The sequence below is a fragment of the Hippoglossus hippoglossus genome, chromosome 14 (assembly GCF_009819705.1).
Source record: "Hippoglossus hippoglossus isolate fHipHip1 chromosome 14, fHipHip1.pri, whole genome shotgun sequence".
In the NCBI taxonomy this organism is placed as follows: domain Eukaryota; kingdom Metazoa; phylum Chordata; class Actinopteri; order Pleuronectiformes; family Pleuronectidae; genus Hippoglossus; species Hippoglossus hippoglossus.
In genome coordinates, this window is record NC_047164.1 from 11,024,607 (window position 1) to 11,168,785 (window position 144,179).

The 144,179-nt window shown below is 40.4% G+C and overlaps 6 protein-coding genes across 19 annotated transcripts; 3 read left to right on the forward strand and 3 right to left on the reverse strand.

Moving 5' to 3' along the window:
- Positions 1-14,272: 14,272 nt before the first annotated feature.
- Positions 14,273-32,091, reverse strand: LOC117774237 (core histone macro-H2A.1). 7 transcript variants are annotated; one of them, XR_004616041.1, is made up of 10 exons: positions 31,806-32,091; positions 29,345-29,545; positions 28,990-29,096; positions 28,625-28,816; positions 27,932-28,039; positions 25,519-25,618; positions 24,090-24,180; positions 21,405-21,494; positions 16,642-16,816; positions 14,273-15,891 (listed from the first exon to the last, which is right to left on the reverse strand). XR_004616041.1 is itself a non-coding variant. In XM_034606481.1 (9 exons), the coding sequence occupies exons 2-9, from the start codon at positions 29,514-29,516 to the stop codon at positions 15,726-15,728; spliced, it is 1,107 nt and encodes a 368-aa protein (XP_034462372.1). In that variant the 5' UTR covers positions 29,517-29,545; positions 31,806-32,089; the 3' UTR covers positions 14,273-15,725. The 7 variants fall into 7 exon arrangements, 5 of the variants coding, with proteins under 5 accessions (XP_034462372.1, XP_034462374.1, XP_034462371.1 ...); XR_004616040.1 differs by lacking the exon at positions 25,519-25,618 and having other exon boundaries at positions 24,094-24,180; positions 31,806-32,089; XM_034606481.1 differs by lacking the exon at positions 24,090-24,180 and having other exon boundaries at positions 27,932-28,036; positions 31,806-32,089.
- Positions 32,092-33,765: 1,674 nt separating this feature from the next.
- faxdc2 (fatty acid hydroxylase domain containing 2) lies at positions 33,766-46,624 on the forward strand. The gene is made up of 11 exons (XM_034606486.1): positions 33,766-33,885; positions 35,876-36,118; positions 37,939-37,979; positions 40,388-40,485; positions 40,798-40,901; positions 41,318-41,439; positions 43,291-43,496; positions 44,273-44,378; positions 44,670-44,836; positions 45,483-45,653; positions 45,698-46,624. Exons 2-10 carry the CDS (start codon positions 36,097-36,099, stop codon positions 45,637-45,639), a joined length of 1,023 nt encoding a protein of 340 aa, XP_034462377.1. The 5' UTR covers positions 33,766-33,885; positions 35,876-36,096; the 3' UTR covers positions 45,640-45,653; positions 45,698-46,624.
- Positions 46,625-47,189: 565 nt separating this feature from the next.
- larp1 (La ribonucleoprotein 1, translational regulator) lies at positions 47,190-94,654 on the reverse strand. Of its 6 annotated transcripts, none has more exons than XM_034605761.1 (21): positions 93,983-94,654; positions 74,268-74,332; positions 72,052-72,117; positions 67,331-67,402; positions 63,133-63,277; positions 61,282-61,416; positions 60,693-60,833; positions 58,418-58,580; positions 57,514-57,658; positions 57,214-57,388; positions 56,816-56,994; positions 55,829-55,936; positions 55,181-55,507; positions 53,308-53,431; positions 52,896-53,101; positions 52,643-52,749; positions 51,941-52,098; positions 51,605-51,749; positions 51,314-51,423; positions 50,891-51,018; positions 47,190-50,704 (listed from the first exon to the last, which is right to left on the reverse strand). In XM_034605761.1, the coding sequence occupies exons 1-21, from the start codon at positions 94,365-94,367 to the stop codon at positions 50,480-50,482; spliced, it is 3,309 nt and encodes a 1,102-aa protein (XP_034461652.1). In that variant the 5' UTR covers positions 94,368-94,654; the 3' UTR covers positions 47,190-50,479. The 6 variants fall into 6 exon arrangements, with proteins under 6 accessions (XP_034461652.1, XP_034461651.1, XP_034461650.1 ...); XM_034605760.1 differs by having other exon boundaries at positions 60,687-60,833; positions 93,983-94,653; XM_034605759.1 differs by having other exon boundaries at positions 60,681-60,833; positions 93,983-94,367.
- A 12,207-nt stretch (positions 94,655-106,861) lies between these two features.
- LOC117773918 (15-hydroxyprostaglandin dehydrogenase [NAD(+)]-like) lies at positions 106,862-111,619 on the forward strand. Its single transcript, XM_034605768.1, has 7 exons — positions 106,862-107,028; positions 108,024-108,147; positions 108,930-109,036; positions 109,306-109,402; positions 109,691-109,767; positions 110,350-110,507; positions 111,285-111,619. The coding sequence occupies exons 1-7, from the start codon at positions 106,936-106,938 to the stop codon at positions 111,421-111,423; spliced, it is 795 nt and encodes a 264-aa protein (XP_034461659.1). The 5' UTR covers positions 106,862-106,935; the 3' UTR covers positions 111,424-111,619.
- A 1,313-nt stretch (positions 111,620-112,932) lies between these two features.
- LOC117773919 (15-hydroxyprostaglandin dehydrogenase [NAD(+)]-like) lies at positions 112,933-118,340 on the reverse strand. 2 transcript variants are annotated; one of them, XM_034605770.1, is made up of 8 exons: positions 118,203-118,340; positions 116,260-116,357; positions 116,011-116,134; positions 114,839-114,945; positions 114,562-114,658; positions 113,670-113,746; positions 113,383-113,537; positions 112,933-113,231 (listed from the first exon to the last, which is right to left on the reverse strand). In XM_034605770.1, the coding sequence occupies exons 2-8, from the start codon at positions 116,350-116,352 to the stop codon at positions 113,111-113,113; spliced, it is 774 nt and encodes a 257-aa protein (XP_034461661.1). In that variant the 5' UTR covers positions 116,353-116,357; positions 118,203-118,340; the 3' UTR covers positions 112,933-113,110. The 2 variants fall into 2 exon arrangements, with proteins under 2 accessions (XP_034461661.1, XP_034461660.1); XM_034605769.1 differs by lacking the exon at positions 118,203-118,340 and having other exon boundaries at positions 116,260-116,508.
- On the forward strand, positions 118,237-127,632 carry znf346 (zinc finger protein 346). 2 transcript variants are annotated; one of them, XM_034605765.1, is made up of 7 exons: positions 118,237-118,352; positions 120,516-120,619; positions 121,208-121,300; positions 123,122-123,266; positions 123,585-123,839; positions 124,033-124,132; positions 124,477-127,632. In XM_034605765.1, exons 1-7 carry the CDS (start codon positions 118,295-118,297, stop codon positions 124,778-124,780), a joined length of 1,059 nt encoding a protein of 352 aa, XP_034461656.1. In that variant the 5' UTR covers positions 118,237-118,294; the 3' UTR covers positions 124,781-127,632. The 2 variants fall into 2 exon arrangements, with proteins under 2 accessions (XP_034461656.1, XP_034461657.1); XM_034605766.1 differs by having other exon boundaries at positions 123,588-123,839.
- Positions 127,633-144,179: the final 16,547 nt, after the last annotated feature.

The following is a 144,179-nucleotide window of genomic DNA, read 5'->3' on the forward strand; positions in this document are numbered from 1 at the left end:
GTTTTTTTGTGAGTGGTGGTTATAGTCATTAACTTCTGCCACAATCACTGTTGCTACTGCTGTGTTAATATTACAGCTACCACAACTACAACAGTTATTGCTTCACCACTAAATCATCAGGCCGACATGATAACTCCTGTTTGTTATTTGTGTGTTTGTCCTGACAAATGAGTGTTTGTGTTGTCAGGCTGCTAACAGGGGCGACGGCCGGCGGTTCTCTGGTTTCAGATTGATTCAGCTGCATGTTTCTGAGGATTAGAGCCAGTAGCCAGTCAGTCTAGACTGGTATCCAGTTACACTGGACGCACACAATGACTGGGACGCAGACAGAGGGGACACCATGGACAATGTGCTTAATGGATGGAGGGGGTGATGTTCTCTGTGTGCGTGTTTGTAAATGTATGTGAAGGGTATGTGTGTATTATACAGTATATTGTCAGTGTATGTGTGGATTACACAAAATTACACAAAAACATAAAAAGTGAGTCAGTTATAAATCGGATATGATAAATTAATCAAATAGCTGATCAATTATTTACTTTAGATAGTGATTTATGTTATCAATCAAACAAATATATATATAGAAAAAATATATATTTGCTCCAGCTCTGAAGGATTCACATGAGAAATAAAAATGTTTGACTTTTTAATTGTTTCTTAAACAAAACTAAACAAAAACAAAGAAGGAATCACTTTGGTCTGTGGAAACCTGTCAGGACATTTTTATGACACACTTAGGTTAACATAAAAAAACTTTGCACTTTTACCACTCTTATGAAGGATTTATGCTTAATTGCTCTTAATAGTTTAATTGCTTCTCTACATATTTAATATATCTTTAAATATACATAAGTTTTATAAATTTCACTCAATTATCAAATTAACACATTCCCTCATAGTCCGTCAAGTGTCCCTCAAGTAATAATGTCAATGACATTAGTGAGGACTCCGAAGAATTACATCACCCTGTTATCTCCCTGATATTCATTATCTCCTTCTCTGTGTTTGGCCTTGTTTATAGGATTTAATTTGAATGTCTTCTTAATGTCTAATTGTTTGTCTTATGTCTTATTATTTGAATTGCTTTGTCTCTGAATGATGCCGTATAAATAAACTTACCTTGCCTAAAATACCTTCTTTGGCAAAGACTAGTAAAAGACAACAAGAGACATTAATAGAAAGACAGAAGTACTTTGTGTGTGCTACTCTGTCAGTATTTGTAAAGCCGGCAGCGTAAAGCCTGTAAGCCCCTAATTGTGCCTCATTGTTCTGCTGGACTTTGAACTCAGAGAGGGAATAGATGACACCCAGGGCTGCTGTTTGAGCTCGGTGGTGTGTGTGTGTGTGTGTGTGTGTGTGTGTGTGTGTGTGTGTGTGTGTGTGTGTGTGTGTGTGTGTGTGTGTGTGTGTGTGTGTGTGTGTGTGTGTGTGTGTGTGCGTGTGTGTAGGACAGGTTAAGGCCTAAGGTCCTGCCGTCTTCCTGAAAGCATAAAGGGAAAAGGCTTAAAGCGTCAAGAGCCTGACACCCAAAACACACAGACAAAGAGGTACATGTGTGGCCTGAGCGAGCACAGAAAGAAGATGGCGTGACACAGACACACAGACTCAACCTTGTGTGAAAATACACACACACACACACACATACACATACACACGGGCACATGTTTACGTATGCATCCAGAAATACAATTCCCACCCCCAGACCTCTCTCTGCCCTGGTCCCACCAGAGGACCACCAGGTCGGCTCCATCTGTCGATCTTCCTGAGAAGATTTTCTCAAACATAATCTGTCTTCAGGGGCCTTTTCTTACCTCACTCTGTCTGACTGGCCTGAAATCAGAGTGTGACACGTGTGCATCAACAAACACTGATGTAGCGGTAGAACTTTATGGTTCTGTTGACAGATTTTCATGAAGTTAGCAAGATGTAGGTGTTTACCAGGCATGGAGAAGCTAATTAAAGATACTGTGGAGATGCTTGATGGTGTTTTTCAGTGTCTTTCAGCTCATTGTTTTGGTTTTCCACATCACCTTGGTTCACTCTCTCTGTACCCACGAAATGCATCTCTGACAAACCAGACAAAGTTAACAAGTAGCCGGAGAACATGGTGGAGAAATTAGCTGGGAAATACCGACATATTTGTTGGAGGAGACCAAAGCACAGCAAAAATTAAATTAAATATTGGATTTAGTCTGTATTCATCAGGCGGACATAAAAATAAACATAAACATGACTTTAAATCTGCATGTGTGAATGTATGTGAATGAAAAGAGCTGTTATGTCTATGTTGTGTTAACTGTCTATTTCCACTGTAGACAAGAAAAAACATGTTTTTTTTCGCAGTGTCAAGGAGAAGAACTACACTACCCACAATCCTCAGTAATAGTGATGTCTCTGATTGGTGGAGCGAAAGTCATGTCGGCTACAATCAGATCCTTTAGCATTACATAATGGGACTGTACTTAGACCTACTGAATGTTTACCAATCTGATTTTTACTGTTCTATTTTGGTCATTTAAAGTTGAAAAGTTCTTCCAATATCACAAAAAAAATGTAATTTCAAGCACTTTTAATTTGGCTCAAAACAACCAAGTCATGCTAGAATAAAAAATATTGGTGTTTCTACAGGTACGTGCACATTAACCATCATATCAGTGCTTGTCTCTGTTCCTACCAGTCGACTCATATGTAGGTACCAGACTTCACAGCTTTGGACCCACATGAGGCCCATTACAGATCTGGTTGTGTGAGACAGACATATGTCCATGTGAATGTGTCTCTGCTTTGCAGTCCATAATGTTGTGCTCGTTCCATTTAGAGGCTTTAATTAATGAATGATGGTGTGAGGCTAAAAACCCAGAGTGCACAGGCTGAGACCACCACACATCACCCGCTGTTTGATCACAACCAGTGGTTGTTTGCTTTTCACCACAGGTGTTGTTTACCCATGAAGATGGTTGATATATGATGTAATAAAAATTATTAAATGGTTTAATTTGACCTTGTTGGAATATTTTCACATAGAAGCAGGGACACAGAGACACACTGACTGGATTTTATAGCCCAAGCTGCACCGGAAATCTGCTGTTATCAACTGTTGGGCGGATTTCAAACATCACTTACTTACTAAACCAACCACAAGAACACAAATGAGTCTTTCACAATGAAGAAAGGATCAATATTCAGCTATGGAGATAAAGTTGATAAAAAGAAAGTTGAGATAAAGTTGTTATCCTCTCTTATCTCTATAATACAAAACCTATAAACTTACTATATAGAATAAACTGGGAGGATTTTCAGTGTCAATTAGTTTTCATTAAAACCCGAACTGTGCTGAAATGTTTTATTTGGAAAAATCACTTTTGATGTTTTTCAATTTACTTAGCTATAATGGTTATAAGCAATTCTAATCAAATCAAAAGTTGCATTATGATAATTAGATGGCATTGTTTACAACAGAGCAACTCATTATATTAATATTTTAATGCACAAATATTGTATTGTCCTAAAGGGATTGGTTCCCATAGGAGCTGCTTGAGACCAAAAAGTTGCAAAATAAACTAAATGAAAAAAACTGTGAATCACCTTCGCTTTATATGGGACAATGGTGAGAGCAAGACAGATTCAACTCTATCAGCTATGAGAACCTGAACTGTGCCACTAAGAGCACTGTGTGTTACTACACTAGCAAACATGGCTCATTACAGTGAGTCCTTTTGTTCATGTGTTGCAACGGGTGAAGAGCATCAATCTAATTTAGTCATTATATTGCGTAACAATAGATCAAGTGACTGTGTGTTTAAAAGGTGTAGCTCGTAGCGATGGAGACACAATGAGTTATCATACAACTGTCTTTCAGCTCATTGAGTTTTACAGCCTGTCATCAACTGTGTGGAGCAACAGTTTGCTCTGAAATTGAAACTACTGTGGAGCACTTAGCAGCTGAGAGGTGAAGGGGTATTGAACTTGTTTTTTTAACTACAAAATATTCATTTTCTCAGCACAAAGTTATGTCACCAGGTGGCCATATTGGACGACCTAAACATTTCAGTGACTTAGTAACTGTTCATTGTCTTCTATTCTTACGGTTAGGAAGACAATGATACATTTAATTAATTTGCAGCATGTAATCTAACTAATCATAAAAAGCCCGTTTCACTAATAGATCTCTATGACGCTAACATGGTTCCCAGGGAGACCAGTGATTCCTCTGCAAAGCTCTCGTACCACTGTTCACATTCATCTTCATCTCTCCATCTGTCGCCATCTGACTCCCGGCCTCTGGTGTTCTCAGGAAATCAGTCGGCTGAGGAACGGTGGCGTCAACGGGGCTCTGACCGGGCCTGGGTGGATTTAGGGTCACACCCAGCGTTTGAAATGAACACCAGCCTAACACCAACCAAATGCCGATAGATGTAATCTGAAAACAGTCGCCAGCTCTTTGACGGCGTTGGAAAAGGTAAAATCTCTTCATATTGTCTCTCTTCTGTCCTAGAAATGATTTCAAGGTGCGGGAGGAGAACTGAATAAATATCCCAAAATCCTTTTCTTATGAGAATGAAATCTGATATGAAAACAATCACTGTTTATGCAATATATTCTATTCATGCTGTCATGAACACAGATCAACTTATATTTTAGGTCATTTGTAAATTGGCTTATTCATTGACAGATATTCATGACAACTAAGAGTTTATTGTGGCTTATTTTTTTATTAGAATAATAATCTTTGTGTTTGGTGTAGTGACAGTTTGGGTTTACGTAAACTCTTCAATGTGTCAATGCTCCTTTGTGTATTTCATCGAACAACAAACCGACCTGTGAGAGATTTCGAAACACTTAGTCATTGTTGTCAGTGTTGGATGCAGTGCACACCCTGCTGAAAACCTGCAATAAGTAACACACACGGACACGGAGAAAACTCACTCACCTCCCTGTGTTGAAAGCGCGCAGGCTACCGCATGTAGATGCACGAATACAGACAGGCACACACACACACACACTGCGACACACGAAAAGCAAGATTCAAACAAACGCAGAGAAGAACCTGAGTCATGGCGCCCTAAGGTACACCCACATCCAACCTCTGCCCTTCCTCTCGTCTTGGGTGGGGGACACCCTGGCGTCACCTGTCTCTTTCTTAAGGTGTCAAAGCTCTGAGGTGAGTCTTCTCACTCCTCTGACGAAGGCTGGGATTCCAATTAGCCAGAGGCTGACTTCCCTCTGCCGCACACAGGCATCACAGTGATGAAGAAACATGCTGACAGTAGAGAAGCCCCATAATGGAAACTGCATTTTTTTCTGGTTTGTTTGTTGGAAGGTTGCTCAGCTGCTGATGTGCCTTTTTTTCTCTGGCTCATTCTCTTTCCTCCAAACTACCACTTTCTTTTTGGACGTTATCTCTCCCGCACTTTCTCCCTCGGTCTCTTTCCTCTCTCGTCCTGGCCCTCCCTCCATGCCTAACCTACATGCTTTGATACCCTTCGTTTAGCATGTCAGCAGCGATGACACACGCACCCATTCATCCACCCCTGTCTACATGGTTACAAGTGTATTCCAAATCAAGCAGGAACAAGCACAGCCTTTTCCCATTGAACATTTTCTGCCCAATAAAGCCTCCAGATATTCAAGCGGCTGAATATTTGGCCTTTTCAAAAGGAAAGCTTCTTGGAGATCCCTCATACAAAGCCGGGAGAGAGTATAATTTGTGTGGTGTGTTTTCAGAGAGGTCCCATCCTGTCAGGGGTGAAGGGTCTTTTATCTCTAGGGGTGTCTTGAGTGGCTCTCATGTCTGCTTCAGAGCATGCAGGGGCTCAAAGCTGAGCGACAGTGAAACATCAACGTGAGTGGCAGCGGGGTCGACAGCAACGGCTCGGACAAATCCTCCTCTATCTGGCCCAGAATCCTCTGGGGCTACTCAGTGAGCTGCCGCGAATCACCTTGAGCTTAATGATTTGTAGATATATACGCAGAGAAGAGGGCCGGACCCTCCAGGGCCGGAGTTTATCTCTGGACCTGACCCTTTGATCTGGCCCACAGATTAAACCTGCACACAGAGAGATACGGCCTGTGTGCGTGTGTGTGTGTGTGTGTGTGTGTGTGTGTGTGTGTGTGTGTGTGTGTGTGTGTGTGTGTGTGTGTGTGTGTGTGTGTGTGTGTGTGTCGTGAATATATATGTCTGGAGATGTTTGAGCATTGAGTAACCTCAGTATAACCCTAAGACCCAGCAAGACCCAGGCAAGACCAATAAATGCAATTTACAACTGTCCAGTGATGCGTTAACTGACCCTGTTGTCCTGGTCTCATGAGGAGAAGTTCACTGTCACAGTTCATCTCTTGTTGTCGAGTAGTTGAGTAATTCGTATTGTTTCATTGAGACACATGCACATTTCATGGGGATGGTGATGTCAGGTCCAGTTTAGTTCTATAATTCGGCCTTCATTAAGTGATTTACATTAAATGTGATACTGATACTTAGAGGGATTGTTCAAAGGAAAATGAAATTCACTCCTTATCTACTCACCACTATGCCGATGGAAGTGTGGGTGAAGTGTTTGAGTCCACAAAACACTGAGTCTCAATACAATTGAAGTCAATGGTGAGTCCTTCTTCAGACATAATAAACAACAGACAAGCCCCGACATTCATATTTGACTTGAAACAAGGTCATTTACACTGTGTTTTACACTTAAAGGCTCAGGCTGGTTCTGCTTTATTCTACTAAAATGAAATTCTGTGTCAAACTGTGGAGGAAGACATCGCAGTGACCACCCACTCTGCAGATGACAGATGAGGCGAGGAAAGAAAGTAAGAAAGAAAGAAGGAAAGAAAGTAAGTAAGAAAGAAAGAAAGAAAGAAAGAAAGAAAGAAAGAAAGAAAGAAAGAAAGCGATATTAGATTGATATTAGATGACTCATTGAAATTCACAGTTGAGTCTGACTTGGACCTCATTGCAAAACCACACCATGCAACAGTTTTTAACACGCCCTTCTTCTTCTTCTTCAGCCTGAATCACAAAGAGGAGCTGTGTAACAGAACGGCCGCCCAATTCCAGTTATGGATTCACTCTGCTTGCCAAAGAAACATCCTGGTGAGGATCCTTGTGAAGATTCTCCTTCACAAAGGAAGTCGTCCGTGAAGGCAAACAGACATTTTTTATTATCACACTGTTATTGCGAGATGCTTGTCTTTCACATCTATTCGATTACACACAACAACAAAAAAATCTACGGATTTCCACGAAACTTGGTGGAAGGATGCGGTATGGGTAACAGAAAAACATTTTGGTTCAGAGGGTGTATCCAGGATTTTTACTTTCTTTATTATTGCTTTAGAATGCATTTTTCACCATTTTCACAATTTTTTCCAGCGAATAATTCATGGATCTGTTTGGGGGGGGGGGAAATCTGGCATCTTTCGGTAACTGATACGCTTGAGTATGTCAAATTTGATGCGGTTTGTTTTGGTGGGAGTTCGCGTCCTACTCAATGCCATGCTATTTTGTTGTCATTGGTTTAATATGTATGTTTATTTGGTTCTTGTGAACTAACTGCATTTCCTTCACTGTATTAAGTTGCATAATGAAGCGTAGGTGTGCTCTATTTGATGTCAATATTAGTCCTGGGAAGTGAATCTAAAATCTTCAGAAACGATCTTTTTCGGCCTGTTTCAGTGGCATCACACACCTTTACTCTTGTTTCATCACCCTGACCTCGAGACTGCGACACTGCTCTTCTGGTCCCAGTCCCAGACGACACAGCCTCACAGATCAGTAGTCTAAACACACATTACACATATTGTTGTTCCCCCCTCGGCCATAGGTCTGCCGGCTGTGCTAAAGCCCCTGACACTGCGACGAGCCTGCAGGGATCAGGACTGAAGGGTTTGAATCTCAGACTCTTGAGCCACAGGGCGACACATCTCCGTCACCGTGCTCCCTCTCTGATTCCTCACAGTGACTGACAGCTGCACTGAGACTTCATTATTGCCGTATTTTAAACCATATTCCCCGTTTTCCTCAGTGGGGCAGGGGTGGCGGTGGATGGATGGATGAACGGGTGGATGGGGGTTGTGGAAGAGGAGAGCAGGAAGGGAGAGAAAAGCTCCCCAGATGAAAATCCTAAATCAGTATGCCCTGCTCATGCAGCTGAGGCCTCGGCGGGGATTGCTTTTAATTTATTCTCCTAAGCCTGGGAATCAGGCCATCAAAAGGAACCAAACTATCAGGTTTCCTACACTAAATGGCCCAACAGTGTGATGTGGCCGGCCTGGGATCCGACTTAACCCTTTCGAGGTGGCAGGAGAACGTCAGAGGCTGTAACCTTCCTTGTCCGAACTAATTTGTGTCCTCACACTCTGAGGCTGCATGTACAGAGACGTTCAAGCTCGGTGAGGACTTGTGGACTGTAGGTGACAGAGTGGGGATGGTGGCACCCCCCCCCCCCCCCCCGTGTTGGGCAGATGTTGGATATCCCCTCTTTAGCCTTGTTTAATGGTTGTGAATCATGGGATTAAGGGACACAGGCTCACGTTAGGCCATAGGAGCACAGCCTAGCTTCCTTTTTTAGTAACCTGTTGAAATGCCATCCCGGTCCCTCTAGGAATTCTCATTGGATTATTCAGCATTAGCGTTAAATCTACCGCCAACATTCAGTGCTGACGCAGGATGGAGTTTGCATGTTGTGCAGTGAGGGTGGCGTTGAATGAGTATTAAAAGACTCCCTCGGAATTATGTTGGACATCTCACGTCGTCCATCAATGTCAATGATCAGTACAAACACTTGAAGTTCTATTTTGTTTTGTTTTTTAGCCATGAGCTCAAAGTTTCCCTCACTTACTGTAGTTGTTGTGCACAGATACTGGCGAAAGTGTGACTTTTTAAACCGACGCCGATTAGATGTACAAAATATGGTGTGACTGAGCATACCCTGGCTTTTACAGCAAGATCAAACATCTTTCTGCAGAGGTTTAGTTCATTACACATGTTCTTTTTAAACAAATGCCTTGTAATTGGCCACTTCTGGGCAGTGGAAACAAGTTGTGTTGACATATCACCACCTTTGAAGGATGATGATCAGAGCTTCCTGGCAAACAGTTGCTTATTTATCCTGCGGTCATGAAGCAACATTATCATTCATCTGCAGAAAGCAGCTCTGACAATATTAGAGCGATGAAGCACGAACTGAAACTCTAAAAAGATTCATGCGATAAATTCTCATTACGAGCGACGTCTTTTATATTTTTAAGGTATTTTTGCCGTTATATTGACAGGACAGCACATGTGAAATGGGTAGAAGGGAAGACGTGCAACAAAGGGTCGGAAGTGAACCTGTGGCCGCCGTACATTTGAACATTAAATGACAGTGTGTAGGGAGCAGGTGCCAGCGGGCCGCCCTACACATAAGATAAGTGTAGATGAGATAACAAATATTTATTGGAGCCTCCTTAATGACATGTTATTTGCCAAACCATCACAATTGTTTTCCATGAACTTAATCCTTAACCACGTCAGGTGTTACTGTAGAAGTAGGTGATTTAAATCTCAGTATCAAACCTTAAATATTTGTCTTTAACCTAAAATATCAGTACATGAATGAACAATAATCAAAATGACACTTAATTGATTCTTTTTTTTTTTACATACAAAGAGATAACTTACTGTACATAAAAAGATAGTCGATTAAAACCATGATAAATAAAAACAAGATAACAACACGAGTGTACAACTCAATATCAAATCACTGAGAGTGGTTTTAAAAGGCAACATTTAGCTTCTTCAGAGCTGTGTAGACGTGGTTTGATCAGATTCGATTGACAGCAGCTTTTTTTTTTTCAAGGCTATAAGCAAATAGCAACAGCTGCCATCAGATTCTGAGCTGTATATTGCTACCATCTGACTCGCTGGTTTGAAGTGGGCAGGATGTGAGAAGAGGAAAAAAACTCTTGTGAAATAACCAAAAGTGTTCAAACTTTGGCCGAGAATATATATATATTTTTTTTTCACATAGAACCCCATCACTTCAGAATCCAGTGGAGAACATATGTTTAAAGGAGGCTGGCATTGAAAGTTAAAAAAATATAATTGAACGTGATGGTGGTTTTGCAGAATCAGCCAAAATCAACGTTGTGTCCAGTGATACGGTTGGAAAATGCAGAAGAAAAAGCGCCAAGAATTGATTGCGTTCACATTTCAACATCTGGAAAACACAGATGCTGACAAATTTACATTTACCGTTGGGAAAATTCAGTCGATGAGTGTTTCTTGAGAGAGATTTCATTGAGGTGTGTGTTCACCTCTAGCCAAGTTGTTGAACCTTTTTAATATCATAAAATGCTTTAATATCGGGTCCCAAGGTGAAGAGAGATGTATTTTTTATTACAACTGAAGCTTCTCCTGAAAATCTCGTGAAACGTTCTGTTTTGTTTTCAGATGAGATGAGATTCACCCATGATGCCGCGCTGGCATGCAGCTGAGAACATCAGGAAAGTGAAATATGAGAAACAGGAAGTGACGAGTGAATTTTTCAGCCAGAATGTTTCACACTCATTCTTGTTGCGTCAGGTCGACACGGAGCACACAGTTTTCCAAAATAACTGATTTGGGTCACATGAGGTCAGATCCTGATTTTTCTCTCGCACATGTGTAAATCCATCATCTGAGTCCTTGCAAATGATCAAATTTCTGCCTGCGATTTTGTGCTGGACCACATGAAACACGGCTCTGACCAACAAACAATCAAAAGCAACAGTTTGACCGTCACTGAGAAGCACAAAAACACCAACCACGCTCACAAATACACTTCACAGAGGCTTTATTTCCTTCTCAACTTAAAAAACAGTTTCACCGCAGAGGGATTAGGAGCTTTTTATGAATTTATTCTAACATGAGCAGGATAGTCTGGTGCACAGGTTTTCTCAAAGCGAGGTCCTGGGGGGGTTTTAGGGGTCAACTTGGAGGTTAAAGGAGACATAAGCTGAGTCTTCATTCCAAACAACATACAGATTCAGAGCATGTATGCGTGTCTGTACTGGAAAAATGAAAAGCAAAATGTAAATATCACTATTTTTGTAAAAACCTTTTGCTTTTTTGGGGGGGGGGGGGTAAATTCAATTTCCGAAGTTTTTTCAAAGTTGCACAATTTGCAAGACTTCCTGTTCATACCAAAAAGTGCTATATGTAGATTTATTGTGTACAAACTGCAAAGACTATAAAAATCAAACAGTGCATTAAATTGACTTACATTTGAACTAAAATAATCTGAAATATTTACTCATGGTGACTTCAAATGTTTAAAAGAAAGTTGTGTTTGCAATTGGGTGCAGATCCAAATGAAAATCTGGATCTAGTGAATTTAAATGTGATTCCGTAAGGGGACTGTTGGACCTTGGCAGAGATTCGCCCTCTAAGTACTATTCTTATTCATTTGATGTTTTAATGGAGAATTGAGATACCGACATCCTGTACACTCTAATAAGATAAGCTCAGTGCTCTGTTGTGTTGCGTGGGACAGATTTATTATCCTATTTATGCTGCATTGTATTTTTTACCCACAGTGTGAGTGTTTAAACTGCTTTGATTGGCCTCTCTTAAAAAACAGATTTATTTTTCTTAGAAATTTTTGTCACATTACAAAGAATTGACTAAAATAAAAAGACATCTGAAGTGTTATGCTAAATCCAGATGAGAAATGCTTTTGTACTAGATTTTAAAATTTCTTGATTGAAAAAGCCACTCTGTCAGTTTTTATTGACAGTTTCGTAAAATAACGAGAGTGATAAACTTCGCCTTTTCTTCGACCCACTTAATCCACTACTACAGGTCGTTCCTACACTTACACTGGAAGAGCAAATGTCCGAGAGCAGTAGCAGTTTGACGCAGGCTGTTGTTGTTATCGGGCTCGGGTCAGGTCTCATAGGCATAAAGAACCTAGTATTACTTTCTTATTACGAACACACTGGAACGCCGGACAGATCTCTGATGACCAGCGCCTTACCCCGCGTCTCCTCTCCTCCTTGATCTTCCCCCACTGTTTGCTTTACTTTATTTTCTGTTTTTCCTCCCCCCCTCCCCCCTGTAACTTTTTCGTGCAAAGAATAAAATTTCATCTGCGCGGGCTCTGGGAAAGGCGGCCCTCGGATTGGCCCTTGCCCGTACAGATGCTTTGAATTTATGGGGCTTTTCTGCCCTGCGAGGAGAAGCGGAGAGGGATGGTGGGATGGATGATGGGATGGAGGGAAAGCAAATGGGAGAGGTGGAGGGCGGGTGTGGGGGGTGAAACCTGCCTGTATTTCCTGGGGATTAGGCGTCAGATGGGCGCCCTCAGAGGAGGTCTCAGGTCCCGGCCTCCCTGGATGGCTGGGAAACTGACCCCCCTCTGACTCCCCAGTACCCTGCCAGCATGTAGCCCCGGGCTGAGGCTGAGGCCGAGGCCGCGGCGCTGTCTGATGACCAGGCGGGATCACTGCTGCCCAGACCTGCCGCACATACCCTCCATTTTAAACTCCACATTTGTTCTGCAGAGGATAAATTACATCTGTTGTTCTTTTTAGTTTTGGTCATTATTTCTATCAGTAATAATAACACTGTAATTACTGCAATAAGGGGGAAAGGACGATAAGACAGGTTTTTTTTGTAAAGTTGTTGGGTTATTCAAACTTATGTGTGAGAGAAAATGAAAAGCAACCCACTGGATTTACTGTTTGGATGATTACCAACATCTCAGGGGCAGTCACTTTTGGTTTTACCTCCAAATTTTTTTTTTTATTAATCTAAACCTACTACATTTGTCTATTTGATCATCTGACTTCTTCATAGTGACGTTCCAACAACAACTTTGATGGGTTCAATATTACCAAGAGGAATACGTGATGGCCAAAACTATGAAAAAGAGACTGAACTAAAAATAAATTGCACAACATAATCTACTACAACCCCAACCTTAGATGATGATTTGCAAATATAGACACAGCGACTTAAACGAGACAATAACCGCGTCTAAGCTACAAGGAAAAATATTGCTTCAGTAATATACTCAGAAGCAAAATAAGCCTGTAGGATTTTTTTTGTCAATATTTGAAAGTCTTGCCTCATGTCATGAATAATACTCTCTGTTCTGTATGGTCTAAAAAAACACAGATTGGGCCTTTAAAGGCTGATAGTCATCAGTCTGTATTTGTCGTCAAAGAACTGCAACAATATGATGCTTTCATGAAGGTTCGTTCCTCCACATTTTTGATGCAGTTTACGTATCAATAGCAGTTTTCTGAGAATTCACACGTCATTGGTGAATGTCTGCAAAAACAACTAATGTTTTGCTGATCTGTCACCGTAAGACTGAGAAGAAAATTACTCACCAAAGGAAACTTCCCCCATAAAGGCAACTTGAATAACTTGACTTCTTTAATAAGGCAGATATACGAACTTCATTTCAGAGCTTAATAAACAACATCTCTTGATTCATAGTTTTGATTTAAAGGCCTGAAACCTGTTTCAATTAACTCACCTCTTTTATCAGTGTAGATTTAACCCAAACAGGGCACTGTTTATTCTTGATAGACAAAGTTAGTGACGCACTCGTGAACACAGTGAAGGATTTAGCAGCTTAAGAGCCAGACATTTCTCTCAGGAGCTGGTGGAGACTAAAACGGAGCTAAAAGCCGAGTGAGCATTGGACGCAATCTTGTTCTGAGATGTTGTTTTTGTTTTTCTGGTTTAATTAAGAGACGTCTGGAGTTTGATTGCTTTTGATGCAACTATGTGCTGTTGAAAATAACACAGTCCTCCCAAACTAATAGTTTAAATGTCACATTAAGATCCATTAAGCCTTTCTCAACTTAAATCAGTCCTAAAGCCAAACGAATATAACAGAATAGATTTCTCTTCAGAAAGTCTTTGTTTTCTCGTTGTGAGACCCTTTGGGCCTCGTAGCTGCAGCAAAGAAAAAACACACGTCTAGAGCTGGAGGCTGAGTCACGATCCTGAGGCTTTGACTGTGGCTTTCAGTCAAATCAAATAAATGTAGCATGACATCCCTCCACCATTTCTTCTGAAAAGGCCTCAAATTGTGCTAAAACGGTGGAGATGGATTTCTCCTTGCATTGCACACACACACACACATTTGCATACACACGTATTCTCTGAGAGACGAAGACATTTCTTAAAGTTAATCTTTACTCTCACACACGCATTTCGAGGCTCACAGTTCCTGGCAGCATCCTGAGGGTCTGCATGGAACAATACATGATCTCATAAACTCACAAGGAACAAAAACAATGTTTTTAAAGGTATTTTATTACCGGAGTGTGTACAGACCTTTTGTAGAATCAATTCTTTAGAAAGCATTTTACATTTTGTTTTGTTTTTTTCATAAGAAAGTTAGAACGTTGAAAAGTCCAAATGCAGCAGATCAGTCTGATTCCTTGTACACGTCCGTCATTCTCAATTCAAATCCAACTCAAATCGACCAGAGTCTGAGTGAAGAGGCCTGCTGCTGCACAGAAAATGGCTGAGGTGAAAAAAAATCCAATTCTTGATTACAGGGTGCCACCTAGTGGCGGGTTGAGTTAAAGAGAATGAAACCGAAGCCAACAGATGAGTGAGCCTCTGGACTTGCATTAAAATGAGAACATTAGTTTTATGGCTTAACAAAGACAAAACACACAACAAAAACAATCTCTTACATTTTTTTTTCTTCAAATCACCTGTGCCTTTTAGAATCTGTGTGCAAATTAAAATAGAAAATAAAAATCTATGTTACAGTCCAATAATTTGCTATAACAGTTCACAAATACTCCATCTATATAAACACATAAGAACACACAATATAAACCAAGTGCCCTGCAAAAACCTCCATTCTCTTATTTGATATCATAGATTTTTACTGTAAATGAAAACAAACTAGTTTTCAGTTTACAGTATATTGATTGCACTGGTACCAGGAGTATATAATATATGAGTATTTACATTGCAATTAGTTTATTTTATTTTTATTTCAATTATGATTTTTTTTTTGGAAAGTCAAGGTCTCTGCAGCACACTGAGAAAACATGTTTTGCCTGTGGAAACAAAAAGGCAAAAAGAGGAATATGTGACACACAACACAAAAACAAAAACTCTTTCTATAATTCTGTTTATACGAGTCTCCTGAAGACCAAAGTAGAACAAACTGAACTTTTCTTTAGGCTTGACTTTTTCCAGTATACAGCACCAATAACAGAGATGTTCCAAAACGCAGAATTGACACCAGAAAATACACGTAATTAAGTGTTGTGTGTTTTTGAACTCGAGAGAACGAGAATAGCTGTCGTTATTATCTTTACTGCCATCACATGCATTAACCCGTATTCATCTGACTTCTCTGGAAGCCGTGTAATTGAGGTGTAGCTACCTCATAGCATATTTTTTTTTTATAATGAAAATGAAATCTTACAGTGAGCTTTCTCACTTGTTGAATCTGATTCGTGTGCCACTGTTAGTAATAAAAGGCTGGAGAATGAACAGTGCACTTTTACATTTAAATGCCAGTGGTGACAAGTAAATAAGAAATTTAGAACAAAATAGGAAAAATACGCACATAATGCAAAATCAAGTTCCCGGCCTTTAGAAAGATTCTTCTTTTTCTTCTTCTCTTCATATTAAACATATTACTAGTAAACACCTTCCTATTTCCTCGCAGGAAAAAACAGAGTGGGGGGGGGAATCGAGGAGGAGGACGCTCCAGATTCTTTTAGCTCGTCTCCAGTTTGGCCATTTCCTGCACGTAGATCCCGATGCTCTCACTGTCAAACAGCACAAAGTAGACGGTCTTGATGGTGGAAGACATGGTGGACACGAAGTAGCTGGATATGGCCTTAAGGATAAGCTGGGCTGCCGTCTGCTTAGGGAAACCATTCCTGACAGAGAAGTACAAACACACTTAGGGAGCTGCAGTTTTAACTTGTCACTGTTATTGACTGGAATGTGACTTTGACATAATAGTTTGAATTGGTACGACCGCTGGCCTCCTTTAATAGGGCCTGTTAAACCTGCTTATAAAGCACCTGTTTAACCTGCGTACTTCACAGGAAGAGATAAACGCCATTTCCCAAGCAAAAGGTGGAATCTATAAAAACAGATTTAGCGGGATAATGTGTGCACTTGTACGACAACCCATGTGCACAATCAATTTGGTGAGAGGGGAATTGTAGAATGTATATATGTACATTTACTATAATAAAAAATATTCTATAACTGAAATGTTTTATAATTATTATTAAATGTTAAGGATTATCATCTTACCATGTTCACAATCTCTGTTTATGATATTTGCTATGTAACATTTGCTTATAAATGCAAAATACAGCTGAGGCTGATGTGTGATCATAAACCAAAGTATTGGACAAAAATGAATTTTGACCTGATGATGGCGCTAAATGAAAAGTCATGATCACCGAAATGATTTCAATTCATCCTGAGAAAACCACTTCCAGGTTTAGACTAAGAAAGATCGGCATCAACTAGTGATTTGCAGAATGTGTAACAGGCTGGTTGTTTATGAAGAAACAGCTTATTGTCAGTTATTACATTTTTTTTATACTTGACAACTACATGGTTCATTACATGTCAGGTGAGCTTTTATCTGTGCTCATCTTTTGTTTTCCTACCTTCCACTACCGATGGAGGGGAAGGCCACAGACTTGAGTTTCTTCTCGTCGGCCAGAGCCAGGCAGTTCTTCACCGTCTTCTCCAGCAACTCCTCACACTTGTCGGAGCCCCAGCCTGGACTGTTGCAGTGAATGACATACTTCGCAGGAAGGCCAAAGCCGCCGGACAACACAGCTGAGGGACGGAGAGAAGAGAGGTTGGAGAACAGTTAGAGAGCTGAGAAGGGAAGACAGACACCATGCAGAGAAAGAGGAGTCAAAAATGTGAGTGCAAATATTTCGACATAACAGCAACGCATGTAAAATTGCATGTTTGAAAATAAGAACATGTTTAGTGTTTGTTATGAAACTAATTTGGTTTGTGATCTATTACTTTTCCTTTTTGATTTATCAATTATTATTTAGTCTATAAAACATCAAGAAACAGTGAACAACGTCACATCGCAATTTCCCAGAATCCAAGGTGACATCTCCAGACTTGTTTGAGAAAATGTCCAGAAGCAAAAGAAATTCACATTGCAATGATATAATGTATGAAAAGCAGCACATCCTCATTATTAATAATAAGCGAGTCACATTTTTGGCAAAAACCTGAAATTTTAGGTAAATGGAATGATTGAATCTATGATACGATATAAAATGATTAATCTATGAATCCCATCAGTCTTAAAATACATTAGTCATCAAATGTCCACGGTCAGTAAGTTATATTTTATATATTGTACAACATCACTATATAAAAGAGAAGAAACTGGATGAGATTCATCTATTAGACCAAAAAAAGGCAGAAAACAGGAGAAATGTGGCATCATTTGTGGAATTCACCTGCAAACTACACAGTTTGTGAAATCAGTATCTTAAATATACATTTTTACGACTTGTTTCTGATGCAACAGCATCACATTTAACAAAATTGTTGTCCGACCTGGCCTGCTGCTGGATTTCCACGTGTCCGACCATCATTTACTGTAAAAATCAGCAACAGTAACGAGTTGTGTCACAACTGAAAGCCTAAAAGTTGAGTTTGAAGCCCTGGGATGCTGCTCTGTGGAAAATGTATGCAGAAAATCTCCTCAAGCTTAAAATGGTTTGACCGAGGTATTACAGCGAGGTGGGCTGCAGAAATCTCTTCTCCAGACAGGATGAGAGGAGAGAAGAAAAGGAGGAACAGTGAAGACAAGGAGAGGACAAAAGAAAGAGAAGACGAGAACAGTCTGTTTTCTGGAGTTGAAACATTTTAGTGTAGTCCTTCATCAAACTGGCGACTGTAGACAGAGTAATTCAGCCAAAGCCCCCTGGCGCTGTGAAGTGAGAAAAGTCTCCAGACAGAGTTTATTAGTCCACAGTGAACGCAGCACTGGACTGGAGTCAAATCAGAGGACGAGCTGGTTTCCAGATGGAACACAGAGAGCATGGAGAGACTTCACACAGCAGGGCGAGAGCCAGGGGGGAGGAAAGGTCTGTGATGAGGAGGATGATGATGATGATGATAATGATTACGGTTTAGAGGAGCGTTTGCAAAGTTCAACGTTGTTTTATGGTTTGGGTCGGTGGAACGGTTGGGTACGGCCCCTCTGGAGATCACCTGTCAATCAAACCTTTCTGTTGATGAAGTTTAAACGGCTCTTTTCTGTCAATTAAGCCTCTTGGATGTAGAAGCTTATGAATATGACCAACTTTTTCAAAAGAAAGAAGACACCATTTCCCCATACAAAAACTAAACCTTGCAGCAGCAACAAAACATTATTACTGTACGTCTCTCAACAGTGTTGTGGTTGTACCTGACAGGGAGATGGAAAACTATAATATTGTTAGTAAGATTAATTCAAGAAAAATAAAGAATACTAAAATAGATCCCAGTAGAGCACATACTTCCTCCAAGGCCCAACAGTCCCCTTATTAAACTACATTTAAATTCACTACATTTTTATTTGGCTTTGCAGCAAATTGCAAACACCCCGTCACAAAATGTGATAAAGAAGAAGTTCCTGGATCCACACCAAAATTAACTGTGTTCAGCAAATACAGCTGAGAAATAACTTTTCTGAATAAAAAAAAAAATCTGTACTGTAAAGTTCTGTTTATTTTCCAACTCAATTTGCAGAGTAAATCTGCACAGAGATTTCATGTCAAACTTACTTTTGGCTAATTTCCCACCACTGATCAGGGATCACTGAGTCTCAAATGAAGGAAACAATTGGCGTATAGCTTCAACTGTGTTGCATCATTCATTGTTATGTGACCATTTGCTGCCTAATGAGAAGAAAATCTGACAGAGATTTAATCTTTATCATTTTAACCACAAATAAAACAAGAAGTCAATACACCACAAGCTGGTAGTACAGAGACAGCAGATCACATCTTAAATTCTGCTTCTGCATGAATAACTCTGGTACCTGTCTGGCTTTGAAACTGAGAAGTTTGCGCACAAAAATCCAGATGCATAAATACTTTACATCTTGAAGAACTTTTTTTTTTTCACGGCTGCATGGTCACAGTGACCGTTTGGCTGATCCAGTTCCCCAGAAATCACAGGCAGGCTCTGCAGGCTCTGCTGGCTCGGTGTTCAGTCCCCTGGTAATCTATTTATGAGCTGCACGCAGAGACTGGGATTAGGACGCTGAGCTAACTTGGCTGGATGTGAGAGAGGGCAGCAGTGAAGGTGGGGAGTGTTTGAAAACGCGAGAGTGTGTGATGAATAATGACAGAGGCAGATGGAGAAAGAGTAAGAGAAGGATGAAGAGAACAAGTGGAGACAAATGGGCTGGAGCATAAAATAATCTGGGCTCAAACAATATGGCTCTCTGAAGACTAATGTCTGTAAATTTACACTCAGGTCACAGAGAAGATTACAGACCAGTACTAAATATCTTTGATCAGTTTCATGACAGAAATATCCAAGCATTGACTTCTTTACTAAATTTAGTTTCTGGCATATAAGAAGCAGTTCTCGGTCCGGCAGAAGGTCAAAGATAAAGTTCAGCAACATTTAGGGTTTGATTTTTAATGATCTGAGCAGATGGTCCAAATCCACTGTGCAGCACTGCCAGGCACATGGTTCAGAGGGGTGGTGCTTAGTCTCTCAGGGCGCTTTCACACCTTCCTTGTTTGGTCCCAAACTTCTGACTTTTCAGTTTATTTCAAACCAATATAACAGGTGTGAGAGGGGCCTTAGACCCCGGTCCAGATCAAAGGACCAACATTTTGTGCAATTTAAAGAGGTGGTCTCATTCTAGATCAGACTGAGGCATGGTTCGAATTGTTTGCAGTGAGAAAACTACCAGACTTTCGGACCAATAGCCAAAGAAGTTGAGACAGCATTAAACAGTAGAAGAAGAAAATAAGCGGAAGCTGCTCACATGATCGCTCGTCTTTGCCTCCAACGATATAATGTTTGAAGTCAAGGAAACTAATTTTGCTGGTAGTAATAACATAATGTTATTACAATGGCAACGATATTAATGAAGTGAAATGGTTCATTCAATTTCTCTGGTCAAATAGAGAGACTACTTTTTATTTAAAAATAGCAGTGCTCCCAGAATGCACCTGACCACACCAAATTTTTAGACCAACATGTCCATGGGTTCTCAGATGACACCACTGCATTTGCTATTTAAATAACTTGGACACTGAACAGGAAGTTCTGAACTGTGTCGCTCTGAAACAAAGACATTTGCATTGTGCTCTGAGCTACTTTGCACAAGATGCAAGATAAAGCTTTAGGCTTCGGAACAATAATGAATAAGTGTGTGAAATCTTTGTGTCCACAACCAAATGGTTGATTGCTTAATGTGCTGGATTTGCTGTATGTTCAAGCAGTTGGTGTGTGTGTGTGTGTGTGTGTGTGTGTGTGTGTGTGTGTGTGTGTGTGTGTGTGTGTGTGTGTGTGTATGTATAGAGGGTTACTGACATCACTGTCAGAGGAGCTGGGTGTGGTGCCTGAGTGAATCAATATGGACTCTCCAGCCCCTTCAGTGGTGACATTGGAGGAAAGTCAGTGTTGCCGACTGCTGAGGCAGATTGTGAAATAGAAAAAAAGCTTCTGAACGTGGTATATTTTCCTCAAGTGGATACGAAAGTTTAGAAAGACAAGCAGAAACAAATAGGCCAAGCTTCTACTCTTGTTATAAAACAAAGTTTCAAATTATCGATGGCGTCTAAAAAAAACAAAAACATACTGGAACAAATCTAAATATGTTCTAACAGCAGGTAGTTGTCACCCACACCCTGAAACTTAAAGTCTCACAAACCTGTTCATCGTCTGTCATACAAATACCGAGCATGTCACATCATTGTGAGTTTAAATTTAGAACATAATTTGTCAAAATCAGGCCTATTGTTGCTTTAGCTAAAGCCAAACCTACATAACCAACAGTAGGTACCTGTTCAATATGGGCTGGTAACATAAGGATATAATCTGCTTGAATTTTATAATGTATAAATTAAGCCCTGCAACGATTAACAATCAATTGGTATTTTGATGATTGACAAATTTTTTCAGTGATATGCCAGGCAAAAAATGCCAAATAATTGCAGGTTTCAGCTTCTCAAACGTTAGGGTTTGATGCTTTATTTTATATATGACAGTAACATTTGTATATTATGGACAATTGTATGTTGCAGCCCTAAAGGTCATGATAGCAGAGCCATACCGAAATAAAGGTAGATTTATAACCAGATTCCAAACCAGAACTTCAAGAAACGTTTGTCAAAAATGCTTTTTGCCACCCTCTTTGCTGATTTTGTCTGCTTTGTGCACTTACCCCCAGCCACCTCCAGATTGCCATTTTTCTTCTTCAGCTCCTGCACAGCATCAGTGAACTCTTTCCCTCCCTTCTTCTCCAGAGCACAGCCTGTGAGGGGAGACAGGACTGAGGTGAAAACATCCTCATGTATCACTGACAGACAGACAGATGCACAGCAGGGAAACTGCAGAGGTGATGTCATGCACACAGACAGACAGGCAAGAAAGCAGACATGGAGACAGACAGACAGACAGGTAGTCAGGCAGACAACAATGCTGTCAATCATCTCATCTGGCCTCTCTCTCAGTCTCTGAGCTCAACACCTCTCGTGCAACACGTTGAGATTCTGTTCTTGTATTTGAGAGACTCAGGAAACATCTCATAAAGTGCTGCTATTTTCCAAATGACTCATTGTGAGTTAGTTAAATGAATGTATTAAAGCAACAATCTCTAATTACTTCCCTATGTCCTCACATACCAGCTTGTTAACAGTGGACTCAGGGTATTTTCTTTCAGTCTCAAACTAGAGAATATAGAGTAAAGGGGAGAGGATGGTGCAGATCTTGGTATCGATGAGAATATAAAACCTCTGTTCACCTTGGTTGCTCACACATTTCAAGTATATCAGTCCAGGAATCAATTTAGGTGAATGATGTTACGAGCCCCCTGGGGAAGCTAATTCGGCCGTTTCTTTCCTCCTTATTTTGATAGAAGTTGTTCCACGTGAGTCAGTAACTCTATTCGAAATTTACTCAGAGCTAAAGAGAGAAGCCACAAAGGAAACTAAAGAGGAGAGAGGTGATTCAAGTCCACCAGAGCCAGAGGAATGAATGCTCTGGCTGACATATTATTAAAAAAACAGGCAGGGGAGAAAAACATGATAAAGTTAATGTCAGCCTTTTAAAGAAAAGTTAGAGGTTAAAGCTCTACGAGCAAGCAGAAGTTCAACAGCTCATTCTATAGTTATTAATGGTTTGATGGGCAAATCTTCATTAATCTGTTAATTTGAATGACCAGTGATCACCCCTCAGGAGTTTGGATGTGATCTCGGGATCAAACACTTTCTGGAGTTTCTAAGCAGCTGGACTAGCAGCACAGTCAAGGGGACGGAGGTCACAGGAAATAAAGTGAGTCCCAGATTGTCCACATTTCAGTTAAGTGGGTAAAAGGCACAACAAGCAGCAGCTCAGGGTTAGGATGACAGAAATAAACAGCTAGTCGTATGGATTACATGAAGCAATCAGCAACTGCTCTGCGTAGATTCTATTTCTCCTTCTGCCTCTTCTATTTGACAAACAGTGCTGGATATTTAATGATTACGATATTTAATGATCATTAATGATTTAACGATAACATATTTTCTTTAGGGGCATTCGTTTTTTAAGCTGAGGCACCAGTGTATTGTCACTGGGTAGAGTACAACAGCAACACATGGGCCACCCATGTTTCAGGGCTTTATCTCTGCTCATAGACCTTTTACGGGCTGGAGATGTGGTTTATGTTTGTATGACGTGAAATGTGCTGCAGTCTGGTTAATACATTTGGGAAAGTTGTAAGAATTGTGTAAAAGCTAATGCATGACGGCCGGTCTCACGAAGCAGGATTACTGGATTAGAGTAATTGGGTGATCGGACCACAGACTAATTATAAAGATGGATGACATGACAGGTCATAAAACCCACCTCCTCCATGCAAGTGGATGGGACATGGTAAGTTCTGGTAAGTTTGATTTGTGATTAGTTATTTGATGCTATAAAAAAAAGATATGATTGACAGCGGAGACTGATCGTGCATGTGTAACAGTAGAACCTAGATACCGTGGCTACAGACCACGATCACTAGTTAGCAAACTTTGGCTCCAAACAATGTCAAAAGTGCAAGATGGCATCACACGTATATTTTGGCTACATTTTTGTATAACACGAGGAAGTGCAGACATGTCATCCATCTTTATATACAGTCTATGGATCAGACCAAAACCACAAATAATGCAGATGTCTGCTTCAAAAATTAGACCCCAGTTATAAGCAGGAATTGTTTTGATAATGCTTAATTTTCTGTCCATAAAAATATTGGAAATTCAGCCATCTGAGAAAACAGTTTTCAGCCGTCCACCATTCAATAGCCTTTTTTAATGTTGTAAGCTAGATTATTAAAATGATCCTTTTCACAATGATCACATTTAGTTTTTTCTTGTGCATGTCAGGTTCATAGAAAACACAGCAGAGCTATTTGGCTGCAGACTTTCAAATGGTTGAAAATTGAGTTTCCCAGAGGCACCTCGTTGCATAAATAAAACATTGCCTGCCGGGGCACGCTTCAAAGATCTGCAAGTTCATTTTCACTCGTGATACAGAATAATTCTTTCAGTCAATGTTTCAGCAAATCACATAATTACATCAGTGAAGCATTTTCAGTAGGAGCATAAGGGCACTGGGTTGTGGATTAAAAGGTAGTCTTCAGAGCAGAGCTCAGGATAAATAACCTCCTACAATGCAGAATAAAAACTGTGCTGCTGCTGTTTGTCCAGAGACTGAGATGAAGACTATCTGGAAAATGCAGAAAGAAAGAAAGAAAGAAAGAGAAAAAGAAAGAGAAAGAGAAAGAGAAAGACAAAGAGAGAGAGAGAGAGGGAGGGGGGAGAGGGAGAGGGAGACAGCAGACAGGCAGTCATGGTCTCGGTGGTGTCAATAGTTCCTTTACCTACTTCACCACCTGTATAGATGGAGGAGTTGGTCGGGTGAACGACAGCGTCGCTATCCACGATGGAAATGTCGGCTTGGACAACTTGCAACTACAGACAACAACGACGACAAACAACAGGCAAACAACACAGTGGTAAAAACACAGTGAGTGATCCAGAGCAAAACGATGGGACAGACAGTAAGAAAAAAAAGAAGGAAGAAGAAAAGACACAAAAGGTGAGCGTGCTCCTTCTCCTGAGGATATGACAGGAAACAAGGAGGCCACTGTGGACACGGTGGGTCACGTTATACAACTAGGAAGCAGGATTCACATTTAGTCAGATTCACTTCAAAAACTGAATAAATTAGCCTAAATGTGTTGTTCATACTTACACACACACACGCATCTAGATTCAAGAGCGTATTTAAAAATATTCAAATTAAATTTTTGTAGTTTTAAACTGAGGACATAAAGAACGTAAATATTGTTTTAATCAGTTTTCTGACTAATTGTGTCGTCCCGATTTCTTGGCTCATTAAACTGAGCATAAGTTGTCACAGTCCAGGCGAACAACCTCACAGCCAGGCGGCAGCAACGTGCAGCAGTTTTTCTTCTGTAAATTGGAGCCGTTTTTCAGTTCAAGAATGTTTCTGAAATTAGTGATTATTAAAAATTCCAAAAGGCCTGGCAGCCGTCTGAAAGGAGGACGACCTGGAATGAACCGCAACACATCAACACACAGAAGAGCAAGCAGAACCACCGCTCACAGGAGCTCTGATAAAAACCCTTGAATATCCCCATTATTCTATATTTTACTTGATTTCCATTGATATGTGGAAAAGGGAATATAGGAAATCAGTCTTTTGACTCTTCACTTTAAGCCAAACAGCTGAGTTAATTACTTGAGGTTAGAGGGGATCGAAGATAAGTCTTGATTCACACTGTGAACAACACAGACATCGTGTCCGTTTACTTCCTGCAGAGCTGACTAACAAGGGTTTTTATTTCAAACTAACACTGCACAGACAATAAGTTTGGAGAATGGCTTTGTTTTTTATTGGAGTTTAATTTATTTCCCAAGTGATTTTGTGATTTCTGCATTTTATTCAGACCTTTAACTGCTTTTTAAATAGTCAGAATAAATTCATAAAGTCCTAATGAGTTGGAGAAAAGTCAGACATATCGTTGATTCCATCAGTATCTCTTCCACTGACATAACTGAGAACTACAACAACCGAGTTGTCCACAGTGTGAATGAAGAAATCTGGAGGAGAGTGTTTCTTCTAGCCAGTGAACCAGCCTCAAATGTTATTTTGGGAATTGTTCATTAATTCTCGGAGGATTTCACAGTTGTGAAGTTTTGGAGATTCAAGGATTTTTAATATCGAACCCCTTCTAGGGCCAGAGAGGGTGTGGGGTTGGGGGTTTGGACTTGGGGGAAGCTCACCTAGATCATCTTTAAGTTCAAGCTCAGCATTGGTGGGGTTGATGACCCCCTCCACGTCAAAGCCAGCCAAGTTGCTGACCTCGCTGTGGATAAGGTTGAGCTGCGGAGCGGGAGGCACGAGGGGTGGAGTGAGGATGGGACATGCCGGGGAGGAGGGAGAGCGAGAGGGAAGAGGGGAGGAAGCAAAGCCATTAAAACCCAGATTCACACCGCAGATTAAAAAAAAAAAAAAAAGGGACACCTTGACTTTTTGATGAATAACAAAACCGGACCAAACGTATCTGAAAGCTTAAGACGAGTGAGTATACCTTATATTTGTGTGCACTAATGTGTGCAAATTATTGTACATGTTTTATATAGTACTACTGCAGGAGTGGCTCTGTGTGGTTTTTGTACATGTTCATATTTATTTTACAGCTTTTAGTTTTAGTGTTTTGGAGTACAACAGGAGTGATGAAAAGGATATACTGTTACACATTCACTAATCCTGCTATAAAATATGAGCCATCTGGTTGAAATCCAATTATCAGCATTTGGTAGCCTGAAGCTCTGCCCTGTTTTTTCTGAATTAACAAGCTCAGAATCCTGGTACCAAAAGTCCTGAGGTGCCAGAGCAAAGCTGTTGTTTCCAACAGTTTGATGTAAAATTACTTTGCAATGTGAAACTATGAAGAAAACTCTTTTGTTTGTTTATGACCTGCTCCCACCCACAGTTTCCGTTTTGAGGCTGGTTGTTTTACTGAGGTAGAGACAGGAATGGTAAGTTTTCAACATCTGTCTGTAGACTTGGCAAAGAGAAAATATAGAGAAACTAAAAAGTCAAGGTATCCCTGTAAATATTAAGAATTTAACATCCTGTTAGCACAAAGGTTCATTAGTCGTACAAGATATTTTTGCCCACAAGGATTTACAGTTAAGACTTGATTAGAAAGACCAAGATCATCCCAGAGAAATGTCGTGACAAGGAATGTAATGATGACAGAAAAGCGTGAAACTGAATAATACACCAAGGGAAATGCTTGAGCAGGAAAAGTGCAGTTAAAATAAATTAATTCTACAATAGGCAAAGAAACATACTTCCTATTCATGCGTTTATTATCTTAATCAGTGGGAGGTGAACTGCATTTTTGATTAATTATCATCATTTTTCTAATGATAAGGTCGAATAATGAAAGCAGGCAAACACTGCTGCTGCTCACGTCTATGCTCACTTTCAATTACTGCAGGTTCTATTTCAAATCATGTGATGTTTCCCACTGTTTCTAGTTAACATACTGTATTTATTATCAAGGAAGGCAACCAAATCAGTGTTGTGGTTTTTTTCACTGCTACTTTCAGTTTTACTGCAAGAATCAGAAACAAGGAATTACTGTCATTCTGCTTTAAAAAATGTAATCTGTAGTAATAGGAAGGAACCAGTTCCTCATTAACCACCTGTTAAATGTTTGTGTTGTTACATCAGGTTGCATTAATTACTAATAAATAAAATATCAGAATCAATATATGCATGGTACAGCAAAGTATGCAGTTAGATCAGCAGAAGTTGAAATCAACCCTGAGCTGAAATATTGAGATAGATAAATAGAGTTTCTACAGATTAAGATCCTGAAAGTCCATCTCTCTATCCTGTCCTGTTCCACACAAAATCATCCTTCATTCTCATGTTGTGTTACACAACCCACAAGCTTTTGCAAGATTGTGCGTTTGAGCACAGACAGAGCATGAATTATACATCTTTATCACACAGATAAAAAAAATAAAATAAAACTCATGGTTGCTACTATTACAGTTAGTGCAGTGAAGCATTAAAAGCCCTTATGAAGTTAGGAAGCACATTTATTCAAAAGTATTTTACATTAAACATTTATTTCTGAGAAAAACCAGGTGATTAATGGAGAAAACATTTTCATGTAATCTTTGATCTCTTTCTTTTATCAATCTGGATCAGTTGTGAAGAGGAAGTGATGACAATAGACTGAATAAAAACATGTGGATGTATTAAGAGGTCAGATAAAACCGTTTGATGTATTCACAGCGCTTGTTTTATTTCTTTTCTGTCAGATTCTTAAAGACTAAAGAAGAATAAATTCATCCATGCATAGATAATTTGTTAATATAGAATGAGATTTACAATTTTCTCCAAAACCGAGAGACAAATGTGCACGACAGAAAAGGCAAACAACTGTGGCCTTTTTCCTTTGACTTCTTAAATATGTTGTCATGTTTTTAACCAACTGAAAGAGAAATCAGAAAACAGCAAATATACAAAGTCTTATTTTAGCCTGACATTACTTCATTTTCTTCGCTTCACCCCAAACAAAGGTCATTCAACACACACTAAACTGTAGTTTAAAATATAATCTGCATCAACCTGTTTGGAGCTAGCGTTTATCTAAGTTGACAGAAAACTGACCTTTTGTCCCAGGAAGAGGCTCTTGGTGGAGAGCACGGTGAAGCTGTCGCCTGGAGATCCCTCTGTGGTGCTGTCTGCAGACGCCGCCTTGCTCACCTCGCCCGGCTTCTGATGACGACACGGACGACACGAGGACACCAAGTGAGACTTTATTTCTCTCTATATCAATATTGTCCTTCTTTTGTTCCCCTCTCCATGGAGAGCTCTGGGGTTAGGATCAGCCAATTAATGGTTTCTTGTGAAAAATTTGAAACTTGCAGACAACAGCCCCAGATCAAAGCCAAATAGGAAATCTATCGACAGTTGCCAATCGATGTGTGAACTCTTCAAAGACATGATTTGAGAGGTTAGCTGACACGTAGCCTCTTTGGATGCTAAACATTCTAGACGATTCAGCAACTACTAAGAGCGGACCAAACATACTATAGTCGGGGGTTTCCCCTGGTGAAAGATCGTTTAGTGTGTATGACCCTGTCCCCAGTCAGTCGTCTAGTGTGAACGGTTGCAAGAGTCCTGATTGCAAATCATGTAGTGTGAACTGCAACGACTTTGAAAGTCATGTTAACTCATGGAATAAGAAGCCAATGAAATACTTAATCTCAGATATAACACAACACACTTTTCGACTTCCTGAGTTGACCTGTAACCTAATTGTGTTTATCAGCCCAACGGTCTGTTCACACGAAGCCCTACCTTAGCTTTTCTTCCTCCCTTTTTCCCGCTCAGTTTCTTAGCAGCTGATTTCTTGACAGTCTTGGGTTTCTTCTCAGGAGGGGGTGCAACGGGAGTCTCAAGTTTGCCCTTTGCGCCTCTCTTCTTGGCCAGCAGTTCTGGATGGATGTTGGGCAGGACTCCTCCTGCTGCAATGGTCACACCTTTCAGCAACTGAAACAAAACGACAAAACAGACAACTTGAAATCACTTAGCGCACTGGTAGGAAATCAGCCTGAATATGTGCTGTATGCACTGGAAAAAAAATGTACTAAATATTCTTCTGTAAATGACAGATGGAATGGAAACAACACTGGTGTTTTTAAAATCAACTGAACAGAACTGACCTGGTTGAGCTCCTCATCATTGGCGATGGCCAGCAGGATGTGTCGTGGCGTGACGCGACCCTTCTTGTTGTCTCTGGCTGCATTTCCTGCCAACTCCAGGATCTCGGCTACAAGAGTAAACACAAATCATCAGAGGACTTCATCAATAATTAATGAAGAGCAAGAGTAGTTTAGAAAAGCATGTCTCCGAACATTTACTTGAACCTGATTAATAATGAAAAACTGACGTTCAGTTGGTCCTTATGAATGTAACTGTAAACGTAAATGTAGCTGCCATTCCAAGATTTAGAAAAAATGCTAGAAGACATTTCTAACATTACCTCCCCATTCTCTCCTCTCCAAAGATAAAACTCACCAGTAAGATACTCCAGTACAGCAGCCAGGTAGACTGGCGCTCCCACCCCTATGCGATATTTCGGCAGGCCTCTCTTTATGTAACGCAGCATGCGGCCCACAGGGAATATGACCCCTGCCTTACTGGACCGCGACGTCTTGGTCGACTTCTTCTTTCCTCCTCGGCTGGACATGATGCTGAGACGGCTACCAGTGTCAGGCTCTGCAAGGACACATTAACAAGGGAACATTAACTAATCGGAATAATACTTTCTTCCTATGGTGAAACAAACACTTGACTCACTATGGAGGAATAGAGAAAAAAAATAAAACAATTTAAAAGCTGAAATTAAAATTGCCTCAGTGAGATTCTCCTCCACAGGAAGTGATGAATCAAAACAAAAGAGTAAAATAAACAAACTATCTCCCACAACACAGTTAAACAGAGAAATGGAACAGAGAGATGTTGTTTTCCTACTGATCACTCATCTCACAGTGACTGGATGCAAATCACTTAATCGCTTGAAAACATAACCACTAACTAGTTTTTACATTCATTATGTATGAATGAAAACACTTATAGGTTATATTCCTGACAGTATGACATCTGCTTTTTTTTTCTAGCTGTAAGATGACAATACATTTTAAAACAATCTTTAGTTTTTGAAGGTTAGAGACGTTTTGACACCTAAAAACTGATAAGTCTGTTTTACACCCAGCTCCACACCCATGTTACACTTGTTAATAAAATCATTACTGTCAGCATACAGAATATGGAAATATACAACTTAATTTATGTTCATTTTATCTTTATTAATCATAAACTTATATGGTTAGTTCTCAACTTTGATACCCTTAATGACAACTAAATCCCTTGATGAATGAATGTCACTTTTAAACATTACTTTAACAGATTTAAATATGTTCTAATACACACTTTGGCTTAGAAGTCCCTGGTTAATATCTATCAGTGTAAATCAATGTTCCGGCAACTGGGTCCTTCCTGGTTTTATATAGTCAGAGATTTCTCTATCGACTCATAAATGAAAATTGCCTGTATAACCTCTGGTAACAGCCATAAATGCCTTCATAGAAATAAGCCACAAGGCACGATAGACAAAAAATATGTGTATCAAACATATGGCTGTGTGTTATGGTCAAAAAATGTATCAAGTTAAAAGTTTTTATGTCAGCTGATATCAACAGTTATCACAATAAATATAAAGAGAATGACAGACACTTGATAAACAGTGAAACATTTTTACAAATCTGATGTGTTCAATTATGTGTTACACCTCCTCACTGTGCTTACACAAGGTATGAGCATTATGCCGATACGTATATTGGACTTTTGAAAACAGAAAATAACTGAAAAAGATATTGTGATAATTACAGATATCGTTTTATTGCCCAGCACTAATAGAAATAACCCTCAAGGCATTATGGAAACAAAATTATTCTAATCACACAAAAGAAGAAAGTCATTAACTATCCCAAACACTCAATAAACTCAAAATAATGTATTCAGAACAGGGATTCATTTGGCACGTTGGTGGATAATTAAACCAGAATGAGGTTTTTAGTGTGTTTTGTTGAGATGACCCTGAGGCCAAAGTGCAGGCTCCATGTAATCCAAGCAAAACAAGGATTATAATTATTATAATATCATTTTAATATTATAATCTATGTAAATAAGAGCTAGCTTTCTTTCTCACAGGTATTTTGCTAAAGACATTTTCCGTGAATGGAGAAGAAATGGTTCTTCATCTAAATAAAATATGCATAGGATTATAATTTTGGGGTTTAAACTACAATAATAAATATGATGTTCCAAATGAATCATATGTCATTGAAATTATGTTTTTGTATTGTAGCAGCTGCAGATATCAATTAGCGGTGTGTTGCTGACCCAGTCAATCAGACACAGGCCAGATACACACACATCAACACAACGTCAAACACTAACGGAGCCAGTTTAATATTAACACAATCACATCGTGTCCTCTGGAACATCTGCAGCCGCTGTCCTCTCCTCCTGCCCGGCCAGGTGCAGGTGGGCTCCGCCGCACCGACACACCGGACATTTGTTTCCGCTGATAGGGCAGCGATTTCCGCATGTTAACAACCCGCCGGACGCCTCGCACCGGCGGCTGTGTTAGAACCACACACCCGGAGACTCGACCTACGGGTAAAACCGAGCTGCCCGACGACATGAGGACATTTTCCCGTTGAGGTCAGCGGGGCTTTCGGCTCGAAACACGCCCGGCACAGCGGAGCCGAGGCGGCTGCTCCCGCTCCGCCTCCTCCCCTCCTTGTTTGTCGGCTCTAGCAGCGGCGGCAGCCTCGGTCTCTCTCGGCCTTTAAGCCGAAGAAACGCGACATGGCAGCGGGCACGGTTCGGTTCGGTGAACGCGGAGCGGCTCCACCGACGAGGAGCGGCCGACCTCGGTGTGACAACCTCCCCCCACCCGTGGTATACTTACAGAAACAGGGCTCGGCGGTAAATGTCTCTCCGCTCGTCCGGGAACAAGCCTGGGCAGTGTCCTCGACTCCCACAATCCACAGCGAATCCACCGAAATATCGCAGCGAGCCAGCAGCGCTGCCCGCGGAGCGACGAGAGCTGAGGATCCGCGGCTGAGCTGATCTTTAACCCCTTCCACCGTGACTCGGTCCGGGAGAACACGTGGTGCGGCCGTGGACGGACTGTTTCCAGAGCAGATCGATGGAAACCATCACAGACCAGTGTCCCCGCGTTTATTTTAATTACAGATTATTCACCCAAACCAGGAACCTTACACCAGGGGCGTCACTACAAAATCTGGCCACCCTTTCCCAAAACCCCAAAACTGAGTTGGAAGGGGAGCACACAAACTTATATGAATATGGGTTAATACATGTACAGATAAAAATGATCGGAAGAATGGAGTCTCTTCAGAGGTGGGAATTGGCACTTTTTTTATTTTGAAATGATATTCGAGTTCATTCCCGTAGGCTGTAATCGGTGAAAACATCTCACTCAGACTCACCGTTGGGATGGGTTGTGCTTGGTTTGTTTTCTCTCTGGCTCGATCGGGTTCAGACAGAAAATTATAGTTTACTATGTAAAGTACTGTACAAAGTCTATGAAATGATTAAACATTTGTCCAAAAGGTGCTCAGGGGCACAGCTGCTATTTAACCTGCCAGACACGTGCCCAAGTCTGGTCATTGAATAGCTGACCTGAGCTTGTTTTTTTTTTTTATTCAATTCAAATGAGATAGAGAGCAAAGATTAAGAGTCATCGGCCGACTGTTCCAAGAACTGTTGTCAATAGCTGCATGTTTGGAAACAGTGGTAAGAGTTAGTCTTATGCTTCATCAGCTCGGATCCAGAGGTCAACAGGATTTAATCAGTTTGTCATATTGGGACTGAGATTGATTTACATGTCACCTTTGCAGCTTGACCAGTCAGATCTGAACCTGGCCCCAGTGGTACCACTTTGCAGGAGGCATAGACTCCGTTCACAAAGTGGGCCCAAGTGGCCCGAATCAGATTCTCAGGCCTGCAGTGTGAACGTAGCTATATTGTCTTGGTTTTCCTCTCCCATTCAGTCAGTTACGGTGATAACCAAGTGTAAGATTCATCACTATGTTCCTGTGCTTGAAAGTGGACCAAAGTAGGAAATTCAATACCGCCTCAAACTCATTTCTTCAAATCAACACTTCCTAAGTTCCTGGTTTAGTGTTTCTCCTTCTGAAAAGTATTTTTGCTGCTGACTGTGCTTTACTGACTTCTGTGTTTGAAGAGACGCTTAGAAAAGCACACGTTTATAGCAATAACATCAACTAATGCTCTGTTCTGTTTAAGTCTGCAGCTAAATGGAGTGAAGCCATATTACTCACACATGTGGCTGCCATTCGTACTGTGATGTGTCGAAATCACCTATGAGATGAAGGAAGTAATGCTACTAACAGATTTCTTGACCTTCTGCACTCAAGTACTGTTGAGCAAATACTATTAAATTCGCATAAAAGGGCAGTAGATGTTATGTTCCACTGGAAAACTGAATAGGAGAATCTGAAGAAGCAAATCTGTGGTGGAATATGTTCAGGTAAGCAAAGGGTGAGCTCGACAGACAGTCATTCAAAGAATACACTATACTAATAATCATTCATTTTCAAGACCTTTTAATTACTGAAACATCACAGTTTACCTGTATAAAACAGTACAAATCTTATTCATTAACTTCCTCCTCTTTCAGTAAATCAATAAAAATCAAAGCTGTAGTTTATTTCCTGGTGTCAGTTTTTGGTCTAAGCAGCAGCTCCTGTAGCATCATTTTAGTTTTACTAAAAGTCACAATCATAGAGGATTGAATGTGAAGTTATTGTGTGTCATTAAATTATTTAATTATTAAAAAAATGGGAAATCAAATTCTATTTCATGTTACTGTAATTCCACAGAGCACCTGAGCAGCAGCAGAGTTCCCACCCGTCAGTGAGCCTGCAGAGAAACGACATGTGACACGTGTGTGCCAAAACCCTGCAGCACACCGATGCAGTGGCAGCAGATTCACACCAGAGGTCAGATTTTAGCCGTGCAACAAATACACCATTATAGCCAAGAGCTAATTTACCTGCTGAGTTAAACAAAGGATAATAAAATAGATACTTAATATGACGGTCAAAGATTCTGGATCATTTGAATAAATAACAGATCCATCAATAGCTAAGAAAAGTAACAAGTTTCATATAGATTATTTTATAAGCTTTAAGTAAAAACATTCAAAGTGTAAGGTTTTCTATCCTTAAGCATGTTGAAAAAAACATTGTCATAAAAAAGCTATGTTTTTAAAATATATGCACATAAACTGAGTTATATTTTACCACAGAATCCATGATTTGTCCTTGATTCTCACAACCACCTCCTAAAAAACAACAGAGAGAAAAGCATACACATTCAGTATAACAGAAGGATATATCACAAAACTGTAACACAAACTTCAAACTAAAAATCTTTTTATCTCTACGCAGACCAGCCAACAGTAAATCTTATGACCTGATTCTTATTGTCATTTTACGGTGTTATTATAATTTGTGTGTGTTCAGTTTTGTAACTTCTTCTCCCACAGACCAATTTATCAGTGTTAATATCTCTGCTGCCCCCTCCTGGACAATCTAAGAATGGATTTGAACATTTATTTTAAACCCTGATAACATGAAATGACTAGAGGGGCACTCAAAGTAGAAAAAGACAAATGGATCTGCCCCTTTAATCAAATCTTCTCCAAAAATGGATGGGTTTTTGTTGAAGTTTCAAGAAAACTGGTTCAGCAGTTTTTGTGAAATCCTGCTAACAAACAAATAGCAAAGAAAACATAACCTTGACAGAGTTAAAAATCTTATGTCTGAATATCAGGAAAACAGCAGAACAATGTGGTTAGAGATGCAAGGATTTCAACATTAATTAATTCAGTTTGTTTTAACATGTGTCATGAATTGTCTTTTGAATGCAACAATTTAGAACTTCAGACACTAAATAAAAACAATACTGTTTATATATGTCTCTCTGTGGATTAGAGAAGGTCCTGAGTGAAGTGAAAAATACTTAAATTCTCTCTCTGAAGAGGGTCTGTGGGTCAGATTATCTGTCACATATCAGTGTCCAAAGTTGTACTAATTTTACATAACCACTGTGGTGACCCCATGTACAGTAATAATGAGTAATAGTGGAGCCACGTGTTGCAGCAGCAGGACGGCTGGACCTGGTGCGGGTCAGGGAGAGTCAAATGATAGCTGAAGGAGATGTCACTGATGAATAGAAGACAGAATTCTGTTACAGATGACACAAGCATTTTACTGCTGTGGTTGGTTGTAGTGGATTATTTTTTAATTATTTAAGATAAGACAGCAACTAATGATTATTTTCATTTTAAATGATAGTCATTGTAGATAGTTTCATTATAGATTTATTGTATTATTTATTAATATAGATATATTCTTTTTTGAATTTTTCCAAACTACACAATTAATCCAACTGATGTTTAATATATTTTTTTGTTTTGCTTTTTATCTGGACCCTGAGTCTGTAGCTAAAAAGTCATCAACATCAATTGGGGGTTGTAAAAAATTAGATCATTTGTACGCACCCATCAAGTCCAAAGGGAAACTTCCACAATCTTTGTCTTGTCAAATTTAATTACATTGTTAAAATAAAGGGGAAAAAACAGCAATATATATATATAAGATAAGATAAGATAATCCTTTAGTAGTCCCACAATGGGGACATTAGCAGTATTACAGCAGCAAGAGTCAAAAAAGTATCAGTAAGTAATAAGTAACATGCAATACTTAAGTGTAAGGAATATAAAAAATAAATATATAAATATAAATCGTATATAAAGAGAGTGGAGAAGAAGTATAAAATTGCATGAGAAGAAAGTGCTTGAGTAAAGTACTTTTGAGTAAATGTACTTACTATATTCCACCACAGCACCTTATTGCAGTAGAGAGTATTGCACTGTAATCTGCTCTCACATTTCACTGTAATGTATTTATTTATTTTATTTTGCAGTGTGATCTGTTCCCAGTGTTTTTATACACAGTCTATGGTGGTGACCATGCTGAGTCTGAACCTTCACCTGGATCCATGAAGACTGGAGGGAGAGAAAAACCTGTCAGTCAGCTGACCCCCGATCAGCCAATCAGAAGAGTTGCCGTGTTGTAAATAAAGAGTAGTCGGTGGTGAAACAAGCAGCAGAGAGAGAGAGAGAGAGAGGAAGCAGCAGGTTGATCATGGTGCAGACAGCAGACAGTGGTAAGTCACACCTTTATCTTCATAACATGTCCGTGAGTGTGTTTCCTCATTTCAAAGCTGAAGTCATGATGTTAAAAACAACAGCAGTGTAGGTTTGGGTTGTCCATGGGTTCATCAACACAGCACACTTCATATGTTGTTCTTACCTTGTTCCTCATCTACCTCTACCTCTTTTTGAAATCCCTATAATTTTCCTGTGCTTTGCATATATATATATACATATAAATATATAGAGAGAGAGAGTTTGTGGCAGTCAATGAAAAGAAACCGACATTTGTCTGAGCACGAGGCTAATTATTTTGTTTTTTACACACTGCACCAAACCCGAGCTGTGTTATTATTTTCCTAGTTAGTCTAATCACCAGTACAAGTACTCTATACAACTATTATGAAATTATGTTGGAAAAAAAACATCATAATTTTTGGATTTTTGAAGCTGGACGAGGGTCGAATATAATTATAGTTTAAATTAGTATAGTTTTCAATGATATAACGTAGTCTTTAAATCAGTTTAGTCTCTATTGATAATGATTAAGCACCGATTGTTTTATTCCTGGACTGTGTTTAACTCATAGTCAGCTGATCAGATAATACTTGACGGATAAAAAGTAATTCAGTTCATAAAATGGCAGGTGTGCGTGCTTGAGTACGTCAGTTATTAAAGCCTAAACTTTGATCTTAAGTTGTACCTTGGTAATTAAAGTAATTCATCAAAGCCAATATAATTTATGTGACTCAGATAATCCGCCAACTCACTGTTTGATCATCATCTGTAATTTTATTAATCGGTGTTACTCTTGCTTTCATCTTAAGTCTCCAGAGTCTCAGTAATCAGCAAATTAATTAACTGTTCCCATAGAAAGAAACTTAAAAAATTAAATTTGATATAATGTAGATTTTTGTTTTATTTACCAGTGTCAAATGTGGTTAATGTTTTGTTTTTATTTCTTTTCTTGATAATAAACCGAATACATTTGGATGCTGATCAGACAAAATACGATTTGTGATAGATTAAATTATGACCTGATTAATCAAGAAAATAATGTGTACACTCATCCATACTTAACATAAACATTAGTAGCATCAGCCCTTGAAAGTATATGCAGTGTATTTTCTTTCTGAACTACAATAAAAGGAGAGAGGGGATGAGAGTGGAGCAGGTTCTCACAGTAAAAGTGCACATTGTAAAAATGGATTATAACAGGATTATGTTTAATCCTCTAGCTGTAAATTTTGCATCAGGCTTCACTGCACTAAGATGATTATTTTACCATGGAGGGATACAAAACAGTAAGAGAGGGCTACATATATTAATTGTGGGAAACCAGTTTTATTATTTCAAATTTGAATGGAGAAATCAGTGAAGGTTCAGCATATGAATGTTATGAACTGTATAGATATGAGTTTATTATTCAAGAAAAATATTACACAATATTTAATTGAGTTACTTAGTTTTTGTAAGTTATTGAAATTAAAGTTATTTTCTTAAACTTTTCGACACAAAAAGACAGATTTCTAACCACCATTACTTTTTGAACAGGCTCGGATTAGGCCACCTTCTTTTTATAATGAACATCAGAGCATTTAATCTCTAATCTTCCACCATCAGTCATTTTGGGACAGTTCCACTGTTGCTTCAAACATAAATCAAGAGGGTTTTAAATATGTGATGCTAAAATTCAATTGTTTTTATTTGTAAATATTTAGGTTGCTCGCTTAAATACATTCTGTATGAATGTGTTCTGATTATACCTGGGGGAAAAAAATATATATATATAAAACGAAAATGAAAAATAAGTATCTTCAAATTGTCTCAACAGATATGAGTGGAGCTGCCATGAGGAGCAGCGTCAGCAGACAGGTGAGAACACAACACTCTGCTATGACCATAATTAATTAGAAACAAAACCGAGCAGATCTGTAACAACCCAATAGGATAAGTCACAGCCAACACCCACGATGACGATCTGCTGTGTATTTTCTCCTCGTCATATTTTAGTTTGATTTCCTGGTTTGATTTTTTTGTTGTTTCTCATCGTTACTCTTCTAGTGGAGGTTGCGTTTTACTTTGAAAAATGACTATTAACCTTTGTGGCATCTCGCTATAAACACACTGTAAAATATATGTTTTGTGCAAAGTTATCAAGTCCTAATGAACTTTTTTAGTAGTTCAGTGTCGTCTACTAACAATATGACACAAATGCTATGGAAGTTTTCTGGAAGCTGGTGAAAGGAGAACTCGGGCAGCAGCTGATTTCTTACGCAGAATAGTTTAATGTAGACTTGATGCATCAAGGAGACCAGAAGGTGGAACAACATACCAACGCCTACAGAGTAACACGAGCAATTGTCACCCCCAAGTCTCCCTCACCCTGCGACACCCATTCCAACAGCACATCCACGAAAGGCTAGCATTGCTGTCACTCTCTATGTAACATGTAGGTATTCACATCCTATTGGATAGTTAAGCCTAAAGTATGCATTCCTAAATCACGTTGTGCCCTTACGTCTTGCCACTGGTGAAATACACAACAGGGTTGGAGGTGATGCCTCTCTGTCTGGGGCATCTGAATTGGGTAAGAAAGTCCTTTAGCCTAGACACTACAATGTACTGCTGGTTGGCCCTTTTATCTATATCCCGACCTTGGGTACTCCTCAGAGAGAGAAGGGAGTATGTGTGGAATGAGACAGGCTCTATTCTCCTAATGGAGCTGTGCAGATGTAATGTGTGAGTGTGGTCAAATATTCCTTCACCACAAGAGCCTCTCTTACCACCACCAATCAATACATTTTCTAAAATCATCATTAACCAGAAGACAAGAAATGTGCACACAACAGTTTTGGCTGCCACAAACTTTGGAACTACCTCCCATGTGACGTTTCGGGCTCAGGTTTCCGTCGCTTCTGCCCCTTATCAAGTTTGGATGTGTCTGCTTTTATATACTTTCTAAGATTATATTTAAACATGTTTGATAATTAGCACCTGTTTTAAGAAAACTTTAAAAGGTTCCTGTACTGAACTTATGAGAATCAGCTGTTTAAAAGCCAACATCATTACAAGTAGTTTGCCAAAGTCAATATTTTAAGCTGAGGTTTAGTTCGTTTAACAAATTTGAACATTTAGATGACGGTTTTTGAACAAGGGATATTGTTTTTATTTATTTTTTTACATGATCGTATGATTAACAGCTTTTCATTTATCATAACCCACCGACCATCAGTCAAAGCTCACATTAGCGTCACACAGACATAGTAGACGTCCGGCCGAGAGTCTGATTCTCTTGAAATTCATCACATAACTGCAGGTACTAATGAAGCCTTATGAAGCTCCTAATGAATTCTTTTGGGGATTGTACAGATTTTATTCATTAGATTTTGAAAGAATTGCACTCATCTGTGTATTTGTATCTGTTAAATGTGATTATTTATATGGATGGATGTATTTGTGCCTCTGACAGTTAAGCACTAAGACCAGTGTGACATTTCTGTAACTGTTGCCATGGTTGAGCCGGGGGCAGCCGGGGTAATGCCTGGTGTTTAAGAGAGTCTGGTGAATGTGGAGTCAATCCATGGTCTTAATTCCTGCTGAGTGAACTGATCCAGTTTGTCGGCCTGGCTCAGATTTTGCTTTGATTAAATTAACGGTGCATTTGTACATTTTAGATTCAGTATTAAAAAAAAGGTGATCGCCCCCTGGTGGGCGACAGCACTACATGTCACAAATCCTGCCTCTTCCATGTTAGTGAATGGGACATGGTTCTAAATTGAAAAGTCAAAGCACACAACCAATAAATGGAAGAATCCTTTTGCTCATCTTACTAAAATAACGTCTTCTCTTGGATCACAAAAAAATGTAAACCATGCAAATGTATGATGTGGTCAAACAATATACTTTTATCATTTACACTCGCGATGCATGTCAGAGATGGCTCTGCTGTTAAAAACTAAAAATCCAATTCAATTAATAAAGTCCTGTAATCAATGCTTTTCTAAATGTGTTTATCATCAACTATGGATCAATTGTATATTTCCTACTGGTACCATACATTCTGATGGTGTGTTTCACCTACAAGTGAACAGACCCAAGAGGCCACAGTGCTGTCATCCCCATGGACAGACCCTGGATTGAGTAACAGCCTCAGTGTTGTTTTGAGAGACGTATCCACACTGTAGGAAGTTTTTGTGGGAAACGTTGATGTGGCGCAGCATCACGAGATCACGCAGCATCAACGGGGGGTTATACATCACTGTTGCTGTCTCTCTGCTCAGGACGGCCCTGCAGGACTGTGGGACTCTGTGAAGAAAGCTGCCTTTGTCATCGGATCTGGAATCTTATTCTTGGCTGCGTTCGGCAACTCGCTGACATGGTAAGATCGCTTTAAGCCAAACAGTATCAACATTGCAACACAGCAGCAGTTTGCCCTGAAATAAGCCTGAGGAGAACCCGCAGGTTATCACATCAATGCACAGTAGAGGGTGAGAAAAGCAGGATAAGAAGTGAAACAGAATAGGAGAGAAGTAGACGGAGGGGTCTGGAGAGGACGGTGCAGAGCAGGACTGTGCAGATGGAGGAAGGGGCAGGACAGAGTAGGACTGGGCCTGTTTTGGAATAAATGTTTGATTTCACCATGTTTGAAACGTCCTGTAAACCTGACACTCGACACTAATTCTCCCTCCAGGCATCTTCAGAGATTCTGGGGAGCTTCAGGCGATTTCTGGCAGAACATGTGGACCCAGCTGTACGTGGCCTTTGAGGGTCACGACGCTGCTCTCTTCTTCTTTGGTACGAAACAACCGCGTAGTTGTGTTTCTCCAGATGATCGTGCTGCAAAGCAACAGACAGTTATTGATTTAACACAGAGAAGTTTTCACAGCAGCTCTAAAAACATAAATAAACAAGCAGGATTTCATCTCTTCTGAGATACAGACAGAGGTTTGTTTTCTAGATGATGTGACTGCACAGAACATATTTTTTAATTTGGTATCAGTCACGGATGAAATATAACTGAAACCTCTGCTGTCAACGTTTATCATGCGGAAATCATGTGTTTGAGTCATTAACTGTATTTCTCTGTTGGATGTTATCTGTGTCAGACATTTTGTGTATTACAAGATAAGAAACATGTAGTTTAAGTAATAATATTATGGTTATTATGTAAAAGAATGTAATGGTGACAGTGGTCTTGTTTTTCTCAACAGGGACGATGTTCATCCCCACTGTGGCGTTCTGGGTCCCGAATGCTCTGCTGCTGTTGGCGGACACGACCGGTAAACCGTCCTTCATCACTCGCTACCGCATCCAGATGGAGAAGAATAACCCGGTAGGATAAAAAGCCTCATTATTAAATGTTTGGTCTATATACTGTTTGGTCTATATACTTTTTGTATTGCACTACTAAATACACCAGCACCAGTGTTACTATTTCTACTGCCTCTACTGCTGTTAATACTACTGGTCATTTTATATCGAGGTAACTACGCCACTTCAACCTCTACTGCCAATATTTTCATTGTAGCTGCTTTCAGACATGCGCTGAACTCTGGACATTTTCCAGAAATTTTCCTGAGGGGCTGTATGTGAGAACGCAAATGGCCGTGTCAGTTTCTCCCATCTTTTCTGGGACTTTTCCTTCCAGCCCCCAAGTTAAAAGTCTCTGGAAATCTGGAAACTGTCTGGAAATTTCGGTCTGGACTGAATATTTGATCGTGATCATGTGTGTCCTCATGTCCATCTGACCAAAGTCCTGTTTGAGTAACAGATGTTGTCAGACACTGCAGAGATAAAGACTTGACACGTCTGATAACCAGAGCAGGTGACTCTGGAAATGTGAATGGATTATTGATTACCTTTCACTGATTAGAACAAAGAAGGCAGTGTACGTTAAGTGTTTTCAGGGTTTACTAAAAATCAAACCATTTTCTAGTATCTGAATGTAGTGCCAGCTTTACCCAGCTGTGCTATACATCGAATCTGTTGTGTGACATACATTTACACAACATTTCTCTTTGTAGTAATCAGCAGTGATAAGTTAAGTGTTTTGTATGGTCCAATACTCCGAGGAGAGATACCTCAGTTCACTGACCGACAGTAACAGGTTGAGCAGCACCGGACATAAACAAAGCCAGGATGTGCTGTTATGTAACAACAATACAATAAAGTCATTGTTTTTGTCTAAATTCAACCAAATTAGTGACAGTAACTGTTTCCTGACATATCTGAAGTTTGGGGGAACTTTTGGCCATTTTCCACACTAAACCAAAGATTCTTTCATTTCCAGTGTTTCACAGGTAGGTGTTTGTGTTTGTTCGGTTCAATGTGGTAAATAAATCAAGTAGCAGACTGGAAGCTTAAATTAATAATAATCTCTCTGCTTCAATCAAGTCAAAATATCTGTTGGAACAGGTCCAATCTTCCTCGGTTGTTGTGTTTGTACTTTAGTCAACACACATGTCAATAATATATATAATCCTTATATAGACCAGACCGTCCACGACTGTACAGAAACTGTGCAAAAGTTCATCTGAGTACACTTACATGCACACACACATGCACACCTAAAGGTCAGGATATGTCTGTGTGCTTATAACCAGGGTTCAAAGTTTACTCATCCAGCTGATTGACAGATTCCAGCTGTATTTGAATTTTAGGCAAGAAGATAATTAATACAGCAATTACAGCAATAACAAGAATAATTGGAAACAATGAGAAAAAAATTATTTAGAAACAGTTACTCTTTGAGTTCCAGGTGTTGTTGTTAACTTGTAAAAACTTGTCTTTCTCTGTGCTTAAGATAAACTTATGTCTCATATTAAAATGTACTGAACTACTAACTCCAACCGTCAATACTAATAATAATCTTCATTCACAGCACATTTCTTAAAAGGTTGGACACTATCAAACAAGACAAACACACACAAGTAATATTTAGTAGCATCTAATGAGGATAATGTTTCTACATTATCATCATTGACCTGCAATGAATCAAGATGAGGAAGGGCTGATATCAGGATATCAGGAAGAAAAAAAACTAGGTCAGTATCGAAGATAAGATGTTGTTGTGAAACCCTAATAAAAAAAAAAGGTAATCGAGGTTTGATTATTTGCAGGTTAACCATAAACTAAATAAAAGGAAATCACTAATACTTCATATGACTCCTCCCTCATCCTCCAGGTGGATCCAGCAAAGCTTCGTCATGCAATGAAGACCGTCGCCTTCAACCAGTTCCTCGTCTCGGGGCCCATGGTGGTGGTGGCTTACTTGGTGATGAGCTGGAGAGGAAACCCCTGTGGCCCCGAGCTGCCCACCTTCCACTGGGCCCTGATGCAAATGGCCATCTTCTCCCTCGTAGAGGAACTTATGTTCTACTACTCACACAGGTACAGATCATTCAGGTTTATCATGTCTTTGCTGAAGGAAAGGTTTATGTGGTCAGTGAAAAGTGGAGGCATGTTTACTGTCATTGGAACACTGAACACTACACATACTGCCACCTAGTGGTTAAGGGTAAGACATGAATATAAGGAGCTACTGGCAGAATTCAAGATTTTTATTCAAGTTATACGAGTACAAACATGTGAAAAACATTTGCTGGGAGGCTGTGTTTAAAGAGTTAAGATATTAAGTAATAAAATACAATGGGCTGCTATGATATCACCCTGTGTATCTTACGTTGTGTAACCAGGTTTTACAGGGATAAATCTCAAATGGCACAATTTTACAGCCATTTGGAGATTATGCCTGTAGATATGTCTACTAAAACCTCTGTAGCATTCTCTGCTTCACTTATTTAGAATAAAAATACACATCATGTTCAGATGTTGTGATATGTATTTCAGGTTTTGGGCAACAACTGCATGATTTCATAGGAGATATTCACTCTCAATAAACTTTTAGGCGAACATGGAGTCTTCCTTTTATTTTGTGTTCCATGGTCATTTACTCTGACCCAGTAACATCTAGGCTGACGCTTACACCCCAGCAAAGATCTCAGTAGTGTTACCTCTATGTAGATACCAAGATTACTTATATATAGACCCTGTTGTTGCAGAGATATACATTATTTGGAAATGTCATTTTCGAACAGGGGGAGGTAGGATGAGGTATCAAGAGGTTAGAACTGTGTTGATATTCTGATTGTCAACTTTTCTCTCAGGCTCTTCCACCATCCTAGCCTCTACAAGCACTACCACAAACAGCACCACGAGTGGACCGCTCCCATCGGCATCGTCTGCATTTACGCTCATCCCCTGGAGCACGTGGTGAGTCCCCCCCCCGCGCTTTCGTTCTCTACCTCTCTAGATTTCAACATTATAGTATTTCTTTCACCGTCAATGTGATATCAGTGTAAGTTAATCTACATTATTTCGTCTCCCGATTAAGACTCACACCAGCTGCAGCTTTCACAAATAAATCGAATGCCTTTCATTTTCACATCTGGAATTTTGACAAACCTGATCCTGAAAAACAATCTGAGCTCACTGCTCTTGATTCAGCTGTCGAAAGTTTGAGATTGAGGGTTTTTCTGGATTGCTCCTCCTCTCTGCCGGTAGATCGCTAACATGCTGCCGGTGGTGCTCGGACCCATGATCCTGGGCTCCCATGTGACCACCACCTCCCTCTGGTACTGCCTGGTCCTGTTGAGCACCACTATCTCCCACTGCGGATACCACCTCCCCTTCCTGCCCTCCCCGGAGTTCCACGACTTCCACCACCTCAAGTGAGTCCCCCTACCCACTCATCCAGGAGTGGGATTTAGCAGGAATTTAATGGATTAATATTTAACTCAAAAACGTACTAAATGTATCAAACGTATGCTTAGTTTTTAGCTAATGTTACTTAAATTCTGTGTTTGTTGGGGTCTGATTTTAGCTGCAGGTGAATGCACTTGTACAGACACACAGTAGAACGCACACGTCCACCAACGCCCAACAGTCCCCTTAAATTCAATTAAGCTGCACCAAATTTCACACTTATAGAAATCAGTCCTCTAAATATGCCAGATTTTTTTTTTTCAAGATCCATGAACCATCCTTTAGGAAACTGATGAAAATGTCCAAAGCTTCCGATCTGGCAACGTTAAAAACAGTGAAAAGAACTTCCTGTATCCGCCCATTTGTGTAGATCTGCACCAAAATTTACTGAGTTCTTTGTTAGTCAATATCCTTTCTTTCCATTAAGTTTCATGAAAATGAGTTTTTTGAGTAACACTGCTTGCAAACAAACTGCACAACAAACCAACAGGGAAAAAAACATAATCTCCGTTCCAGAGGTAATAGGGAGAACAGCTTTTTTAAATGTGATTGTTCATTTTTGTGTAGAGTCTTTGTGTTTAACCTCTTGCCTCTCATCCCTCCTGGGTCCAGGTTCAACCAGAATTTCGGCGTGCTCGGTGTGCTGGACCGGCTCCACGGCACTGACAGCAAATTCCGGCAGACCAAGCAGTACGAACGCCACATCGTGCTCGCCAGCCTCACCCCGCTGAACGAGAGCGTCCCTGACTCCCCCAAGAAGGCTCAGTGATGACCCGCGACCCCCTGACCTCAGGCCTAACCAAGTTTGAGAATGTCACCGCGACACGTGGAGATAAAACTTCCAAATTAATCATAAAACGACGATTATGATTTTTATCCAGAAAAGCTGTTGATCACACCTTGGTTATCTGTGGTTTTATTTTTACAAGATGAAATATTGTTTTTGCACTTAATCGGATGTGCAGGTTTCATGCTGAAGTTCAGCCTCCTCTGTGGATGTGACAGTTTGAAAGCCTCTCGTGATTGGTTCACTGTCAGTGATGTCAGCAGTTCAGGCTTATTATCTGTAACATCCAATGAGTGTAAAAGTTTGAAGAAGCTCTTAATAGATGAAGTTATACATGATTAAAATACAACGTTGGATTTGTATAGCGCCAAATCATAACATACAGTATCTCAAGGCACTTTAAATGTTTAGGACTCACAAATTTTAAATTTGCTTTTACGGGACAGTTCCTTTTTCAGGTAGAAAGAATAATTAAGTGATGAGTGAAAACAATTGATTTCACTCTAATTTGACCTTGTACTGAAACACGCAGTTTTTAGCCGGTCCCTCCCTCCATGTTTAAACTAAACTTCGACGTATTTAAAATATAGTCAGAAGAAAAGCTTTCTATCATTCCTGATTAACGACACAGTGCTACACCTAACACGTTTGAATGTATAAATAATTTCGGCAGAAAAAGATTCTGGTTTTAACGTTAAGTAAAACTCTGTTGTGGTGATAAAACGGATCATAAATCTCTTGTAGTATTTTAAGTCTGGTTTAGTAACAGCTCACCAGTTTAGACTCATGTTCACTTGCTGCTCAGACAGGGTTTGGGTTCTTGCATTTTTCTTTTCCGTGGGACTTAAACATACTCCTGAATGTTAAATGTGTCTTGATGTATTACAGAGGAGCTAATATTTGTATTACAAGGACTGAATGTTGGGAATAAATGTTTAATTAATAAAAAAATAATGATGTTCCCTACTGTGGTTGATATGGTTTAAAGATGTTTTACTGGACTGTTTAATAGTTATAAAACTTTAATAAATGTGAGCTGTGGTAACAGGAAAAAAGGGTTAACCCTAACCCAAAAGTTCACTCTACACACACACACACACAATCTTGTACTTTTATCTTAGTGAGAATACTGATTCGCATATTACATATTCCCCTCCCTCTAACCTTAAAAATCACAAGTAAATAACAAACCCTAACCATAGACTTAATTATAATCAAAACCTAACCCTAATCACAACCTTAACATTAACCCTAACCCCAACCCTAGTTATATCCCTAACCCTAGTAAAAAACCTAATCCTAAACATAACCCTAACCACAACCCTAAAAGTAGTAAAAACCCTTTCAGTAAACACAAGCTAACCCCTAACCTTATTTTTACCTCAACCCTAAAGCAATCCTAACCCACAAACTGCCCTTTAAAGAAGTGTGCCTTTGAATGTGAATATTCCGTTCATGGTCCACAAAGATTTACATTTAATACAAGTCAACACACACATATACACTCAAAAATAAAACAGTCAACAGCCATGTTTGAGGTTTTTTTGTCCGTTTTGTGGTTTTTTTCTTTATTAAAGGAAAGCATAATTACTACAAATTACAAATAACACTAATAGCGAATCACATCAGCCTACAAAGCAGATATTATGAATATTAAATGATATTATACAAGATCTCATTCAAGTATTTTACATTTTTCCATTTTATATATTTTTTTGTTCTTTTCCTCGTTTTCATCTTTTTTTCCTCATGACAAGCCTAGGATATTGTAATGTAATGAACTATTTTAATGGTTCATATACAGTTATTTCTTATTCATATGGCTTTATGGAATTTCGTCCTGTTTTCAGTGTCCAGTCATCACAACCAGCCATATTCCTCAGCAACGTCACAAACCCCACTCAGGTTCTTTCTCTTTTTTCTTGTTTTCTGTTGCTCCCTCTCTTCCCTGCGTCCATCATTCATCCCTCCTGTGTCCGGCCATCTGGCTACGTCAATGAGAAACTGCTGAATGGAGGCTGTAGCGCCCCCTACAGTTTAGTTTGGACAGCAAACAGCAGTTCTAAGCTCATATAGAAGGCTGACGGCTCCCAAAACACTTGAAATGCCCAAATGTCTGATGGCAGGTGATGATCACATTAGAGGGAGGGGTCACTTGACTGCCCCAGGAGGAAGGCACCCCCTACTGGCAGAACATCATGTCTGCAGCCACACCAGCTCCAGGCTTTCGCTGGTTTTGGGAAATTCACAGAGTTTTGCTTTCCTCAACAGTTTGGAGCTTTTTCTGTCTTTAAACCTCCAGTAAACAACTTGATGCACCAACTGTAAGTTTCTGATACTGATCCAAATCTCCCTGAAGTTAAACCAACATGACATTGAAAGTAAAAGAAAAGTAAATATAGCTTTGCATTTTCACATTTCCAACAATTTTGGGTTTAGAGGAAGAAAGTGAACAAACACTGACAAGACGATGTGATATCCACCTCCAATCTGCTGGAACGTCAACCAACAGGCTAAATGATGATAGGACCTTGACTTAAAAAAAATAATAACAGGCACATGTGTCCAACACAGATTCAACTAAAATGTCAGGCTTTGTCTAATTTATTTCTCAAAAGCATTTGAACATATTGTGACTGTACTCTGCAGCAAACATGCTGTGTGAATGAAAAATGGGTCACTTCATCTGCATCAGGATAAACATGTGTATTAAGACTCAATATTCTCCTCCAACTTCATTTTTAACCATTTTAAACTTTGCTGACACTGTCAAAAACCTGGAGGCTGAAGATTCGATAACTCTTTGGGTCACGTCAACAGATGTTGGAAATGTCGCTGTCATTTTGGCAAAAACAGCAAATTAACTCATTTCAACGTGATAAAACTATGAACAGGTTTTGTTTTTAACGGACACACGTCAACAACCTGATGTCAACTTTCCCTTTTGTGATGTGAACCATGTTCCCCATTCTGAAATCCACAGATGTTTCTTTTTCTTTTTTTTTTTTTTTAAACAGCCTGACACAAACCCAACCTTTATCATAGCAACGCTAGAAACACTGCAAATTGAAATTAAAAAGCATTAAAAGATAATTATGAGACCATAAAAAAAAAAAAAAAAAAAAGTTAGAGTACGTACACGTGTAAGGCAAATATATAATCTGTTCTATAAACAATAAAACAAGTAGCAGGGAGCTGTAATCATTTCTCTTCATCTGTCAAATTCACATTTACATTATCGGAGGAAAAGAAAATCAGTATTTGATATCATCAGTACTCGAGGTGGATGAAGATTGAACGATCCACTCAGCGGACTGCAGGAAGAGAGATGACCGAGCAGAACAGGGTGTGAGCAAACAATACAGTCTCTGAGTTTTTGTCCACAACGAGGCAAGACATCGAGCTGTGTGTGTAGTTTTCATCTTGCTCAGGCTGCTACATCTGTACCTGTATTCGTGCCTGTAACTGACGTGTGAACATGTGTGTGAAACAGAAGAGGCCCAGTCGGCCTCCTGAAGCAGTGGGTCGGCCGAACGAACGACAGTTGAAGTTTGAAGCCAAATGTTTGAACCTCGTTAGCGTCTCCATCCAGAGCTTTAGCACAGAGAGCGAAGGCCCTTCCTCATAACCATCGTTTCTTCAAGTAATTCAGATGGATGATTCCAGTCCTGTAGTGTCACTGATGGTCAGCTGATGGATGGATGTCAAGCGGATGGATTAACGGATGGATGCAGCTCGTGTGTCGGGGAAGGTGAAGGGGCTCAGAGAGAGTCAGGAAGCACCCAAAGAGAGATCTTTAGTGGGGGGAGGGGGGGCGACAAACTTCAACCTGACTGAAGTGTTTTCAGCACAAAAAGCCACGACTCGCAAACACAGGGAAGATTTACTGGACTTGTAACAGACCCAATGACACTTGGAAGACAACTGAGAAAAGGTGACGGAGGGGGGACCGAGGCAGGGGGATGCAGTTTTGTAGGAACAGCACCACTTAGTGGCATCTGCTGGATACTGTGACCAGATATATGGGTGATTTCAATGCTGTACAATCAACAATAAGGTGGCGGGCACAAGTTCGAAGCGGTAAAACCATTAAAATAAGGCAACTTTCAATGATCATGTCCACACTGAGGGGGCGCTACAAGTCTTTTTTTTCTCCTTTCGTTCTTTTTATCATTTGGCTCTTAAATGTTTCTCCCCTCAGTGTCCAGCCATAAAGTAAAACAAATATTTCAAATTTTCAGCCCTAAGCTGAGCGCTCGCTCTGGGCTCTGCGGATGAAAATGTCAGTCGCTTGGTTCAAACCACTTTGGTCCGGTCGGACGTCAGGAGCAGCGCAGCCTCCAGCGAGTCAACTGTGGGACTTTTCAGATGCTCAGTCTGGTTCAAACTATTTCCTATCCCACCACATGCCGAAGAAATAATAATCATTAATCTGAGATCTGGGCAAGGAATCAAAAATCTTTCAGCCAGCGTGACGATCAAAGAGGGGTTCCAGTGATGGAGAGGGGGGGTAAACATGAAAAAAAAAAAATCCAGGATAGTAAATCACTGCCAAAACATCCACCGTGTGAACCAGCAATGATGTGGAAAAAAGCCTGATACCTCATCCATTCTTTGCCTCGATAAAAAAAAAAAGGTACTGAAAAAACTGAAAAAAAGAGAATTTTCAATATTTTCTTCTTTCTCTCTCAATTAAAAACAAAACAAAACGTAAGTGTGAACGAAGGGCTGGATGCCCCCACCCCCCTCCCGCTGCACAGAGAGAACCGGCGACTTCCAGACGTGGTTGAGTTGATCCATGCGGGCTGGTGTGTTTGTGGCGTTACTTCAGCGTCTTGGTGTCCGGTGCGGGGTCAGCGGCCGTGGCGGGGGTTTTCTGACTGGTGGGTTTGGCATCATCCCTGGCTGTGGGGCCCTGGGCGGTGGGGGCAGGGCTGGGGCCTGAGCTGGCCTGGCTGTGGGGCCGACTGGAGGGCTGGGATGGGTGCCTGCGGCGACCGTCGCCGCTGGACGAGTGTCTTCTGCGACCCCCTTCCTCCATAGGCGGCTAGATGCATTCAAAAGCAGGGTGGAGATTAGATAATGAAAATAACCTTCAGTTATTATAAACCATCACATCTGTGTTGTTGCAGCTACTTGTTCTTTTAAAGAAATAATATGAAACAAATATCAGTATATTAGTCTTTGAGGGTTAGGATATATATATAAACCTTTACAAAAACATTGTACTTACATCGATCCTGAAATCCTCCAGACGTTTAAACTTGCTCAGACACTCCTGCAGCTTGGGATCGATCGCCATGGTTTTAGCTTTGGAGTATTTGAGGAAGGCCCAGAACTTCTCCAGTCCATAAAGCTGACCTTTAAACAGGAGACACAAATACAATTAGCAGGAGAAGAAAATGAATCACTATCTATAAAAGAAGAAAACTGAACCAGAAACTCTGAAATCCTGTGGTGTATTGAGAGAAAATAAGCCTTCAGTCTGTATTGTCTTTTCTCTCTGTGGTTTTAACAGTACTGCAGTGTTTTATATGTTTTTTTAATCAACAAATAAATTCATGGATTAATTTATGATAAGGAAACAGATCCAGCCGAGATGTTTCATGAAGAACCCATTTCGTCTGCTCTGATCTGCGCACACTGATGAACTCACCAGCCTCGTAGTCTTTCATGGTCTCCTCTTGGAAATCCTTAAAAATGTCTGGTCTGAATTTCTTCTCTAGACCGTAACTGTAGTACCTGAAGAGGCACTCCAAACCGTACCTGCAACATGACGACACACACACATAATGAAGGAGGCAGTCTGATAAAAGCTACAAATCAGAAACGACTCAATTGGAGCGCTCTCTTAAATTTGACCAACAAAGCAACAAGTAAATAAACACACAGGCTTAGGGCAGATTAATTCAAAAAATTATGCTATTGAGGAGATGGTGGTTCTTACCTGTATCCTTCCTTCCCATCCTCGACCACCAGCTGTCTGAACTCCTCGTACATCTTCCTGTTGAAATGATCTCGCAGGAAAAAGGACCAGAAACGGAAGAGTGTGTTCATTTCCTGCGATTGGCCGATTCCCAGTCGCTTTCGCTCTGTGATTAGTTGAGAGGAGAGAGGGAAGGTGGACATGATTATTTAAAAAAAAAAAAAATGTCAATGGGCTAGGAGAGAAGAAAAGATCTATTTTCAGTTATACGTTAGGAAAAAAAAATCTTATTTTGATATTTCAGGACAGAATAAAATAAATATACAATAGAGGAGAAGGAGGAAAATGTTTGTTTACCATTTAGGCAGCGCCGGCGGTACTTGTGGTAAACGTGTTGCGTGAAGCCGTTCTCCTTGAGCAGCTCGTGTGACGGGTGCTGGAACTTGGGGAGGGACTGGGGGGTGCAGCCGATGTTACCCAGGGCAGGAGTGCCCTCTGATGGGCTGGCGTTAGAGCTGAGAGGGAGAGAGGTGGAGGAGAAGGTGGAGAACACACAGAGAGAGAGAGAGTGAGAACAAGCACATTAAGTTTAAGAACTACTAGAGCAGTGAAGTCGGTCCTGAATCTGAGGTGATTCTCTGCCCTTCACTTCAATTACACTTTGAAAAGCCTGATATTTGGGACAGACACAATATAAAAGGCAATTAAGAAATATTTAACACTTCTGGTACAACCTAAACTAACCACCTATTAAACTAAAAATATCCTCACATCATACTGGTAAACTGTTAAGTCACACATCCAGTCCATCCTTTTCATTGGTACATATAATTGTTTAAAATTGTTGTGTTTGTATTATGTATGTCATGTCCCAAAATAATCTGAATATGCCTTATATTGTGATTTTTTTTAGACAATATTGAGACAAAAATAGACTTTTATATTTTCTTGTCAGCTCCACTTGGTGAAATCCCACAATGATTTTTCCAACTAAAATGAAATTTGGTACTTTTGGGGATTTAAGACAAACATAAGAGAGTCCAGAGCAGTGAGCCTCACCTGACAGAGGCCGTACGTGAGCGATGCTCTCTGGAGTCCATCACCCAGCCAACGTGACACTCCATGGGCGGGTTGGAGCTGTGTCGGGTCTTCCTCTTCCTGGGCGTCTGAAAAATGACAGAGAAAATTATGTCAAGAAGATCATTTGAAAGTAAGTGAACTGTCTACAACTGGCTACAAATAGCTAGAGTGGCTTTGATCCTCTAAAACCTTAAAACCTTCTGATTTCACCACCACCCGGCAACCATCTTACCTTGGCATCAACAGGCCGACTTTCCTTCACCACTGGGTAGAAGCGCGGCGTCATGGTGGAGTCCTTCCGGTGAGGGGTGCGAGGCGTGCGTGGCGTCCGGGCACTGCGGTAGTTGGGTGAGTCAGGCACAGTAGTCGGGAGAGAGCGAGCTATGGAGGAGGGCTCAGGGGCACCGAAGAGTTTGTTTGCCAAAGCATCTGTGGGGACTGAGGAGGGAAGAGAAAAACATTTAAATAAAAGACAGAAACAACTTCCAGCAGGTTATTAAAAATATTCTACAGAATGTTGTAGTAAATTTTATTCTACTGAATAAAAACTACTCCTCAACATCATTAGATTCACCGTATTCCAAATAAAGACGATACTTGATGCGTTTGTTTCTTTTGTGCCTTGTGTGTTTCCGTGTTCTTACTCTGCTGAGGTCGGGGTGGGCCTGGCGGGACTTCCTGTTTGGGGTCGACAGGGGGTTCGGGGGTCAGGCACTCGAACTCTTCGCGGCTGATCAGGTGGACCTTCTTGAAGTTCTCCACCTCTTGCTGTAGAAGGTAGAAGATCCAGCATTAATGTGACGAGGAGGGAAAAAATCTTCCTCTTACTAAAAATGTAAGAGGTCAAGGGCAGAGTTAAAGAGGGAAATGTGGCAAATGTTGAGAAGCCAAAAATGTAAAGACACCTCCGCCAAGGCCCAACAGCCTTCCAATGAAGCGGCACCAAATCATACACACTCACGGGGGCAGTCCTCTAAATGGAGCCATTAATTATTCCCTGGGAAACTGGTGAAAATGTCAAAAAACTTCCCAAACAGCAATGATAAAGTGAAAAAAAGTTCCTGCATCCGCCCATTTAACCAGATCACTCCATAACTGAACAGGCTCTTTCTTTCTTCTCATCCTTTCACCAATTTGTGTGTAATCTGTTCAATAGCTTTTATGTAATCATAGTGACAAACAGAAACACAGAGGCGAGTTAAAAGAGCGTCCATCAAAAAACGTAACAGATAATAAATATACAAATAAAAATAAATAAACCTGGTACATTGAAGGAATTATTAACAAATGGAGGATAAACGGACCTTATCTGCAGCAGCCTGGAGATTGAGATGCAGCAGCAAAACACAGCTGCCAAAAACACTCTTTTCACCTTCATGTCCGATGTCCCTCACTGTTCTGACACTGACACGCTCACCAGCTGAGTCACATCCACACAGACCCTGAATTTTCCAACCTCCTAATAACAACAGCTACTGTCCCAAATGCAACAACAGCTCCGTTCAGAAATCTGACCACAACACACAACGAGCCTCGTGCAGCTTTTCATCGTTTCACAAAGTGCGACTCACACTCTCGCCTTCCTTCCACCAAGTCTCCTCAGATCTCTGAGCGTCCATCTTTGTCTCCCCCCTGCAGCCCGTCACTTCGTCCCCCTCAGGCCGAGGCCTTGTGTGTGGGGTTTATTTATAAACAAGTGTCCTCTGTTCCACACACCGCTGGATGTGTGCGGGCGAGCACGTGAAGGTCCCACAAAGAGTTCAACAATGTTACAATGGGCCGCAGTGACAACAGAAACCAAACAAAACAAAAAAAACTTTCTGTTCTGTGTCGGGTTTCCATGTCCAGAAACAGCTTTAACTGGGGAAGAATAAATGTATCATCATCTGGACTTAGACAGAGACACAGTGACGTAACATGGAAGCTGTCAGAAGAGCCCACCTTGAGTTACACTGGTCACAGACATTCTGGTTGAGTCTCATCTATGTCATAAAGGATCCGGATTTTTGTTTTTAACGACCCAAAAAATCCAGAATTTCCTGTTATTTTGTTTATGTAAAAAAAATTAGGTTTTAAAAATAAACAGATTTCAACAATTAGCTTTTTTATAACTCTAAATCTAACATTTAACAAAGAAGGTTATTTAGAATTTAAATTAATTAATAATAAAAAAAATCCCAAATCTACTCGAAATGACAACTTTTAGATGTGTGGCGACATAAAATGTTTCTTTTTTTGTTTAAAATAATCTTTCAGGAGAAAAAAAAGGCTTTTGTTGGTGAGAATCATTAAAGACCAAAAACAATGAGCCTTAACTCACTTATGAAAGATCTTTTTTGGTAAATATTCATGATTCCAACTGACCTCAGTTTCATAGATGATTTTATTGATAATTCATATGTTTAAAAGAGCGACAGTGTAAAGAAGTTTACATAAAACGTTACCTGGTTTGACTAACATTGAGTTCTTTAAAAGGCAGAATTATCACCATATCAGCAACATATCACGTGGCCTCACCTTGATGGTGGCGTACTCGGGCTCGTACGTGTCGTCCCACAGGTCCTGCTCGTAGTAGAAGAGCCCGTCGTTGATCACCTTGACCAGCTCGCCGGTCAGCTTGGAGCGCGACGTGTGGTGTCCTGTGCGGTCGCCCCCTGGGTGCTTCCTCAGGTAGGGCGGCGTCTGCGTCACAATCAGAATCTTGTTGACGTCGTGGTCGTCTATCTCGCCGTCCGTGTCCTCGTCCGACCAGTCGGTGAAGGTGTTGCGCCGGCCGTCAATCTGCGCCATCTCCTCATCGAACATGAAGTCCAGCTCTTCCGGTTCGTCCGGCTCGGCTCCGTCCTGATCACAGAACAAAACCAAACAAAGAGAAAAGAAACTATGAGAAGGTGTTGGCTGATTGGGTGGCTTCATTTTGTATCACAATGTGGTCGATAACGTGCAGTTACTGAATTGAAATAACAGTTCACAATTTGATTTGCAGGTTTGCTCTAATAAATATCATTTGTAAATTAAATATCTATGACATTTAATAACCTTAATGATAAAATGTACAAAATAATAGATATACATTAGTTGTCCTTCTGAACAGTGGCCCAAAATTGTAGCCCAAAATTTGGTTTCTAGGGAAATAAGAGTTAAAAGTATAATAGTCAAACGCACCTTATTTCCTGAGGTAGCAGGCATTGGTGTGGAGCCGGGTTGCAGCAACGGGGAACGAATCAATTCGTCCTTCTCCCTCTGCTGCTGCTGCTGCTGCAACGAGGGGGCCTGCATCAGTCAAACAGCACCGACACACGGGAGGAGGAGGTGGAGGACGGGGATATGGGAAGAAGTGAGAGGATGGCAGAACGAAAAAACCAATGTGGAAAGTTAAGAATAAGATGAGGAGAAGGCAAACTGGTCTTACTGAGGTTTCTTTTACAAAATAAAAATAAAACCCATGACAACAAAAAGTGCTTAAAATCTAAACATGATGCTGCATGAGCCTGTGAGGATGAATCTCATTTGTTCTATATGAACAATGTCTGATAACAGCTCATTAGTAATAACTGCTATCATTATCAATTAATTTGTCGATTATTCTTTGGATAAATGTCTGAAAATGGTAAAATGTGAATATGTCATATATTTGAATTGTTAATTTAAAATGCAATAACATTTACTTCTATTTAAATTGATACAAAACAGAGAAGCAGCAAATCCACATGTCTATAGAAACTAAATTAAGGAAATAAGAGTTTTTATTGATCAATAACTTTAAACTATGAATTGATTATTAAAAATATTTGGTGATCGGTTAATGCATTAGTAGTTTGGATAAGCACCAAGACTTTACAACAAGTTTTACCAATAAAATAACGAAAGAATATGGATTTATTTGAGGTGACTCAATTTGACTATCGTGATATGTAATCTAAAAATTCAAAAATCTCCTATCCAATTTCACGGAAATGAAATCGGCAAGTGGCAACAAAGGATCATGGTCCATGGAAGAACTGAATGGAAAACTTGATGTAATGATCATGTGAGTGACGATTCTATATCATGGATGTGAACATTCAAGGATTCACAGCTCCAAATCCTTAGTTCTTCTTCATTGCTTTCAAAACCTTCTCTTTAAATGTGTGAGTTTGATGTGAACTTCACCTTCTCTGTGCTGACCTTGGGTCTGGCCGGGGAGGGTCTGGGCCTCTTCTTAACCTCGATCCAGGACTCGGAGTCCAGGTCAGGGAGGCTGGCGGAGAGGCCCTTAGGCATCGTCTTGAGGTTGGAGATGTCCGGTTCAGTCTTCAGTTGGTGCACTGGTGTAGAGGCCCTTGGAGAACCTGCAGCAAACACACAGGGTCGCAGAGAACAATGTAAAGGATTACTGCTGCCAGAGTGCAAATGAAGTGAGAGTATTGAAACCACGAAATCATGACAAGACTTGGTGAGGCCTAATATTTAAAATCTGCCAATGGAGTAAAATTATTTGGACTTGTTTTCAAATAAGACAAATCACCACAGTGGAAATAGTTTCATTAACAGCAGGTCAGAGCACTCACCTTGGGGCTCCTCTGGCATTTGTCTCGGGACAAACTCGGGGCAGTTTATGAGCTGGGAGAAGTCGGTGTGGGTGTTGTTTGGCATGTTCAGGCCCGGGAGAGGCCACTTCTCGGGGTCCACCTTCCGACGGATCTTCATGTCGATCACCTCCACTTCCTTACTGTCCTTCAAAGACTGATGGGAGAAATGGTGGATTGAACAGTTTGAAATCACATTCTCATAATCTCAGATCATCTATCTGCAACTTTGCTGTTCACTTTCATCGGCAGAATCCAAGTGAGGGAAAGTAATGTGCGAACCTCCATAATGAGGTTGACGTCGGTGGTGAGGGCCTTCACTCTGTGGAAGCTGGCGACGAGTGGGATGGGCAGGAAGCCCTCATCATCCATCTTCCTCCGCAGGAAGAAGTCCCGCTCCAGGTTGTCCAGGCTGAAGTAGTACTCACTGCAGAGGGCGAAGAAGTGAGGACGCACATGGTCAACATTATCCAGGACATAGTGACAAGTCTGCAGTTAAGTGTTTCCTCACATTTGTCCTTTCTGTCTAACATGGGACGAATTAAGACATGAGGGAAAGATGCAGGTGAGAGGTACTCTGAGGTAGGAGAGATGTGTGACTTCCTCTAAACCTTTTTTTAAATGACAAATTTGTTGTTATGGTTTGATTACTTTTTTTGTTTTCAGAAAAAAAATATTTTGGGCCATTTGTGTCTTCGGGAGAGACACTGAAATAAAACGTGACAAGGTTAGTGTTTGTGTAAAAGACAACTTGTTTGTAAGCTGATAGTTCAGTTTTGTGTAGAAATATTTATATTCTTAGATTATCAGTGTTTAATTATTTTATATTGCCTGAACTTAGCCCAGTTAAGTGTCAAGAGATTTTTGTCTTGTTTTTGCATTTCAATGCTGAGATCAGAGATGTGAAAAGTTCTCTCCATGATGTTTAGTCAGAGAAGAGACATGAGGAGCTCATCACTTCTACAGCACGTCTGCAGCTTAGATCTGAACAATGTCACCAGTTAAAGAAGTGTGTAGTAAAAAAACATATTTTGGGCCATTTGGGTCTTCGGCAGAGACACTGAAATAAAACGTGGGGAAAGACAGAGGGCCACAGACATTTGATTTAAGGGTTAAGAGTTTTGACAGTGTTCCATGTGTTGACGCTGTCTGTGTATCACTACAGTAAAAAATAACCCAAACTTACATCTGCTTCTTGATGTAGTCCTTCAGCAGGTCCTGGTCGACGGAGAACATGTCGTTGCTGCTCATGTTGTCGTAGTAGTAGGTCATAGCGTTGCCGAACTTCTGACCGTGGGGTCCATCCTTCATGTCGTAGGACTTGTAGCTGTAGTGGTAGTCGTAGTGGCCTTGATGGGACAGACACAGTCAGTTAGAGAGGCAGAGATTTGAGTTTTCAATTCATTTCTCCAACTCTAATGCTACATTGTATGCCGTCTATTCAAGTGCAGTTTCCACAAACTATAAAAACAATACAAACAGCTGCTTGTATTTCCTAACTCCATTTATTTCAGCAGTTGTTTGTCTTTTGATCCTTCTCTTCCAATTCGCATTTTCAGTCTTTCGTAAGTACTGAATATTTGATGGGTTTTGTTTTGCAGTCACACACATGACTGGTTGTTATTTGATGGGTCAACTTTGCATTACTATATTTTGGTTTAATAAAAAAGGGCTACAAGCAGATAAATTGTTCAGATTTTGAAAGTTCTGAGTCTAATCAACCCCTTATTGAAATATGATCTCCTGTCTGCCAAATACAGAGTGTGTGTTTGTGTAGAGTCTGTTTGAGCACACACAGATGAAGTGAGTAAATGCACCATGAGTCTTTGAGACAATTGGTTCTTATTCTTCCTCCGTGTTGTTTGGAATCTTTATTTTCTCTCACACTTTTCTTCCCTATCGCAGTTTTAAAAGGTTTCCCGTGTTTTCTCTCCCTCAGTGTGGGGAGGCGAGCGGGGAGACCGAAAACAGAGAGAAGTGGAGAGGGTGAGGGAAATCATAGTGTGTAAAAAAGAGTGACGGGGGGAGGAGAGAGGTAGACTCCTGCCAAAACCAACAGGAAACCTGCTTCTTCTGCTGGACCCAAGGCCTTTTGCTCACTCAAACACTCTCTGGTTTGTTATTACATGTTTTTGTTGGAGCCTCAGTGGAGCCCCAACACAACCACGACGACAGCACACAGAAAGTTACAGTTCTCCCAGATAAGTCAGACACTGCTTTGTTAAACCTGATCGATTTTGTTGGGAAAAGCGAAGCATTTCTACTTGGTAGCAATAAGACCATATATATGATTAAATAAATAGTTTGACATTGATGCATTGATGTTTTCTCCATCTGTTCTGTGCTTTAGTCTGTTCACTAGGTTTGAATATATTTTTGGTGTTTTCTGTCCCTACTTTATATTGATTTAACTTTAACTATATGACTTGGCCCCTGCTTGTTCAAATGGGGCTTTGAGAGGCCAACATGTTGCCCCACCTCTCTCGTTATTTTACTTCTAACCATAACAGCTTCTTTATTTTTCAGGTTTGTTGATTTTAGGTCCATTACTCAGGAGAGTTCTCAACTGAACAACTCTGTCCAGCTAAATTGACTGTTTACACCAGAACAATAAAATGTGGTGCTTTGTTTCTTGTTTTATTTATTATTATTTAATTTTATGTTTATTGGCAAAAAGTGAAAAAATATAGACTCAATTTACAATGCACCAACTGTAATAATGTCACATTTCTAGTTTTTTCTGCAAATGAATTTGTATTTCTCCTTAAACATTCTCCATGCATATGACAAGTTTAGTGTTTGTGTAAAAGACAACTTGTTAGTAAGTGGATAGTTCAGTTTTGTGTAGAAATATTTATATTCTTAGATTATCAGTGTTTAAATATTTTATATTGCCTGAACTTAGCCCAGTTAAGTGTCAAGAGATTTGTCTTGTTTTTGCATTCCAATGCTGAGATCAGAGATGTGAAAGGTTCTCTCCATGATGTTTAGTCAGAGAAGAGACATGAGGAGCTCATCACTTCTACAGCACGTCTGCAGCTTAGATCTGAACAATGTCACCAGTTAAAGAAGTGTGTAGTAAAATATATAACAGAAATAATGAAAACATTTAATTATTTATTTATACAGAGAAGTGCCTCAAAATGTACTTCTACCAGAAATCTTTCCTTTATTATGATCTGGGCCATTTATTTTATTTCTGTCCTGTTAGGGCTATATAAATATAAATTTGTATTTATACATCTCACTGTAGGCCCACGTCATGTGTGATGTTTATACTGAATCTTTCTGTGCCAGTTATGTTTGAAAAATAAGAAAAGATGCTGAGGAGCACAAAAGAAAATACTGTTTTATTTTTTTTCTGAGCACAGAAAACTGGTGGTTGAGTTCTACTTTTACATTCGTGTCTGCGTCTGTCTGTGAGTGAAATAAAAATAAATAAAACATACCTCTACCGCTACCTCTGCCTCGTCCCCGGCCTCTTCCTCTTCCACGTCCACGACCTCTGAACCCACCGCGGAACGGCGCCCCTTCGCTCTTCACACTTGACACCTCGTCATGATCGTCACGCCACTCACGCTCGTACTTTTGACTGTGCCAGTCTGCAGGGACAACAACAATAATCTTTATATCTTCACAAACACATCACTGCACTGAACCATCAAAAAAAAGTAACATGGATGCAGGAAATCCAGTCAACTCATAGATTATGATAAAAAACTGAACTTTTGGTAACTGCAGAGATTGCTGCAGATCTATCATGACACTGTTTTCAGTGGTAGAAAGTCACTTTGAACTTATAAATTATTTTGCGGAGGAACAGATCAAATGTTTGCCAATCTTGTTTCCCCTGAGAATTTAAGAAACCAAGTAATTTATACATGTTAATTTAAACTGTTAAACTATCAAAGCGAGCAGCAAAGTAGCAGGAAGTTCCCTGATCTCTCCACATCCTGCTGCTGAGTCATGCACGCTGCCTCTAACAGCTAAATGCAGTAACGTGCGGCCTCGCCGTGAGATCAATGCTACGTGACGGCATTGCACACTCACCTCTGAGGTCGTTCCTGGCGTTGGGAGGGAGGCGGGGGTTTTCGTTCTGCCTGCTGTTGTTCCTGGAGGCCGAGCGCTCCCTGGGACCCTCGGACTTCACCTCGATCATCAGGGGAACCCACTTCTGCTTGTTTCCTGTTTGTAACGACAGCGACAGGCGACACATTTAGAGAGGAAAGGCACTGATTCATTCCTTTAGTCCCAATTAAAGTTTTGATTAAAAGTTAACTAAACTTAAAACATTTTATGGACATAAATCCAGTGATATTTTAACAAGAGTATAAATACTATGACTTTTGAATCACTTTAAACTTGTTAACTGAGCAGTGAAGCAGCATTCAGATGCTGGATGTGGCAACTGTATAACAGTGATCATGAGAAAAAAATGGTGCTCAATACTCCTGGGTCTTCTAGTGGTGACACAGCATTAAGTCAGCTGCACTACCTCTGTTGGCCAGCAGGACGCATTAGTGATCTTCTGTGTAAAACCATGTCTGGTTGTAGGAATGATGAGTGTAAGTTTGGGTCAGCTTGTGACAGATACCACATGCAATAGCAAAGAGGAAATGACGGCCACTTTTTAAAGTGACGTGGCCCTGCGTCTGACTGCTGACAGAGGTTAACGGAGAGAGAGAGAAAAATGGAGTAAGAGAGGGAGGGAGGTGCAGAGCAAAGGAGAAGGAATGGCACTCAGAACAGCACATGGCCAAAGCCAAGGTGAAATATTTTGAAACTGTGCAATCTCATAGGTTTACATTATTTCCTCAGAAACTGATAAAAATGTCTAAAACAAATAATTGTGGATCTGCACCTTTACCAAATCAGCACTGAACTTTACCATGACCTCATTGGCTGAGGTAAAAAAAGAAGAGGACCACAGCGAATATGGATCTGCACATGACACAGAGGTCACTGGGTCAAATATTTAAAAAAGAGCTCACTACAGTTTATTCAGTAGCACATTTTTGACACCAGAAATGTCAAATAAACTACCCGTTTCATAAATCCAACCAAAAACAGGCCATTAGCCAAATAGCTGATTGGGTCTGCCAGTTCCGGATTTTTCCTTTTTGCTTCAATGCTGAGATCAGAGTTTTGAAATTTCTCTCCATTGATGTTTAGTCAGAGAAGAGACATGAAGTTCTCATCACTTCTACAGCACGTCTGCAGGTCACATATCCAGTCCATGTAAGACAAGTCAAGGTTGTATTGTTGCCTAAAACATGACAAGATAAATCCTTATGGTCGTCACTTAAAGGTATACGTCTACGACTTGTGTGCTTTCATATTGGGTTTTAGTATATATATATCAATGTGAAATGTTAATGTCTGAGAGTTCTGAAAATACAAAGTGAACTAAAAACAACTCCCTGTAGAGACTGAAAAACACACTGGCTGCAGAAGTGAAATCCTCCCTGATGCATTTCTTTGCCAGTTTTGTTTCAGTAAAGAAAAACCAGCCTGAAGACCTCCAAAGAGAAGGGGAGAAGGGGGAGAGAGAGAGAGCGAGAGACCCCCACACAACAAACCCGACATTCGTCACGGAGGGTAACCATGTAGTGAAGGTCAGAAAACACTCACTGCCTGTGCTGGCTGCTTTAGTTAAAACTTGTATTGCTGCCAGACCCGTAACGCAGCCATCACAAGCTTCTACTCTGTCACCTCAAATGTATAAAAGAAGCCGTTACCGATGTCAAGCGCAAAAATCTCTCGTCTCTCTATGGAGGACGCACTGTGTTTAACAAAATTTATATCCAACATAAACCAGCTAAGACTTTGTTTTCTATGAGAAGTACAAACATGGGTGTACTAATGTTGAGTACTTGAGTCATTTTGTTCGATAAGATTCACCTTTTTTCTTCGGGCCGTTCTTCTGGGAGTCGTCGTCGCCGTTCTTCTCCTCTCCAGAGTCGTCTGACTTGGCCTTCAGGTTCTCCTTGCTCTCCTCGTTGCTCTTGTCCTTTGACTCCTTCTTGGTCATTGTTCTTTTCGGGACCTGGACACAAAACAGGATCATACAGACACACGTTTAGAAAGCGAGCTGGAGGGACTGTGAAGTGCACCTTTGTAGACAAGAATATCAAAATCAAGGGTTAACATGTTATTAACCTCTCACAAAACTATACAGGAAGTTAAACTGAAAACATAAGCACATCTTGAAATGTACAAGGGTTCTTTTCTGATTAAGAAGAGTGAAATCTGAGTTCTAAACACACTCTGGACATATTTAAACATAAAGTTGCACAGAATTACATCCAGGCAGCACTAGTCCAATCAAAGCTTAATAACCTTAACTATCAGGCAATGCTAATAATGTCAAGCTTTGGATTGCTAGCTATGTCACAATGGCGGGCATGAAGCTCTGGTGCGAGAGATACTCAGTATCCATCACTAGAGTAATGACAGGTGGTCTTCACTTTTAGCTTTTACATAACCTGACACTTCGCTGACCTTTCACGTGCAACATGCAGCTTCAGCCTCAGTAGTTTAATATGACATAATGTATGTAGCCAATAACAATAATTCTTGTTTTACAACTCGTCAGCCAGATTACAGTTTCAGTTAAGTGAGAAAGTTACGGCTGATAAAAGCGGTCGGTGACAGTTGTCTCAGTTTTCCAGCTTTAAATGAGTTTCTTTTGTCAGTGTCTGTGAAATCAATGGGCCGTAATTCTATAAATACTAACAGTTGAAGAGGTAAAGTGGTAAATCCAGTGTTATTATTGTAAACTGCATGTCATGCAAGAACAAGTAGCTTGACAAACATCATGGGGGAGGATTACTGGAGGTTTCTAGGGCATCAGGAGAATCAAAGCATATTTAATTACAGTATGACACATGGATTTTGAGGTGATGCCAAATACGACATAAGGGAATAAAAAAATACATCCAAATAAATAGAACTTGAATTAAGAAAATAAGCTTCTTTTTTTTTTGATAAAAACACATCTTTTCTTAGTTATTTTTTTCCTGTGAAAAAAACATTTTCATATCGGCAGACAAACATTGATAATTTGTCTGTGAAAGGCTAAATTTTCCAATCGGACAACTGATAAACCAGTCTGGCTCTATATCCAACCCTGCAAAATCTTTACAACCCTGTTACTGCAGTACTTCCAGTATACAACCAGTACTCATTACATAAAGTGTAGTATTTCTAAATCTGTTGTGCAAAGTGCAAACTAAATAAACCGAAAGAGCAGATAATTAGTAATAAAACAAGACTTAAGTGGACCATACCCAACAATCTAGTTTGTGGAATAAAGTGGGATCAGTATATAACTAAACACATTTATAAATAAATAATAATGTAAAATTTTATAAAAAATAAAAATGTTTTGTATTCAGTATGGAGTGTTTTGGGTATTTTGTCACTTCAAGTTGACAGAGCAACTCCTCAGGGGACGCATTAAAAGTGTCTGGGCTAAAGAGCAGACTTTGCATGTGGTTATGGGTTTTCGTTCTGTCTTTTGTTCAGTCTCATTTTCATTTGCAGCAGAGCAACACACACAAGTTCCACCTCCGTCCTCAGGCCGAGCCTCGGACAGCGAGCAGTTACACACAGAGCAGTTCACCACACAGGGAATCGCCCGCGGTCTTTATCTTTGCTCACAGAGCCAATATGTGACTTTATTCAAATCAAACAGAGTCCAGCCTCCTCCTCTGTGCTACAGCAGCTCAGCTATCAGCTACACACAGATCTGCAGAGTGCGATAGACCTGAGGGGTTTTACCTAGAAGTGATGCAAAGCGTTCGTCTTTAGTCGAATGAGTACTCCTGAGGTATGACACATTTCATACCACAAACCATTCACTCCATGTGCACACACCCTCACAACTCGACGTGCTCAGCCTTTGAAATAAAGACTCACTTAAAACATGCACTGTAGCTCTTAACAACACTGTTAAACAATGACTCACCACACAAACAACAAATGAGACAAGCAACAATTCTGGAAATGAGCGACACACTATTGCAAATATGCAAAAAATAACCTGTTACAAAAAAATTGCAGACAAATTATGTCTGATCCAACAGAATCTGGAATAATATCAGTCACAGGCTGCGACACGTCTGATTCTTGCGCTCATCGTTTTTGGTTGGTTACAGGTTTATAGAGATAAATCGGTATCTAATGACAAGTTTAGGCTTTTAATTTAAGGGTTCTATAATTATTTTCATCTGAAATGTGAAGTAGGATCTTCCCAGGCTACAATCAGAACCGCCCGAGGATCCTACAATTATTTTTATTTCAATGCATTTACAGACTTAACTTTCTGCAAAATGCGTAGTGAAACTCTACAGCCCTTTGGAACACTCAACGTTGGTTAATATAGCTGTTAATCACGTTTAAAATGAGGTGAGGAAGAAAGACGAGGATTAAACAGACAGGGTTGCACACTGTATTTTAACAGAAGAAAATCCAAAATGAGCCGAGCTGCTAAAAATATGTCTGGCACTTCAAACATTGCAGCAGGTTAACAACAGGATTAACTGGTTCGTGAAAACACCGACCAGGGGGGAAGACACCAAACCAACATGGCAAACACTGCCTGAAAGCAGTGACTCAAAATCTAACTAGTGATTTTATAGTCTAATTTATAGTTTGACATTAAATATGATTTTTATTGCAAGTATGTGACTGAAGCACCTGGACTTCCACATCATATGGAGTCTTTATATCAAGCCTTTACAGACGTCCCTCTCGATGTTGGCTGATGTAGAGGGACAATTTATATCACTACTGATGGATAGATAACTTTATGTAAAATTGAAATTTGGAAGGGAAAAGGTCTCGTCTCAGCAGTAATAGGTTAAACAGTACGACTCCAGTCTGCAGTGCACAACAGAACTTCACAGCTCGTCTTCCAGTCACCAGCTGAAACATGTTGGCGTTGCAAACACCCCAGAGAGGCTCAAGGTTTAAACATCGTATCCAGAAATATGTAAAAAAAAAAAAAAGGGTTGTATTGTGCTTTGAAGTAAGCACCATAGTTTTAATATTGTTATTGTAAAATGTGTAGAAAACTTTTAGTTTGACTTTAAAGAAGTTGTAACTGCTGAAGTCAGGCAGCAGCTTCACTTGTATCAGCAATGAAAAACATTAACCTCATGGTAAAAGGTGTTAGATCTGTAACTTTGTCATCATAAATGATATCGTCAAACGATTACTATTGCTTAAAAATGCAATCCTACAAGCTGAGATATTGTAATGCTACAATTTTATCTACCTCCAATATTTTATCTGTTTATCCCTTCAGTAAGGACTAAGACACTTTGTCCATGAGTCATTATTGGAGTAATTAAAGGTTCAGTGTGTAAAATTGTGTGACATCTACTGGTGAAGTTGCATGTTGCAGCTGACTACCCCTCACCTTCTAAACATGAAAGAGAACCTGTGGTCGCCTTCCGTTGTCATAAAAACGCAAAGGTGTTTGGTTTGTCCAGTTTGGGCTACTGTAAAAAAACATGGTGGCCTCCGTAGCGTGGACACGCTGCCGATGTAAATATAAAGTATTTAAATATAAAGGGTAAAGAGTAAAGAGTAAAGAAAACAACAATTCGTACAATTTAGATGAAACTAGTGGAAACATCACTAGGCTTATTTTATATTCATTACTGCCAATAAATCCTTTTCACCTAAATCTTACACACTGAACCTTTAAGTCATTTCTTTCCTTGTTTCAATACCCATTTGGTTTCCCTCACAGGATCTATGTAAGAAAAGGTTGTTCTCATTACATTAGTGTAGATTAATATGACTATTGCTTTTATTTGTTGTGCAGTAATCCAGGCCTAGATTTCTCAGTAAGAAACCAACAACCATTTAGGTTTAGTTTTGTTCTTCTCTCACCAACAACCAAGTGGGCGATATATATACCCATTAGCATGATGTTTTTTTTCATTGCCGAGAGTCAGCTTATAGATTCTTCTTGTTTTGTGCAGGGAAGTGTAACTGTTGAGCTTATTATTGTTAGTAAATTATAAATCAGGCTGGATGTCAGCAGGTGGGCAGGCTGCAGGGTTCATGGGCTGCAGGTTGAACTTACACTGAATCTCGTTGAGTCTCTGACCTGCCTGACAGTCGGCGGGCAGGACACGGTCCGTGTCACTGCCTCGATCTGAACAGAGGGAGGGAAGAGCAGTTTAGAGACGACAATGGGGTGGACCATGATGAGCACACACACACAAACATGCACACACACACAATGAATGTAAAAATGTACAACACGCTCTATTGCTTAACAGAAAATGAACAGGAGTTATGAGTCTGAAAATGTCAATGTTTGGGACTTGATCTGGTTTGAATCATCAATGAGTCCTAATCTGGTCATTTTATGCAACGAGGAACTGAAAAAAATAAACACATTGTTGCATCTTTAAAATCTCATCTGTGTTGTGTTGCTCTGCCCAAACAACAATGATGGTAATATGCTTCTTCCTGTTGCTATCAAACATTGAAAATGCCAAGTGAATGCTGCACAAGCTGTGGATAATAAGAAGCATCTGCTGCATCTACACTCTACTGAGCTCCCTCTGGGTTTTATAAAGTACATGCAATATCATTTCAGCAGCTAAATGGCTAATGCTGTGTCATTACATGGAGGCAGGCAGCACATTTATTCTGTTTATTGCTTTGGAGTCTACACAGATAAGAGGCAATTATTTTTAGCGAGGGCAGGGATGTGTGAAATGATGGAAATCGTGGCTGGAGTAGAAGACTGTGTTCAAAGCTCAGGTGTGCATGAGTTTTCTGAATCAAAAGAGATGAAGACATGTGGTATAACGGTCGTGGAAATGTAGACAGTGATGATGAGATCACAAGGATGCTGATTCACTCTTCCTCCAACACAGGAAGGTACCAACGGAGCTGTTGTCACGGTGGTTTTACCACAGAGAAATTAAGAATCCTGATCACGGCTGCAGTTTATAAATAAAAGAGTAATAAAAACCTCAGATCAACAACCTAGCAATCTAAACCCTGAAAAGGTTTTACTCTGGACACAAAACAGACAACGACATAAAGCAATAACCGATAAGACAACTGGTTTTCGATTGTAATCATACACAAGAGTCATACCGACACAAACCACTGTGGACTTAACTCTTCTGGTATGCACCCATTTCCTTACACTCACTACTTCCTGGTGCCACTAAAAATCGCTGATCATACCACTTAAAGGAGAAGCCGATGGTTTTTAAAGATTTTAAAATTAAAACACGACTATATCTGTTTTCAGACAAACTCTGGAAAATGTCTGGAAAACTGGGTCCAGACTTTTGCAGGGGTTTGTCTTTCACATTTGAAGATTGTCCGGGTCAGACGCCTTCAAAACAAAAGAAAATGTCAGGAAGATTCAGGTGAGGGTTGGCACCTGGGTGGAGCCTACAGGAGGCCAGACAGGACGTATACATTCTGATGCAGAAAGTCTCTTGTCCATATTGTTTAATACACACGAGGTAAACAATTAATCAACTACCAAAATGAGTTCCAATTAGTTTTCAGTCAGATTTATTCTGCCTTTATATAAAAGCTGAGGAAGTCAACACTGTGGCATTTGAGAGGCTAGAACTTGGTTTGATGGATGAGACTGATGGTGAAAAGCCACAAGTGAATTATACATTTAGTCAATTTCATTTTGATTATAATGTATATAAATTATAAACCTGGTCAGGTTTATTGCAGGAAATATTTATATTTAACTTCAACCAAGGCATTCAATTCAACAGCACAACCCTGCAATCAAAACTCATCCTTTATCAAGTTTCAGTGTCCATTTCCCAGCATTCATAGCTGGCGGAACAGGTTACAGGGGTTACAGGTTTAAATGTAAAATGATGGACAGTGAACTCCAGCGCTCTAAGAATAGCAGCAACACAGATCCGGGGGCTGTTGATTGAGAGGGGGGGGGGGGTCCCTAAAAGGACATCCCTTCCCGGGGCTTGGCTGACATCTCAATACTCTGCCTATGTCACCATACCCACCGGTTATTCCTGGCTATCATGATGTGACCCACATTTTCCTGCTCCGCGACACGGATGCTTCTTCGTGTTCTCTCCAGACCTGGCTCCCTAAAATAGTGAAGGGTTACCAGGGTGGCTCTCTCGGTGACACACTATCGTCCCGAGATCAGGAATAGAAACTGGCTGAGGTGGGGGTGATTCGTTACTCCTACTACTGTGAGACGAAACAAATTAGACGTATCCCCTGTTCGGACCAACAGCAGTAGTGTACGAGTGCAAGTATTTTTTTAAAGGATCCATATGTTGGATTTATGGCACAAGCTGCCATGACACTTAAACTAAGATGCTCCAGAGTAAGCAACAGGTGCTGAGTGTTTACAGCTGAGACCATGTTTGTTGTCTCTTGTTTCAAATGTACCTGTCGAGAGCTGGATGAGACCATGAACTCACAGGGCGCATATTTGAATAAATTAAACAAACAAGTTGCTCAATGTTTGCATGTTGTAAAGCTGTCGAGGCAAAAACTCCAAAGATTTAGTTTAGAAGAGCATTGAATCTTCAAATTTGTGAAGCTGCAACCAACGCATAGTTAGCATTTTTGCTTCATTCGTGTCTTGAATGATGATTTGATTGTTGACTTATTTTCTGTCAATCTATTAGTCGACAATATAAGTAAAATCTATTTTAATGACATCAATCGGTTATCAATACAAGTCGGGCTTGGACATGTGTATGTAAATGATCATTTCCTTTATCTGTAATAAGGTGTGTGTGCGTCAACTCAAGGTGTTTAATTTAAAATAAGAATATTTACGATCTTAATTTCAGTTAAAGGATTTAGAGGTTTGAATCCATCAGTTCTGAATTCTCTTATCAATTATTTAATCCTTAATTCTTCACTTCCTAATTAATATTCAGATTATTTCTAATAACAGTTATTATTCCTCTTTCACCACTTCCATGGAGTTGGAGAACTGTGCCTGATGCCTGCTTTGTGGTCGGCCATCTTTGTTTTGTCCCCTCAGAGTCCAAGAGGTCATGGTGTGGTGGTGAGCCTGCGCTAACCCCGACACTTAAAAAAGAAACATGCCGTTGGGTCAGCAGACGGCTCTGTCTGTCGAGCTGCTGTGTAATTACAGCCACAACCACTAAAATACCTATTGTAGAAAACTGCACAGACACGCTCACTACAGTGAAGTAGCAGGACGAGCTGAGCGACTCCTTCTGACTGATTGGTGAATCAAAGACTTCTGAGATGTTCTTTAATAAGCACCCTCCGTTCTTACATATGTTTGATCTGACTTTCAATCGAGAACAAACTGAGAAACAAACTAATTCCTCTCTGCCTTTATCTGGTTCCCATCACTAATAAGTCATTTTTGCTGACATCATACCATCACCAAATCAACTTAATGTTGTATGGAAGTGCTTAGTCATGCACCCAATGCATAGTCATGGTCACATAATCACTGAGGTAACAACTCAAAAGTATTATGATTCCCAGCTCTGGCTCTGGTGTTACCATCCCATGATCCCCTGCAGACTCAGGAGTGACACCGATTTCTGTTTTCTCATCACACAGACAAAGTGAACTATCAAAAACACAATTTCCCAGTTTGAGTCCTGTGACCTCTTTATATCAAAATACCCCTCCCTTCTCTCCCTATCATTTTGATGAGTCATCTTGAACTCAGGGGCAGTTACATACATGTTATCCAATTGAATGTGGTTTAGGGTGAATAGCCGACCCCACCCACTATACAAAAGTGTTCCTGTTTGTTCCTGGGAAGCAGTGGCAGTATCATGTGTCAGGTGTGCGAGTTTAGATGTCAGCAACATAAAGGAATGAGATTTGGAAGGAAACAAGCAGTTCAGCTCAGTAAGTCACTACAGCCCCGTGCTGCACCGCTGTATTTGTTGAGTCACACCCACTTTGACTGATCCGAACACATCATTTAAATTCGCCCTTGTAACTACACCTCACCCACATATTGTGTTTCACTTAGAAGTTTGTCTTTAAGTTGATTTTCAGTAACAAGGTCTTGAATTGTAATCACACTTAGGAACCAGGACAGGTTGGTTACATCCACACTATTTCATTTTAGTTTTAAAATATGTCACTGTTGCTGTTTACACATGTCGTCCACACTGCTCTGAAGTTTGAGCACCGCTGACCATGTTTTAGTTTAAAACCTCCGGCGCTGCATATTAACCTGGTCGGGCAAAACCTGCTTCCTGATTGGTTCTTCTCAGTCCAAGAAACTAAAGTCCAGCTCTTACTCTTCACCTGTTTTTTTTTTTACCTCATTCTTCATATTTTCGACCAGCTGCAGTGTAGAAAATACGAAGAATGAGGTTTTAGTTTTACAAAGCTTAAAAAAAAAAACTAAGTATGGACGTAGCCTTCTCCCACCTTCACTAAAATCAACAAAATAAATATCCACTGCACCAGGTCCGGAGGCACTATTAAGTTGCCTGTGTGGTCAGATCTTTCTTATAGATGTGAATGTAAAAGAAACATGTAGCTTCTAGTAGAGTCCATGGTCGCCTCATGTGACCATTTCTGTTTAAAAGGCCTGCAAAAAGATTTCTGCAGCTGGTCTGTTGTGCATTAAATTGTTGTGACCTGGCAAACTGTAAACAAGATTAAAAATACAAGTCTGAGAACATGTTCACTACAGCCTGTTGTAGAAATCAGGATGATTCCACTGCAGTGGTACAAGACACCACCCTCATCTCATTAGTGTGTCCTTAGTGTGCATCTACCAAACTGTGAGTCAATATTTGTCAAACAAACACCACCTACCTGCATGTCTTTGGTTGCGATCTCCCCTGGAGTTGGCCAACTGTTTGCATCAGCAAAATCTCCAACCTATGCAAAAACAAAAGAATAAAACAATGCTGAATGAGCAGAATTTTCACAGGTATGTGGAATAAAACAAAAAGGGCCAATCTGGTTGGTTACATTTGTTACATTTTGTGTGAGCAGGTTTAGGAAACAAAGAGTGAGAAGACTTTAAGTATTTTCATTGGTTTTGCATTTTATCCTCAGTTCAAAGATCAAACCAAGATAAGAAAAAAGAAATCGAGAAATGTGCATTGCGTTTGTTGTAGAGGCTGTGAAATCCTCCCCAGAAATCGAAAAGACACTTTTTCCTGTCTTGCCTGCGGTCAACTAGCTACTCTGCTTTCCTCAAGCATTTAGCCGAGTGCTTCCTGTAGTTTGCCAATTTCTTTTGTTCCTGCAACACTGGGGTTACCTCAGAGAGTCATAAACGTGTGTGGTGAAGGTGTGTTTAAGAGCCCTGCAGTAGTAAAGCAGACACTGCCAGCAGAAGGTATGAAGTTGTGAATGACATGCTGTGAGCGCAGTGTGTTTTCTTTATCTGCCGGATCATTGGCTCACCGGGAACTCACATTTGCATCATACCAGGTGTGAGGATACTACACACAGCTCGAGGTGTGAAAGATAAACACTCTGACTGTACATACCTGCACTGAGATAATGAAGACATTTTTCTAAAGGCTTCACAATAGATCAACGATTATTATAGATAAGTTTGTTTTATACAGAGATTAAAAATTCCAGATGGTGACATACAGTAAATAAAGCTCTGTTTAAAGCCGAAAATGTGTTTAACCCATTATAAGAATGGGTGTGACGTCCGTGTTCCTCCCTTTAGAGATGGATGAGACTCGTGTGCATCATCCACGAGGCCATCCTTTTCAAGACATGTGACTGAGGAAATACTTTGTGATTCGCTGAAATACTTGCGGGAATTACAAAGTGTATTATGAGAAAAGTAGTTAGTTTGTTAGCCCAACGAAAAGTTGTTAAAGTCGGATTTCAGACAATGGCAGAGGATCTAAGCGAGGAGATAGATGTTGAAGTAGATTACAGCAGAGATGACAAAAACAATGAAGAGGATTCAGACCCAGACAATGTGCCCGTCGACCTATGATCAAGGCTCAGCCAGTAAGAGATGTGTTTGAGGAGGAGGAGGAGGAAGAAGAAGAGGGGATCCCTGAGAGTTTTCTTTATTAATGACATTTAGGGAAACTGCAATGGTTTTGCAATGAAAGCCAAATGTTTAAGCTATCAAACGTTTTTTATTTCATGTCTTTATCTGTTTCAGAGGCTGAGAATATTACGTTTTTGCTAATACTGTCGGCGCTTCAGAAAACCCTCAGGTTTTAGGGGGCCATTTTAAAACAGCACTAAGGGTTTAATCGTGTTTTTATTCTGCACCGTATTCCTTTATGGATTAAATGGATACTTAAAAACTGCTTGTATCTGACCATAAAGGCCTGGTTTATACTTGGTATTAACGTCCGTCTCTGGTGATCCAATCACAAGTTGACAGTTCCAAGTGTGTCAGTTCACACCTGCCATTAGAATGTGTCTCCACATGTGGGTCCTGTGGCCACTTGTGATCAGATCTCAGTCCTCAGCTCTACACTGCATGTTGCTCATGGAGTTGTCAACTTGATCGTCACCAGAGAAGTGTGTTAATAAGTTTAAAGGTTGAGATAGAGAGCAGTTAGCTTAGCATAAAGACTAGAAACACAAGAAAGCATCTAACATAGTTCTGCCCCCATGATTTCCCTATTGTGCAGTTCATTTCTTCAGTCCACACAAAATATTAAAAGCATTTATCTGTGGTTTGTTTATCTAGTCAGCTGAAAAATGAACACTTGAGTAACGAGAACAGGGAACTATGACCACGCAAAAAACTACTGATGTAACCGTTATCATGAATGACAGCGATCTTTTAGAAAAGCACCAGAATACTGTGAGAAGAGGCATGAAGTCAATTTATTAATCCTCAACGTGTCTTAGAGAAAACTGAAGCTGTAAATCTGACACAAGTCACATTGCAGCCGTTACTTAATATACCCGTTTTTTGGTAACTGCCTACAGAAGCCATGCTGGTGCTGTTAGTTATTTCAAATACATCTTAACTTTAAATGGAGCGTTACTGAATACATAATTTACAGAGACACACAAACATGCATCATTACCTTTCCTCCACGTCTGGCTTTGGGCGGGTTCCCTGCTTTCACCACCTTGGCAGGGCCAGTCGACTCTGTGGAAACACATCAAGATCAGCAGAATTAAAACTGGCTCTAGACACATTACAATAGACCATTTGAAGTGAGAAAAGCAACTGATTTCATCTAGAATGATGATTGCATTGCATTAATCAGACAACACACGAGATTAAACACAGAGGAGATTGTTTTTTCTCTGGCAGTTTTTCCCATATTCACTCACTGGCTTGTCTCAGTTAAATGATTTGCCTGTTTTCTCAGTTTTAATTAACTTTTCCATCACTTGTCTTATCTACCTGTGGCAGGCAGGCTCTCATAAATTATTTTTTTTTAGCAGTAGAGCCTGGCCGACCAACCCCCCCCCCAACCACCACTCTTGGCAGCACCACTGCATCCATGCACATTACTTGGCACCGATTAAGAGACTTTGCTCCTCTGCTCTTTTCTAATGACTCACATGAAGAACTGATCTTTATAGTAACCTGATCATGCATAAATGGGGCGTCGCTTATTCTGCAGAAATGAAGTTAAAGCACCTCACTACAACTGAGTACAACTCAAGCGAATCACAGAGACACAAAGTAAACTTCAAGTACTGTTTATGCCCTAATAACTAGTGTTTATTGTTAACCTGGAAAGTGAGCACAGGTCAGCGGGTGAGAGGGGAGAGATGACCTCCGGCCCGGTAATACGGCACATAAGGATACTGGACTCATAGTGTGCGTCTGCCCAGATCCTGAAGCAGTGGTGCCGCCACTGCAAAATGCTCCCAGCATTTTAATGTGTATGTATAATTTGGTCTTTGAGCTCACACTTGTTTTTTTTTTTTGATAACTTTATTGTTGTTTATTTCACTGAGCTTCTGATGCAGCAGTTGATCATCTTTAACACAGTACAATTAATACTATGATGAAAGCAAAGTGCAAACCATAACATTTTTTAAAGGATGAATAAAACAAAAGCAGCTGCTCGTGGTACAAAAAGGCAAATCAATATCTTACGTAACTATCAATAACAATAAATTAGAATTTGCTGAATATGATCCAAGCAGAGATTGTGCCACACAACAGACCGGTAGTCACTTATTACAACAATAAACCTGCAAGTGCACAGGCCCCATCCATTCGCCAACACTCAAAGTCAACATTAGTTAGAAACACAATCGTTCATGTGTTTTTGTTTGACCAAACAAATTCAGTTGTACCCAAAATATTTTGCTATATACACGGCATCTGTAGAATCAACAAGTTTTACCAGTTCTGAAAATTTACCTTGGTTCTAGTGATAACAAATGTTTACTCATCTGAATGAGATGTGTCTTTTTTGGCTTCAATAAATCTGAGAAAGATTGAGGTCTACGGGAACGTACAGCGTTTCTCATAAAAAGACGCAACAATGATGAATCTTATTCCATCCTGGTAAAAAAATATTGATAAAAACAAACAAACAGAGCAGCTGAGCTCACTTCACCATTTTAACCTGGCTTGTGTCTTTAAGTCAGAAGTCGTGGTGTCTTTGGCTGCAGTGTCACCACATGCAGCAATACAAGGGAGTGAAAGCTGCTCACAGAGACTCTGCCGAGCCATTTACACCAAGGAGCAGTATTCAGTAAGCTCCTTAAGGATGATCATGTCAGGGGAAAATGCCAGAGATAGAGGGAGCAGGGAACACAATCCTCTGGCAGACTACGTCTCTAACAACACCAAGAGCAGCAACGTCCCAGGGTGCAATTAGAGAGTTGGGAGAACGTATGTAGTCTTATGTGCAAAATATTATCAGAAGAGATTTCGGAAGAATGTTGTTCGACATAACAGGAATATTAATGGGTTGGCAAACTAAAACGAAATGTTTGTCATATAGATGGTCTGATTTACATGGAATTCAACCAGGAACAACCACTAACCAGGTATTCAACTGACTATAGCTGAAACTATTATTTTCTTAATTTAAAATAGGACAAAGGTCCAACCAATGTTCAGTTTACTGTAGTGAGAAAGTAAAATTATTAAATCTACATTTGAGAAGCTGCAACTATCTGAAAGTTTTGCTTTAAAGAAATTATTTTAATGTCAGAATTTTGCCTTCGCCAAGGAGGTTGTGTTTTCACCCCTGTCCATTGGTTTGTTTGATGGCATGGATAAGAGCAAGGGGGCGAATCCATGAACCCCCCCTTTGTTTAACATTGTAATATTGAGCATTTATTTGACATTGTCGTCATTTCACAAGGAACATTTTATGGATTTTGGTGGGAAAAGAAATCAGGCATATTAAGTTAACTGATTTCTAACCTTAAAACAAACCAGTCAGACAGAAGTCTGGTCCAGGGGTCCTGAACCTTTAACGGATCAAACACCAATCAAAACAAATATGAGGAGGGAGCTGACAAAGAACACAGGATGTTTTGTCTAAGTTGTGTTAAATGCAGGGTTTAATATCCACATAAGGTCTGTGCACCAGTGTGACACACAGCAAGCTATCCAGCACCTTTTTGCACACAGAACTGTATATCTGGAGCTGAACTCCACTGTAGTGTGTTCAGGTCACGGTTTCTTCATCAGGTTATATTGGTGCCCAACACCTCTACACATGACGAGACACCAAGAGAAGAAAAACAGAATCATAAATAACTGAAGGGCAGGCTGGGTAACGATGCTATAACTGCCTGGCAGAGAATAAAAGTGAACATGAATATCTTGTCTGAACCCGAGGAGCCGCTACTGACTAAGAGTTTACACAAACTGTGGAGGAAGCCAAATATGCAGACTATGCAAGGTTATCAAAGTCACAACAGATGTCAAGTGAAATTAGTTTTGGAGCAACATAAGAAGAATAGTCATACGTGTAGGGAACTTGCACGGTTCCTATCAAACTTTTTAGCAGAATCAGGAACTTTTTATAGACAGAAAATCACCCTTTTCTTTTTAAGGCCTGAGAAGGAACCAGAGAAGGAGATTATTACAACAGGAGAATGTCGAGAGCATTAAGACAAGGGGTGGTGCCTGAGTTGAGTATGTAGGAGGCAGGACATGACATACATTACGCTGCAAAAATCACATGTTTGTGACGGCCGCGGCCCTTATCTCCAAAAGCTCCCGATTCTCGTCTTCCTAAGCTGGCATTTTCTTCTGCATCTTCTAAGTGTATGACACCTTTTTATATATACACTGAGATTTTGGTATCCTTTTTGGTAATTATTTTTTTCAGTTTTGCTTCCGTCGCATGTTAGAAACGTCATCAACACGCCAACTCACTCAGACAACCTCTGGACACTTTGCTAGGGGATGCCGGAACAACTGACTCAGATATTTGTGTTCTTATGTACAGCCGGATAATTTCTGAAAAATGTCAGGAGGTTCAGTGCTTGTCTGAAAGCAGTTTTACAGTTTATTCTGCCCTTTGCTTGTGTGCGGGAATTTTGTCAGCAGAAATCCAAAAACTCTTGTGTTCAAGGCTGCACAGTATAAAGTATCAAGGAGATAAAATCGACCAATAGTGCAATAAGTGGGGCGTCTTTATCAGTCAAAATACAAAAGAATGAGCACAAAACACACTGAAATGCAACTGGATATGAAGTCTCATTTTCCCCTCAGCTGCAGCTCAAACAGAGTTGACCGTGTCTGAATAAGAGGACATTGAAACAACTGTGAAATAGTTAAGCATCTTTACAGCATCATCCATTTCAGGAAAGCAAATCCCCAAAAGGCACGTCAAATTTTATTTTGATTATGCCTTAAGGTCAACTAACATTTCTGTACACGTGCCATTATCTTGTTCAGAGGCCAATGTTTTTGGTTCAATACAAAAGAGTCATTAGGAGACAATGCATCCCTCGACAGCCATAAAATTAAAAGAGCAGATCATTTGGTGCTATTGCAGTTACCAGACGTTAGAATGCTTAATCACATGAAACTAAAAATATCAAAAGGCAACACTTCAATACCTCATAAAAAGTTCCATGAAAGAATTCCAATGAGTTCTGCTCCGGAAACAAAATGATTAGAGTGGAAATGACAGACGTCCTGATCATTGTAACCCCCGCATTATATTTTCAGGGGGATAAAAAGACCATGTGAACTAATTCAACACTAAAATGTTTGCTTTGTGACGTCCGCAGCTTAACTTCTTAACCTGCCTACATTTTAAATAAAAGCTTCTTAAACCCTGCTGCACTCTCCCGTCGCTAACCCAGCATCTCACACTCAGGCCGGCATAATGTTGCTTCAATGCTGCTGATCTTAATCAGAGCTGCTGGCATCACATCAACCTGCCATTCAGCCAAAAATTACTAATGACAGATGGGAACGAGAGGAAGTATCAAAGCTTTACGTTCACCAAAAAGATTTTCTCGGTCGAGGATCGTATTCAAGGGTACATTTTTAAACTGTGGATCAAGTCTCCAGCATTAACGTCTTTCTGGGTGTTTATGAGCAGTAACACTCAAGCAAAACAAGGAATTTCTTCTAGTGGCTGATAGAATCCAAATACCACTTCTCGTGCAACTATTTCACCACCTAGATTAAGATAAGCTGCATTTGTAGGACACATTGTTTCAGTCACTCCTGAAACCTGGTGAAGTGAACATAAAGCTATTGACCATTACTCAGCACATCGTGGTGCAGTTGACCCAAACAATCCCAAAGATCAATAACAGCACAAAGTATCTCACCACTATTAAATTTAATTCCAAGCTACACACAAAATGAGAATGACCTTCATATAACTTGTTGTTGGACTGTTGAGAACTGATAACTCATGTAACAATGTAGTAGATTACTGAGAACTGATAAGTCTGAGTATTTGTCAAATTTTCAATCCAAAATGCATGGTCACAGCCCAATAAATCAATTCTAATGGAGTCGCTGCAATTAGTGATGTCACCCATTGGTTTGCGTACGGCCATCGTGGCCAGAACCACTCCAAACCATATTTGGAGGAGCGGGGGGGTGAGCCTGACTTGGAGCTCAAGGACATCTACACTTGTAACCTGCACCCAAACTTGGGACAACAATATCAAGCCCTCTTAGCATCTACTGCAGTGATGAGGAAGGCCGAAAAGCCGGTGGAATGCTGATTATAAGCTTTGCTGCACAACTCATGTTTATTTACGTGGTGACGGGCTGACTAATAACTAATGAATACAAAGCAAGATGAATGAATATGAAAGTGGTCGCTCATGAACATGCAAACAATTATCACCTGAATCAGCAGCTTAGACTTGCATCCATCAGGTGGCCAGAGACACACCTCTAGATAAATGCTAACCCTGTTCTACCTCCTTGGTGTCTAAATACTCAACAGTTTTCATATCTGACTGGCTAGCTTATAACTGCAGCTAAACAAATAGCCTTACAAGTAGCCACCTAGTTTGTAGAACCAAATAATTTGCTTGGCTGCACTGTTGTGGCACTTTCTTGTGTGGCCTTATTAACCAACAACTTCTCAGATAAAAGCGCCTTAAACATTTGTACAGCATCTTATTGCCCTCATTGTGTGAATGTACAGCAGTATTTGGGCCATGTAAACACATTTCGTGCGACGACAAAAAAATCCTGATCTCAGCACAAGTTTCTCCTGTAGAAACGTCGACCGATGCAACAGCTTTGTGCTAAATCAAGTCATGGAATCAACATGAATTCCTTGAGTATTTATCCCCCGTTATCTGCTTAGTTTGAGCACAAGGTGTTAATAGTCTACTGAAGGTTTAAAAATTAATGCTGCTACCTACAGCACATGACAGAGCATGTTTTACAGGCAAGAACATATCCCAGGTAGCCAAGCTGTGGTGCAACCTTCAGATATTTGCCGCAAAGTAATTAAATACTACAACTCTCTCTCTAGAAACTGTGTCTATGTTTTAACATGTTCGGCCCAGACTTCTAATGGATGTGCTCTGAGTGATCGCATCTCTCAAGGTGTATCCTCAGTACATCTTGGATGCATTGACACCTGAACATAGATGTCCATCTGTGATTGTATCATCTCTTAATACCAGGGCTTAACAGGGATTCACTGGCCAGAAACAGTTAGTCTTACTGCTCTACTCATGTGAACTTAACAGTGACACTTTCTTTTAGGGATTTGATTCACTACTTTGGTCCTGACGGAAAGATACATACCTTTTTTTATGATTGAGATAAACATGAAACTCAGATCCCAAAATTTCAAGGTAAATGTGTGGAATTGATCCAAATTAGGATGTGACTGGTCTGCACCACACCGCAGTGGTATCCCAATTGTGTGACAGTTATGATGTTTGGTGGGTTAATCATTAGAATTCTTGACAGATCTTTTGAAACAGGAATGTGGGAATCTAACACACATCACCAGCAGCCATGAGCCAATCATTGGGCCTGACAAGTGTGTGCCTCCTTAAACTGTATGTGACTGATAATTTCATTTTGTGGTGCATCAGGCTGCAGCCAGTGGACAATCAACGGTTGTTCAATGACAAACAATGTTTTTCGAGCTCATGATCAGCTGAGCAATGCGCTATGATCCCTCCAATCCGAGCATGTAGGGCATCGCTCACGGTCGCTCACAGGGCTGCTCAGTGTTCGCTGCATATCAGATGATAGTTTAAGGTCAGACGAGCGCCTCCCAGGCCCGGGACGTCTGCCAAACTATAGGCTACTGTCCCCCAGCCAGTCACAGGCAGCACCACATTCAATCAAGACACATTTTTAAACATGTTTGGGGCTGTAAATGTGTTTTTCCTGAAGCAGTACAAGCAATGATTTTATTTTAATAATGCGTTAGGGTATAGCAGTTTTATTATTTAGTACTTTGGCACAGATTTTTGAAATGCCATGTTTTTTTAGAAAAACTGTAAAAGTCCTAGTATAATTTGCTACTATGCTAATAAATACAGTTGTGTAATTAAAAAGATGGGCAGGAACTCGGCATGCATTTTAACCACAGGAATCAACATCAATATTTGTTTTCTCGGACATAGAGTATTTCCTGCCAACCCAACCACAAAATACATGGGTGGGTGACTGGTCAAATCTAAATTTTCAAACTGTGGCTGTCGCAGGTTGCGTAGCTGATCTCCAACTAAATACATTTAACACATTTTCACAACCCTTAAGGTGCAACACAAGACGAGAATACTCCGAATCAACTTTTTGTCGTCAAAGTTGAACTAAAGATCTGTCATTTGTGGGATTTACAGCTTCAGTTATTTTTGCTCAAAACAGAGGTTGGAGTGTGACAGCAGGTCGAGAACTGTGTAACTTAACAGGTACGAGTGAAGGCAGCTGAGTGTTATCTGGGCGTTATGTGCTCAATTCTGCAAGAGCGACGATAAGAGCGTTATATTCTTCAAAACTCAAGGACAGGTCATGTGTGAGTGTGTGTGCATGTGTGTTACATGGACACATAACAGAACACAGAGGAGAAGGAATGAGTAAAGAAAGAGAAGGGGGCTAGAGAAGTACTGATAATTTGCATTAACAGATAGATTTTGTTTCATCAAACCATGTTCCCCTATTTTCCCCAGAGTCGAAGGAGAGAATAAGAACAAAATGAGTCAGAATCAAAGAAGACAGAGAAAACATTAATCCTTCTCACTTACAAAATAGTTTCCCCAAGAACCAAGAAAGATCTACATTTCAACTCAAAAGTAAAACACCATTCTTAAGTTTTTCAGCAGCTAGTTATGTTTAGTAAGTAGCAGTATTCAAGAGGCAACAATTGGTGGTCAACCTAGCTTCCTGAGACAGAACCCTACTGCAGCCACACATGGCGAGTAAATTATAAGATGAAAGTTAACAGGCAATTACAGATTGGAGAGATGCGTTTTGTATGGTACAGGGTAAGGGACAAAATTAAGACTATTGAGAAGTTGGCTACGGCTATATTCTTTATCCAAAGGTTGCCGAAGATCGTTGTGCAATTAGTGCTGTTCACGCACAAGCTGCGTTTACCAAGTATTTAAGATTCTCACCTCATTCACACCAACATTAGTAGGTATACACAGGTTTATATAAACACAGGTTAACTTGCTAAAAAATAGGCTTGTTTCCCCTCATTGTTAGGAGTTTGCCTCTGGGGGTTTTCTCCAAAAGCATCATGGTCGACATCATGAGCATACCGAAAACTAAGGTTCTCTCTCACCTCGATGTCTTGCAAAATTAGTTTGTTCAACCACGTGTCACGTTTCCATCACTGCCAATCAGATCCAGAGCAATACAAAAATCCATGTCTACTGCAGAGTCATTTGACCCGGGAATGAGTGCTGATTGGATCCATTCCCATTGCAGCGAAGCCAGATGTTAGTGGGTTATTTATCTAGTGGCAAACATGAAGCATATGTTTCAGATAACACAGTCAGGGTAGCACACCCACAAAGTTAGCTTGCAAGAAATATTAGTTTCGTTGAAATTTTTCTTTGAAAGTTATCTGAGACTCAGGCCTAACCAGGTTAGAAGCGAGGATAGAGACCACCAGCATATCAAGGATATACCCTCCACCAACTTTTCTTGTCTGAACTTTGTTCACTTCCCTTTGCAATAGTTCTGAGACCTAATGAGAAATATCACTTCTACTTCTGTATCTATTTTTGGCTGTGACTGGTCAGGGACTGCTTGCCTTGCTTGTCTTGCTGACCCGTCTTGTGGAGACTCCTCTCGCTTACGTCCATCGACACCCTCTCCTCCCTGTGACTTCCTCCAGTATTCACTCTCTCAAACAGTCTCTCTCTCTCCTGCTCCCGTGTTTAATCCCATCGTCTTTCTTCACAGCATTCTGGGTCAGTAGTCATAGCCAGAGGCAACCATTAACATTAGCTGCCACCAACCCCTTCCAGTTCCCATTAACATTACCTCTTCCTCTTAATACACTTAGTTCAATTCACTCTGCTGTGGAGGCTCCATATAAGATTATTTTACACATCTATCCATTTTTTTTAAACATTTATATCAAAATGAAACAACATCTAAAAGGGATACTGATGGATATTTTCTAGACTTGCATAAACCTAATTTAGTTAAATGCTCTGTCAGATATTGCCTTTCTTTCCAATAAATACTATCTCGGATATCTCCACCCCCCCCCCCAACACACAAAGTCCCATCTCATCTTCCCACAACTCACAACAGAGCTCACAGCTCAGGTGGAGTCCACATTCAATTTCCCATGGGTGTTACAGCACACAGCAGGGCAGATACCTGCTCCAAACCCCAAAGGGGTTTATCACTGTTGAAACCTTTAAATAAACCTTGTGCCACGTCGGCTCTGCAGGCTTAGATAAACACAGTGGTGGTGTTGGGAAACCGGCCCAGTCCTCCACCAGATGCTGGGACTTTTTTTTGGCTTTGTCGAGTGGGTTTTCTTCATACTCCCACATGTATTGTAAGTCAGACCGTACTCGAAAGATTTACTTATTTAGGCAAGTGTTGGATTCTGGGATTTCCCAGTGACTATAGTGGAAAAAGCAGCAGTCTGACAACTTCCTCACATGATGATTAACAAAATCCACAGAAGTCAGGGTCCAATTAAAACAACCCCTTATTATGAAAACATTTAAATTTCAAAACATTTTTTTAATTTCTCTTTCGATAAAAGGAATGATAAACATTGCCAGGACTTCTTTAAATGCTCAACATGGGACACACAAAGTTCCTTAAAAAGGCACTGAAGAGAGCTGAGAGGGGGAAATATGTCTAAATGAGGAGGTGCGATAATCATGTTGAAATCGCCGTATAAATGGTTTGACATTATCCCAATCAAAATCTCAAATAACTTCTGATGTGAAGGGTTGCTCTGCAGTTTTATTCACAAGCTGCTTGCTTCCTGACAGTCTCACATCCACAGCAGAGCAGAGCAGGGTGACGACAGAGGAGGGAAGCCTTTAAGATCCAAATATGGAGGAAACGACAGTCAGGGTGAACGCCACAGACCGCCTGCCTCCCTGCTCCACACATACACACGTCAAATATTCTCCCCGGCGTCACATGCTCAGCCTGGTGACATCACTTCTTGCAGAGTCAAAAGATCAGACAGCAGTGGGCTGGGAGGTTTTCTCCCCACGTCTGCTGAGCAACATATACAACACACACATGACAAGAATGCAAAACTAAGGTCATGCAACATGTGACCAAACCAAATATCAAATCTCTCTTAACATCACAGGCATTCATGCTGAACGCAAACTGTTTAACTCCAAATTCCTCCAAACTAAAAAATAATGACAACTGTGTGATGTCAATGACTCATGATTTTAACTTTAAATTTAAATAAGCACCTTCAAAAATCATTTCCCTGGGATATTAACTTGTGCCACATTTCATGTCTGTTCTGATGTTGCTCAGTAGGTTGGACATATTTGCCGCCGGCTGAGGTATTGCTGGCATAGTGCTGAATTCACAGGTGAGGTAAACAACACTGTTGACCTTGATGACATGCATCACAAACCACTTGACTACAGCTCTTCATCCAAACATGAAAACTACACTGCATTTCCTGTAGCTGCTACGTAATAAAAGCAGAACCACAGATATTAATTTAAAGATATACACATACACACGCACATACACCAGCACAGACATTCACATGATAAACCGGACAGTTTAGAGAAAGTCGAAGCTTGGTTTGACGGGGGTCACAGGTGGGTCAGGGTCAACATGGCTACCAAGCAGAACTTAGGACTGGGCCATATGATCAAAAATTATATCAAGTTCCAAAAAAAAAATCTGTTGATATGATATATAAAATAATTATCCCGATAAATGTCACTTTATTATTTATTTATTCTCCAGCCCTAGCGGTACTATAATAGTGGAAGTCAACAGAGAGGTTATTCTCAAAAAGCACAAGGGTGTTTTCTGACCTCATCAGAGGTCAAACATGTTCCAAATGTCCACACCCGAAGGCTGGGTGAAAAGCCAGTATCACATAGAGAGGGGAGCAGACGCATTAATCATTACATTCAGAGATAGGGGTGTACATTAGCAGACAGTTTCTCCTGCAAGACATTTACAGTGGTGCATTCAGTTGTACACAAGAAAAGTTAATGAAAAAAGAGCTAAAGAGAAAAGGTCAAACCCAGATTACTTTCTCACTGTGGCAAACTTGAACAACTACTGGACAACCAGTCCAACAACTAGAGTGTCGTGAAGAGGGTTTCTGAAGCGACTGGACAAACTGACGAAGCATACAGTACTGGCTGCTTTATCCGTGGCTGTGAGGCTCTAGCAGAGCCAAAAGGTTTGGCACAGCAAAGTGTGAGAGAAGCAAACTAATTCATAACCATAGAAAAATGTCTGCGGTTCACACTGCAGCTTTTTGTTGTTCCCACTCATTAAAAACATCTTCTTACCGGAACAGCAGGTTTGAAATTGCAATGACTTGTGTCTTACCTTGAAACTTAAACTCACTCAACTAAATCTTCCTCCCATATAAAAAAGGACGAGATAACCAACTAGTCAGAATTACTTGCAGAAACTGGACATTATGCAAATTAAATGTGACATATTTAATATGACCTGTCATGTGAATTGAGCGTTTGGCTATAGTCACATTTTTTAAATACCAGTGAGGGGACACATCCTTGATGCAAACAATCCACACCCTGAGCGAACGGCCGTGCTGCGGAGTCTGAGAGATGTGCCTCTATCGCCAAGTCCAGACACAACACTGACACAGATAAAGCAACTCGGACAGACAACTTAAGTAGAGGTCTAATTCGAAACAGCTGACAGTAGGTGTGTGTGTGTGTGTGTGTGTGTGTGTGTGTGTGTGTGTGTGGGAGTAGATTATGTAGAATAGACATTAGTCTGCCTCTTAGCGTAGAATTTCCTCTCCAGGATAATCTGCTCTGAGGTTCTGACCTGAGAGTGAATAGCTTCAGGTTTAGTTTTTTCTGACCAACAGTCAAAAACCTTCAAATATTCAATTCACAAAGATATGATACAATTCTACAAAACAAATATTTGAAGTTGTACAGCTCAGGAGTACGGAAAATTGAAAAAAAGAAAATCATGGCCATTTGATATTAACGTTATATACTCATGGAACATAAAAGTTACTTTCAGACATGCACTGAACACCGCAGCTTGTGAACACAAATGCCCGAGTGAGACTCTCCGCAAGTTCTGCGGACTTTCTCTGCCTGGGCTCCTAGTATAAAGTCTGTAGTAATCCAGTTGAAGTTGGATTCAACGCGAGCTAGTGGGGGGTTTATGACGCTTCTAACAAGTGACAGATGCAAAAATGAAAAAAAAAAAAAAAAAAAAACAAATGTATCCTGCTGAGAAATGCGGTGTCATACACGTCGCAGACCCAGACGATGATGTCTAGAGAGTTAATGGTGGTGTGGCGACAAGAAATTCACGTGATCTCCGCAGCGGAGTTAATACATCACTTCCTGTCTCTGTCTGCTGCACCCGACTGCTCCACCTCTCACCTGAATAATGCAGAGGATTTGTTGCTGTTGTGAATGCGCCTGTGCCACCTCCTGATGCGGTGTGCATGTGTAAACTACGTAGCCAATTCTTCTGATTATACCCGCAGGTCATGTTTGAAAACAGCTAAAGACATCCTCTCAGACTGGGCCCACCTCAACACAGTTAACACACGCCGAGCTGCAGCAGCGACGAGTGTCCTGCAACAGTAGAGCCACTCTACCCCTTCACACATCAGCACTCCCCTCCAGCTTCATGACCTTTGTCGAGGCCTGACGCCTCATAAAATTCTACAAACAGCATTGAGGGGATCTGGTGACAGAGGGTGGGGTTTTGTTCCTGCACAACAAAGAGGAAGAGATTCACAGGACAGGGACAAATGCAGGAGACAAGGAAGGTGTCGATGCTAATTTTGAAACAGCGACCCACTGGTTCTGTGAAGCGCTAATAAAGAAAAGACTGCATCAAGACTCCCAAGCTGCTTGAGAACACACACACACACACACCTTAGAGTACTTAGAATTCACAACTGTATTTAGAGCCGTCGCGCCGTAAGACAAATGGTAAGGAAATGCTAATGCATGGACCCAAACCTGCAATTATCCATCTGGCAAACCTGCTGGTCAATCCTTATTCCTTGAATAGTCTGCATTGTTCACAATTGAAAGTGAAGATGAACATGCACATCCAAGGACTGAGACATCCTGACACCTGTCAAGCTGAGGTTGGGGTCCCTTGGAGACCAAACCCAGTGTTTGACAGCCTTCGGAACATAGTGTCAATAAAGCCAGATATTATCAGTTCTACTCTTACAGTAAAGCAGAAATACATTTAAATAATGTATCCTGTAGGAAAAAGATATCTTTCTCACAGAGACTGTGTGCGAAGGCCAGAGGCCGATATATGTATCTCACATACTGCCGCACCATGGAGCTCACACATGGACAAACACACATACTTGATGACAATGGTGGAGAGAACTAAATGTTCAAAGGTGTGATTACACTTCACTTGTGATGATACTGACAATTCTAGTTGTTCAGCTAAGTTTTTGGCATGTACATTTTTAATCACCAAACTCATCATAGGGCTGTGCAATTAATCGAGTTTTGATCGTGATTTCGATTTTTGGGTCAAACGATCTCCAAACTAATATAATCGAGTTGAAACGATTTATTTGGCATTTTTCGTTGTACAGTAGGCCTAGAGATTTTCTGAAAGAGACGCAATTATTCTTATGTGAAAAATGCCATGAGGGTTAGATTAGTGATGATACTCAGCTCAGTGAACCAGATAACGCCGGGTTTACACCGGGCGCTGAAGCGCCGCTCTCAAGCGCGCAGCCGCCTGGCTGTTCACACCGGACCCGCATTTGTCCGCGCCGGTCAGCCCGCGATTCTCCGCTTGTTGTTGTATGTAACCCGTTCAATGTAGGGGTTCGGGGGTAAATGATGATGGTCCTCATAGCCATCCCCCACCCCTCTCTTTCTCTCTCTGTCTGTCTGCTTGTAGTGGGGGGGCAGATGGGGACATTTAATAATGAGGAAAATCGGGGAAAGTTCTCAGTTATAAAGGGTTTTTTTGGAGAGAAATACTGAATAAATACATCATGTTTTCAAACTCAAAAGTAATCATTTGAATAATTGTGATTTCAATATTGTCCAAAATAATCGTGATTATGATTTTTTTCCATAATCGAGCAGCCCTAACTCATCATATTTTTAATATAAGGAACCAAAAAAAATGCTCCCAGCATATTCAAGGAAAAAAGGCGACTGTGTGTTTATGCAAGACTGCTGATGGAAAACCAAAGGGGTAAAGTTGATCCATGTCCTAATTTCACCATATTTCAGCCTAAAACTATTTGGCCGTTTCTACTGTGAACGTCACAGCATCTTAGATCTCTGCCAAGCTTTTAAACTGGACCTGTTGGTCCATGTTTCTTCTCACCAGCACTTGCAGAAACACACCAGCACTGGCACTTTACAGCTGGAACATTTTTTTACAGTCAGTTTGCCACAACTGGTGCCACAGGCAGACAGGAAACTAACCCGCTGAGCCAAAATGGCTGCATTTTGCCAGCAGTAAAGCATTGTTAGAGTTCATTTTGTTTACAGGACAGTCTGATGACTTATGTCATGTTTTACCTAGTGAGGTCTCATTAGCACCTTAACTTCTGTTAAATGTTAAAGAAGTTGGGACAAAACTTTAAGTAGAGAAGGTCTGCTTATGTAAACACAGTGCTGCTCTTGTTTAATGGTGACCCCTCAGAGGAAGGCCCGGCCACACAACTGCTCACATTCATCACTTATCCACCATTTACTTCCTCGGGGGCCAAAACACATTTATGAATCATGACTTCAAGCTGTTCTCAGAAACACTGAGCCCACCATTCAAATTCAGTATCATACACATTTAAAACCCACTGAGAAGTTTAACTGAGCCCCAATTAAGACACATGACCGAGAAAGTCGTACGAACTTGAGGCTGTGACTGCATCATTTGTATTTGCCTCTCTGTCCGTAGTTGTTTGACTGCTCCACTTAGCTTTTGGTGTCATTTCTGCGACAACTTCAATATTCAGGAAGACATACACAACACCGTACTGTAGATCCGGGGACCGAAAAATGAGTCTCAATGAAGCCTAACAGTGGTCGCCCATTTTCAGAACAACTTCGGGTTCGAAAAGTAAATTTACCATTCATTTTCTTTATTGACATTTTAAAAATCTTGATTGAAAAAGTTTTCAGCCTGGAACCAGCTACGCAATGAATTGTGACCATAAAACATTTGATTCGGAGCAAAAAAAAATTACAGATAAAAAAAGGCAAAAGACCGATTAAGATAATTATTTTAAGAGTGAGGAAACTACGCATCCCATAAACCCTTCTGAATGATGGTTACAATATTATGGCTGGAAAACTGAGCCAGTAGCGATGCTGTCAATGCCAAACATGTACATGAAGAAAAACCGAAAGTGAGAAGTCACACGTTCTCTTATCAAAACACTAAACCATCAATGACCTCTGTAACCAGTGGGTACAGTTGACCCCCTCTCTCACCCCATTTTCCCAGTCAAAGTTCAATCAGACTGCCCTTTGCATGAAGTAACAAAAGGCAGAGTCAACTCAAGACCAGAAGCTAAAGCACCCTTTCCCACAAAATCTGGTGGAAACGCACATTAAAGTTGCCCTGTGGGGTCTCTCATCACTGTGGAGTAATGTTTTTAGAAAGCAGACCATGCATGCACAGGAGGATGCAGGCAACAATGCACATTCCAAATGTCCATAACAGTAACTTAACTATTCTCCAACCACAACAGCAAAGAGGCATACTGCTACCAAGCAGGCATGGATGTAAACGCTGCATAAGAAAATCAAACAAACGAGGAAGCAAATCCATTTAGCATGTTTTTTAAGCCTTGAGGATTCGTGCATAATAAGTGGCTGGGTGAGAAACGCCGAATGTAAACAGAACTTCTGTTTGTTCATATGAAAACTCCACAGGGCACCTTTAAGTATGTGACCAAGACGTTTTACAGACGAGCCAGAGGAAAACTGTCGTAGGATGCTGGCGTGTCAGAGCTGTTTTTTAGTAACAGCATGAAAAACAAATACACAAACTCTGGACACTAGTCACTAGGGCTGTAACGATACTCGAAATGATTGCTAACTATTGACATGCTAGTTACTGTGTCCTTTCGATTATCTGCCCAATCACTAACAATAAACCCAGACAGTTATTAAAATGTGCTGCCTATTGTGAATCCACTTTAGATCTGAAATGAAAGAAACAATTGTTGAGCTGATTGACGCTGATGACAGAAAAATCATCATCTACTGTTTTGATATTCCATTAAACACAGTTCTAAAAACTAAGTTACAGATGAAATAGAGAACATTCTCTGGTTCCAGCTTTTCACATGCCAAGATCTGCTGCTTTTCTTCATCCAGTTATTGTAGAAAATCTTTGGGATGTGGATTTTTGGTTTTAAAAAACAAAAAGAGACATTAGAAGAAAACTCGGTCTCTGATAAATACTTCACTGGCCCGAAGGAAATTGGGATTTATCACCATGTTTACAGATTGGTAATTACTTAAAGAACAATAAGGGCCAGACAAACTGATTACTTCCTACTCTTTGCAGAAATTGAGGTCCCATATTGCGATACTATCCCACTGTGATCCTAAAACAAGCTGCCTGGACTGTGGAAATACTTTTTCCTTCTTTCAACTGTTGTTTTTTTTAATCCAGGGCAGGAGTCCGGGATCTTGTTCAAGGACAAGCTGGGTACACAATACTGATTAGAGAGCAGCCTACCTGACAAAAAGAAAACTTTTTAAATTTTTGCTGGAGAGCTTGAATCTTTCCATCTAAAAATAAATGTCGCTAGACTGAGTTTTACAGAAAATGCTCTGATCTCTTTAGGAAATAACTTTAAAACCCTGATAACATTTGAGTGTCGCTACACCTCAGTCTACACTCACTACAGTATCAAGCAGTTTTTCTGAGCTGTATCAATTAGTCAATATTAGCTTAAGTAATCAATATAGAATTAATCATCAATTGTGTTGATAATTAAATAATGGTTTAAGGTAATTATCAAGAAGAATAATGTGTCTTTAATTTCAGCTTCAGGAGGTTATGTTTTTGTTCTTTTTCATTTGTGATTACTAAATAAAGAGTGTTCCTTGAACCAAGCTACTTGGGATTTAGAAAATGGCGATGGGGGGTTTTCAGACATGTGACAGTATGTTGAATGACTCAAGTAACTATAAAAAGGTAAACCGACATGAAAAAGGATCAATTTCAGATGTAATGTTCACATTTCTCCAAAATCATTGGCTGAACCATGAACAATAGAGAGGCTGTTTGCTCTTAACCAGTGGTTCCATATAAAGGGGGTAATGATCCACCATGTACAAAACAAAAAAACTTTGAGGTTCAAGGTTATGTTTCATTTTAAACTTGCAATTGTGATATTTTTTCCTAGTACAGCTGTCAAACAATCTCTGATGAGTACCACACTTCTTTGATTGATCATGATCATGTTAACCTGTTGTTAACATGACTTTGTATTAAATAATCACGAGGGGGTAAATGTAGCCGCTGCTCTAAACACATGATCAACAATCAGCCTATAAGTTGCATTTGAACCATTTTTGGTCTTTGAATTGAAACACTGGAGCCTTGGTTATCTCAACCTCTGGCTCCCAGCCAGGCTTGCTTTGCTGATGTGACAGCTTTTGGACCACATCCACCCAGACTGGTCCGGATTCAGGGTACAGGCTGTTCCCTGAAGTCCACACAGCACAGTCAACAAACCCGCCTGCAAACAAAAAGGCAGCACAAACCGCTGACAAGCTGCAGAACCTGACAATGTCCGGGACATGAAAAAAACACACATGGCTCAGGAGACGTGAAACCACCATGCACCGACAGAGCAGCAGGAGGAGAGCGGCTCCACGTGCATCACCAATAATCATTCCTAATAATCGATCAATGAGCCCTTGATTTAAAACACCTCCCTCGATGTGCATTTTAATTACAAATCATAACCATCTACAACGTTTCCGCTGGGATCAGTGAGATCATGCAGAAGCCATGATGACGCTGCCTGCTAGCTCCCCATGCTAACGTTAGCTAGCATGGATTGGACAAGGGAGGCAGGGGCCCGGTTTGTTCTGCCGACGTCCACACGACGTGACAACCGTGTTATTACCCACGAAACAATCGGACTGGCCCACAAACAACAACCCACAGCGACGATCCGCTCTATGTGTTAACGCGGATGCGGCGCACACGATGCTAACAAGCTAACAGCGGCCATGCCTTTCACCAGGGGAACACGTGGAGTGAACACGTGACGCCCCACAACAAACCAGCTCGTTTTCGTTAAAAGAGATTTAACAATGTGATGTTTTAATGATCGGTGGCGTTGCGGTGTCTGGAATCGATGCTGGGAAGACGTACAGGGGGCGGTGTGCGTTTTAAACAGGGTGGGTGGAGGTGGGATGTAGCAGCGTGGAAGCTAAGCTAACATCTCTCTCTCTGTGTGTGTGTGTGTGTGTATGTGTGCGAAGGGCTGGACGACACACTAGGCCAGAGAAGTGTGTGCGTGCGCTATTGTTAGCTGGCTTAGCCGCTACACACACACACACAACTAACCAAGATCGTGTGTTTACAGCTAATTGATGCATTAAGGTGGTTGTCTCATTAGCGTGTTTCGAAACCTGCCCTGAAAACAAACGTGTTAGCAACAGTAAAGACCAGTTTAAACATTGGGTAACACAGGGAGTGTGCGCGAGGTCAGGTCTGACTGGCTGGGTGGCTGAGGAGGGGGGTGGGGGTGATAGGAGACAAGCTAAACATGGGGACTGTTTTCAAGCCAGATGTCCCGTTGTCTCCCACTTTGCAAAGTTTAAAGACACTGCAGGAGGGATGCACGGCAGGGAGACATTTCAAGAAGCAGAGGAATGCAACCAGTGACCACAATGAAAACCATCATCGGGTGTGATGACACGAGTGCAGCATCTTCACACAGCACATGTCCATATTTGTGCAGGACAATTCCTTACTTCCTCCTGAGAGTCTCAAACAGAGCAGAAGTGGCAGTTAATATCAGTTAATATCAGTTATCTTGTTATTTAACCCCCAGTTTACAGCATAGAGCCAACAAACGGGTCATTTAGATTTTATAAAAAGCTCTGTGGAGCATTGTAAGTGTTTTTAAGGGTGTGATCCCTTGTGACACCAGCCACCCTGGAATTCAGTAAAAAGGCTTTCTGCTTCTGAATGCATTCAGCTTCTCTGGTGGGATGTAGTGCAGCTACTTAACCATTGCACTACAGCACGTCCATAGTGGTGCAGGACATTTCCTCACTTGCAACAAAGGGTCTCAAACAACCCAGAGGGGTTTAACTTTAAGATATAACGAGTCATGTGAGTTATGTGGAGGATTTTAAAGTGCTTTTTAAAAAGGGTGTGATCCCCTGTGCAACCAGCCACCCGTGGGTCCACACCGCCACCCTGAACTTCAGGAATAGCCTTCGCCAAAAGGAGGTGGAGGAAGAGTGGGGGGTGCATGCACTCCAAATAGAACCAGCTTACAGGGAGCACAGACAGGGATTGTTTACGCACCCCCTTACCTCTAATTTCCCTACATTAAATACTATGTGATCCTCTTCCCCACCGTGACAGCCGCCCGGATGACCACACCTGGACGCACAGACACCGACACAACACTGACAGCCAAGAAATCAACATGTAGGGGAGGGTACGCACCGTGGTGTGCTTGTCCATTCACGCTGACCACGGTCACCGCGTTCATTTTCCTAGTCCACGGGTTCACCTTGGGCGGGGGAGCTTCAGTAAACTCCTTCCTGCTGCCTGTTACCCCCTCCTCGGTCTGCTTGTCCTCGCTGTCACAGCCCCCCTTGTCCTCCTCCGTCGCCTGTTTGGAGGTCTGCTCCTCCGCGCCGGGGGACCCTCCCTGGCCGGGGCCGCCGCCGCCGGAGCTGCTCCCCTGGTCGTCGACACCCGTCTGCCGCTTGGCCCCGTCGCCCCGTCCGCCCTCCTCTTCCTCGGGCTCACCTCGGGCCACTTTCCCGTGCTCCTCGGCTTGGGCGAGCGGATTGCCAGGCAGGAGAGCCTCCACCTGAGTGGCCATTTCCCACCACCGTCTTTCTTCCCCCCTCAGGATTACCAGTCCTCCTCCCCCCCGGCCCGAAATTCGCCTTCAATTTCGGGGAACGTGAAGTTGCTCGGCGGTGAGTGCCGCTCCTCTGTCGCTCCTACGCCGCAGAGCTTCAGCCTAAGACGCGGGGCAGTCGGCGCTGCGCTGAAACATGTAGAAAAAGAGAGAAACGTGTCCGAGGGCCTCAGGATTACAACCTTATCTCCAGCACCAGCAGCAACATGGATGATCCCCACCACGCGATACTAGGGTGCGCGCACGTACAGTGTAGAGGGGGCGTAGCCACGTAAAGCCGGGAGCGCGCTTTTGGGCCAGATCGAGATGCTGCGTTCAAGTGCTGCCTGATCATAAATCCTCTCAAGCTCAAAGTGCCACTTTGATGAACACACTCAAGTGCTTTCAGTTACCAAATATATCCAGATGTAATTTTTAAATTAGCTGTTTAATCTGGTTTGATATAGTGTTGAAAAATAATTTACTAATCCAACAAATCCAGTTTTCTACTGAAGCAGAAGTAAACAAGGACCTTACCTCCACCAAGGCCCAACAGTCCCCTCATGAAGCCACATTTTAATTCACTAGATCCAGATTTTCCTTTGGATTGGCACCAACTTCCACACACTCATAAATATCAGTCCCTTAAATGTGCCTGTGAGTTTTCATCAATATCCTTTGGTTATTATCTGAGAAAAATGATTTCTTCCCGGGGTAATTTGATGGAAATCTTTCTTTGGAGTGTGTTTTGTGTAATCCTGAAAAATAACAAACAATTCAATTAAATCTTATTTGTATAGTGTCAAATCTAAATAAACATTATCTCAAGGCACTTTACATTGAAGGTCAAGACTTATAGAGAAACCCAACAGTTCCAACAATGAGCAGCACTTTGGTGACTGTGGAGAGAAAAAAACTCCCCTAATTAACTGGAAGAGACCTCAAGCAGAACCAGACTCAATGTGGGCGGCCATCTGCCTCGACCAAACCAAGAGATTAAAAACAATAACCTCCTTGGTAATGACATAATGCTCACTATCCATTTTTTAATGGAAATATTTTTCTCATTTTGTCCAGCTATATATCTACACGGCCACCCCTTCTTGCATAGAATTCCACTAAAGTACAATAAATTGACTAAAGTAGAGTATCAGTGTAGCTTCAACTTCCATTGTCCTCCACATATCAAATTCGAAAGGAATTTGAAATTGATCAAAACAATTTTGTTGATTAAAAACACAGTATGTGCAGGCTAACGTTAGCTAGAAACGAGGGTTATTGCATTTCCTTGAGTTTTTCCTTTTTTTCTGATCATCGTGAACGCCTCACGGAACCCTCGATGACGTCGGTCTCGCCCTCTGAACGCATCAAATCACGTTAACTCGTTAAATGTCTGTCACAGAACATAATGTTTCACTGTAATTACTCTACAACTAAACACGATGCAGCCCATGTCCCATTAATTCATCCATCAGCTGCACATTCGACGTTACGCTGCTTTCTAACTTGCGTAAAAGACGGTAGTAACATTTACGTAAAGCGCGATTCACCGTCGCCTTACTCCACACACGTGTCCACACCGGAGCTGCACGTGTGCGCTCACGCTCCGAGCCCAGTTTTCCTTTTAAATGTTAAACATTAATTTCTTAAAGTTCCACAGCTTCCCCACAACACACGCAGGAGTTGTAAGAGTGTGTGTGTCCGTGTTGTGTGCTCGTCATCGGTGTGTGATCCGGTGGGTTGTGTCTCTGCAGGCACATCCAACGTGTGGCTCAACAAGCTTTTTTTAGTTTTTGAGGTTGATTATATAATAGACATAGGAGTTCACGTCGGATTTGTCCCATTTGCTACTGTGTGTGTGTGTGTGTGTGTTATTTCAGAGTGAGGAGTTCTGTCTCATAGTCGAATAGGAAAAAATGGCTTCACATGAATTAACTGTTCCTCCAGCTACTACTGCTTTTTGTGTTCTTAAAACAAACTTCAGTTTTCTTCACACAGACCCGGGAAGACGTGTTACAAGAACTCAGCTCAGCCTGGTTTAGTAACATTCACCGGTTTACGTAGAATTATTTGATCAGATAAGACGTGGGAGAAGTTTTCAAATTCTTAGATTGCAACCCAGAACAAAACCAGTGGAGAGTTGTTACTGGGAATCCAAAGTTTAAAGAGCACTGAACTGAAATTATACTTGTGAAAAAGAGAAACATAAATAGGTTTATGATTTATGATCCTATGATTTATGATTTGGTTTGTGCCAAATTATCATACAAGTTTGGTGATGACAGAAGTTTTCAGATTCTTGATTCTTGGAGTCGTTAAGAGAGTAAAAACCTGCATTGAAATTTTACTTGTGTAAGGGAAACATTCATCAGTACATGCATATTATATTACATCAGTGGTTATAAATATCCCCTGTGTGTTTGTGTTTGTGTGTGTGTGTGTGTGCTCGTTTTGTTACCCCTATAAGACATTTTCCAGTGTAAACACTGACCTTATCAGGACCAGTAGACCTCATGGGACCAAAGCCTGGTCCTAATGAGGTGAAATGTTATTTCTGAGGTCCTAGTTAAGGTTAGTGGTAAGATGAGAATTGTGATTAGGTTAAGGTTAGGCTGTCCACAATGAATGGAAGTCAATGCAAAGTCTTGATAAGGATAGCTGTGCAAACCTGTGAGTGTGTCAAAACCTTTAATTCCTCTTTAATTCAGATAAAATCATGGAGATCGTGTTTGTACATGCACAGTAATTTCCTACTTTTTCCTCATTGGACTTGGCAGGTGCTGATTGGACGATTGTTTGATTATTTGAAGAGCTGATTTGGCCTCAGGGCGGCTAGTCACAACTATCTCAGGCGCTATAAGGCCTCGGTGTACTTCAAACAAAGTCGTTCATGAAGGTTTTATGTGCCCACTGGGCTTAAGGCAGAGGTGGTATAGCCTGTTCTGAATGGTGGAGCAGTTGTCGACGAGTTAGACGTTATGGATCCTACAAATTGAGACAAGAGCAATCTCACATCCTCCACACTTTCAGAGCCTGTATTCAGATGCTTTATACAAAAACCACAATGTCATAATTCAAATGACGTACCTATGAACTGGCAGTGGCCCCGAAAAAACTGTTTTCTGTTAGTATGAATGGATCAACATGATCCAGGCTCTGTTCCTGACCCAGGTTAAACCAACACAATACGGTGATGCTATGAAAGAATAACACCAGTTAATGCACATACTACAAACTGCAGATTCCAACACAGAGTCTCCATAAGCAGAGTATTACTGAACATCAAGACAGAGCAGCAGAGCAAAGCCACAACTCTGGGGGAGTTTTAAAGGGATAGTCCATCCAAAAATGAAAATTCACTCATTTCTTACTCACCACTATGCTGATGGAGGGGTGGGTGAAGTGTTTGAGTCAACAAACACTTGTGTGCCTGCAAACGTGAACGTGGCTCCAGAGGAGGATATCAGAGGACATTTGGGCTGGAGCAGTATGGAGGCATTTTATGTTTGTTTGTGTGTGAAACTGATTTAGGAACAGTGTTAAGGCATTATTTTTCTCAGATTGTTAAGTAAGTTCAATATCAAGTGTAAAACTAACTTTAATGTCATATAAACACACATTTTAAACTTGTATCTGTATGAAAAATGTCAGAAATATACTGGAAGTGTTAAAAGGTTCTGCACAGGAACTTCCACTGCTGCAGACGGCTGGCAGGATTCCTCGTGGCTTTATGACTAAAGCCTTGAATATGCCATTCGTAGATGCCGATCAGGACACGTGTGTATTTTCTTACAGCGTGTTGTAAATGGCTGCATTATTGTAAAAGGTGCAGCGTGCAGTTGACAGTGTTTGCATGACGGAAATGTCAGGGGAGGGGCAGCAGAAAATGCTGGAGAGAGGCTACAGCAAGTAAAGGAAAAAAAAAAAGTACCATTGAAGATTTTTTAAACTTAAAATCCATTGGTGCAAAGCTTTCTACCAAACCTGTTCTACTCTGATGGTTGGTGCTGATTCATTAATCCCATAAGAAATAAAGCCCCCCCCTCATCCATAACAACACTGTTACTGTAAAAAGATTTTTACTATAAATGAGTACGTATGTCTGACATCCTATTATTAAAGTCATCCAGTAGCCTTATCGTCAGAGAAACCCTTTAATTCATTTCTAATGTTAAAGAAACTCCAGACCTATATTTTCATTTTAGTTCAGTTTTAACTTCTAAGGTAGGTATATATCATTTTGAGTCAATGTACTACTTGAAAAATTCAGTGCAGCACAGTACAAACCACGAGTTGCTTCCTACTGTAGAAGCAGCGGCCCCCACCCACCCACCCACCACCTAAACCCCACAGATAACGACCATAATCCACTGACTGAGTGGGGTGTGGTGGACAAGACCGGACTGGCCACTCTCCCCTTGCTGCTGTAAAGCCTCCGGCTGTTACTCACATTCTAGTCACGTGACTGTTAAACATTCAGTCCTCCAGGTGAGAAATGCAAATAGTCAAGTGTCATAATCCTGCCTAAACACATGTTTTACAAAAAGTGTTCAGGTGTGGAAAAAACATTTGAAAAAAATTACTTCCTTGTGGTTTTATGCCTCCGCCGACCAGTAAAACTGCAGAAGATAACGTCACAATCTCCTGAGCCATTTTTCGTAAGAAAAGTGTTATTGCAGAACATTATGATTTCACAGTGACCTTTGGGATATAAAAGGTCATCACTTTCTCTTTCTCTCACTACAATGGTCACAGTGAACTTGACCTTTGACCATGACATTTTTTCTCACGGCTTCCCTGAGATATCACATTCACGATCGAGGGATGGACAAACTGTTTTGGCTTCACTTTTGGGGAGTTGTCATCTACCTTCATATGCAGTCATTTATCTGCATACGCCGTCTGTCTTGGTCTCTTAAAGGCCCAAATGGTCTGTCAGTGGATGAGTCTCATCACACTCTCACTCATAGATTTGTTTTATTATCTGACAGCCAAAGAATTTACCATGTATCTCTCACCATTTTCAACTTTTGTGTGGGACAGCCAAAAATCACACGTGTAATGGTGCCTAAGAGGACAAATGTAAACACTATGAGAAGTACACTCATTTGTCAAGACTCACATGGAAAGGTACAACATCATTCGTAATGGCCACATCTTCAATATTTTACAATTTTAACTTTTGTTAGTATTTTGCCAAATCCCAGCATACAGACAGAAAATCCAATAGTTTCCACAATGATCAAGTGTTGGCCCTTTCTTGTACACTTCTAAGGAAAGAGAGAGGAGGAACTTGTGTTCTAAGACTGCCTAGTATCACCAGGAGTTGGGTCTGAGAAACTGACATAGCTGGAACACCAGCCTCCATTTTGAGATATTAAAGTGGTGTCCTTAGATCTGAAGGTAGAGTTGTGCATCATTAACGCGGCAGTGGAGAGAAAAGTTTGTGAGAAGTTAATTGGACGGACCAATGGCTTTTTGATGTTTACTGAGAAGAGAATGGGACCAAACATGGATACTTGTGGTACCTCAGGGGAAAGAAAGGGATGTTAGAACACTTCTCCAAGCTACTTTGAACACTTAACCTGCGACCTGCACCACTCAAACTGAAGAGGGTGGATATCAGGATTTGGGTAAATCATTTGCAGCTGTTCCATCCCAGTGCTTATTTCAAATATTGTATTAATTTAGGACCAGGAGTAGGTGACCAGCAATTTATACAATGAAGAGGCGCTGTCTAAAGATTGCTTCTTTCATTTTATTATCATTTTCTGATTATTATTTCCAATTTTAACAGTCCGGATTCAAGAGGGAAATACGGTCAGTGTGTTTTGTCACAGAGTGGTGTTTGTGTGTTTTCAGTTTTGTATGAAAAACAAGTCATGACACATCAGTGTCCATCCTGTGGTGACAATTCCCTCCTAATCCCTCTATTCTGCATCCTTCTCTCTATGTCGCTCTCTTTTGTCCCTGCCAGGCTACTGTTTGGTCCTGTTCATAACAACATCACCATAACACACGGCTGACAACACACACACACAATTACACACAATATGAAGCTAAAGTCTGTGTTACTTTGACCTTACCAGATTCCTCTTGTCTGATTGAACCTGTTCACAGGTTGCTGCTGAAGATGTCTCTTTGTTCAGAAGGATGCAGGAGGATGAATTATACAACATACTTTTCTGACATGGCAGCCTCCTCACCAGTTCATTCTCAGGATTTGTACCCATAGATCATAAGCTCTGTTTGCTTTTTACACCAGAATGTAACTGTCTGCAAACTATGTCTCAACCTTTCCATGTAAGTCTTGACAAATGAGTATAATTCTCATAGTGTTTAAAATGTTCCTTTAAATTAAAATGTTCAGGGCAAATGTACTGAACCCATTTCAGAGGTAAATTTTGTCAGTATGTCGTGTAAAATTTGAAACAAGGTTGTAAAAGCTTGAAAAGCTTAAAAGACACATCAGAGAAATACTCAACATGTATGCTCACATGAGAATCGTCCAGAAATACCTAAACAACTTGTTCCTCACGTGCTCGTGACGTCATGAAACATCTGTTCGCCTGGCTCTGTAACTCAGATCATGCCAAGCTGTACAGTTTTTAATCTTAACTTAATTTTCTGTTTGTGTGTCAGTCACTCTTAACATTCTGACATTGAACCCATGTGAGAATTCAGCATGAAAATGTCTGAAGAATTCCAAGTGAGTGACTGGGAGTGTTGATGATGTTTCAAACATGCAAAACTGGAGGAATACAAACATCTCAGGATGAAACAGAGTTGTCATACACGTAGAAAACGCAGGTAAAGATTTCAACTTGGAAAGACAACGAGACTCGAGAACCTTTGACGAAGGCTTTGAATTTCTACGTCATGACCTGCCTCATGCATGCTCCACCCACATGGCACCCCTCGCCTGGGTGTTCAGGACGTTTTCCTTTGTCCATTGTTTTTCAAATGTGAAAGACAAAAATCATGTTTGAAAATGGCTTGTGATGCATTTAGGACCTTCTTTTAAAAAAATAGTCTTGCTGGCACTTTGAAATCTCCTGAGAGGCTCTGACATCTGAGTGTTTGGACTCAGAGGCCAAACAAACATCACATTTATAAACTCTGGGACAAATACTTAAGCTGTGAAAAGCAAGATGTGGATTAGGCTGTTTATTTCTTTCAAAACCACTTTTGTGAGAGTTGTGATTGTTTGATGGTTGATATTTTATTCTAATCATCCAACACTGTGTGACTGAAGTGACACATGTGACCTCTGATGCTACAGGGTGAGTCCCTGCAGCACACACAGATGCACACAGATGACACACCACATGCTGAATGACTAATGTTTCTTGTACTTGACTCATAGTTGTGGTAGGATGTTCATTGCAAACATACCAGAGTTTGTAACTCAATCAAACTCAGGCTGTCTTTCAGGCAAACACCATCAAGTGTGTGTGAGTGTGCATGTGTGTGTGAGTGTGTATGTGTGTGTGTGGGAGCGGTGAGGTGTATCACAGTCCTTGTTGGCAAACCAACAAACAGCGTCTTCTGTCTAGTTGTAGCAACTGTCAAACACCCTGAGACTGCAAAGTGTCACACATGCACCAAAGCCACTGCATTCTCAGTCAAAGTCTCCACACACACACACACACACACACACACACACACACTGTAAATAGGCAGATATTTCGTCCTATTCTTTGCAGCCGATGACACTGGTGACACGTAAAGCTCTCAGGCATTGTCCAGCTCTCTCGGGCTCTTTAGCAGTGTAATCACCAGTGAAATGGCAATGGGCCACTGGGATAAAAACACAAGTCAGCAGCTGGTCAGCAAATCACAGTTCAAAGCTGTTAAATGGTAGATTTGCACCGTAAGCAAGATGAGCTTGGGGGGCCTTTGTGGACCTGGTTTGTGAGAGGGCACAGAGTTAGAGGGACAGACCTTTTCGTGACCACATACATGTCGGTTAAAAAAGTCCCCTTGATTATACATATGTTGTAATTTTACACAGTATATTTCATCAGTAGCTAAAAAGTTTCAAATTTAAATAGTATAGCCCATATTCACAACTGACAATTTGCCTCATAAGGTTTAATATGAGCAAGGTGCGACATCCTCTGTCCTTAACCCTTGACTACGATGAGGAGAAACCTCCCAAAAAATCCTTTAACCGGGAAAATACGCACAATTTTAGATGTGTAAAATTTGGACGTGAGCTGATTATCCACCAATTCAGTTTCAAGATGTAAGTCACATTCAATACCAGTTTATTATAAGACATGCTTTGTGGTTTTAATTGCTGTTCTTTTACCATATTTTCTTCAGATTAAGAAATTTGTAAACCGAGTTAAGAAATGTGCTATATGAATTAAGTTTATTATAGGAGTTTAAGGATGGAAACATACCAAAGTGCAAAAGAAATTAGAGTTATCATCAAGGCAATGCTTTCTTTATAATACTTGCTTCTTATGCAATGTTTATTATTCTTGCCTCACAAAGATATGATCACTGGTTACAGGACGAAGACAACACCACATGATAGAGACGTGAACTAATCTTCCACATTTAAACTCATTACACATTATAACACGATGGATGTTTACACCTCTGTCTGTGTTCGTGTGTTGAAACCACGTGTTGGAACCTTACAGTTTCTATAGGTCTATAGGTTTAAACCATGACTGTATATAGAAACTGTTTAAACATGCTCTATCTGAGAAACTATGATGTAACAGACAAGTCCAACAGGCAATAAGTCACCATGTGGCAACATTTTGCTCCATCTAGTGGCAGCTCTATATACTGCACAGCCATATAAGAACTGGATGTTGCTGTCATTTGTTCTCATCCACTTGTGGTGAATGCAACTGTACGGAAATAATTATTTCCCACATTTAGTTAGTGAGGTAATTTCAACGTGTCATGCACATGTAAGCTCCCAGTCCACATGAGCACAGTGATCATTATTTACTTCCTGTCCAGAGCTCGGGCAATAAAGTTTATTACACACCTCCATCCACAGGAACCCAGTGTTTCCATATAATAGTTTTTTTTTCAAAAACTCACTAAAACAAAAGCTGATGATTCTCAAACTAATATTACTTTTATTTATGACTGCTTTGGAACTTTCAACATATCATTTCAAAGTTACTACTAAAATCTTTTGATAATTTTGCTCCGGTTTTCAGTTTCTATTCTACCCTAATCTTGTTGACGCTTTTTCTTTTGCTTACCTTTCCTTCTCTTAATATATTAATATTTTTTCAATGGTATTTTTAAAGTTGTCAGTGTTTGTGTGGACTTCAGGGATACAACATCATTAATACTCTTTACGATATTAAATTTTGTGGAAGGTAATGGTAAAGAGAGTAAATAATAAAGAGAAACTGATATTGGATGTTTAATGACGCTTTAAGCAAACAAGCCAACCCTGATCATTTTCTGACTATGTGCAACATCAGGGTACGAGTTATATGTTCAGTGTGTAGAATCTAGTGACATCTAGTGGTGAAGTTGCCTGTTGCAGCTGAATACCCCTCACCTCACCCTCTCCTTCCAAACACGAAGGAGAACCTGTGGTAGCCTTCAGTTGTCATAAAAACTCAAAAGGTGTTTAGTTTGTCCAGTCTGGGTATATTTAAATAGAAGGGGCGCATTCTAGGGTAAAGAAAACAAACTCGTACAATGTAGATGATTAATACACAGTAGTGAAAACCTCACAAGGATTACTTTATATTTAATTTCTGCCAATAGATCCCTTTCACTTAAATCTTACACGCAGAATAACAGAATACAGATGAATATTGAGGTGACAGGGTTCTTTTTCTCTGCATATTTTTTAGTCGACGCCTCCCATCCTGCCAGACCCAACCTGTTTGAGACACGCCCATTTTCCAGAAGCCTGTGGGGCCATGGAGCTCACACCATGAGAACAGTTTCTGTCCCTCTGCAGTTGATCTTGTCAACACTGACCCCTCATGGACAATGTGCATTACAGTCACATGAACCCACCCGATCCTTCAAACTTTGCCCGTCGTCTGCAAAACCTCTATTATATTGCACGCACATTTTATGATGCACAAATCTTTAAACATTTTTACATTTATTTTCATACATTTTTATTATACGGCTTTTTCACCACATTGCTCTTGCACCTCATCTTTCTCATTACTCGCTCCTTAATTTGTTTTATCTTCCCCGATTTTCTACTAAATGTGTTTTTTTATCCACTAATCACTTTAACAAATTCCTTGTATGTTCATAACCTACTTGGGAATAAGTACGGTTCTGATTTTGATCAACTTGGCTGTGATTGGTCAGTCCTGGATCAGATGCAACATGCCGAATGACATTACGCGAGAGAGATCAGAGTGACTTTTTGGATTTCTTTGTACTGTCTGTACACACTGTCTGGACATTTCTTTCTAGAGAAGACGAGGAGTGCTATGTCCCTTTTCACAGTGCCTACTTTTTTCCATCAAGCAGTCACATGAGCAGTTCTCTGTCACCAATTTCAGGGACTGGAAACCAACTCTTCTGTCATATGCTCTCTTGTTTCTTTGGTGAGTCTCACCAGTGGCATCTGGTGTCAGCTGGGAGGCTCTCTGCAAATCTTCCTTCAGCCTCACCACGTATTGCCAGCGGCTCTGGAGATGTTCCAAAAGACAAGTCTAGACTATATCTCTAGCCATTCTGGGCCAGATAAATCTGCTCCTCAGTAGATCAGTAGTTCTTTACATTACAAGGTTTCCCAAGTCATCGTGCAAGCACTTGAGCACAGCTTCCCAGAAGACAAGCTGAGTGAACTCATCACCAGAGTGTCGCTTGCTCAATCGATGGCGTAATCCATCCTTCATGATCAACTTATCTGTTTCTCGTTTACATAGAATGTTGACTGTGTGTATACTATGTGTGATGAGTGAAAACAAAGATACTCTACTCTACTCCACACGTATTCCTACAAGTATATGGAGACACCAGCAAGCCTTGGTCTCGACAACATTGCCTTTTTAAATGTATGTGTTAGAGACGACTCTCTAAGTACAGCTTAAATAAATAAAATCCATTCCTTTGTTCATTCATTAAGCCCACAAACGTCTGTGTGGCATATATGGAAAACTCTCTGTGCACTGATGAAGGCCACCACAACGTTTTCTCCGTCATAAAGCTTGCACTGTCTTGAAGTGGAGGATAGTCGCTGTAAAATGGACACGCAGAGCAAATCAAAACTTCCAAATACATTTTTATTAGAATCAGAAATCAATATGATAAAGCAGCCTGGGACTAAATCGATCAGTCGGCTCTTTGGCCAGCAGCCAGCCCTGAGGGCCTGCGATCAATCTGCATGAGTTTTCTTGTTAAAAACAAAAGAAGAGTTTGTATTTGTATGTTCAATATGGTGAAGACCACATGCACAACTCCCCTAAAACAAACAAGTTCAGGTTCTTGTAAAAGCAAACAAAAGTTATGCCAATTTAGAAGCGCCCCAGAGTGTGCTGACCTTTGAACTCCAACAGGCCGAACAAAAAACTACAATATTTCGAGCATCAACCTCATAAATCGACTACGTGGCTTCCTCTGTTGCAACACTTGTGCAGGTTTTATGTGGTTGTGATCGAACTATCGCTCCTCTTTTCTCACGCAGATGTTTACCAGGTAAGCACGAAAGTTACAGCAGCGTGTACAATCTTGTCAACTATGCTTTATCAGACCCCTTCAGGCAAGGTGCCTCTTCCCACCAAACAGCGAGAATTACTCTTTACATGTACGGACATAAAGTGCTGCAGGGACTGGAGAACAACAGAAATCAGATAAGTCAGTGTGTTTGGCAAAACAGGTTTGATGCTTTTTATTAATTCTCATCTCGTAACCCTTCAGCTCTGGGATGTCCTGGGTTGGGAACAAATTGTACACATAGGAAGGTTATATTAAATAGGTATAGTTTTGTATAAACTAGTATATATCCTCTATATTACATATAGAGAATATATAATAAATATAAATCTGAAGTGTACAGTATATATTAATATACTACTTTGCATATTAGCTTTTTTACACACACACACACACACACACACATATTCTATTTGTTTCTCAAGTGGCTATTTGTTCTATTTCATCTCTCATGTGACCAAATCAGCACACCAAATGTCATTAAGATCTGTGCAGGTGCAGCGCCCAGAAGACTCTGCAGTAAGTTGCCTTGAAAGTTTGAGTTTTCCTAACCTTTCCATTTGTTGCAGTGAACTTTGACCTCACACCTCATTCTGTCTTTATGAAAAACTTTTTCTCATTACTTTTTTCCTGAAGTGCAACTTGCCATGTGAAGCTGTTTCACATATGCTGCACCACAGAATATTGAGCAATTGATTTGATGGCCTTTCTTGATCCCTCCTTGGCAGCTTGCTCAGATACGTCACACACTCCCCCTCCAGATGGGTGGACTCAGAGTGAGTTTAAAGGCACACTGGCTCGTCTGACTTCACCACTTTCCTGCAGGGATCCTACAGCTGACGTCCTTCTCTGTCAGTACCCAACAGCTGAAATGGCTCTTAATGGTAAAAACGCGGTGGTGACCGGGGCAGTGATGGGAATAGGAAAAGCAATAGCAGAGATTCTTCTGCAAAATGGTGCCAAGGTAAAGTTTTGTCAATTTCTAAAAAGAATTTCTAATCTAAACTGTTGGTTTGCTGCATGATCTGTAATGTAATAGAGACCAAATCCTGTACAGAAATATTTACCCTCAGCCACCATGTGTTTAAATATTTAGTGGTGTTTCAGCTGGTGGGCATGCTGTGGCAACAATGTTCAGATACATAACTGATTAACTTTTCTGATAACTCACAGAATGAGGACATGCGTCAGGGTGGCTTGAGGACATATCTCTGTTACTGTGTGACCAACAAACAGTGTTGGGAAAGGAGCATGGTTACACAATTTTCTCCAACATGGAAACCACTGATGGAGAGACGGGGCTAAAAATGTTCTTCTTGCGTCCATCCTGATAGTTGCATTTGCTTTGCAAACTGTTACGCTTCCTTTTTGAGAATGAAGCGATTAAATTGAGCCTATATGGAAGATAAAATATGGAAGAAGACTGTCCCCCAGCTGTGGCTAAAACTGCACATGAAAGATTCCTGGCTCTAGAGAAGGCAGTGGCCCAACTTATAACCCACAAATAGCAATTAACCTGTTGGGTCTGTGTGTCGCACCAGTACCTGTCTCGTGCATGTCCCAGATGCTTCCTTGGGACAACATGCCTATACACGACAGTTATGACGTTAATGACTAATGCCTGTGGCCTCTGGCTTCATGATGGAAAGGGGAGGTGGCTCTACGCTGAACCAGTAACAGCTGGATTGCTGCTTCTCTGACCAGGATGCAACATGGTATGCTGGTTGGTCGTTGTTTTGGGTCTTTTGAACATTTTAATGTCTTTACCTGTCTATGACCTGTCAATACAACACAGTACAATTCAACAGCACCATAAACCACAGCCTCCAGAATGATCATGAAGATGAATCAAAACATATTTTTAACAGAAACGTGCATTTATTTGTTTGCTGTGTCTGGATAAGAAAACCGCCGCTTTAGATAAGTGGAGCTTGTAAACTGACTCCCCCTCACCTGCAGGTAGCTCTCCTGGACGTGAATGAAACAGCAGCAAAGGGTTTAATGGAAACCCTCATTAAACAGTATGGAAAAGAGAAAGTTTTCTTCCAGAAGTGCGACGTGGAATCAGAGGAGGATATTAAAGGTAACACACACACACACACACACACACACACACACACACACACACACACACACACACACACACACACACACACAGTTTAGGATTTTTCAAAAATTGTGGTCCTGAAAGCAGCTGGACTTACTGAATGAAATACATGCCCAGAAACACATGAGGTGAATCATCCCACCCACAATTTGTGTTTTCTTTTGTGACCAAAGATTCCAGTCAACAGATGTTTTTTCTCACGAACGTGGGACCGTTTTGTGCTGCGTCTGTAAGGGGGGTGTTTGATTCCAGTTTGAGAACAACTACAATGCATGTTAGCTTGAGGTTTAAAGTTACATGAACAATAGCTGTTGAGCAATTTGTTTTAGTGAATAAGGGCTGCAGCCACCAAATATCCTTAATTATGTTCTTATTATAAACACACCCACTGATTATTTTCCTGTTGTTTTAGAACAGTAAGCATTTTCATCAGGAGAATTCTTCTTTTGTCCGACATATTGTTCAAAATATAAAATTTGTTTTACTATCAGGAAAAGTGTGAAAACAAGAATATATCCAAGCGTGAAAAGCTAGAAGCAGTCCAAATCTTTTTGACATAAAAAATTACTTAAAGTGAGAATTCAAAATTAATTAATATAATTAATCATAATTAAGGATTTTTATATATCAACAAATTAGTTTCAGCTTTACAGTGAACGGTGTCACTTACTATGTAAAGAGGCTGTATAAGAGGAGGAGCTCAACTTGGTTGTGAAATTGAAAGATAACTTCTCACTGGTTTTTTTCCTGCTCTCAAGCTGGCCTGAAGAAAGCTGCAGAAACCTTCGGAGGGATAGACATCCTGTGCAACAATGCCGGTATCCTCAATGAGGGCTCTTGGGAGAAAATGGTCTCCATAAACCTTGTAAGAGGCAGAAACAGCAACATACACACTGGTTGTTATTATGGTTTATTTACTTTGGTGTACTGGAATGCACCACTCCCACAGGGGAAATGACACCACAACCTACAATGTTTTTCCAAAGTCCAAAGTCCAAAGTCTACATCTGTACTGCAGCAAACGTGCAAACCTAACTTGTGCTTCCTCTGTTTAGTTTCACAACATCTGGACAGAATAAAAGATATCCGCTGTTACAGTGGACACCAAAATAAAACTTGTGCTCTGTGTTGCAGATGGGCATCATCCGGGGGACTTACCTGGGTCTGGAGCACATGAACAAGTTGACAGGAGGTCGGGGAGGGGTAATCGTCAACACAGCATCTATGGCAGGTAAGGTCCGCGTCTTCAGACATTTCATGTCAGAATTAGAAGAATAAGCTATTTCTTTTTAAAAACACACTAACAACGCGCTAAAACAGGATTAAAGCTTTTCAGGAATAAGATAAGATAATATAACATATCTTAAAATCTTAAAAAGCACCCCAAATCATCGTTTAATTAATTTTCATAGACATAAGAAAAAATATGGACAGCAATTCTGTGCAGCCTCATAACTCGTGATTTATCAACTGGACATTTTTAACCTTAATATGAACTGATAAGATTCATATCCTACAGGAATTGGCCCCCTTCCGAGCTGTCCGGTCTATACAGCTGTCAAGCATGGAGTGGTCGGCTTCACTCGCGCCATAGCGGTAAGAAAGACTTTCTGTTTATTGTAATTATTCATTTATTTCAAATAGAGTTTTGTAGGTTCATGTAACATTTGCTTCAAAACAAAATACAATTATAAGAATTTATTTTATGATGGAGTGAAAGAAGAGGAAGAAAACTATTTACACTGTCACAGTTTCATGCACTTGATAAATATTGGCACATTTTTTAAATTCACAATTACTAAGTAATGTAGTGACTAGCTGAAGATGAAAGTGAAACATTATCAACAAATGAGAAGATGCTTTTCACAGAAGCTAGTGTAGAACAAAAGCAGCGCTAAAAGTGTAACGAATATTATACAATAGGGAGAGAATATGGTAACGTCACCTTGAGACTGCTGAATGTGAAACTCAATGGTTTAACCCTAACCCTAACCCTGGTTTGGTATGGTCTTCTGTCCCCAACAGACAATAAAGAATCAATAAATGCAGCTTTAAGAACTTTGTATGAATGTGTGAACAAAGAAAAATAAAAAAAATAATGTAATAATCTGTTTTCTTTGGTGCTCATATTACACTTACATGAACAGCTGAAGTCTAATTGTGTGGTTCTTTGTCTAGGCTGCCTCTACCTTATTAGGCTATGGCATACGGTCCAACGTGCTTTGCCCAGCTTTCGTCCAAACCGACCTCTTCTCCAACATCCCCAAACAACTGGGAAGATTCTCCGAACTCTGCCTTGAAACCCAACAATTAGTTGAACGTTTGGGGGTTTTAAAGTGAGTCTTTGCTTTTGTACTTTTGCGCAAGTTGATACTTAGTCTATGCCTATGAAATTATTTCCAACGTTTTTCCTATTATGCGAGTTAGTATGGTGATTGTAAAGCGGCTAATGTTGAAAATAACATTTCACCATATCTAGCTCCAAAATGTTTTTTAAAAGTGGGGTGTATTTTTGAAAGTCACATTTTTTTAAACCAGATTTACAATATTTGTGAACTTCGTCATATTTAACATATATAATGTCAATGTTAAATATACATATTAAATGTTGCAGCTAAATATCAAATGTCAAACCTAAATGTTGAATCTGCATCTAAATGTTGAATGTAAATCTAAGTGTGGAATCTAAATTTAAACCTTGAGTCTTCATCTAAATATAAATTCAAAATCTAATTAATAAATTGAATTCTAAAAGTAAATATTAAATTGAATTCTAAAAGTATGGAAATGCTAAATGTAAACTTCAATATTAAATGTAAATGTTAAATGAGAAACCTTAATGTCAAATGACAAACCCAAATGTTGAAATCAAATTTAAATTTTTACATACAATTTTTATTTTAATATTGAATCTAAATCTAAATGTTAGATGTAAATATTACATTTTAAATCTAAATGTTAAATGTTTAATCTAATAGCTAACAATAAACCTCTAAAAAAAATTACATTCATCATTTAGATTTAGCCTTTGATACTCCAAGTAGATTATCATGCTCATGTATGATAACACGAACACGGATATTCACTGATGTCCCTGTACCTTTTTGTTTCAGAGTGTCTGAGGTTGCTGAGGCTCTCCTCGAGCTGGTGACAGATGAGACAAAGAATGGTCAGGCTCTGCTGGTCCTCCCAACAGATGAAGAAGGGAAAGGAGGAAAGTCATACATAACTTTCCCTACATTCCTGCAGTAGCTCTTGACAGGGACAAACTACATGGTTCTCAAATGTGCACAATAAAGAAATGAATCCATTATAATAAAGAATTCAACCAATGGGGAAGTAAATATATTGTTGATTAATGTAATATATTGTTCAAGTTTAAACTGTGAGCTTTTTCCCTCTGTGCTGATAGCAACTGTGAGCAGAGGATAAATGACAACCTGGAAAACATGTTTGTCAATTCATCATAAATACATCTGCTACAGTGTGTAGTCCAAAGCTGGAAAAGTCAATTTTTCAGTTCATTTGGTTTGTAACATCTGGGCGTTTGTCTCTACTATCTACGTTGGCTAAGCAAGATAATCTATTTAGGTAAATGATTCAGATTACAATGACAGTACACGCCATGTCTTACTTCCCTTTTCTCCCTAACCCAGTGAATAACCCGATTTCCTTGTTTTTCACTGGGTTAGTGAGAAAAGGGAAGTTAGACATAATTGGTAAGATGCCAAGAGAGTGGCAATGATAAGGGAATTTGTGACTGTCCAAGAGTTCTGTGTTCACTCATTGGATCCTACTCAATGTAGTACTTAGTCTGATCTGACAGACTTAAAAATTTCACGGACTATATTATTATTACTAGATTATTAGTGGAAAGTAGTTGGTCCAAACGTTGGTCCACAAATGACAGAATTTAGTTTTTTGGAGTCTGCTGCTGTTGCTTATAAAACAGTTTGCCTATTAACTGCAAGAAACTTAATGCCTACTGTCAGTACATCAGGGTTAACTGTGTTGGTTATGGCCGTGAGGAGCAAGCTCTGGATAAAGGATCGTGTCGTGGCTCAGGGCTGTGACGCTCTGGGAAGCCAGAGTCAAAGAGGACTTCGGAGGCGCTGTCACTGTCTGCAGGGTTATAACCATGATCTGAACTGTACTCAGAGATGCTGCAGTCATCCTCTGAGCAGTCTAGTGACTGGTAATATGTCTGGGCCAGAATTTCAGAGTATGGCTTCCTCCAGCTTCTACTGTGGGAATGCCTATCTCTGGGAAGTTGGCGGACATGGCGGTTACGCTCAGTGTCGCTACACTGCCTTTTGTCACCTCCCTTTGGGCAGTTGTGTGTATTTGACACCTTGGTGTTTGTGTTGACAGGCTCAGTTGCACCTACTATAGCCTTCGAAGTGAAAAACAACAGTAGAAGAGAATTCCTCTACTAGTGCTTGACGGAGCTCTGTGTAGTAATCTGTGACACTGAAAGGTAGATTCTGAATGAACTTGTGAACAGCTGTAGAGCTGGTTTTCCACACAAGTTAAACCTTCTCTCTTTCTGTTAAATTTGCAGGGCTTTCTTATTAGCCGTTTGAACCTCCTGGAGGAGATGAGCTTTTTGCGCTCCTATTCTAGAGCTGCTTTAGATTATTAGGCAAGGTTGGTTTAATATCAGGTAATAAATGAATACATTTATAAATATGAGCACAGTAGGGTTATAATGAGTATTATCTTTATTCATACAGACATTTTAATAACACAATTACAAAGAGCAGATAATAACAAAAATAATAAAATCCTTCATTCAAAATAAAACAGACAGGTGTGTTGGTAATAAAATAGTGAACTAGGATTGATAAAAGACATAAGATATGAAGAGGTGTTTTAAGAAGTGATTTAAAAGGTGTCAATGAGTCTGTGACACAGGTATGATGTTTGACGTTGCCATGACCTACTGGGTTAATGGGGGGAATGTCCTGTATTTCTTGAAATTGGGTGTCACCACGAGGGCCTCTCCATTCTTCGTCGCATCCATCACCAGCTCCAGAAAACACTCAGCTACCTCAGACACACTGAAATAAAAGGTACAGAGAATCCCAAGTGCTTAATTTGAATCAAGAGAGGCGGACTCTGCCAGGAACAATAAAAACTACTATATAGAGAGATAATTACTGACTGTAAAAAATTCTGCCCATAACACTTATCTTCCATAAAAACACTTACTTTAACACCCCTTTGTCTGCATATTTTGTAATTGTATCAGCCAGATGGGAGAATTGTCCTAATCTGTCTAACATGTGAGTGGAGAGATCGGTTTGGACCAAGCTTGGGCAAAGGGCGTTGAAACGTATGCCGTAGCCAGAGGCAGTAGAAGCAGCCTGGTAAAAACACACATACATACACACAGTTAGTCATCAGCTGCTCAGGGGCACAGGGTAAAATACAAGCAACAAAGTAAAATGAAAGTAAAGATAGTGTATTTTTCGTTAACAGAAGAAGTCCTTCTTTACCGCCATGGCTTGAGTGAAGCCAACCACTCCGTACTTGGTGGCCGTGTAGACAGGACAGCACGCGAATGGACCAAGACCTGTAAGTTATCGGTTATATCAGTCATCAGCAGGGAGGATATTTTCCCAGAAACTTTCAAAATCCTGACAATAATAGGGATGAACAAAATCATTTCCTGCTCCCCAATTTTCCTTTTAATCCCTGAAATATTGTTTAGCAGTGGTGAACCAGCACCAAACAGCTTTGTTCATTATGCGTGGTCAGCGTGATATCTCCGAAATAGGAATCCTTTTATATTTAGCACAAACATTCACTTGGACTCAAAAAAGAGCTGATCAGATTTTGGTGCCTGGGGGTCAAAGGTCAAGGTCACAGTGACCTAACAAAACACATTTTTGGCGTCTTGAACCCAACATCTCTGGAACACCTTGAGGAAATTTCTTCAAATTCGGTACAGATTCACCCGGAGTCAAAGATGAACTGATTGTGCTTTAGCAGTTGAAGATCAGAGGTCACTGCGATCTTACACATTACATTTAGCATAAACATTCACTGCAGCTCAAGGAGAAACTTATTAGACTTAGGGTGGTCAGAGTTCAAAAACCTTATTTGCCTCATGAGAGTGAAATCAGGAGAGAATCAATTTAAATTTGGCCTAAATGTTTACTTAGACTTACAGATTAACTGATTAGATATTGTTGGTCAAACGTCAAAAGTCACTGTGACCTCATATGAGTCTGAAGAAAAAAACTTAGTATCTAGACGGAAACTGCACTGGATGGCGGAGGCATACAACCACAGCGTGGTAATTCTAGTTTCTTTACTTTTCTGTCTGTAGACTTGAGAACATAGAAAGAAAAAGATAAAGCTAACACAATGCATCTTGGGCCATACCTGCAATGGATGCAATGTTGACGATGACTCCTCCACGACCTCCAGTCAACTTGTTCATGAGCTCCAAAGCCAGGTAAGTCCCCCTGATAACACCCACCTACACCAGATGATCACTTTGTTGTTGAGTTTTACAACAGAAAACACAACAAAACATATTTCTCCTTCTGTCCTCATCAAACAAGTGATAGTAATTACACAGCAGAAATTAGGAGTTTTGCCTGATTGAAGATTTTATAAATAATAATCTGAAGGATGACATCAGATTGTAAATTCTTACGAGGTTTATGGAAACACTTTTCTCCCATGTGCCCTCATCAAAGATGCCAGCGTTGTTGCACAGGATGTCCACTCCTCCAAAGGTTTGCACAGTTTTCTGAAATGCAGCTTGACAGCAGAAAAATAAAGTTGATGGTTAAACCTCACTATCTCCACTGAGGAAGTTATGTTTTCACTGATGTCTCTTTGTTTGTTTTGTTAACAAATTTACACAAAACTAGGTGGGAGGGCCAAGAAAGAACCCATTGCATTTTAGCACAGATCTGGACAAAAGGGCTTTTTTTGGACATTTTTACCATTTCTCATGGATCTTGATGAAAAAAAACCTGGCACATTCTGGGGACTGATATCTATGAGTGAGTGAAATTTGGCGCAGAATATTGTGACATCTAGTGGTGACGTTGCATGTTGCAGCTGAATACCCCTCACCTCACCCTCCTCTTCCAAACACGAAAGAGAACCTGTGGTAGCCTTCAGTTGTCGTAAAAACCCAAAAGGTGTTTAGTTTGTCCAGTCTGAGCTACTGTAAAACATATAGTGGCCTCTGTAGAGAGGACCCACTCCCGATGAAAATATAATTTAAATATAAAGGGCTCATTCTAGGGTAAAGAAAACAACAATTTGTACAATTTAGATGATTACACACTAGTGAAAACATCACTAGGATTATTTCATATTGAATTTATGCCATTAAATCCCTATTACCTAAATCTTACACACTGAACCTTTAAAGACTTATTTTTATAGGTGTGCTTTCTCCTAGTTCTGATCTTACCATCTATTTAAATCATCTTATAATGTTTTACTAGATCTTGTTTTTACTCTTTTCTCATTTGTAATATTTTTCTTCTGTAGCGGTGCTCTATTGCCGGTTGATCTTCAAAATTGCCATTAATAGTTTCTTATTGTTTGCTTTTTAACAGTTTCCTCTTGTTTGCCTTCATTTTTTCATTTTTAACATGTGGAGCACATTGTAACTGTGTTTTGAAAGGTGCTATATAAGTTGATCATTATTTTCATTATTATTATCAATGTGTCCTATCTTTATTTTCTCTGCTGTCCTTAGGTGTCCGACGTCTCTATCTCAATTAAGTAACTGATTAATCATTACCATGGTAACAATGATAGATGAGACCTCTTTCCTGTAAGTGTGTGTGTGTTTGTGTGTGTTACCTTTGAGCTGCTCCTCTGACTCCACGTTACAGTTCAGGAACAGGGTTCTCTCTCGTCCGTGCTGTTTGTCGAGGGATTCCTTTAAACTCTTCCCTGCATTTTCGTTCACATCCAGGAGGACTACCTGTGCAGGCGGAGCTCAGTCAGGGAGCATGTTTTTTCATGGCTGCATTTTCCGACTGTTTGCATAGATCGGCTAAAATATACAGTGTTTAGGCTGGCTGGACAAAATGCAGACACAGATCTTACCGTAGCACCGTTTTGTAAAAGTATCTCCGTTATCGCTTTTCCTATTCCCAGTGCTGCTCCAGTTACTACCGCGATTTTACCATTCAAAGCCATTTCACCTGTTCAAATAAAAGAGAAGGAGGAGGTCAGCTGTAGGATTCCTGGGAAATATATATGAGCAATAAATCCAGAGGTGTGCTTTTATATTGACAGAGAAGAACACAACACGCATGTCAAAACCAGCCGACAAGGAGGGTACAATATTTGCAGATATTAAACTGTCCTGAGTTCAACATCAACATCATTCAAAGGTTAAAAGATAGCAGTAGTGAGTAAATTAATGAATTCCAATGTAACTCATCAACCTTTTCCATTGCTATATTTGACAGTGACAATTGTTGTGCCATAATGCATTAAACGTGATACCATAAAATGGTGTGCCTTTCGGCATTCAATAAATTTGGTTATCAAAATAAAATATAAAATATTAATATTTTATTATTAATATTAAATAATTACTTTAATTGATTAAAGTTACCTCGGGGCACCACCCTTCAAAGGAAGGGAAAAGACAGCCAATTTATTGATGTCAAGTCTCATAAAGGTACTAACTACAAATTTGGAACTCTGATTAACAATTAAATTAATAACTATAACCAAAATTACCATATAGATAGTTAGCTAAGTTGAAAGATATGGAGTTCTTGACAGTGTAGAGGTTGGCAAAATTCACTTATGCAACATTAATAAAAAAACATTTGTGAAAGAAAAACATTTATTATGAATATAATAAAGTATAAAAACACAGTGACCAATGGGAGTTGAAACCTGTGTCCCGGGGGGGGGGAGTTGATGCCCTCTGGGAGACTGAGTTCCTTGCTCTGGTTTTTGATGGGCCCTGGGAGACTGAGTCCTGGAGGGACATGCTGCTTCAGGCTTTGATGGCACATGTAGGCCGAAGTGTGTTTTCACAAAAAACCATGGCCCAACACAATGTTGATTCTGACATGGACAATGGCATCGGCCTTGATCACCAAAAGGTCTATTGACGTCTTCGTCTGTGTTTTCTATGCATGTGGCACCGCTTTTTCATACTGAGATATATGAATCCTTCTTGTTTTGTTTTTTAATTTTTGCATCTGCCATGTATTAGAAATGTCATCAACACACCCACTCGCTCGCGGTGAATCCTTCGGAGGATCTCCTGTTGTGTTCTTACTACTGACAGGAGAAATTCCGGAGAAGGTCCAGAACTCCTCACTTGGACATTTCTCACATACAGACCCTCCGGAGAATGTCCAGGGATTATCTGGAGAACAGTGCATGTCTGAAAGCAGGTTGCGTTGGAGCAGTGACCGACCAGGACATCCGACTCCAGTAACAGTACAAGGACTTGAAGAAGAAGTAACACAGAGCTGAATTATAAATCGTTCACTTTGAAAAGTTTTTAACTTGGGACTGAAGATTGTGTCGATTGCTTAACACACCTCTGAAATAGCCGATAAATTAAGAAAATAACATGGGTTAAGTAAATCAAACTAACCCAAACCACACATGTGAAAGGCGATAAAGCCCATTCAGTTTCAATTAAAAGAAAATCGAATATCAAATCTTCATTGCAGATAAACCAGGTGGGATGAACGCAAAGACTCTTTATAAAAAGCTCTGCCCATAAACAATAAAAAGTGACTGTATATTGTGGAACTTGTTGAGGAGGACTCACTAATGACAAGAAATAACTCAGCAGCTGCACTAGTGTCCTTAAAGTATGACAAATGAAAGTAGTGGAGTAAAATGTTCCCTGACACTGTTTTATTATTCTATCTGATGTTTTTTGGATTAATATAACTGAGATAGGTCTGCTGCATTTCACTGTGGCACATGTGTATGTATGTACTTCACATACTGGTGTGTAGTTTATCACCTTGTTTGGCCAAACGACTTCCGCATTCTTGGGTTCTAACCTGTGGGCGTGTCGCAGCGCGGACGCACACAGGAAGTCCTCGGAAGTGCTGCACAAGCTCAGTGATCCGCCGCTGGTTTGTATGTAGATGTTATGGCCGTCGCGATGCAGACGGGGGACGTTCCCTACTTTCCTTCGGGTCTGGCGGAGGGTATGGCCTGTTTCTAACCTCTTTCTCCATGCTGCGCCACACGGTGTCGGCGAGCCGGTCAAAGCCGAGACGCGTCTGTGCGTAAAAAAAGCCAGTGGCGTTGCTAATTTTCCGCGAGCTAGCTGTAGCCGGCAGCGCGGCTTGAGCGCGCGCAGCGGGTTTGTTAATCTATGCTAAGCTAACCGTAGCCGCTGCTGCTCCAAGGTCGAGGAGAGCACGTCTGCATCGGATTCAGTGTCCGAGTGGCTGTGTTCAATCCCCGTGGCCGTGGACCAGTGGAGACTGGGGGAGGCATGTTTGGGTTGGCTGCAGCAGACATGCCACGCTTTAGCTCAGACGGGGGTTGCACTAGAATCACGCTTTATCTCGTGTAGCTAGTGTTTTTTTTTTAAATTCCTTATGAAGTTTTAGATGTCAACCCATGAGCTTAACTGCGTAGTTTGAGTCGTCTCAGTTGTCATCAGCCTTGTTCGAGTGGATCCTCCGTTTCTAGTTCACATTTATGTTACTACTACATCAAATGTGATGGGGACAGTGATGACAACACAAAGTGCACAACAAAACATCATGCAAGTTCATAAAGGGTCTGTGGCTTTAGACAGATCAGATATCAACTCTCCATGATGTTGTCCTTCCCTGATTTAAGGCTACATCACCTCACACACACACACACACACACAATGCTCCACTACTCCCATTGAATCAAAACAAATGGCTGTGAAAAGAGCTGAAGTCTTACGCATCCTACAAAGATCGTCTAAAATGGCCTGGACAAAATCATTGGTGCTTCTTAGAGGTGGTGGAAACTAAGTAGGCTGTAGTATTTCCAGTACACTATTGTCTTCAGTTGGTGTTACAGTTGTCCTCAAGCTGATAATCATTTAGGCTTTTTAGATGGAGAAAAGTGCCTGTTTGCTGTTTGGTATCATTCTGTGCATCTCACTAAACATGGACTAAAGAAAGCAGAGGGTCGTTCATCATCATCTCCAGTTAGCTGGATGTTCCTGTCCCTCAGTTGCTAATATACCCTCCTTGGACGAAGCTGCAAGAGGAAAACTTGCTAGGTTGGATAGGTCCTCGGACAAACTACAGCTACTGGCTGCCTGTGGCCAATAATCTGTCCCACAAGACCATTGACCATGATCATTTTTTATTTCACCATATTGGACTAACACAGAAATTCCTGGTGCCACACGTGCTGGTCTCCGTCATGGCAACAACATTCATATAATCACTTCCTCTTTAGCAATTTCTCCACAAAGTCAAAGCACAGCAATCACGCACACAATAACAAGTGACAGTATATTGTAGAACCGTTTGAGGAGGGATCCTCCAACAGGAAAATGACCCAACACGTTCATAAAGAAGTAGCATAGGATGGATGAGAGGAAAACACTGGACCAATTTGAAGTTCTTACCTGCTATGAATCGCAATCTACATTCAACTTAGCATCTATGAAAACAGCTGAAACCCAGTCAGGATTAGTAACCCATCCAAACCAGTGGAGTTTGTAAGTGTAGAATTAAAAGCTGTAGAAAGACCATTGCAGTGATTTCCTCAGTTAGGTGTTCTTAGGGGAAAAGCCCCAATAGTTTTGTCCATGCCCTTTGTATTTCTTGTATTATTCAAAATAATACAGTAAGAAGTCCTAAGCAAGCTGCCATCTTTGAATAAATCTGTACCACACCTATGTATGAATGACATATTCCACATCTGTTAAAACCATGGTAGATGTGACCTATACTTAATAAGGCTGATACAAACCAACTTGGCAACTAAAGACATCATGATATGTCCTACAAAGTACTGAGTGATGGAAATTTAATCTTCCAACATGATTGTCTTAATCATATCTGTATTATATCTACACAAATCATTTTTGTCGATGCATCAAGGTAAATTCATTCTTTAGACGGTACGAGGCACCAACAATGGCTGAGACTCGCAGTCAGGCTTGAAATATGCTTGGCTCACAAATGTCTACACAGGCATTAACATGTGCGCACAGTGGATAAGATGCTCTTATGTTCTTGTTTCTGAAAATAGTTGTTTGGATGAATTCTTGTTTAAACTGTTGCCATGGAGCGTTTTTTCCTTTTTAAAATTTGCATTTTCCCAGAAGATGTAACCTGATTTGAAATCTGCCCTTCCTCCATCTGCAGTAAATAGGATGATAACGGAGAACGGTGACCTGTTTTCTGACTCCCAGTGTAAAGTCTGCAACGCTGTCCTCAATTCGCAGTCTCAGAAGTTGACCCATTATCAGGTCAGTGAGCCCATTTGACTATTTATGAACTTCATGGAAAACATTGACTAGAAATTCTACAGTGTTATCCTTCTATACATTTTTGCTGCTTATCCAGGTAATGTTTGATAATATTGTAACATACAGCAGGAAAGGACTGACAGACAAATGCTTTAAATGCCAAAGGATTTCTGTATTTGGCAAAACTTCCATTTTATTTAATTTTCCTTTTTTTGTTTTCATTTGATATTTAAAAATGATTGAGAAACTGGTATGACATTTAATTATTTGTGATTTTAAAAGTGCTGAAGTTTTACTCAATAAACAGTGCAGAAAAACTAAAATTCACAAATGTTTTCACAAGTAAACAATAGAACATTTCTATAAGGAGTTAGCTTAGCATGGGCATGTAGAAATGTTTGTCTAGGGCATGTTCTATAAACTAAACTGCAGCCATGAGTAAAATTTGTTATCTTGTTCAGGACAGAAAACAACAACCTACTCATCAGCCACAAAAATCTACTTCTTGAAGATGGGTTTCATGCTGTGGATTGCGGTGCTGTTGTTTGTCGTCCACTTTGTGATAAACGTTTGTGCTTCTCTTTTCAGAGCAAGAAACATGCCAACAGACTGCGACGTTATCTTTCCAGCCCAAACGGAGAGGAGCCAGCGGAAAAAAAGTTAAAGACGACATCTGAAAGTGTGAGTAAGGACGTTTTCAAGCCAAATCCAAACAGCCAAAAAATCCTCAAACTAACATGAAGAAAAGTGATCGGTGAATGAAAAAATATAGGCACATGGGTAAATCATCAATTTTGTGTTTTTTGAAATGACACATTAAAAATGCATCTTTCTTCAAATGTTCATGAAAAAGTGTGCAAACGTTTGGGTTCTGTACTAAGTCGGTGCTTTGTGAGTTTGCTGAACTGGTTTTCTTTTGTTTTCTTTTGACTTTTAAGTTTTTTTCAGTACTGTTGTGCCATAATGCATCAAACGTGATACCATAAAATGGTGTGCCTTTCGGCATTCAATAAATTTGGTTATCAAAATAAAATATTAGATATTAATATTTTATTATTAATATTAAATAATAACTTTAATTGATTAAAGTTACCTCGGGGCACCACCCTTCAAAGGAAGGGAAAAGATAGACTTAATCAATAAATATTGATTAAGTCTCATAGATTAAGGTTCTAACTACAAATTTTGGAACTCTGATTAACAATTAAATTAATAACTATAACCAAAATTACCATATAGATAGTTAGCTAAGTTGAAAGATATGGGGTTCTTGACAGTGTAGAGGTTGGCGAAATTCACTTATGTAACATTAATAAAAAACATTTATTATGAATATAATAAAGTATAAAAACACAAATTACTAACGGTCTAATTGCTAAACAAAGATAGGTATGTGTGTATACATGTGTGTGTGTCTGTGTGAGTCAGCGTGCTTTCAAGATGGTGGCTGGCCAAAGAGATAACACCCGTCCCCCACCTATTGGAATGTTTACGACCTGTAGAGCTAATGAGGTGAAGAGTTATGCGTGTGTCTGTGTGTGTGACAAATTAGAGGAAGTTACTAGATTGGATGCAACGAAAGACTGAAGAGCATAACAGACTAACATTACTTTCTCAATAACTTGTACCCAAAATATCACAACACCACAAATCAAACTTATAAACCTCACACAGAATCGAATAAACAGTCTTGCTTAGCCTAGTATAATTATTAAGCCCAGTTGTGTTACCAGTCCGTGGAAAGGAAGTTGCTGTGCAGTTCGCAGTTTTGTGTCGTCTTGCTGGTTTCGGTTGAGCGGTATAGCTCAGTTGCTGGCTGAAGTTTTCCTGCAGGACATCGCATCGCTGCTAGGACGTTGGTAGAGCTTGGAGGGCGAGGAGGTTTCCTTGGTGAGATGAGCTGGAAGCTGCACCTTTGTGCTCCTCTCGAAGAGTTGGATGGGAAGAGAAGATGTGAGCTGGAGAAGAGGCTCCACAGCCTTCCCTCCTGTAGAAGGATTGTAGGAAGAGGCAGGAACTGGCTCGACAGCCTTCTCTCCTTGGAGGGAGGGTAGAAAGAAGACTCGACAGCCTTCTCTCCGTTGAGGGAGTTTAGAAAGAGAGCTCCTGGCTCAACAGCCTTCTCTCCTTGGAGGGAGTTTAGAGAGAGATCGAGAAGCTGGAGAACTTAGCTTATATTGGCCCGGTGACCTCACAGGTCATGGGGTCCAGAGTGACCAATGGGAGTTGAAACCTGTGTCCCTGGGGGGGGTTTCCACCCCTCTGTGTGAAGTTGATGCCCTCTGGGACATTGAGTTCCTTGCTCTGGTTTTTAATGGCCCCTGGGAGACGGAGTCCTGGAGGGACATGCTGCTTCCGGCTTTGATGGCACATGTAGGCCGAAGTGTGGTTTCACACAAAACCATGGCCCAACAGTACAGTTAAACTTTATCTAATGTAAACACACAGTTTAGACTTTTTGTGGCCATAAAGGATTAATGTTCCTGCATGTGACTTTTTCAGGAGGACTGTAACAACGGAGATCGCTATAAGGCGTGTCATATATGTAACATGACATTCTCTGCTCCTGTGGTGGCCGAGTCTCACTACAACGGCAAAATTCACGCCAAGAACCTGAGGCTGAAGGCAGTCGGTCCCCACCCCCCAGGTATGTGGGATTGTATTCAGAACCCCTTTACCCTCCATTATCTTTATCCGTTTTGTACATTGCTTTTACACTGAAAATAGAGAATAGTCAAATTAAAAACTTTATTTATTTGTGTGCTCCAGATTGAAGCACTTTAGTTTTTTCTTTTACTTTCTTTTACTTCACAGTTTTTCTTTTATCGGAGTATCTTATTTCAGCACGACTTTATCATTTACGTGTTTTTCAATTTGTTGTATCTAACTTGATGTTTGTAAAGTACGACACAATTTAACTTTAACAACCTTTTTTAGAATTGTTTTTGTTGTATCGCCTCTTCAGCAGTCGCCTTCCAAACTGCACCAACGGCTCAGCCCAAGAAGAAACCTGCAGATGATGTGATCGCTGTGGCGGCGACGGGCGGCGGCAACAACAACAATGACAACAACAACGACAACCCAGACCGTTTTTGCTCCAACTGCCAGGCCTCCTTCAACAACCCACTCATGGCCCAGCAGCACTACGTGGGCAAGAAGCATCGAAAACAGATGACCAAGCTCAAACTGATGGAGACGTACGGTCCCTCCACAGCACCAGGTCAGAGCGCAGAGTCAGGAATTCATCAAGCTGCATTTGGAGAACTGCCATTTTAATCGCTCCACTTACAGAAGTCATCTCTCCTGTGAAGATAAATAATGAATTATGTAATAATTCTCAATTCTTCTATATTATGTGGTGAGATTTAGACGTAGAGAGTTTATGAAGATTTACTTTTCTCTTCTGTCTACAGGTTCAACACTAAAGGGCTACCCATGTACCGTCTGCAAGATTGAACTGAACTCGGTGGAGCAGTACCAGTCTCATATCAGTGGTTCAAAACATAAGAACCAGTACGTATAACACTTTATTTTTTCCTTTTAAAGAGAAGAAATTCCAGTAAATTACACAGAATTGCTTTACTGCTTCACATTAAATTCTTTATTTCTGTACTACGTATGTGTTAATTTTAGTTTTGACCCCCAAAATCAGTATCTAGTGAGGTATTCCACATACAACGTGATTTTGTCTGACAAGTGAAATCTGATGGAAAGTGTAGTTTAGGAATCTGCTTCACACTGGAGCATCCTGCTGGTGACAATTATATGCGGTTTGGGCCAAATTCAAACAGGCTACCTTTAAAATGTTTCATTTCTTAACAATAAAATAACGATGTCTTAAATGTTTTTTTTCTAAGAATAAAGAAGTCAGGCCAGAGCACTACAGAAAACCTACCAGCAGTAGAACAATCGCACGGAGGCAACAACCAGGTCGCCAGCGGAGACGGAGACCAATACACTGCCGAAGATGACCAGTTTGCCCCTGTGGACGACCAGTATGCTGCTGGAAATGACCAGTATGCCCCTGGAAATGACCAGTATGCCCCTGGAAATGACGCTGGAGATGACCGTTACGCTTTCGGGGATGACCAGTACACAGGCGAAGTAAACCAGTACACCCCTGAGGACACGCTGTACTCAGAGGAATACCAGTTCTCCTAAGGCTGGACTGGGTCATGACGGCTGAGGTTTCAGTCAGGACTTGGAATGACACACAGCAACCAGCCCCTTTAACACATTAACCAACCATCACCATCCACGGACCTCCAGCTCCAGTCTGTTCTCAGTAGGTGTTCCCAGGGAGAGTCATCTAAAGCGTGGGTTTGATTCCCAAAATTACCCCGTGGTTTAAAGTCCTTTTGCGTTCTCAGCTGGAACAGCTGAATGTTTTTATTGTTAGTTAGTTTTCTCATATTGAAAAAAGTTTGTGGTGCAATGATGGTAAGAAGTTACACCCTTCACCATGTGATAATGGATTCAGATGTGATCCACCTACGGTCACAATGAAGAATGTTTGTGAGGGTTCATCTCAGCCTCTCTTTGAAAATAATATACTGACTGAAACCCATTCTGCATATGTACATTATGGCTGAGTATCATCTGAAATATGTCAATACTGATGCTGTTTTTATTTTCAGTACTTCAGTGCTGCTGTCAGACACATTTCAGGTGAGGTTTGAAACTCAGCCATGGTGTACACATATATATATATATATATATATATATATATATATATATATATATATATATATATATATATATATATGTATGACAATAGGAAGTCTAACTGCACTTATTAAACTTGACTCAAAGTTTGGTTTGATGCATTAGTCACATACATTAATGTCATTTAATTGTTCAGCGTTTACTAACATCTAATCAACACTAACAAAAGTACATTTCAAGGTGAGTACAGTTGGTTTACATCTCCAGTGAATGTATTTGAAACATCACCTCAGTTCTCTGCTTCCTTTATGTTTGACTATTTCTGGCCCTGAAGATGGAAAGGACGTAAAGTCAAAAGCCAGATCAGTCACTGTAGCAGGTGTGATAATGTCATTGCTGTCTACACATGGAAAAACTTTCAAAGGCTTTCTGTCAAGACAAATCTGTTTCAAATCCTTCTTCTAAATGCCAAGAAAGGTTTCTGTTTTTATAGATTTTTCTTTATATTTGAAGCTAAAATATCCGGACGTTGTTTGTTGTTTTTGTATTGAATTGTTGTTATTGTTTTGTGTAAATCACTGAGTCACACATGGTTGTTTCATTAGTTATCTATAATGTGACAATCTAGACGAGGCTGATTCTTCTCTGGACGTCCAGAACTCCTCTCAGTTTAGCCGTTTTTATTATTTGCTGCTTCTTATTGTTATTTGTATTATTTCTGTGGGTAAAAAGTTGGATCTTTTTCTGCTCACCAGAAGTAATTGTGACATTGGAAATCTTTATCAGACGTTCATTTACTTAAAGATACAGATGTCAGGGGAACGGTTTCAGGCCGTCGCCCACTAAGCTGCTAGAACCTAAATTTCATCCTCTACGCCTTCAAAAAGCGGCCAATGATTGTCAAAAGTGACAAAAACTATTTTCCAGAGGTTAATGTAATTTTCTTTAAACATTAGTTTTAATTTTCAGGCATCTGGAGAGTTTGAGTTACAAAATGGAGATTAAAGGGATATTCTTGAAGAATATTAACAGCATCCTCCCATTTCAAACGCAGTGGACATATAAAAGTTCTGGGTTCATGCTAATATAAGCTGTTTTATACTGTTTGAGTTATATTCTTGGTTTTATGAAGGGTGTAAGATTTTTTTAACACTTTCCCCTTGGAGCTTGTCCGCAATGGGGCTCTATACACTTCAGCGGAGACTAATAGATGCTTTCTGAGCTCTGTCATTGGTGTCAATAGCAGAGGTTTTCAAAGAGGGATGTCAAATTAGGAAGTGATGTCAACATAACAAGAGCTGCTTTCTGTTTCAAATCTGTTTGTCCTCATAAAAAGACGATTGTTTTAATGTTTTAGTATTGAATGTTTTCAGTGCCCATGTTTGGATGTAATTTATACCAAGAGGGCTCATACATACTGTATAGCACATTATGTACAAAAGACAAATGGTCATTTTATTTTCATCCTCATTCTTTGTGTGTTCTGTGTTTTGTGGTATAAGATTCACTTTCGGTATGTTACGTTCACTAAAAGAAAAAATGTTGTGAAGATGTTCATCGAGTAAAGAAATGTTTTACCAGAGTTTGTTTATTATGTTTTTCCTTCAACACCAGATAGTGAACAGTAGATTTCTGTTGAAACATGTTTTTCAGTGTGAACAGAAGGGCTGATTGTAGTTTATTGCAGATGCACAGATGATGGCTGCAAATAAATATATCAACTGATAAGCAAAAAGGAATAAGTGCACAGAAATACCAGCAATGTATAGGTAGTTTAGAAAGTGACACCTTTACTTTACAGCACAGACTCTTCTGTCTGTATATACAGGGTTTCTGTAGAGTCTTAAAATGTCTTATGTCTTCAAAGTGCAGGCAGTGATCCAGAGTCCCAGACTAAACAGCTCTCTTGCAGAAGGATTCATCAAACATACATTTATCCCCAAAAATAAATCTGTGATGTCAAAGAGCTCCATCTCTCTAGTTTTCTTCTATTTCTGCTGTTTGACTCAGCAACTGTGTGTTTTCTAAGCACAACAGCAAAACTCAGGGAATCACTTTTGTGTTTCCAAGGTGAAGATCTCCATTCTCACAGTCAGGTGTCTGTTGTAGTAAAGTTCACCACCAACAGTGTCAGTAGCAGTGTTGCTGCCTGTGGGTCATGTGTCTGTGCCTTTGAGAATGTCACCTGCCTGAATGCACTGCACCGACTCATACATATCTGGCTTTTGATGACAATAGTTTGCTTCCAACTTTTGTAGTTAGAGTCTGGGCTAGACCTTGACCTCATTCAACATGGCAACACCTCCATAAAGAGATTTAGAAGTCAAATAACTGCAGCCAGGTTCCAAGACCTTGTTGAAACTTCCCAGAATTCTTCCCAGAGACTGTTGCAAGCAGCTGTGTTTCTCTAGTGTTCACTGATCACATGAGGGTGACACGATGTCCGTCTCAAATTATTTGCTGAGAAATAAATTCAATAAAACAAGAGAAGGAAACTGACATACTTGTCCAAGCTGTGACCACAAAACGAAAAGTTGTCGAACTTTCAAATGATCATTGAGCCTCGAACAACTCATGTGGGCTGATAATCATTTAGTCCACATGGTGGAGCACTTACTCTTTCCAAGGTACTGGATCAGCTCAGGGGTTTCTGGTCCCAGCTCATGATAAATGTTGATAGAGACACAAGAAAATAGTTGAAGTAGAGGAAAAATGGATGAAGACAGTTGTGGAGAGACGTTACACTAAAAAAGTCCTGATCTTTGGGAAAAAAAACGTTTCCCCAACAAAACTGTACATGGCACTGATGGTTCATCTCGGCTTGATGTTTATCAGTGGATGTATTGCATAATGTCCTGTTTATACGAAACAGTAAAATACATTGGTTTCCAAATGTTTCATAATGCTTTTTATTATATTTGTAGATCTTAAAACTTAAACGTTTCTATAACACGAGATATTCATAATTAAATAAGCAACACGGTAATATTTGGAAAAACAGAATACAGTCCTTGCTTCATTTTTATGAAGAAAATGAAGAAACCAACCCTTCAACCCTTCATTGACATGCTGGTAAATCCCACCCACATAAAACCAGTTAAAAGAGAAGACGCACAACAAAACCAAAATAGACGTCCTGATTGTGAAATAATTCAAACTATTTAGATTCTTGTTGTATCCCCTGTGGTAACCCATAGCCGAGGCTGACTGTGTCTTCAGGACAAGTAAAGCCTCTGTATATATGAAGATATACGTTACAGACATGGGTTCTTCATGTGAAACACACTGCGGCCTTTGAGCTGCGTTCAGTGTTTATTCTTCAGTCTGTGCTCGAGAGCGGCTTGTGCGTGTTTATCCACAGCTCCATTAATACAAAGGTGACTACATATAAAACACATGTGGACTGTTTTATCGTCGACACAGTTTGGACTCAGTCGCTGTGAATTTCCTGGCTGAGGTTTTGCTGCCGCTGAGCCCCCGACAGCCTTAAATCTTCCAGGTTACATCTCTGGATGCTCTGGGTCACATTTTGAAAAGAGGAACAATGAATACTTTATCGTGTTTGTGTAACTTACAGAAGGTAGTTTGTCACACACAAAGACAGCTTGTTCCTTCTTTATTTTCCTCCCGGTCCCAAAGTGGAGGTCAGGGAGCCCAGTTCGGCTTCAACAAAAGCTCCTTGACTTTGAGGGGAAAGTAATTTTCAGACATGGAATGTTTCTGTTAAATGTTTGTTATATTTTTAGTAACAGTTTTGGATTTGATTTCAAGTCAAGTATTCTTTTAAGATGCAAAACATAAAAACATAATTTGAATTGTTAAAATTGTTACAGGATTGGTTGTTGCAGAGGTGTATAGATAAAAATAAACTATGTTAAAGGTTATAGTAGAATAACATGGAATAGAAATATTGTTTTAACATTTAATTCAAAGTTTATGTCATTTAAACTAAGCATAAAACATTGACCATTTGATAATTAAACAAAATCATATTGAGAAATTTTGGACGGTGGTTTTGTATGTTGGTTTAGTTAAAAGAATTATAAGAAGATGGATGACATGACAGCTCCCAAAAGTGAAGCCAAAGCCTCTCCACCACCTCCTGGTGGCTGTCTACAGTGTAGGTCATAAACAACGCATCCTTCTTATTAGTGGATGTATCATGGACCAAACTGTAAAAGTATACGTTAAATGCTTTTTTTCTCAAAGATAGTTCCTGTCATTTTTGGTAGAACTTATCACACTGACGTCGCCTATGTCCAAGAGTTTGTTTTTCCCAGTAAGTTATTTGATGCTTTAAAAACGGGGGTTAAAGTCATAATTGATAGCTGAGACCTTGCTACTTTGCAGACTCTGGCTCCAAATGAGGGCGATGGCAGTGTTTGTATCTGGGATATTTTATGTTGCGTCGTCCATCTTTATATACAGTCGATGGTATGGCTATAGCACAGTGCTCATTTCCATCTGTTGTCCCTGGGCTTATATATATATGATGCACATTTAACAATATGGATGATGACAAAAACACTTGAAGGACAAACCAGTGTTCAGAGAGGCATTATCAGACCTTAATGATAGCACAACTACTCAGGTTAAAAAAAATATATAAATAAATAAAGTTGAGTTATTAAGTTTAAATTTGTAAATAAAACTAAAAATAATACATGCTCTAACTCTCTAGATTTCTGCATTTCTATGTGCGGTATCAGACTAAATATATATATTTTTTAAATATAATTTTCTTTATTTGATATGATGCTTTTCACAAATTTATAATTCAACAAATTTATATGATGGTACCATAACATCATGATGAAAAGCTGAGCTAAAACAACAAAAACAAAAATAGTGTGCGTTTACACACACCATACAAAAGACAAAATATAAGACACTTACATTCAAAACCCATATGTTCAGCTATGTGCAACGTGTACATCATCCTCCCCTGACACTATCCATGATCAACCACCCCCCACTCACACACACACTCACACGCACACACATTAAATCCACGTGCTGTATTCTCCACTGTGTTAAAACTTATAAGACCTCATAAATATACTTCCATATCTCATAAAACCAGGAATATATAGAAAATAAGCATCAGGGATGACGGACAGAAACTTGAAAAAACAACAACTCTGAAGTGCTCCAGTCGCTTTATTTGTTAATGTAGAGAATAAACAGGACTCTCGCTTATGAAATCTTTTGCAGCTGTATTTCTTTTATCAGCACTCGGCATCATGCTCATAAAAGCGTCCACAGTTCATGAGTGCAGCTGTGTGTGTGTGTGTGTGTGTGTGTGTGTATCCAGTGTGTGCAGCACACAGGGTGACATCGGGATAGTCTGTAAGAGCAGCCCCAAAAAACACACAATTTGTCTTGGTCCCCTGCAAGTTGAATGGGCTTCAGCTTTATTGTAATTCAATTAAAAAGATGAGTGTCAGTGTTAAAATGCTCCCAGTCTGAGCAGCAGTGTCATCGTACAGTAGCTACTAACAAGTGAGTCTGAATATATTGTCAGTTGAATTTGCCTACTAGTCTTGAAATCAGGTTTTGGTTGCCAGAGCGTGTTTGTGAGTAACTGCCGTGAAACACACACATCTCCATATTTCTCATTGTCTGCACGTGAACCTCGCTGGACTGTGATGTGACGTGTTGTAAATACAGAGGATGTATTGTATCCAGATGTTTTTTTCCTCCTCTTTCCACGGAGGAAAACAGATGCAGTGGATCATTGATTCTGTCGTTAAATGCACCGGTTTGCGTTGAATGAAGCGTGTGTTGTATTGTCAGTCTGAAACCACGTCCACCTCAGGTGTGTGGGGGCGAGAGAATAAACTCTGAACCTCTCTACTTTTACAGTCGTCACACAAATACATCTTCATGCGTTCAACTCATAGACTGTATACACAGATGGACGACATGATGGCTTCCCAAAATGTCTGGATCGCCCCCTGGTGTCTGGCTACAGTAAAGGTCCCAGCCTCCTCTATGTTAGTGGATGGGACATAGGTCCAAACAAAGAAAATCAACTTCACGTCAAATACATTTTTCAAAATATTTCTGTCTTTTTAGGTGGTTCTTATCACTGTGATTGTTTGTTCAGTTTAGTTTGTTGTTTATTTGATGCCACAGCAATGGGGTGAAATGTCATGATTGGCGGACGAGACTGGCTCGTGATTGGTCGAGTGTGTGTATCGGCGGGACTTGGACATCGCGGCTCCTTCCCAGCAGACTCTTGTTCCACATGCACAAGATGACAGCGTTTGTATCTGGGATGTTAGTGGGAGGAAGTGAAGACGTGTCGTCCTTCTCTATATACAGTCTATGGTCTAACATAGTGTTAGACCATGAATCCTTTTGAGGAGAGACTGTCCAAGCAGACAGGATTAACAACCCACTGTCACGTGCGGCCACTCATAGTTGAGCCTATAATGTACGTATTTTTTTATTCGAAATGACCATTTGCAAACACTTTACAGAGATTGTAAAGGTAGAAATACCACAACTTTTCCCAGATTGCACATGTTTTATCATCGCTGCCATAGAGGGTTATATGTTCACCCATGTCCATTGGTTTGTCAGCAGGATTACTACTCAACGAACTTCCATGAAACTTGGTGGAAGGATGGGACATGGGCTGAGAGAGAACCAATTAAATTTTGACATATTCGGACAAACAAGTGGATCCAGGTTTTTTTTTTCACTTTCTTTAATGGATTGTGCAGACAAAATGTAAAGCCAATTATTCACACAATGAGATTACATACAAAGTGAATGCAAAGACGCTTTCGGTGCGAACACAGCATAACACTTCGACATTGGCATGTGGGCTACAGGGAGCAGGTATTGAACCACCGACCTTCTGGTTAGTGGACGTCTCACCTCCTGAGCCACAGTCTCTGAGTTGGTGACCAACAGCGCCACCGCTGCCTATAGGTGGTCAATCAAAAATATTTCCAGCTTTTAGTAGACAGTACAGTGGTTAGTTAAGCCAACACATACAGTTAAGGACAATTGTAGGAATTCTTTTGGTGTCGGTATTGGATCACGAGGAGGAAGCACAGAACAGTCCATAGCTTTTCTTTTCTCTGGTGTCTCGTTCCACTTCCTGTACTTTGACTGCAGCCCATGTGTTCAGAGGATCAAAAGGATCAATCGCATGAAGTTACTGGAAGTTTTATTGCATCTGATCTCTGTTTAATCCGTCTGCAGAAAAAAAAGAGGTCTCTGATTTACATCTCAAATCTGAAAGAAAACACTGCAGATATCTGACTTTGCTTTATTTAATCACTCAGAACAAAATGCTCAGGAAGGAAGGAAACTTATAAAACTTTTAACACCTCATTCAACCGAAGACATTTGAAGCAGATTTATAATTTTCTGAAACAGTTGGAAAATTAATGAGTTAGACACTGTGGAGCAGCTCTGTACGTCCAGGAAGTATAAGATCAGTGCAGTGTTCTTCCTCACAGAGATATCATGGTTTAACCACTTTAACCAGTTTACACTTTTTATTTAATTGGTCAGTTTTAGGGCAGCAGTGGTAAGCACTATTGCCTCACAGCAAGTAGGTCTCTGGTTCAAATCCCGGTTCGATCTGCGTCTTTCTGTGAGTTTGCGTCTCCCCTTGTTCAGGTGGGTTTTCTCCGGGTACTCTAGCCTCTTTCCACAGTCCCAAGACATTCACTGAATTGACTGTAGGTGTGAATCTGACAGTGAGGGTTGTTTGCCCTGCAATGGACTGGCAGCCTGTCCAGGGTGAGCCCTGTCTGACGCCCAGTATCGACTGGGATTGGCTCCAGCTCCCCCTACAACGCTTAAAAATGATAAGCTTGATAAGTTTTAATCTTGTATATTCAAAAACATTAAAAACTCATGTATCACAAGCTGCGTCATAATTCAGCTCTGATTTGTTCAAATTTGTCTTCACTGTATTAGACGTGTGTCTCTATGACCCAACCTGATGTTTTCATGATGTAAGGAGGTGTCATGTTGTATATTCTGCATTTATTCCACTGTCTGCATACTGGACAAGGAGAGAAAGGAAAACATGGAAACAAATAAAGGAAGAGAAGATAGAGAAAGGATTAAAACAACATGGTGGACAGACAGAGACTGTGGATGGTGTTTTTCAGACGTCTTTGGTCTGTGACAGCTTTCAGGGAGATTGTTGTCTTGAAATGGAGACATCTGGAGGCCAAGGCATCGCTGTGTTTGACCAAGGAACAACACAATGTCCCTCTTCCTCCTCCCTCTCCTCCTCTTCTTACATGGAGGCACAGGTGGCTCAGCTGCAATGCAAAAAAAAGAACTGCTTTAACAATTTGCTCCTACAGTGACAATTTATTGGTTTTTCCCTCATTCACTACTCTCAGGACAAACTTTACATTTTCTCCCCACCACTGCTGAGGCTCTAATAATAACCAAGTATGTTTTTGGTTTTATCCAACACTGTAATGATCTGCATAGTAAAGCAAATCTTTTTATACATGCAGGAAGTCGAATAAATTACACTCTGACAGCATCTAATTTATCACATGACAGTCCCACAGAGAGCGATCGCACATAAAGATCCTTTCAACTTGTTCTGGTTCAGTTCCATCTTCAGACTCATTTCTAGCAGCGGCAGAAAAAAAAAATCTTTAAAAGACTTAAGACTTCCTGTCCAGCACCAAACAGCAGAATGACAAAGTCAGCAACACGTGACGCCTCACTGGAGACTGTTACGCCCCCTTCAACTTGCCTCAATGTTTCCCATTGCCACCTCTTCCTGTGTTGCCTTCAAAGATGAAGTGTGCCCTTCTATAAAAGATAACAGCTGTGTGAGCTCAAGAACATAACATGTACACTGTTGGTTAATACATTTCAATCACTGAATTCTTAATAGAAATGAATAAATAAATGTTGGTATTAATATTTACATTTTTGTGTATGTGTGTATGAAACGTCTCAAATGGGGCTAAAAGTGAACTGGTGAAAAATAATGGAGCATTAGCCACTATAGACCTACCCTCACAAAATCCAAGTTAATGATATTTCTTCAAGGGTGTTGCCGAGCTGAGAGGGGGGACCCCTGAGAACGGCTGATTAGGTAAGTCCATACCCAGAGAGCATACGGATGTGGGTCACCACAGGCAATGATGTGGCACTTCTGGTCTTCTAGTGCCCCGGTCAAATGTGGCCAAATATCCCAAAACAAACGTTGGCCTTTTTTGGCAAACATGAGGTGCTCCAGGCAAGGTGTATTCTTGATGTGAACCTGGACCACGTGGTAACTGGTGAAAATGTGGCCAAATAGAACAAATCAAAATGCGGGCCACCTTTGGCACCTTTGGGTGATATGCAGTATTGCTGTTGCTTACATATGGCCCAGATCTGGCAAACAGGAGCCGACTGCACAAGTGCCATGTGGTATGTCTGTTGGATGTGGCAGTGAGACAGTGTCGGCCAAATCTGGGCCAAAACAATCTTGCGATGTGGGTAGCAACAACAATTTGGCGAGTTCCCCCATTCTATCTACAGGAGACAACATCCTGGTCGGAAACCTAATGAGGCCCCGCTGCCACGAGCTCTCTGCAAAGAGCTTTCAGAGGTTTGCTTGAACATTAGAACGTCTAAATGTGCATATTAAAGAATCTCAAGTCCCGATCTGTGAGGTCAGGGTTGGAGGAGGGATCTACCTGTCTGTACGAGGGGAGGAGTTTTGAAGGGGAGGTTATTTAAGGTCTGGGTGTATCCGGGAAAATCCCTTTGTTTAGGGCCATGCGGCCGATGAACCAGTAAGTTTATTTGAGTTTATTGTGCCAATCGTTTGAGAATTTATTTTCAATCCTTTGTATTATGTCCATCTATTATGCAACTTGACTCACTACATGGTCCTGATGTTTATTAGATCCTAACAGCCCCTACGTATGATGGTGATGTACATGAGAGAAATTAGTTTACCTGATTAAGACTCCAGATGCTTTATTGATTAAGTGGATCCATAGTTTATGTAATTTTATGTATGTCTTACATTTGATTTTGTTTAGTGATGGTATATGCACGATATTAAAAAGAAAAATCATTCATCCACCTTGTGACCAATAAAAAAAATGGTCAAATGGCTTTTGTATCCAGTGTCTAATTGTGCACACCAGCTAGGAGATCGCTGACTTAGTCACCTTTAGACTACCTGAACTAGATTCAGTAAATTCCGGAAGTTTACAAAATGTATTTTTCAGTGTGTGCATGATGTGTGTGTGTGGGATGGTGGTGGCAGTTTGCTCTTGCAGTTTGCTCTTAATTTTCTTGTATGTGTGAAGTTCCTCTGCACTAGCTTGATGTTGAGTTGCCAACCAGCACCAGCAGATATCAGGGATGAACAGCAGATATTAGCAGCCACCAGCGGATGTTGGGGACGCATCGTCAGTCGTGTACCTTAGCGTGAACGGGTGTTTTCAGCCTTTTAAACACAAGACGCCCTCTTCTAAGACGGGTCCACCGCAGACAGATCAGACCAGGATGTGAGTCCCTAACATCTCTGGGCCCAGTTGGGATCTTTCCTCCTGATCCAGAGCCAATGGCTGCAGCGTTCTGCAGTCTGCGTCTTTACTATTATTTATGTGTAAGAAGACTGTGTACTTTGTTTATATATTTGATATGATGTGGTTTGGATATCATGTGATTCTAAACGCTGCCGTGTCCCCTGGATGTGTAAAAAGATATTTCTCTAAACATCACTGTTTACAGCTTGTTCTACTGAATCCAGATGATCAAATAAATCCACTCATACTGCTCAAATCAATGCAGTAATAATCATCTCCTTCATCTTGGTGAGCAGAAATGCAGCACAAAGCTTGGTTCAAGGTGTTTTGAACAACCCCTGTTTCAGCAATTATGACTCTGTGAGAAATCAGTTTTATTCTATTGCATTTCTTTCACCAGTGTAAGTGGCCCCAACACTGCAGCTCATCCACAACCAGTCAAAGCAGGCAGGAAGATCGGGCTGTCATCAGCTCATTTCCTTGGCTTACAGCAGGCCCATTTCCCATCAGCCATCAGTCAGCGAGCCACTATATTACTGACAGGAGGTCCACTAGGAAACACCAACATCTGCCTCATGTGCTACCTGACGGCTGCTGCAGGTGTGTGCTGGGGAAGAGATGGAGCACAGCGATTGTGTGTGTGTAGTTGTGTCTTTTCATTGATTATTTCATCACTTTGCATCATCAGTCATGTCTCTAGATGTGTGTGTGTTGATGTTTTGTCTGTCTCTCTCTGAGGTGTGCACACACAGATGAATGTGAGTGTCTTGTAAAGGTTATTGGGTCAGTGGCATAGAAATACTGCAGTGGGGGAACCTTTCACTTCATGTTGTGTAGTATAAGTAGAAAGTATAATATGTGTATATCATTTAGTTATATATATATATATATATATATATATATAAATATGCAAACTGTGGGTTAAAGTTCACCAAAGGAAGCAAATGTTTGATTTTCCTTCTCGTTCGCACAGATTGAAAGTGAATGGGAAGCAAAGCTCCACCACTGATACATTCTCGTATGTGTGACAATGCCATATAGCAACAATTGTCTATTTTCTCTACATGGATGCCCTTGTGTGTTTGTGTTTTTTTTATCTGTTTATGGTTCTGAAACTACTGGAAAAACAGACGTAACTCGAGAAGCTCAATCATTACTTCAGTCACATGGATGAGAAATATCTTGCCTGGCCGTATTAGTCACTGATTTTTAAATAACAGACCTTTTGGTCCATTCAACAGCATGTTTTTGTTTACATTGCCACCTCAGATGCAGTGGCATTGGGGACGTAGGTGGTGGATGATCTGGAGACATTTCCCTGTGAGCGGAGCTGTGGCTGTTTCCACTGTGGAGCTCAACAGGTCAGTTTGAGGTTTGGCCTTGAGAATGTTCGTTATTCTCTCTATGGTGCAGTCGTATGAAAGAAATCAATGAAGTATTCTGTCTTACTCTCTGTACAGAGGACGTTATCACACTGGTCAGAGGTAAAGGACTCGGAATGCAGACTCTCTGCGAGTTCGCTTCATTTTGTAATGCTTGCCCAGATGTTTGGTGGAATCTTTTTAATACCCTATATAGTGCACTCATTATTTCCCACACCGCATAGTGAAAAATAGTATACAACCGATGCTCACTAACCGAGCAATATAAACCATCATGCAGAGGAGAGAGGGCAGCAGGACCAGCCTGACCTGTCGTACAAATGTAAATAAAAGCAAAGCATCACAGCACAAACTGCGGCAAACACGTTCATTTCTAGATTTAAGGATGGTCCTTCAATGTGCTTTTTACCTAAAGGTATTAATACCAAGTGTAGAATAAACATTTACTGTGGGATTTTCCACCAGCCTCTTATTGTGAGTCTGTCTCCATGGTTCAGGTTGATATTATAGGACTAATAATACCTGTGACTATGCAACTTTATGGGACCAATATTTGCGCCATCATTTTTCTGAATGAGCAAACATGGACAGTGAGAGAAGCAGCAGAAAACACAAGTGGCAACTGTGATAAAGCAGAATGAAAGTTTTTATAATTCTGTCAAAGCTTGTGTTAAATAGACACTTCTCAACCTGCTGATTTCTGTTAAAGCTCAGTTCTGCAAATTGCCTTTAAACGTTACACGACTCACATTTGTGTCAGTATGAAGACTCTAAATGAAGCCAGTGTTTGTGTGTTTACATTATTTGGACTTCCCTATGCACATTCTGTACAATGATTTGGCACAGGCCCGTCCATATTGTAGAGAGAGAGAGTGAGGGAGAGAAAGTGAGGGAGAGAAAGTGGGAGAGTGTGTGTCCTCTTTTTCTTTGTGTTTCTCAGCCGTCTATACTGCAGGTGGCTGGGTGGTCGGGTTACAACCCCAGTGAAAGTACACACACACACACACACACACACACACACACACACACCTCCTTCCATGACATCTGAAAATTCCTATGGATTATGGCTAGGACAAATGGTGGTCTTGCGTGTGTGTTTGTGTGTGTGTTTGTGTGTGTGTGTGCATGAGAGAGCAGCTGGGAGCGCGAGGTAAAACCTGTATCCAACAGACTGCTGGGACCGTCAGCAGACACCTGTTTGACCCCCTCCCCCTCTTTTTTCCCTTTTCTGCCCCAGACACTTGATATGTGGGAGAGAGAGGGTAAGAGAGGGGGAGAGAAGGAAGGAAGGAGGGAGACAGAAACAGATAGAGGAGGAAGGGGGAGAAAGGGAGAAAACAGCTGGATCAACTGAATGTTTCCGTTTTCTGTTTCCTGTCTCAGATTTGTCGGGACTGTTTTTAGCAGCAGTCTTGGAGGAATAATCAGTAACTTTTTAACTTCTGTCCACCTCTGAGAGGTTAATGATTACCACTGACATGCTGGGGTTGTTCTGTTTTCACAGATGTTCAAGTTTTGAGTTTTCACTTTTAAAAATTTGACATTTAAATTGTTAAATGTGAAGCAAAATTCGATATAAGGCCTTTTGATATGGAGCCAGGTTGTCCTGTCTGTCCATCATCCAGTGTCCATGGTCTAGGAACTAGTAAACAGTTGAGCCCAACAATGCAATACCATCAGGTTATCATATATGTTTTGGAACCAGTAGGAATGTTGGCAGATACACAAAAACACATTTCAGAGCAGTAAGTGCAGAAATGAATGTAGAACTTAACCATACAGACATTTAATCTGCAACTGTTTAGTTCATCAATAATATATCACCAAAAATTGGCTCCAGCCCATAGACTGTATATAAAGATATACAATTTGACAGCACCCAAAAGTGAAGCCAAATCATCATCGCCTCCTGGTGGCTGTATGCTCCTCCGTGTTAGCTGATTGGACATGGACCAAACTAAAAGTCAATATAAATGTCAATGTCAAAGATCGTTTTTGTTATTTTAGGTATTTCTCATCACTCTGATTATGTCCACGTGTTCCTGTTGCTGGTAAGTTTGGTTTGAATGAGTTATTTGATGCTCTAAGTAATGGGCTGGAACATCATGATTGACAGCTGAGTGATCAGCTTGTGATTGGTCCAGTGCGTGTCGACGGGACCTCAGCACCAAATGGCAGCACCTGTGTCCAGGACATTTCAGCTTCATTATTGAACAACAGGAGTAAATGTAGATTATCATCCATTTCTGCATATAGTCGATGTTCCATTTGTGAATATCTTCTGGGTTCTTTTTGTGATATTCAACTGAATCGATTATTTCTTCAAACTGCTTGTTTTGTTCTGACCGACGGTCCAAACCAAAGCAAATTCCCTTTACTGTCACATATAAAAAAGGAAAGCATCACATCACACAAATTGAGGAGCTAATAAATGTTTATTTTTGGTTGATGAATCCTCTAACTGACTTGATATTTCAGCTCCACAGCCATTTTTTTTTATTATTCTCTCAAATATCAGCTTCAAAACTCAGTGTTGATCTGGTTGAATATTGAAAGCTGGATCTGAAGACAGATGTCTGTCCATGTGGACAAGTAGTTTGGTGGAAACAGTGGTTGGTACATTTTGAACAGTCCATTATGTGTATATGGTTTACCAGTGTTTCTCAATGAGACCCAGTAATGTTAACAGATCAGGGTTTTATTGACGACCCTCCAGAATAACTGAAACTCCTTATTTTGTTCCTCACGGCCTGTACTTGGGTCTTTAGTATTGGTGCAGGTCGTCCTCGTGATTTATTCAGTGTCAAAATGTTTGCTGGGAAACACGGGACAGACGGAGGTTAGAGGAAGCCGGGGCGGCCTCCTGACCGCAGAGAAACAGTGCCAAAGCCGCAGTCAGACAACAGGTGAGCGGTTACGCTCTCAGGCACGTCTCATTGATATTCTAACCTATTGCACTTTCCCAGGGAGAGGAGTCCCCTGTGGAAACACATTACTGCCTTATAGCTCCCCCCCTTCCAGGCTTTGATCCTCTCAATGTGAAGCAGATCTCAGGCAAAGCTGAGCAGCAGTTAATACGAGCAGCATGGCTATGAGATATGTGAAAGTATGTGGAGGGCTCAGAGTGTGTGGATGTTTGGAGGAAAGGAGAGAGGCGCTAACTTAATCAACATGTGGCTCTTAAGGGTCAGTTCATCCAAACATAAAAACACATTGTCTTACTTTTCTTAAAGTACCTGGTCTTTTATTTGTTTTTTTATTTTGATAGTTTTCTGAATGTTTTATTTTCTCTTTCAGTATACACCACATTCAGAGAAAATAGTCAGTAAATACAGTTTAGTACGTCGTGGATACTAATTCATGAAAGTCACTATTTTTATAATTTTACCACACTACCTTTCAGAATACAGTAGTTAATCTGTTTGAGAATTAGCAAAATAAGACTTTACATATAAAAGCTGTATATACAATCTACAAATTCAACCCAAACCAATTCACATGTAAATAAGTTCATGAACGTTACATAATATTATTGGTCCTGCATCTCAGTAGAATATGACCAATATAACGGATGAAACTAACCTGAACTTACTGTATGAGCAGTGACTGGGGTCAGCAGGGACCAACCAGGCCTGTAGGTCCAGAGATCCGTCATTGGCTGCATGTCTCACTGTGTTTTTCTTCCCTTTTAACTTCCTGCTTTTTACCGTTTTTTAAAACCTCCATCCCAACTGTAAACAACCAAAGCCTACAGCTCATTACCTACACGCTGAAAACGATTAGGTGCAAATCAACAATGTATCGGGTTTAAACAGAAAATAGTATTTGCAGCACAAACAATGTAGTTTCACAGTTTTAAAATGTATTTAGAGGGACCCTGACTGATCTCCATGAGAGCTATCAGCAGCTTTAAAAATGTTTTCCCCTTCAAGACAACTGGCCTTTAAAAGAAAGTGAAAACAGTGAGAAATGGAGGGAGTGAGGTTTCCAGAGTCCTAGAGTACAATGGCCTCCTCTCAGCAGGCTGCAGGTCGGAGCTTGGACAAGCCCTGAACACACCGTGTTGAAACCCCCCCCCCATCTAAATCCAACACCTCTGTTTTGACTGACCTCTGGGCATTTAGGAAGAAACGGGTCACCGCCCTCCTCCCCCCTCGTAGGACGATAGTCTGTGGACGTCCGCTCACTGAGCTGGGCATCGCCATCTCACCTGCGAGTGTGGGGGGGAGCAAAGGATTACACGGTCGGCAAAATACCTGCAAACACTAAGGAAACATAGAGCTGCAGGTTTATTATTTACATTTAAGAAAAGTATACTTTTTCTACAATATGGGTGATTAAAAAAGGAAAACATACTTTAAACAGAAATACAGAATACATGTATATTACATTTGTTGTATAAAAACCCTGTTTAATCTAACTTGGGGTATTAGTATGTGGAAGGATCACACACACATTTCTCCATCGACTTAGACAAATTTTAGGGTCATTAAATACTTTCAAAACCGTTTAGATGACAACAATACAATGATGCACAATCAAGAAAAGATGTTTTTGTTGATTTTAACCAGCAACAATAATCTACAAAGTGGCCCACTGTGGCCTCACATAGCAGGAATCTACTGCTGTAACATATAAGTTTGTGGCTTCTTACAACATGAACTTTTAAGAACCATTTTGATGAGCTTGTATTTTAGTGTATTTTATGAAGCAGGACATTTCAGTTTTAGGACGATGATAGTGTTTTGGTGGCCGGGTGAAGTTAGCAGCTGTGGTTCATGCAACAATAGAAGAAGTGGTGCTGACATTTTGACTGATCTTCTCTCACAATTGTATGAACATGAGATTCGAGTTTATACACTGACAATAAAATCCAGGACACCGCTGGGACCAGTCTAGTTTCCCCGCCTGAAGTGTTTCCCTTCTCTTTCCCTGCCCCTGGGGTTGGAGCTGAGCTAAGGCTGTGCTGAGCTGTCCCACAGATATATGGTGGAGGTTAAGGTAAGACTGAGTTTGGATTTAACGTAAATCATAAAAGAAAATGACGACATGAGTTGGCCTCAGGTTAAGGTCGGGGGGGAAACGGTCGACATTGAAATAGACTTCAACACAACTGGAACAAGTTGAGTTTATGTCATTTATCTCTGATGGCTGAATAATTGTCAAACCCAGTGTTCATCAGTTTTAGTTTAAAACAAGCCGACATACTTACAGTACTTTATCCCTATAATAGGGTTAAAAATACATGTCAGTTTCATCCAAACAATCAATAACTCAGCTTGTTTTTTTTCTGATTTATGTTCAGTTTAGTCTAGACATTTTGGAAGTTTTTATAAATATAGGAAGAAATAAATGTGTTGTGCGTCCTGCTTTTTGGAAATTTTCATGTCATGTCTCTAAAGCTGCTTTCGGCACTGAAGTCTGGACATTTTCTGACAACGGGACAAATGTCTGCTTCCCTGAGGTATTTTTTTTGTACCTTGACACTTAAGAGATTTCTTATCCCCCAACTTGCTCCATGTCTCCACCTCTCCCTCAGAGTCATGCTCATGAGTAGCTTTTGTGTTTCAAATCAGGAGGGATAAAAGAGCATGTTAGGCTTCAGAGCCTTGCTCGGGGGTATTAAGAATGAAGGGATCTCTTGCCTTTGGTGCTGATAATCGGCAGCTTCTCTCGTTTCCCTTCAGCACAAAACCCTCCTCTGTTTCCCTCTGTTCCTCTCCGAGGGAGAGTTTTCACCTCCCTGGGGCGAGACTGAGCCACCTATAAGGCTGCACTTATACTCCAGCAGGAAGAAAGTGCTCCGTTTCTGTTTTAAGTGACCGAAAATGATAAAGTGTTCTACTTTTCATGGGGAAAAAATTCCGGATATCGTAGTTTATACACAGCGAAAGTAAATTAAAAGCTAAATTCAAACTGTATATATAATCGAAATGCAGCCCCATCCCCTTGGAAGCCAGATGTGTGAAAGCAATACATTTTAATCAGTTTGCGAGCCACTCAGCTTCCCCTGAAGCCTGTCGATAAGAGGCTTATGTCCCCCTACAAAGAGGAGGAGGAAGTGAAGGATGAGGGGATGGAGAGAGGAAGGGAGGGCAGGAAGGATGAGGGAATCCCTGATGCTGTGCTCCTCAGGAGATCACAGGACTCTGAGTGGGTTTACAGGAAATCAAAGGTGAGGGGAACAGTGACTCAACTCTCAGAGGGCAGCGGTATTTTGTATTAGAAGTCACATTTAAATGGAAAAATGTTTGACTTGAATAATGTAGGAGCCACACTGAGGGAGTAATGGTTGAATAGGTCGTGCTGATATTAAGAACGCAGAAAAACATGTTTTTATTAGCAGCATGGTTCTATGGAAGGTGATTTTCTGTCAATAAGTCTGAAATAACCCAACTACTATTGGATGGATCCCGATGAAATTGGATAGAAGCACTTGTGCCCCTTCGGGATGAATTGTTAAAACTTTGGGGATCCTCTAACTTTTCATCCATCTGTTTTAGTACGCTAACATGATAAACACTGAGAGGATACCTCCGCTAAGGCCCAACAGTCCCCTTAAATCAAAACAAGCTAAACCAGACTGCACACACTCATAGATATCAGTCCCCTAAATATGCCTGATTATTTTCCAAGAATTATTCCCTGGGAAAACGTAAAAAAAAATGCCTTTCTTGCTCCATCGATCATTCCATCAAGTTTCATGGAAATCTGTTCAGTAGTTTTTGTTTAATCCTGTGGAAAAACAAAAACATAACCTCCTCGTCATCGGAGAAAATAACACCTGGTTAACATCAGCATGTGGGGCTGTTGCCTCTCGGAACTAATGGCTGCTCTCGTCCATGTAGACATTTCCTGTAAATCTTATTTGATTAAGATGAGTGCATCAACAAAGTTTACTTAAAGGTACGAAAGGAAACAAAACCTTAAGCGATTCAATATGAATGCAAGATTTGTTTTGGCTTCTTTACAGATTTCGTC

Excerpts from the sequence above, each read along its gene's own strand:
- znf346 (XM_034605765.1), top strand. The coding sequence starts at position 118,295 with ATGGCCGTCGCGATGCAGACGGGGGACGTTCCCTACTTTCCTTCGGGT. Across the intron at positions 118,353-120,515 it reads TCCTTCGGGTCTGGCGGAGG|TAAATAGGATGATAACGGAG; the intron begins GTATGGCCTGTT and ends CTCCATCTGCAG. Across the intron at positions 124,133-124,476 it reads GGTTCAAAACATAAGAACCA|AATAAAGAAGTCAGGCCAGA; the intron begins GTACGTATAACA and ends TTTTTTTCTAAG.
- LOC117773918 (XM_034605768.1), top strand. The coding sequence starts at position 106,936 with ATGGCTCTTAATGGTAAAAACGCGGTGGTGACCGGGGCAGTGATGGGA. Across the intron at positions 108,148-108,929 it reads ATCAGAGGAGGATATTAAAG|CTGGCCTGAAGAAAGCTGCA; the intron begins GTAACACACACA and ends CCTGCTCTCAAG. Across the intron at positions 109,037-109,305 it reads AAATGGTCTCCATAAACCTT|ATGGGCATCATCCGGGGGAC; the intron begins GTAAGAGGCAGA and ends TCTGTGTTGCAG.
- LOC117774237 (XM_034606480.1), bottom strand. The coding sequence starts at position 29,516 with ATGTCCAGCCGAGGAGGAAAGAAGAAGTCGACCAAGACGTCGCGGTCC. Across the intron at positions 25,619-27,931 it reads GCCTCTTCCTGGGACAAAAG|CTCAACCTTATCCACAGCGA; the intron begins GTCAGTTTTCTG and ends CCCGCTCCGCAG. Across the intron at positions 15,892-16,641 it reads CCCTCCATCGGTAGTGGAAG|GAATGGTTTCCCTAAGCAGA; the intron begins GTAGGAAAACAA and ends CTTCTCTGTCAG.
- faxdc2 (XM_034606486.1), top strand. The coding sequence starts at position 36,097 with ATGGTGCAGACAGCAGACAGTG. Across the intron at positions 37,980-40,387 it reads GGAGCAGCGTCAGCAGACAG|GACGGCCCTGCAGGACTGTG; the intron begins GTGAGAACACAA and ends CTCTCTGCTCAG. Across the intron at positions 44,837-45,482 it reads CACGACTTCCACCACCTCAA|GTTCAACCAGAATTTCGGCG; the intron begins GTGAGTCCCCCT and ends TCCTGGGTCCAG.
- larp1 (XM_034605759.1), bottom strand. The coding sequence starts at position 94,367 with ATGGCCACTCAGGTGGAGGCTCTCCTGCCTGGCAATCCGCTCGCCCAA. Across the intron at positions 53,432-55,180 it reads CCGAGTACGCCACCATCAAG|CAAGAGGTGGAGAACTTCAA; the intron begins GTGAGGCCACGT and ends TACCTTCTACAG. Across the intron at positions 51,019-51,313 it reads CATGAAAGACTACGAGGCTG|GTCAGCTTTATGGACTGGAG; the intron begins GTGAGTTCATCA and ends TCCTGTTTAAAG.
- LOC117773919 (XM_034605770.1), bottom strand. The coding sequence starts at position 116,352 with ATGGCTTTGAATGGTAAAATCGCGGTAGTAACTGGAGCAGCACTGGGA. Across the intron at positions 114,946-116,010 it reads GTCAGAGGAGCAGCTCAAAG|CTGCATTTCAGAAAACTGTG; the intron begins GTAACACACACA and ends TCTGCTGTCAAG. Across the intron at positions 113,232-113,382 it reads GCAGACAAAGGGGTGTTAAA|TGTGTCTGAGGTAGCTGAGT; the intron begins GTAAGTGTTTTT and ends CTTTTATTTCAG.